The 126,875-nt window shown below is 42.4% G+C and overlaps 2 protein-coding genes and 2 long non-coding RNA genes across 5 annotated transcripts; 3 read left to right on the forward strand and 1 right to left on the reverse strand.

Annotated features, from left to right (window-relative positions):
* The first annotated feature begins 3,258 nt into the window (after positions 1 to 3,258).
* Positions 3,259 to 44,949, forward strand: LOC129835055 (uncharacterized protein KIAA0232-like). The gene is made up of 8 exons (XM_055900402.1): positions 3,259 to 3,481; positions 15,995 to 16,550; positions 29,112 to 29,252; positions 37,131 to 37,200; positions 37,310 to 37,391; positions 37,541 to 40,922; positions 41,035 to 41,143; positions 41,633 to 44,949. Exons 2-8 carry the CDS (start codon positions 16,332 to 16,334, stop codon positions 41,647 to 41,649), a joined length of 4,020 nt encoding a protein of 1,339 aa, XP_055756377.1. The 5' UTR covers positions 3,259 to 3,481; positions 15,995 to 16,331; the 3' UTR covers positions 41,650 to 44,949.
* Positions 44,123 to 45,790, reverse strand: LOC129835059 (uncharacterized). Its single transcript, XR_008756376.1, has 2 exons — positions 45,701 to 45,790; positions 44,123 to 45,523 (listed from the first exon to the last, which is right to left on the reverse strand). It is a non-coding gene; the product is annotated as an uncharacterized LOC129835059 (long non-coding RNA).
* On the forward strand, positions 45,634 to 118,769 carry LOC129835056 (TBC1 domain family member 14-like). Of its 2 annotated transcripts, XM_055900403.1 has the most exons (13): positions 45,634 to 46,187; positions 51,203 to 51,995; positions 73,851 to 73,974; positions 94,401 to 94,528; positions 105,801 to 105,883; positions 108,660 to 108,884; positions 111,106 to 111,189; positions 111,584 to 111,678; positions 113,191 to 113,262; positions 114,584 to 114,712; positions 114,950 to 115,059; positions 115,813 to 116,071; positions 116,457 to 118,769. In XM_055900403.1, exons 1-13 carry the CDS (start codon positions 46,145 to 46,147, stop codon positions 116,502 to 116,504), a joined length of 2,193 nt encoding a protein of 730 aa, XP_055756378.1. In that variant the 5' UTR covers positions 45,634 to 46,144; the 3' UTR covers positions 116,505 to 118,769. The 2 variants fall into 2 exon arrangements, with proteins under 2 accessions (XP_055756378.1, XP_055756379.1); XM_055900404.1 differs by lacking the exons at positions 45,634 to 46,187; positions 51,203 to 51,995; positions 73,851 to 73,974 and adding an exon at positions 83,739 to 83,785.
* LOC129835060 (uncharacterized) lies at positions 83,836 to 84,303 on the forward strand. The gene is made up of 2 exons (XR_008756377.1): positions 83,836 to 83,946; positions 84,093 to 84,303. It is a non-coding gene; the product is annotated as an uncharacterized LOC129835060 (long non-coding RNA).
* Positions 118,770 to 126,875: the final 8,106 nt, after the last annotated feature.

Raw genomic sequence — 126,875 nt, forward strand, 5'->3', positions numbered from 1 at the left:
CGGACTATTTACATTTACCCCCCCAATTTGTTTTGTACACTGTTGCTACTCGCTGTTTATTGTCTATGCATAGTCACTTTACCCCTACCTACATTTACAAATTACCTCAACTAACCAGTACCCCCTCACATTGACTCAGTAACGGTACCCCCTGTATATTGTGCATTATTGTTATTTTATTGTGTTACTTTTTATTTAAACTTTAGTTTATTTAGTTAAATATTTTCTTAACTATATTTCTTGAACTGCATTGTTGGTTAAGGGCTTGTAAGTAAGCATTTCACGGTAAGGTCTACACCTGTTGTATTCGGAGCATGTGACAAATACAATTTGATTTGATTTGTTTCAGAGTACTTCTATTCTGTTTTATAACACTTTCTGTGTATCATAACACTTACATTGGGGTTTCCATTCAAACATAATCCAAACACCAGATCTCAGCTTTGGTGCACTACTTTTCATGGTTTCACTACACAATCATGGTGTTTTTGTCACGCCCTGGCCTTAGTATTCTTTGTTTTTCTTTATTATTTTAGTTAGGTCAGGGTGTGACATGGGGAATGTTTATGTTTTGTTAGTTTTGGGTGTTTATATGGTAAAGGGGTTATGGGGTGTAGTATATGGGTTTGTGTTGAGTGTAGATGTCTAGCGTTGTCTATGTATGTTTAGTTGTCTAGGAGAGTCTATGGTTGCCTGAATGAGTTCCCAATTAGAGACAGCTGATTTCGGTTGTCTCTGATTGGGAGCCTTATTTAGGGTAGCCATAGGCTCTCATTGGTTGTGAGTAATTGTCTATGTAAGAACGTTTGTAGCCTGTATGTATGTGCACAACGTTTGTAGCTTCACGGTCGTTTTGTTATTTTGTTAAAGTGTTTCGTGTTTATTGTTTGTCATCTTTTAAAATAAAAGAAGATGGCTTATTTTCCAACTGCTGCATTTTGGTCCGTCAATCCGCCACACGATCGTGACAGTTTTGAGTCTTTATATTTTTACAGTGAAGCCATGATTGGCTGAGATAATGGATGGGCTGGACATGCCTAGAGATGAGTTTGGATTGGTCTGCCATGTACTGTAATACGCTTCTGTCTTTAACATGAGCTGCTCAGTATGTGTAGATAATCCATTTCACGGTAAGGTCTACTACACCTGTTGTATTCGGCGCATGTGACAATAAAATTAGTTTGTTTCTTAAGAATAATTTGAGAACATAAATTTAAATGGAACCATGAGGAAACCTGCAGGAAACATTATGTTGAAGTAATGAAATTCCCACAGATGAATGTTGTTTCTTAAGGTTCTCTGAACTATTTGAGATCGTTGGAGAACATTCCTAGAACATTGCCAAAATTGAATTGAAATGTAACCCTGTTCTAACTTTTAGGAAATGTTCTGTTAAAGTAAAACATTTTTTTTTGTAAAGTTCCTTAAATGTGCTGAGAAGGTTCCAAAGCCTAGCAACTATCCTGCACCATTCCCAGAAAGTTGTGGGAAAGTTATACGCAAAATAAATAACCATAAGACAACCACTCTCTCACAAAGTTCTAAAAAACATTGGGATCTCAGAACGTTATGTGCTAGCTGGGTAGAGTGAACAGTCTACTATGGCTTGGGTGGCTGAAGTCTTTGAACAAATGTTGTCTATTCCCAGTGGTGGAAAAAGTACCCAATTGTCATACTTGAGTAAAAGTAAAGATACCTTAATAGAAAATGACTCAAGTAAAAGTGAGTCACCCAGTAAAATTCTACTTGAGTAAAAGTACAAAAGTATTTGGTTTTAAATATACTTAAGTATCAAAAGTAAATGTTATTGCTAAAATATACGTAAGCATCAAAAGTAAAAGTTTAAATCATTTCAAATTCCTTATATTAATTAAACTAGACGGCACCTGTTTCTTGTTTTTTAAATTTATTTACGGATAGCTAGGGGCGTGCTCCAACACAATTTAGTGAGTCCGCCAGATCAGAGTCCGTAGGGATGACCAGGGATGTTCTCTTGATAAGTGTGTGAATTAGACCATTTTCCTGTCCTGCTAAGCATTCAAAATGTAACGAGTACTTTTGGGTGTCAGGGAAAATGTATGGAGTAAAAAGTACATAATTTTCTTTAAGAATGTAGTGAAGTAAAAGTAGTCAAAAATATAAATTGTAAAGTTATCCCCAAAAACGACTTAAGTAAAACTACTTGAAAGTACTACTTCAGTACTTTACATCCCTGGCTCTTCCTCTGAAACTGCCTGATATAGAGGTCCTGGATGACAGGGAGCTCGGCCCCAGTGATGTACTGGGAAGTCCGCACCACCCTCTGTAGCGCTTTGAGGTGAGGGAGAAGAGGCTCTGCCGTGCCCTCTTCAGGACAATGAATTTAGGCCATGTTTTATACAATTGAACTATAAAAAAACAATGAGAATGAGATTCGCAGCACAATTACTTTTGATTTGTTTAAAAAAAAAGTATAAGCACAACTAGGCCTAGTTTTAATTTCAAGGCAATTGAGTTGCGCCTCTTATGTATAGTGTTCAGAATGCCAAGTTTACAATTACCACCAAAAGCAGTGGATTAATTTGCCACTTTGGATATTGGCTTATTTCCAGTGGTGGAAAAAGTACTCAATTGTCATACTTGTGTAAAAGTAAAGATACCTTAATAGAAAATGACTCAAGTAAAAGTGAAAGTCACCCTGTAAAATATTCCTTGGGTAAAAGTCTAAAAGTATTTGATTTGAAATATAAGAAGTTTCAAAAGTAAAAGTATAAACCATTTCAAATTCCTTATAGTAAACAAAACACATGGCACAATTTTTGATTTTGTTTTTAATTGTCAAATAGCCAGGGAGGACACTCCAACACTCCGCCACATCAGAGGCAGTAGGGTTGACCGGGGTTGTTCTCTTGTTAAGTGCGTGAATTGGAGTTTTGGGTACTTTTGGGTGTCAGGGAGAATGTATTTGGTAAAAGTATATTATTTGCTTTAGGAATGTAGTGAAGTAAAAGTTGTAAAAAATATAAATAGTAAAGAACAGATACCCCCAAAAACTACTTAAATAGTACATCAAAGTATTTTTACTTAAGTACTTTGCACCACTGCTAAAAACTCACATTTTGAGAGACGTACTATTTGCCATTCTGATGCAATCGTGAGCGGATGAATAAATCCTACTGGTTGTAGGATGGTAGCGGTTCGCCTTGTTGCCTGGAGACTGATGGGGCGGAAGCTTTCGGTATGAAACTGTCCCTATATGCACGACATGTTGGATCAAGAGGAGCCATTGCTCAGAGGGGCAGGGCCTTCGCGTCAGAGCCGTAATGTCGTCAGATTCATGTAATGTCGAAATATCGGCATTGAAAACAGCGCTGTCGCGGTTGCCGTTTGGCGTCCATGATAAGTGATGCTACTGCAGAGGATTCCGGAGCGCGAGCTCGGAACGCAGCGGGAGAGAAGTAACCACTCCCCCTCTTCTCCTCTTTACTTCAAGTAACGGCAGGTAAGGAAACAATATCTTAATAATAATGTTTACTAAAAAGCGCAATATATTTCAAGTTACGTTAGATAGTGAGAATTCGTGGCGTATGTTATTTTTAATTTTTTTAAACGTCTCAGGTCCGGGTTAGGTCAGTCAGCCGCTCCTCCTCTGTCGTTTCACAACAGTTTTTTTTTGTCGGAATGTTGTACTGTTACTTTGCAGTGTTTTGATGGGACTACTCAGTTCCAATGTTGGCCCCTTCCCCACACTAAATTCCCGAAATGGTATGGATTGATAATGTTGTCGTATCGTTTAACTTTAGGGAAGTGACTTGAGCTAGTGTGTACAATGGCGTTAAATGGGAAACCGCGTTCTGTAATTCCACCATCATAGCAGCAGTCAACGGTCATCTGCCCACACGCCTACTGTTAGCGAGAACTGCGTCAAGTTTACAGTGACAATGTCATTCAAATACAATTCTAAATACTACCGTTACCCAAATGAATTCCCTAAGCAGTAGATCAATCATGTATAGGCGTTTATTACTGGATGTGGACAGCTAACTAGCTACCTTCGCTTACGTTAGCTAGTTACTGTAGCTACGTTAAGTATCCTAGGTTAGTTCCGTTAACTAGTTAGCTAGCGGTCGCCATTTGAGTGCGTGGACGGCCACTGGCTGTCAAACATTGGATAAGTTAAAATTTGCTCGTTTCAAGTTAACGCGTTATCGTAATTTTATGCTACCTACGAACTTTGTGGCTAGCTAACGCTAGGGTAATTTTGAACGTTTGCTATAGCCCTGGCTAGTTGAATGTGTGTGGTGCTGCTAGCTAAGGTTGGCTAGCTTTGTTTGTTGGTGTCTAATGAAATGGCTACCTCGTAAGAAAAGCCCCTAATCGCTAACTAGTTTTATGCTTATCAGCTGACTTACTATCCCCGTTGGTTAATGTGAACATTGGCTAACTAAACTAGCTAGCTATCATGCAGAAGAATCCATGGCTACCGTTAGTTAGCTAGCAAGGCACCTTTTAGTGTCAAGGAAGTTTGCTGAAGCCAGCCAGTCACTGATGTGTCTCCTGTCATTTGTTAGCTAGCTAGATTGACATCAACAAGCCATAGGATAACAGTGACGTATAATCTATAGTGCATGCCCAACGTTAGATCGGCTGTGCTGTTCAGAGCAAGATGTCGTATTTTTAAAATTGTATTATGTACCAAACAAATACAAAAACAGAACTACACAAACAAGAGTACATAAACCTAACAGACAGGGAGGGGTATTACATATCAAGATGCATTTTAAATGGTGCGTATTGCTTTTTTAGTTTTTACATTTACTGATAATTTCTAAATAAAATGTAAATTCTATCTTAAAATAATGTGATGAAGGGTTTGTTCTCCGCCCACTTCATTATATGGATGAAGAATCTTCCATTAAAAATAAACAAATTAGCAATGAAACTTAAATCAGGGTCCATATCATTTGGATCAAAATAAAACATACAGTTGAAGTCGAAGTTTACATACAGCTTAGCCAAAGGCATTTAAACTCAATTTTTCACAATTCCTAACATTTAATCCTAGTAAAAATTCACTGTCTTAGATCAGTTAGGATCACCACTTTATTTTAAGAATGTGAAATGTAAGAATAATAGAGTGATTTATTTCAGCTTTTATTTCTTTCATCACATTTCCAGTGGGTCAGAAGTTTACATGCATTCAATTAGTATTTGGTAACATTGCCTTTAAATTTTTCAACTTGGGTCAAAAGTTGCGGGTAGCCTTCCACAAGCTTTCCACAATAAGTTGGGTGAATTTTGGCCCATTCCTCCTTACAGAGCTGGTGTAACTGAGTCAGGTTTGTAGGCCTCCTTGCTCGCACACGCTTTTTCAGTTCTGCCCACAAATGTTCTATAGGATTGAGGTCAGGGCTTTATGATGGCCACTCCAATACCTTGACTTTGTTGTCTTTAAGCCATTTTGCCACAACTTTGGAAGTATGCTTAGGGTCATTGTCCATTTGGAAGACCCATTTGCGACCAAGCTTTAACTTCCAGACTGATGACCTTTCAGGTTATGTCGATATAGGATTTGTTTTACTGTGGATATAGATACTTTTGTACCCGTTTCTTCCAGCACTTTTTGCACTTTTCGCACCAAAGTACGTTCATCTCTAGGAGACAGAACGCGGTATGGCGGCTGCGTGGTCCCATGGTGTTTATACTTGCGTACTATTGTTTGTACAGATGAACGTGGTACCTTCAGGCGTTTGGAAATTGCTCCCAAGGATGAACCAGACTTGAGGCCTACAATTTTTTTTTCTGAGGTCTTGGCTGATTTCTTTTGATTTTCCCATGATGTCAAGCACAGAGGCACTGAGTTGGAGGGTAGGCCTTGAAATACATCCACAGGTACACCTCCAATTGACTCAAATGATGTCAATTAGCCTGTCAGAAGCTTAAAGCCATTACATCCTTTTCTGGAATTTTCCAAGCTGTTTAAAGGCACAGTAACTTAGTGTATGTAAACTTCTGACCCACTGGAATTGTGATACAGTGAATAAGTGAAATAATCTGTCTGTAAACAATTGTTGGAAAAATTACTTCTCATGCACAAAGTAGATGTGCATGACATCCTACTAACCTACTTGCAAAACTATAGTTTATTAACAAGAAATTTGTGGAGTGGTTGAAAAACGAGTTTTAATGACTCCAACTTAAGTGTATGTAAACGTCCAACTTCAACTATACTTCTTTCACCTTAATAGATATACAATATTTGCCAGACAACAACGAGACTTTGTTCCAGTTCACTTGTCCTAGGGCTGCATTCGACAAAATTTTAGCAGAGGGAATAGTAACATCTTGACAGTTTTCTTATATACATGTTATTATTACATTTATAGTTTAAAATGTAAATTCCTTTCTAGCTGTATTGAGGCTACAAAATCCTCAACATTTTCACTTGGAGTATTGTTATATTCTCCTAAAAGAAGAATAGCACCTTTTAGGGACAGCTCTAAAACTATTTGAAACTCCTCAGCGGTGAATGGAACATTGTGTCTCATGAAATCTGGATAATCATATACTTGTCCATCATTATTCAATAATTGTTTATCCTAGATAATGCTGTTGTCAAACCAGTTCTGGAAAAACAAACACTTGTTTTTGTATTTTATGTTTTTATTTTTTCCAGATTGTATATCTATGTGGGGGAAAATTATGGCTTCTACATGAGGTTCCAAGTTAGAAGTACTTGTTTATGAAAGTTAGCAAGCTTAATTGGGATCTTACCCACATCAGTTGCATTTGAGTAGGAATTCTAGACCACCAATTTGTTGGAATATTAAATTAGGGATTATATTCCAAATGCAATCCTAATTTCTTAAATAATTTTTTATCCATATGATTTTAAAGATTATATTAGAGGTTTTAAAATCCAGAGCATTCAACCCTCCCTCACTTTGGGTACTACATATTACCACTTTTCTTAAATAATGAGTTTTTTTCCCTCCATATGAAGTTGAATAATTTAGTTTCAACCATTTTAGTTACTGACAGAGGAACATCCAAGGCAAGGGAGGTATAAACTAATCTGGACTGAACTTCAGATTTTGGCAAAAGTACATGTCCAGATAAAGAAATATCTCTTAATAACAACTTGACAACTTTTCCGGCATCTTAGCATACGTATCGATGAATCCTTGTGACATATGAAATACGAGTGATAGTGTAATAACTACGTAAAAAATGTATGAACGTGTTAAATTGTGACGTGCGGTCATATTCAGGTCCTGATTGGTCAACAAGCTTATTTGACACGTCAAATTGTGTTATTTTACACGTCAAAGACCCAAACGGCGTTCCATAGAAATCCTGGTTGAGAATGAAACGACTGAACAAATGAACAACGAAATAGCACAGCAAGTAAGTGAAAGAAATAGTTTTTGATTATGTTTTACTGGTAATGGGGACATACATAAATGCCAACAAAATAACTTTTTGGTGTGTGTGTGTAACCTTTATTTAACAAGGCAAGTCAGTTGAGAACAACTTCTTATTTACAATGACGGCCTGGACGACGCTGGGCTAATTGTGCATCGCCCTATGGAACTCCCAATCACGGCCGGATGTGAGACAGCCAGGATTCGAAGCAGGGACTGTAATGACGCCTCTTGCACTGAGATGCGGTGCCTTAGACCGCTGCGCCCATGTGTGTGTATGTTAACTATTTAACTGTGCTAGAATGCTTAAAAGGCCGCAATTAAAAAAAATAATTGGCTATCGGTATCAGGTTTTTTGGCAAGGAAAATATTGGGTATCGGCCAAGAATGTCATATTGGTGCATCCCTAATTTTTACCCAAAAAGCTAGATCGGAAGAACAAGCATGAGTCTCTTGCAGTAAGTTAAAGTCTGCATTAAACCGTTTGCAATACAGGAAAATAGCCTTACGTTTGAGTAAATTACGAATACCCCTGACGTTAATTGAACAAAGAGATAAAGACAAACTTCAACCAACGACCTTATGCTAATATAAGCTTTTCCTAAGGATATGTAACTCAAAAAGGATTTCCATCCCATTATTAACCCCTCCAACAAAAAACAAAGTTGTCATAAAGTTACCAAATTATACTTACTCCCACAAGGGGGAGACATTGTGTAGACCTTAAAATAAGCAGTTATTCACCCTTAGTTTAGTTTACAAGTTTTCAGGTCAGGCTTTTCTCATTCAAGTGTTTTTGTAAATTCTTTACAATAAAAAGCTGCTTTTCACCTGGCAATTAGTCTGTGTTTAGGCCTACCAGTTCTGTCCAAGTTAGACTGGCTCTCTCTCAAATGTTCTGATTTGGCCGCATTTCTTTCCCATGGATGATCACTCTTGCACTGACAGACAAATGCTGTTTTCCCTGCTGTTCGAGCTGTAGCCACCATCGGCCACAGTTTCTCCTGTCTTTTTGTCCGCTGAGGTCAGAGGTCCTGAGGTCCTCTGTGATCCTGAATTTTTGCTTGATGAGGAACTCACAATTCTTCGCTCGCCTCCAGAGAAGATCCCGTGTAGAGCTGTTGGTAAACCGGATGATGGTTGTCCTCAGTCTCTTGTCTTGATCCTTGAGTCTTCCCAAACGATAAACGATGAATGATGTCAACATTTTCCTGAAGTTTGGCTTTTGATTCGAAAATGACACAGATGTCAACAAATCTGCATTTGATGTCCTCACCCACCTGCTCTGGAAATCCATGGAGCCTCACCTTTTGCTCGAGTTCAGCCACCATTTTTTCATTTGCCTGGCCGATAACTTCCATTTTCTTCTTGTCATTTGAGGGTTTTCACTTCTCCAAAGATGAAGTCAACATATATTTTTTTTAATGACCTCAATTTTCATTGTATTCTCCCTAACCATGTCCTCCAAGCTATTTGCCCTTTCATTCATCTCTGCTGTCAAAAGAATCACAATATTGTTTTGCATTTCAAGAAGTGACATGCCCCCTTTTCCCCCTGGGGCTTGACTGGAGTGCCGGCCTAAGGTAAAGGCCTGAGCTGGTGACTCGATGGACGCAAGTTGTGAGCATTGTTGTCCATGCTCACCAAATTTATCACCCAAAGCATTATTTGCCCCCACACTTACATTCTGAGGAGTACCCAAAACCATACCATCTTTTGCTGTTAATTGTCCATATGATGATTTCTCCATTTCTTTTATTTTGGTTCTAGTTGTGGAAGTTTCCATGTACTGTAGACAAGCTAGTTTTTGAGCTAGCTAGCTGATCTGGCTATCTAGTGTTGTCGCTAACTTAATCGTTTTAGAGGTTAATAACTTGCAGAAAGTAATCAATTACTTTTGTAAACTAAACCATATTCATACGGGGGTTTATTCGGGTGAGGAAATCCAATAATTACTTCAGCTACCAAAAATAACGCATCAGCAATGACTGCCAACTCGCGCGCAACCTCTGTTCAGAGCAAGATGTTGGAACTAGCAAGTGTCAGCGAACTAGCTAACATTAGCTTTCACTGTAAAAAATATGGCTGTTTATAGTTTTGTATTGGATGCCAACTATGTACTGAGTTGACCAATCGTGTTGCTGTTTGAAATAGTTTTGCATGGGTATATACCTATGGCCATCTATTGTAAAGCTCTCAATCAACTCCATTCTGTTTATTTGTGTTTTATCTGTCGGCTCTGTGCTTTAACTCAGGATCTGTGTGTAGTTAATCCGACCCTCTCTGCCTAGTCGTCGCCATTTTTACCTGCTGTTGCTGTGTTAGCTGAATAGCTGCTGTTATCTCACCTGTTGTTTTAGCTAGCTCTCCCAATCAAGACCTGCAATCACTTTATGCCTTATTGTATGTCACTCTCAAATATCAATATGCCTTGCATACTGTTGTTCAGGCTAGTTATCATTGTTTTAGTTTGCAATGGACCCCGTAGTTCCACTCTCCGTACCTCTGATACCTCCTTTGTCCCACCCCCCCACACATGCGGTGACCTCACCCATTGAGACCAGAATGTCCAGAGATACAACCTCTCTTATCATCACCCAGTGCCTGGGCTTGCCTCCGCTGTACCCGTGCCCCACCATACCCTGGTCTGCACATTATGCCCAGAATCTATTCTACCACGCCCATAAATCTGCTCCTTTTATTCCTTGTCCCCAACGCTCTAGGCGACCAGTTTTGATAGCCTTTAGCCGCACCCTCATCCTACTACTCCTCTGTTCCTCGGGTGATGTGGAGGTAAACCCAGGCCCTGCATGTCCCCAGTCACCCTCATTTGTTGACTTCTGTGATTGAAAAAGCCTTGGCCTCATGCATGTCAACATCAGAAGCCTCCTCCCTAAGTTTGCCTTACTCACCGCTTTAGCACACTCTGCCAACCCTGATGTCCTTGCCGTGTCCGAATCCTGGCTTAGGAAGGCCACCAAAAATTCTGAGATTTCCATACCCAACTATAACACTTTCCGTCAAGATAGAACTGCCAAAGGGGGAGGAGTTGCAATCTACTGCAGAGATAGCCTGCAAAGTTCTGTCATACTTTCCAGGTCTATGCCCAAACAGTTCGAACTTCTAATTTTAAAAATTAATCTCTCTAGAAATAAGTCTCTCACTGTTGCCGCCTGCTACCGACCCCCCCTCAGCTCCCAGCTGTGCCCTGGACACCATCTGTGAATTGATCGCTCCCCATCTAGCTTCAGAGTTTGTTCTGTTAGGTGACCTAAACTGGGATATGCTTAACACCCCGGCAGTCCTACAATCTAAGCTTGATGCCCTCAATCTCACACAAATCATCAAGGAACCCACCAGGTACAACCCTAAATCTGTAAACATGGGCACCCTAATAGACATTATCCTGACCAACTTGCCCTCCAAATACACCTCTGCTGTCTTCAATCAAGATCTCAGCGATCACTGCCTCATTGCCTGTATCCGCCACGGGTCCGCGGTCAAACGACCACCCCTCATCACTGTCAAACGCTCCCTAAAACACTTCTGCGAGCAGGCCTTTCTAATCGACCTGGCCCGGGTACCCTGGAAGGATATTGACCTCATCCCGTCAGTTGAGGATGCCTGGTCATTCTTTAAAAGTTATTTCCTCACCATATTAGACAAGCATGCTCCGTTCAAAAAATGCAGAACCAAGAACAGATATAGCCCTTGGTTCACTCCAGACCTGACTGCCCTCGACCAGCACAAACACATCCTGTGGCGAACTGCAATAGCATCGAAGAGCCCCCGCGAGTCAGGAACCAATACACGCAGTCAGTCAGGAAAGCAAAGGCCAGCTTTTTCAAGCAGAAATTTGCATCCTGTAGCTCTAACTCCAAAAAGTTCTGGGATACTGTAAAGTCCATGGAAAACAAGAGCACCTCCTCCCAGCTGCCCACTGCACTGAGGCTAGGCAACACGATCACCACTGATAAGTCCGTGATAATCGAAAACTTCAACAAACATTTCTCAATGGTTGGCCATGCCTTCCTCCTGGCGACTCCAACCTTGGCCAACAGCCCCGCCCCCCCCCCGCTGCTACTCGCCCAAGCCTCCCCAGCTTCTCCTTTATCCAGATAGCAGATGTTCTGAAAGAGCTGGAAAACCTGGACCCATACAAATCAGCTGGGCTTGACAATCTGGACCCCCTATTTCTGAAACTGTCCGCCGCCATTGTCGCACCCCCTATTACCAGCCTGTTCAACCTCTCCTTCGTATCATCTGAGATCCCCAAGGATTGGAAAGCTGCCGCGGTCATCCCCCTCTTCAAAGGGGGAGACACCCTGGACCCAAACTGTTACAGACCTATATCCATCCTGCCCTGCCTATCTAAGGTCTTCGAAAGCCAAGTCAACAAACAGATCACTGACCATCTCGAATCCCACCGTACCTTCTCCGCTGTGTAATCCGGTTTCCGAGCCGGTCACGGGTGCACCTCAGCCACGCTCAAGGTACTAAACGATGTCATAACCGCCATCAATAAAAGACATTACTGTGCAGCCGTCTTCATCGACCTGGCCAAGGCTTTCGACTCTGTCAATCGCCATATTCTTATCGGCAGACTCAGTAGCCTCGGTTTTTCTAATGACTGCCTTGCCTGGTTCACCAACTACTTTGCAGACAGAGTTCAGTGTGTCATCGGAGGGCATGTTGTCCGGTCCTCTGGCAGTCTCTATGGGGGTACCACAGGGTTCAATTCTCGGGCCGACTTTTTTCTCTGTATACATCAATGATGTTGCTCTTGCTGCGGGCGATTCCATGATCCACCTCTACGCAGACGACACCATTCTGTATACTTCCGGCCCTTCCCTGGACACTGTGCTATCTAACCTCCAAACGAGCTTCAATGCCATACAACACTCCTTCCGTGGCCTCCAACTGCTCCTAAACGCTAGTAAAACCAAATGCATGCTTTTCAACCGTTCGCTGCCTGCACCCGCACGCCAGACTAGCATCACCACCCTGGACGGTTCCGACCTAGAATATGTGGACATCTATAAGTACCTAGGAGTCTGGCTAGACTGTAAACTCTCCTTCCAGACTCATATCAAACATCTCCAATCCAAAATCAAATCTAGAGTCGGCTTTCTATTCCGCAACAAAGCCTCCTTCACTCACGCCGCCAAACTTACCCTAGTAAAACTGACTATCCTACCGATCCTCGACTTCGGCGATGTCATCTACAAAATAGCTTCCAATACTCTACTCAGCAAACTGGATGCAGTTTATCACAGTGCCATCCGTTTTGTTACTAAAGCACCTTATACGACCCACCACTGCGACCTGTATGCCCTAGTTGGCTGGCCCTCGCTACATGTTCGTCGTCAGACCCACTGGCTCCAGGTCATCTACAAGGCTATGCTAGGTAAAGTGCCGCCTTATCTCAGTTCACTGGTCACGATGGCTACACCCACTCGTAGCACGCGCTCCAGCAGGTGTATCTCACTGATCATCCCTAAAGCCAAAACCTCATTTGGACGCCTTTCCTTCCAGTTCTCTGCTGCCTGCGACTGGAACGAATTGCAAAAATCTCTGAAGTTGGAGACTTTTATCTCCCTCAACAACTTTAAAAATCTGCTATCCGAGCAGCTAACCGATCGCTGCAGCTGTACATAGTCCATCTGTAAACTACCCACCCAATTTACCTACCTCACCCCCCATACTGCTTTTATTTATTTACTTTTCTGCTCTTTTACACACCAGTATCTCTTCTTGCACATGATCATCTGATGATTTATCACTCCAGTGTTAATCTGCTAAATTGTAATTATTGATTTATTGCCTACCTCATGCCTTTTGCACACATTGTATATAGATTCTCTTTTTTTTTCTACCATGTTATTGACTTGTTTATTGTTTACTCCATGTGTAACTCTGTGTTGTTGTCTGTTCACACTGCTATGCTTTATCTTGGCCAGGTCGCAGTTGCAAATGAGAACTTGTTCGCAACTAGCCTACCTGGTTAAATAAAGGTGAAATAAAAATAAATAAATAAATCTTGCCCTTTTGATGCCTATAACGGGCAACCCATAACGTGCATCTGTAATTGAGACTAGAAAGCCACCCAATCAAATGAGTTCAGCCTCCATTTGCTCTTCACATCGTTCCCTTGCCTAATGGACTAAAATAAACAGAACAGATGCTCAATTATGTTCTGGTCCATTTGTGTTAAGAGAAGAGAGAGAGAGACATTAAATTACTGAAATAATTTCAAGAAGTGTTTGCAACTCTGAATTGCAGTTTGTTTTATTTTTTTATAAATTACAAAGTTTAACAACTGACCCACAGATTTCTTCTTAAAAATCTTGTAAGAGTCTGCTGACTTAAACAGGCTTCAATATTGTGCATGACACAAGTAATTTTTCCAACAATTGTTTACAGATTATTTCACTTATAATTCACTGTATCACAATTCCAGTGGGTCAGCAGTTTACATACACTAAGTTGACTGTGCCTTTAAATGGCTTAGAAATTCCAGAAAATGATCGTATTGCTTTAGAAGATTCTGATAGGCTAATTGACATAATTTGAGTCAATTGGAGGTGTACCTGTGTATGCATTTCAAGGCCTACCTTCAAATTCAGTGCCTCTTTGCTTGACATAATGGGAAAATCAAAAGAAATCAGCCAAGACCTCAGAAAAAAAATTGTAGACCTCCACGAGTCTGGTTCATCCTTGGGAGCAATTTCCAAACGCCTGAAGGTACCACGTTCATCTGTACAAACAATAGTACGCAAGTATAAACACCATGGGACCACGCAGCCGTCATAACGCTCAGGATGGAGACGAGTTCTGACACCTAGAGATGAACGTACTTTGGTGCAACTTATTGTGTGAAGCTTGTGGAAGGCTACCCAAAAGGTTGGACCCAAGTTAAACAATTTTAAAGGCAATGCTACCAAATACTAATTGAGTGTATGTAAACTTCTGAGCTACTGTGAATGTGATGAAAGAAATAAAAGCTGAAATAAATAATTCTCTACTATTATTCTGACATTTCACATTTCTTAAAATAAAGTGGTGATCCTAACTGACCTCAAACAGGGAATATTTACTAGGATTAAATGTCAGGAATTGTGAAACTGAGTTTAAATGTTTTTGGCTAAAGTGTATGTACATTTCCGACTTCAACTGTATGTCCATTCAGACAGGCTACTTTAGGAATCTTTCCGGACTCAATTTGTTTAAATAAGAATCAAATGCTCCTGTCATGATTTAAATCGTGTAAAAGGCCTATTTTTAGTAGCTTAGGCTACATTATTTCTCACATTACAGCATCCTTGCTTTGAAGAATGGTCGAATGACCGCAGCAGCAGGTCTTGACATTTATACAAATATAAAAGTGGGAGAAAACCCATCGGACTTCGCTTGAATGGTTTTGTGCGTCGAAATAGGATCTGCATAAAGAAAATGTAATGCAGAAAAGCCAACGACAAGGTAGGCATATCTTAGTTTTGCCTCTGTTAATGTTGTCATTACAAAAATATGATAAATCCTTTCCAACCTGGCATTTGTTAAATATTTACTTTATACCTTGAATAATAAGGCAATGCCTTAATAATAACGAAGTGTAATCTCCCCTTTTATGACCCCCGTGTACATTGGCCTGGCCAATTACCGTAACCTCAAATTGTGTGTTATACAGCCGGCAGCTGGCGCTAGTGGAACACATTGTAAAGGATGTCTGAACTTCTTGATTGGTACTTGTTTAATATTTGGCTCATTTAATAAATGCTAGCTGTCATGACTGAATTCAAACGCAAGTTGATTTCTGTGTGTGTGTGTGTGTGTGTGTGTTCGCAGCTGGGAAGACTTAGCCAAATCCTTTAACCAATTAGTGGGGCTAGATGGGGACTGTCAAAATGTTGCAGACTTTTTTTTCTTTTCTTTTTTGGTTACTCATTAAATGCTTTCACATTTGTTGGTTTGGAGGCCACTGAAATGTGGAGCTATTGGAGTTAACATATTGTTCCATGTACATTGTGTAATTTACTGATGGTCTCTATCTAGCCCCATAGGGCATTATGATCAGGTTGAGTGCAGCTGCACAAATGAATGATTACTTGTGTGCTGCCAGCTGTTGTCATGTGGGCAGGATTGAAACCAAACCCAACCTTGTGATGACGTCACGACCATAAGTCTCACAACTCAGTTATGGACAAGACTGACTTTATGACCAAAATGATCCTATTTACACTTTGTAGTCAATTTTGACAGTATAATAAATGTTGCATACTCATAGCGATTCCACAGACTATTTTCTAAATGACAAGTTTGTTTTTAGGAGCAGTTGCTCTTTTAAAAACCATCTGTTGGGACAGACTGCCTGTAGATATGCACTTGGGCAGGGTGGGAGATGAGGCCTGTAGTAACCAATAATTGAACAAGGTCAACACGCCATTTTATGTTGAAGTATGTTGTGAGAAACTGCTTTGTGTTCTTTGTAAGTCTTCTAAGTCTAGGGCCTATATCATGGTTTAACAGAACACACCTTGTGAAACATTTAAATGCAACACAGAGAAGTGACGCAAGTCTGTTTCCTCTTTCAGGTTGTGCCGGTGGAGTAAACCGCAGCCCAACATGATCCCCTCCGATTGATGCGCAAACACGTCAAGTGTTTTGCCAAGCAGCTGATCGCTTTCATCAGTTAAAGCCATGCCTGACAAGTAAAGATCCCTACTTGCTCAAGGCAATAAAACATTTTTTTTAAAAACAGCCCCCTACATGTCTCTGCAAGTAGACTCCCTCTTGTCCGTCCTGCTGGAGTAAATCTCCACCTTCCAGATAGGCCCTACTGCCCTCTCTCCACCGCCCCACTACTGCCCCTCCACATCCACCTGTCACAATGCCGCTCCACCTCAGAATGGTCAACACCTAAAGATTCCCATGCGTCCAGTGAGCGACGGTCCTGCTCCTGTAAGCTTCTCGCGCCCCCACCCCCCAGTTGGCTCCCTGCCCACCTCTGAGATGTCCCTGCTCCACTCGCTGGGCCCAGTGCAGAGCTGGTTGGGCCAGGAGCTGGAGAAGTGCGGGATCGATGCCATGATCTACACCCGCTACGTCCTCAGCCTGCTCCTGCACGACAGTTACGACCTGCAGGATCAGGTGGGTTTCCAGCAGTAATAATGTCTTGTTAAACATGATGGTCTCTAGTACCCCCACTTGGTTAAAGCAATATCAGTTCTAGTGATCGTAACATTTAGAAAATAAGGGAAAAGGGATACCTAGTCAGTTGCACAACTGAATCTTTTCAACCAAAATGTCTTCCATATTTAACCCAACCCATCTGAATCAGAGATGATAACAATGAATAACAAGGAAAGCCAAAGGCGGTGCCTAAAGAAATTATTCACACCACTATTCCACATTTTCCACATTTATTTCTCTCACCCAACTACACACTACTCATAATGACAAAGTGAAAACATGTTTTTAGAAATGTATTGAAAAATGAAATAGATACACTATATATACAAATGTTTGTGGAGACCCTTTCAAATTAGTGGATTTGGCTGTTTCCGCCATACCCACTGCTGACAGGTGTATAAAATCGAGCACAGAGCCATTGCATTCTCCATAGACCAACATTGGCAGTAGAATGGCCTTTACGGAAGAACTCAGTGACTTTCACTCTCCTATGACACGTGGCACTGTCATAGGATGCCAACTTTCCAACAAGTAAGGTCAAACTTATGCCCCTGTCAACTGAAAGTGCTGTTATTGTGAAGTGGAAACGTCTAGGAGCAACAATGGCTCAGCCGCGAAGTGGTGTGCCATACAATCTCAGAATGGGACCGCCGAGTGCTGAAGCGTTTGTCCTCGGTGCAACACTGCCTCTGGAAGCAACGTCAGCACAACAACTGTTCGTCGGGAGCTTCATGAAATGGCTTTCCATGGCTGAGCAGCTGCACACAAGCCTAAGATCACCATATCCAATGCCAAGCGTCGGCTGGAGTGGTGTATAGCTCGCTGCCATTGGATTCTGGAGCAGTGGAAACGTATTCTCTAGAGTGATTTAATCACGCCTCACCATCTGGCAGTCTGATGGACGAATCTGGGTTTGGCAGATGCCAGGAGAAAGCTACTTGCCCGAATGCATAGTGCCAACTGTAAAGTTTTGTGGAGGAGGAATAATGGTCTGGGGCTGTTTCTCATGGTTCAGGCTAGGCACTTTAGTTCCAGTGAAGGGAAATCTTAACACTACAGCAAACAATGACATTCTAGATGATTCTGTGCTAGCAACAGTTTGGCGAAGTCCTTTTCCTGTTTCAGCATGAAAATGCCCCCGTGCACAAAGCGAGGTCCATACAGAAATGGTTTGTCGATCTGTGTGGAAGAACTTGAATGGCCTGCACAGAGCTGTGACCTCAACCCTATCGAACACCTTTGGGAAGAATTGGAACGCGAGCCGGGCCTAATCTCCCAACAGTTGGTAATGTAGTGTATCTAATAAATACCCCTGAGTCAATACTCTGTAGAATCACCTTTTGACAGCGATTACAGCTATGAGTCTTTCTGGATAATTCCTATAAGAGCTTTGCTCATTTGGATTGTACAAAATGAGCACCTTTTTAAAAAATGTATTCTTCAAGCTCTGTCAAGTTGGTGGTTGATCCTTTCTAGACAGCCCATTCAAATCTTGCCATGTATTTTCAAGCCGATTTCAGAAAACTGTAACTAGACCACTCTGGAACATTAACTATTTTGGTAAGAAACTCCAGTGTAGATTTGGCCATGTTTTAGGGTATTGTCCTGCTGAAAGGTCAATTTGTCTCACAGTGTCTGTTAGAAAGCAGGCTGAACCATGTTTTCCTCGAGGATTTGTGCAAAACTCCCTAGTCCTTGCCGATGACAAGTATACCCATAAAATGATGCAGCCACCACCATGCTTGAAAATATGAAGTGATACTCAGTGACGTGTTGTGTTGGATTTGACCCAAACATAATACTTTGTATTTAGGACATAAAGTACATTTTTTTGCCACATTTCTTGCAGTTTTACTTTAGTGCCTTATTGCAAACAGGATGCATATTCTGTACAGGCTTCCTTCATTTTACTTTGTCATTTAGGCTTATATTGCAAAGTAACTACAAATGTTGAACCATCCTAAGTTCATCCTAAAATCACTATTGGCCTCATAGTGAAATCCCAGATCGGTTTCCTTCCTCTCCGGCAACTGTAGACAATTTCAATTACTTTCACTGGTAAAGGGGACAAACTGAGAAGTGAAATGACATTTGAACAGTTTACTCTCATTATTAGATCTTCAATATTCAAATATGATGGAAGGATTGGTGTTTTGAATTTGGTCAAGTTTGTGTCTAAAAACTATTGTTATCCATCAACAATAATACGCCACCAGGTATAGACAACTGAGATGGGCAAACTATTGAGAATGGTAGCAGACTTTCCACCCCTATTTGCCATGTTTTTAACAAAAGCCTAAAGGATTGTGTGTATCCACAGGCGTGGAAGGAAGCTATAGTAATTCCACTACCTAAAAATGGTAAAGCACCCTTTGCTGGCTCTAACAGGCACCCAATCAAGTTGCTGCCTGTTCTTAGTAAACTAATGGAGAAAATTGTTTTGAACAAACATATATTTTTGTAATAAGTTAACTACTGACTTTCAACTTGTACTGCAGTGACTCTGACAACTGATGATTGGCTAAAAGCTGTATTTTAGATTTCAGTGCAGCCTTTGATATTATTGATCATAATTTGTTATTGAAAAAAAACTCACTTGATATGGCTTTACATCACCTGCCATCACATGGTTGGAGAGTTACTTATCCAGTAGAACTGAGTATTCTTCAATGGGAGCTTCTCTAACGTCAGATACAGTGCATTTGGAAAGTATTCAGGCCCCTTCCCCTTTTCCATATTATGTTACAGCCTTATTCTAAAATTGATAAGGGGTTGAAAAAACGATTTAATGAATCACACACAATACCCCATAATGACAAAGCGAAAACCGGTTTCTAGAAATATGGTAAATTCAGTTGTTTGGACATGATTTGGAAAGGCACACACTTGTCTATATAAGGTCCCACAGTTGACAGTGCATGTCAGAGCAAAAACCAAGCCATGAGGTTGAAGGAATTGTCCGTAGAGCTCCGAGACAGGATTGTGTCGAGGCACAGATCTAGGGAAGGGTACCAAAACATTTCTGCAGCATTTTAGGTCCCCAAGAACACAGTGGCCTCCATCATTCTTAACTGGAAGATATTTGGAACCACTGAGACTCTTCCTAGAGCTGGCTGCCTGGCCAAACTGAGCAATCGGGGGAGAAGAGCCTTGGTCAGGGAGGTGACCAAGAACCCGATGGTCATTCTGACAGAGTTCCTCTGTGTGGAGATGGCAGAATCTTCCAAAAAGACAGCCATCTCTGCAGCACTTTGTCAATCAGGCCTTTTTGTAGTAGAGTGGCCAGACTGAAGCCACTCTACAGTAAAAGGAACATGACAGCCCGCTTGAAGATTGCCAAAAGGCACCAAAAGGACTCTCAGACCATGAGAAACAAGATTCTCTGGTCTGATGAAACCAAGATTGAACTCCTGAATGCCAAGCATAACGTCTGGAGGAAACCTGGTACCATCCATATGGTGAAGCATGGTGGCAGCATCATGCTATGGGGATGTTTTTCAGCGGCAGGGACTGGGAGATTAATCAGGATCGAAGGAGAGATGAACAGAGCAAAGTACAGAGCCTTGATGAAAACCTGCTCCAGAGCACTCAAGACCTCAGACTGCGGTGAAGGTTCACCTTCCAACAGGATAACAACCCTAAGCACACAGCCAAGAACACACAGGAGTGGCTTTGAGACAAGTCTCTGAATGTCCTTGAGTGGTCCAGCCAGAGCCCGGACTTGAACCCGATCTAACAACTTTGGAGAGACTTGAAAATAGCTGTGCAGCGACTCTCCCATCCAACCTGACAGAGCTTGAGAGGATCTGCAGAGAAGACTGGGAGAAACTCCCCAAATACAGGTGTGCCAAGCTTGTAGCGTCATACCCAAGGAGACTCGAGGCTGTAATCGCTGCCAAAGGTGCTTCAACAAAGTACTGAGTAAAGGGTCTGAATAGATATTTAAATTTGATATAGAATTTTTTTATTTGTAATTGTCTAAACCGGTTTTTGCTTTGTCATTACGGGGTTATTGTGTGTAGATTGAGGGGGAAAAAACAATTGAAGTAATTTTAGAATAAGGCTGTAATGTAACAAAATGTGGAAAAAGTAAAGTTAATCTTCTCTGTTTTTACAAATGATTTGTCACTTGTCTTAGAAGAAGCTAAAATGACTGTATGCTGACGATTGCACACTATACATCAGCACCTACAGCCAGTGAGCGCACTGAGACTCTTAGCAAGGAGTTACAGTTAGTGTCAGCATGGGTAATAAACTGTTCTGAAATACATCTAAAACAATTGTATTTGGTTCAAAGCCTTCTCTTAGCCCTGAACCGTTGAAGAAGTTGAACTCCTAGCATTGGATAGTCCGTTATCATGGTCAAGTCATATTGACAAATTTGTTGTGAAGATTGGGAGAGGTAAATGTCTATTAAAAAAAATATGCGGTTTTGACACAGATCAACTGTACCATATTGATGTTCGGTAATAATTAAACTGTTAAGAACAAATATATTTGCAATGACTGTCTACCAAGAGGCAATAGGATGCCTGCGGGGAGGGGGGCTGGTATTGAGAATGTAGGACAAAACCCACATCACAAGAGACAACACTACATAAAGAGAGACCTAAGACACACAGCACAGTAGCATCATATGACAACAACACGGTAGCAACACATGGTAGTAGCACAAACATGGTACAAATATTGTTAGGCACAGACAATAGCACAAACGGCAAAAGTATAGACAACAAAGCATCACGCGAAACAGCCACAACTGTCAGTATGAGTGTCCATGTTTGAGTGTTTGAATGAAGAGGTTATTTTTTTTTGCAGCTCGTTCCACTCGCTAGCTGCAGCAAACTGAAAAGAGGAGTGACTCAGAGATGGGTGTGCTTTGGGGACCTTTAAAACAATGTGACTGGCAGAATGGGTGTTGTATGTGGAGGCTGAGGGCTGCAATAGATATCTCCGATAGGGGGGAGTGAGGCCAAAGAGGGTTTTTATAAATGAGCATCAACCAGTGGGTCTTGCGACAGGTATACAGAGCTGACCAGTTTACAGAGCAGTATAGATTGCAGTGATGTGTCCTATAAGGAGCATTGGTGGCAAATCTGATGGCCGAATGGTAAAGAACATCTAGCCGCTCGAGAGCACCCTTACCTGCCGATCTATAAATTACGTCTCTGTAGTCTAGCATGGGTAGGATGGTCATCTGAATCAGGGTTAGTTTGGCAGCTGGGGTGAAAGAGGAGCGATTTACTATAGAGGAAACCAAGTCTATATTTAACTTTTAGCCTGCAGCTTTGATATGTGCTGAGAGAAGGACAGTGTACCGTCTAGCCATACTCCCGGGTCCTTGTATGAGGTGACTACCTCAAGCTCTAAACCAGGCCTGGGCAAAGGCCGGCCCGGGGGCCATATGCAGCCCACGACCTGATTCAAAGTGGCCAGCGGAATCATGCTCAGATAACAAAGAATTTGCGATAGTAAAGTTTAGAAAAACGTATTTGTTATTCAAATTAAAAGCTCAATGAATACTCGCCATTGTGTAATTATGTAATTTCTTTTGAAGGAACGTATAAATAACAACTGCACGAGGACAGATGGTGACTAACAGGCTGACACACACGTCACAGTTACAAATAGTAGCTAGCTCAAAATAAATTTTTCAAAGATAAGGAAAGTAGACAACGAATGTAGGTTGTTCCAGCAAGAGTGGACATCTAAATATTTCTGTGTTGAGGTATCAGGGAAAGCTGTTTGCAAAGAGGGCATCGCTGTCTTGAAAGACTACAACTTGTCCCGACACTGCAGACGAAGCATGCAGAGTAGAGGTTGACCAATTAATCGGCATGGCCGATTTCAAGTTTTCATAACAATCGGTATTTTTGGATGCCGATTATGGCCGATTACATTGCACTCCACGAGGAGACTGCGTGGCAGGCTGACCACCAGTTACGCGAGTGCCGCAAGGAGGCAAGGTAAGTTGCTAGCTAGCATTAAACTTATCTTGTAAAAAAACAATCAATCTTAACATAATCACTAGTTAACTACACATGGTTGATGATATTACTAGTTTAACTAGCTTGTCCTGCGTTGCAAATAATCAATACAGTGCCTGTTAATTTATCGAACCAAAGCCTACTTCGCCAAACGGGTGATTTAACAAGCACATTTGCAAAAAAAAGCACTGTCGTTGCACTAATGTACCTAACCATAAACATCAATACTCAAGTACAGTTGAAGTTGGAAGTTTGCATACACCTTTGCCAAATACATTTAAACTCAGTTTTTCACAATTCCTGACATTTAATCCTAGTAAAGATTCCCTGTCTTAGGTCAGTTAGGATCACCACTTTATTTTAAGAATGTGAAATGTAAGAATAATAGTAGAGTGATTTATTCCAGCTTTTAAATACACCCAATTAGTATTTGGTAGCATTGCCTTTAAATTGTTTATCTTGGGTCAAATGGTTCGGGTAGCCTTCCACAAGCTTCCCACAATAAGTTGGTTGAATTTTGACCCATTCCTCCTGACAGAGCTGGTGTAACTGAGTCAGGTTTGTAGGCCTCCTTGCTCGCACACGCTTTTTCAGTTTTGCCCACACTTTCTATAGGATTGAGGTCAGGGCTTTATGATGGCCACTCCAATACCTTGACTTTGTTGTCCTTAAGCCATTTCGCCACAACTTTGGAAGAATACTTGGGGTCATTGTCCATTTGGAAGACCCATTTGTGACCAAGCTTTAACTTCCTGACTGATGTCTTGAGATGTTGCTTAAATATATCCACATAATTGTCCTTCTCATGATGCCATCTATTTTGTGAAGTGCACTAGTCCCTTCTGCAGCAAAGCACCCCCCATAACATGATGCTGCCACCCCTGTGCTTCACGGTTGGGATGGTGTCTCCGGCTTGCAAGCCTCCCCCTTTTTCCTCCAAACATAATGATGGTCATTATGGCCAAACAGTTCTATTTTTGTTTCATCAGAACAGAGGACATTTCTCCAAAAAGTACGATCTTTGTCCCCATGTGCAGTTGCAAACCGTAGTCTAGCTTTTTTATGGCGGTTTTGGAGGAGTGGCTTCTTCCTTGCTGAGCGGCCTGTCAGGTTATGTCGATATAGGACTTGTTTTACTGTGGATAAAGATACTTTTGTACCTGTTTCCTCCATCTCAAGGTCCTTTAATGTTGTTCTGGGATTGATTTGCACTTTTCGCACCAAATTACGTTCATCTCTAGGAGACAGAACGTGTCTCCTTCCTGAGCGGTGTGACGGCTGCGGGGTCCCACGTTGTTTATACTTGCATACTATTGTTTGTACAGATGAACGTGGTACCTTCATGCGTTTGGAAATTGCTCCCAAGGGGGAACCAGACTTGTGGAGGTCTACAATTTCTTTGAGGTCTTGGCTGAGTTCTTTAGATTTTTTCCCCCATGATGTTAAGCAAAGAGGCACTGAGTCTTTAGGTAGGCCATGAAATACATCCACAGGTACACCTCCAATTGACTCAAATTATGTCAATTAGCCTATCAGAAGCTTCTAAAGCCATACTTATGGAATTTTCCAAGCTGTGTAAAGGCACAGTCAACTTAGTATATGTAAACTTCTGACCAACTGGAATTTTGATACAGTGAATTCTAGTGTCTGTAAACAATTGTTGGAAAAATGACTTGTCATTCACAAAATATATGTCCTAACTGACTTGCCAAAACTATAGTCTGTTAACAAGAAATTTGTGGAGTGGTTGAAAAACGAGTTTTAATGACTCCAACCTAAGTGTATGTAAACTTCCGACTTCAACTGTATATATTTTTTTAAACCTGCATGTTTAGTTAAAAGAAATTCATGTTAGCAGGTAATATTAACTAGGGAAATTGTCACTTCTCTTGCATTCTGTGCAAGCAGAGTCAGGGTATATGCAGCAGTTTGGGCCACATGGCTCGTTGCGAACAAAGGCCGTAATTAATTTGCCAGAATTTTACATATTTATGACATAACATTTTAGGTTGTGCAATGTAACAGCAATATTTAGACTTAGGGATGCCACCCATTCGATAAAATACGGAATGGTCCCGTATTTCACTGATTTGACCATATTAATGACCTACGGCTTGTATTTATTATAATTAAGTCTATGATTTCATAGAGCAGTCTGAGCGGTGGTAGGCAGCAGCAGGCTCGTAAGCATTCATTCAAACAGCACTGTCCTGCGTTTGCCAGCAGCTCTTCGCAATGCTTGAAGCACAGCGCTGTTTATGACTTCAAGCCAATCAACTCCCGAGAATAGGCTGGCAATACTAAAGTGCCCATAAGAACATCCAATAGTCAAAGGTATATTAAATACAAATGGTATAGAGATATAGTCCTATAATTTCTACAATAACTACAACCTAAAACTTCTTAACTGGGAATATTGAAGACTCTTGTTGAAAGTAACCACCAGCTTTCGTATGCTCTCATGTTCTGAGCAAGTAGCTTAAACGTACCTGAATCGGTATCTGCTTTTTTTGGTCCTCCAATCTGTATCGGCGTTGAAAAGCCATAATCAGTCAACCTCTAATGCAGAGAAATATAGGAATATGTCTCCTGAGCAGAGGGCAAGTGCATCGAAACAGTTGCTTTCTCAGTTGCAGAAGCAGCAAGGACTTTTCACAAACTGCATTCAGCAAACGACGGAATTGCGAGAGCTAGCTATGTACTGTCCCACAAAATTGTAAAACATAAGCCATTCGCTGAGGGCGAATTCATTAAATAATGTTTAATTGACTCTGCAGCAATATTTTGCCCCGACAAGAAAGAGCTGTCAAAATGAATAGTGACACGGCGTGTTGAGGACATCGCAGAGAACATGGAAAAGCAGTTGAAAGACAATGTAACGAGGCGTAAGACCAGACTTTGAAATTAGAGGAGCTTGCTTCAGTGCAGTCAATAAAGCGCACAGCCACGCGGAAAGATTTATTGGAGGAGGTGTGTGGCAAAGCTGGGACTGAGTTTTGAAAAGTTATCCAGTGTGACCACTGATGGGTGCCCAAACTTGACAGGAAAAAACGTTGGCCTTTTGAAAAGGATACAAGATCAAGTAGCTGAGCTGAGTCCAGATCAGAAAATAATTTTCCTGCATTGTATTATTCATCAGGTGCTCTGTAAATGTCTCCTGAAAATGAGCCATGTTGTGGATACAGTCAATAAAGTGGTGAACTTCATAAGAGCAGAATCTTTAAACCACAGGCAGTTTGTCTCACTGTTGGAAGAGACAGAGTCGGGTCATGCAGATCTCCGCTACCACACAAACGTGAGATGGCTGAGTTTGGGGAAGGTGCTTAAAAGGGTGTGGGACCTGAAGTCGGAGATTGCTGAGTGTTTGCAAATGAAAGTAAAATGTGGATTTCCCTCAACTGCAAGATAAAGAATGGTTGGCTGATTTTGCCTTCACCGTGGACATCATGGCCCTCATGAATAAACTGAATTCCAAACTACAAGGGAAGGGCCTTTTTGCACATCAGATGTACAGCCTTGTCAAAGCCTTCAAGGGAAAATTACTCCCCCTGACCCGCCAAGTAGAAGCCAACAATCTCACCCACCTTCCAACACTACTAGTCTGTTCCCTATCAGATGACCAGCGGGAGAAGTATACATTGCTGCTGTGTGCTTTGAACAGTGAGTTTTCTCATCGTTTTGAGGATTTCAAAGTGTTGGAAAATGACATGCTGTTGGTTTCCTCTCCTTTCACCTTCAATGTGGATAACGCTCCCACTGACCTGCAATTTACGCTGATCGATCTTCAGTCTGATGGAGTGATTTGTTTTCTAATCAAAACAATGTCACTGACAAGGTTCTATGCATCTCTCGATGGACAAAACTTTCCAAAGATTAGGAGTCACGCTCAGAAGATGTTTGTACTGTTTGGGTCAACCTATGTGAACAGACATTTTCAGTGATGAAATATAACAAGTCAAGACAAAGATTATCTTACTGACTCTAATAGCGATGTCAGAAAATATACCTGACTGCTCTAGTCAATGCCCATCAGAGACTTCACTCCCCACACTGATTGAGTAGTTTAAATGTAATGTTGCGCTCACTCTTTCCTGTGGTTTTGTGCATACCCTTCCTACTGCCTGAGCTATGTTGTTGATGTAAATTGAAAACAGCGTGGGGCCTAGGATCGAGCTTTGGGGTTCTCCCTTGGTGGCAGGCAGTGGATGAGACAGCAGATGTTCTGACTTTATACACTGCACTCTTTGAGAGAGGTAGTTAGCAAACCAGGCCAAAGACCCCTCTGACACCATTACTCCTTAGCCAGCTCTCAAGAATGGAATGGTTTACCGTATCAAAAGCTTTGGCCAAGTCAATAAAAATAGCATCACAACAATGCTTAGAATCAAGGGCAATGGCAATGGTCCATCATTGAGAACCTTTTAAGATTGCAGTGACACATCCATAACCTGAACGGAAATCAGATTGCATACCAGAGAGAATACTATAGACATCAAGAAAGCCAGTAAGTTGATTATTGACAAGTTTTTCCAACACTTTTGATAAACAGGGCAAAAAAGAAATAGGCCTATAACAATTAGGATCAGCTTGATCTTCCCCTTTTTAAATAAAGAATGCACTGTGGGTGCCTTCCCAGAGAGGAGAGACCAGTTAAAAATGTCTGAGAAAGGCTTGGCGATGATGGGGTTAGCAACCTTAAAGAAGAAAGGGTCTAAACCATCTGACCCAGATGTTTTTTGGGGTCAAGTTTCAGGAGCTCTTTTAGCACCTCGGACTCAGTGACCGCCTGCAGGGAGAAACTTTGTAGCGCGGCAGGGGAAAAAGAGGGAGAAGTGTCGGATAGTCGCAATAGAACTGGTGGGAGATGAGGAAATGTTGGACGGGCAAGGAGGCATGGCTGAGTCAAATAGGAATCCTGACTTAATGAAGTGGTGATTAAAGAGCTCAGCCATGTTCTTGTCAGTAACAACCACATCATCATTAATGGACATGGGTAGCTGTGAGGAGGGTTTATTCTCCAGGTCTTTAACCGTTTTCCAGAACATCTTGGGGTTAGACCCACAGAGGGAGAACTGCTCCTTAAAGTAACCAACTTTGGCCTTCTGGATAACCTGAGTGCACTTATTTTTCATTTGCCTGAATGAGAGCCAGTCAGCATGAGTATGTGTGTGCCAAGCCTTTCGCCAAATGCAGATCTTGAGGTGGAGCAACTCTGCAAGATCGATCACCTGTTTTTAATTCTCATTTTCTTTATGGGTGCGTGTTTGTTACCACTGAAAATATCAAAAAAGAAGGTCCAAGCGTCTTCGACAGAGGGGATCAAGCTGATTCTATACCATTTTACAAGGCTTGCGCATTAATGTTTTTTTAGCAGGCATCTATGACAAATCAGGACAGGTCGTTTCACTGAGCAGCCATTACAAACAGGCTGTAAAGCAGTGATCACTAAGGTCATTACAGAAAACACCAGACTGAATCCTATCAGGCTTATTTGTGAGGATAACATATAGGAGAGTAGCCTTTTCTGGGTGTTTGGAGTCATACCTTGTTGAAATGATAATAATCTGAGAAAGATTTAGGGAGTCCCATTGCTTTAGGACTTGGTCAAGTGGTTTAAGCATGTCCCAGTTTAGGTCACCTAGCAGGACAAATTCAGACTTAGTGTAAGGGGCCAGGAGTGCGCTTAGGGCAGGTAGGGTACAGGCCGGTGCTGATGGAAGACTATAGTACCCAGCAAAAGACAACAAAGAGCTATTGAAAAGGTTTTTTAATGCTTAAAACCAGCAAATCAAATTGTTTGGGGACAGACTTGGTGGAAATAACCGAGCACTGAAGGGGATCCTTGGTAAATATTGCCACTCCCCCACCTTTGGAAGATCTGTCTTGCCAAAAACAAAGGTTATAACCAGAAAGGTTAACATTTAGTATTCAAAACACTCTTCCTTAACCACGTTTCAGTAACGACCAACGCATCTGGATTGGAGCTGTGAACCCGCAATTTCAATTGACCCATTTTAGGTAATAAGCATCTAGTGTTAACGTGCAGAAAACCCAGGCTTTTACAAGAGCAGATATCAGAGCACAAGTCAGAATTGGGGCTAGCAACAGTAGATGGGCCATATTCATATATACTGTACATATGAATAGTGTGTAAATAGTATTTTTGTTGTCTCTTGGTGTCTTTCCAATATATAACTATTTAAAAAAAAATGTAATGCAGTATATTATGTTCTAGTCTAACTGTTCTGTACTTTGTCATGTATTTGTACATTTTATGTGGACCCCAGGAAGAGTAGCTGCTGCATGTGCAGTAGCTAATGGGGATCCTACTAAACTAAACATAAACATAGCCAATGAAGAAGAGGGTTCTGTTTCGTATTCATTATGAGTCAGGTGATTTGTAAGTGAACCTATTGATTTAAAGCCTTCTTGAATTTCTTACATTTACAATGTTCTAAAACTTGCATTTCCTTTTCCTGTTAGACGAGCTGTCCCATTAAATGACTGACGTGGAGGGATTTTGTGTGTGCAGGAAAATGACATCTTGGGCTGGGAGAAGGGAACTGGGAAGAAATGGGGCAAGAGTAAGAAGAAAGGAGGAGGGACGGACCTAAGTCTGGAGGAGATAAAGAAGCAAGCCGCTGTGCAGTGCCTGCGTTCAGCATCCGATGAAGTAAGTGCCGTTCCACTCCAGTGTCGCCACATCTCTTCACCCCATGTTTTTGTACGCGTAGTCTACTCACAGCATTGCTCATGCACTCCTGAGAAATTGAAATGATACGTTTCACTTTGACTCTTTTGAAGCTTGAATATTCAGGAGCAGTTGCATATATTGATAATTGGTACAGTAGTTCTGTGGTTATTTTGACACACACCAGCTTGTAAGCTACAAAGCTGAAAAGGTTGAGTCATTGAAGAATGGCAGAAGCATGTACAGTGCCTTCAGAAGGTATTCATACCCCTTGACTTATTCCACTTTTTGTTATGTCATGTGCCTTTTTCTCAGGAGTGGCTTCCATCTGGCCACTCTCCCATAAAGCCCAGATTGGTGAAGTGCTATAGACTGTCCTACTGGCAGGTTCTACCATCTCAGCTAACGAACTCTGTAGTTCTGTCAGAGTGGTCATTGGGTTCTTGGTCACTTCCCTGACCTCAGTTTGGTTGGATGGCCAGCTCTGGGTAGTTTCAATTTCCCAATGCTTGAGACCACTGTACCCGTGGAACCTTCCAACACTCTAGAAATTGTTTTATACCTTTCCCCAGATAGATATATCTGCGATATCTCTGAGCTCTACGGACAGTTACTTGGAATCATGGTATATTTTCTGCTCTGATGTACAGTACATTCTGAAAATAATCAGACCCCTTGACTTTTTCCACATTTTGTTACGTTATTATAAATTGTATTATAGTCCCCCCCCCCCTCAATCTACACACACTACCCAATAATGATTTTTATTTAAAAAATATATAATTAACATTTACTCAAGTATTCAGACACTTTACTCTGTACTTTATTGAAGCGCCTTTGGCAGTGATTACAGCCTTGAGTCTTCTTGGGTATGATGCTACAAGCTTGTCACACCTGTATTTGGAGTTTCTCCCATTCTTCTCTGCAGATCCCCTCAAGCTCTGTCAGGTTGGATGGGGAGCGTCGCTGCACAGTTATTTTCAGGTCTTTCCAGAGATGTTCGATCGGGTTAAAGTCCGGGCTCTGGCTGGGCCACTCAAGGACATTCAGAGACTTGTCCCGAAGCTACTCCTGCTTTGTCTTGGCTTTGTGCTTAGGAATGTTCTGTTGGAAGGGGAACCTACACCCCAGTCTGAGTTCCTGAGTGCTCTGGACCAGGTTTTCTTCAAGGATCTCTGGACTTTGCTCTGTTCAGCTTTCCCTCTCCTGACTAGTCTCCCAATCCCTGCCGCTGAAAAACATCCCCACAGCATGATGCTGCCACCATGCTTCACTGTAGGTTTGGTTCCAGGTTTATTCCAGACGTTATGCTTGGTATTCAGGCCAGAGTTGAATCTTGGTTTCATCAGACCAGAGAATCTTGTTTCATGGTTGGAGAGTCTTTTTAGGTGCCTTTTGGCAAACTCACAGCAGACTGTCTTTTTTACTGAGGAGTAGCTTCCGTCTGGACACTCTACCATAAAGGCCTGATTGGTGGAGTGCTGCAAAGATGGTTGTCCTTCTGGAAGGTTTCCCGTCTCCACAGAGGAACTCTGGAGCGCCTTCAGAGTGACTATCTGGTTCTTGGTTACCTCCCTGACCAAGGCCCTTCTCCCCCGATTGCTCAATTTGGCCGGACGGCCAGCTCTAGTAAGTTTCTTGTTGGTTCCAAACTTCTTTCATTTAAGAATGATGGAGGCCACTGTGTTCTTGGGGACCTTCAATGCTGCAGAAATGTTTTTGTACCTTTCCCCAGATCTGTGCCTCGACACAATCCTGTCTCGGAGCTCTACAGACAATTCCTTCGACCTCATGGCTTGGTTTTTGCTCTGACATGCACTGTCAACTATGGGACCTTATATAGATATATTATGTGTGCCATTCCAAATCATGTCCAATCAATTGAATTTACCACAAGTACAACTTGATTGGAGTCCAGAAACATCTCAAGGATGATCAATTTAAACAACATTGTGGTGTGTAGATTGAGGATATTTTTTTTTGTCCATTTTAGAATAAGGCTGTAATGTAACAATTATATAGACAGGTTTATTTAAAAGAAATCATGTCCAAACAATTCAATTGGCCACAGCTGAACACCCATCAAGTTGTAGAGACATCTCCAGGATGATCAAAGGACATTGGATTCACCTGAGGAAGACCCTTAGTCAAACCATTATTATCATCATCATATGATACTTGACATTGACCAGCCTTATTTTGTGATTGCTCTCCAGGATTTTCACAGCCAGCGTGATGTAATGAGCGTTTATACTGGCAATGTTGGATTGAGGTCAGCAGAGTGAAGAACTGTGAACCAGGGAAAGACTCCCATGTGCACTCACACTGCTACACTCAGTATTGAGATAACGTTATGTGTGACGTTGCAGAGGTGTCAATGCATGTAAGCGAGTGCACAGTTTAATAAACCTGCATTATATTCTGTCTGTGCCCTTTTCCCAAGCAAAATCTCAACAACAAAAAAAGTCTGACATTTTTCTTAGCGGTTGGTTGGCTATAGTATCAAAAGCAGCCCGTAGTGGAGCGAGCGTGTGAGGGCTGGGATAGAGCTGGAGGGCGTATAGGGGGAAGGGTCTGCAAGGTAGAGGAGTAGTGTGCTGCTCTCTGGGGACTGGATTCTGCAGTCTTTTTTTTAACCAGCACATGCTGCACAGGATTGCAGCACAGAGAGCAGAGTGTGTGCGTGTTGCCCGTCAGCTGACTGGCATTAACACAATGATGCAAGAGGAAACACAGGGCCAGGGGAGAAACGTAGCTTTTTTTTACTGGGCGGCATGGTAAGGAATGTCACTTTCTGTCAGAAAGAGTGCGAGAAGGGGGAGTGTGTAAATGTAAAAGATTTTTGACTAATCCGGCCCTCGATATATAGCAGTCCTCACCGAATGCAGTTGCTTTTATGATGGTGCCTACTGGTCTGTTGAGGCATTTTGACATGGCTGTCTTTATATAGACCAGATCGTAGCAGGCCTTGTTTACAGCAAAACAGATAACTTACTCGCTGAACAAAGATGAAGTGAGCAATAGCTGTAAGGAAGAAGTAGGTGTCAGAGAACTTTATCTAATGCCTGATATTTTGATGGAAAGACAGGTGGTTGTTTGGCCTATGCTTAGTCATTCTCTCGCAATATTTTTTCCTCTTAGCTAAATTTAACCAAGTGTTTTACACAAGTACATAGAGTAGCCATCCAAATAGAAAAAGTAGCCGGCCAGGTACCTGCACCCCCGGGTTGGATTTTTTTTTTGCAGAAGGAGCTCTATTTTGGTGGCCTCTGGTACATTATAAAGGCCTTCATTCCATCTGAAATACACAGCAAAATAATTGAATCCTTTGTTGAGTTTACCTACGACTGGAAAAATGTGTTATGATATTGTGTAGAAAGGTAGAACTACGGTGCCTTGCGAAAGTATTCACCCCCCGTGGCATTTTTCCTATTTTGTTTTCTTACAACCTGGAATTAAAAAGGATTATTGGTGTTTGTATCATTTGATTTACACAACATGCCTACCACTTTGAAGATCAAAATATTTTTAATTGTGAAACAAACAAGAAATATGACAAAAAAACAGAACTTGAGTGTGCATAACTATTCACCCCCCAAGTCAATACTTTGTACTGACCCCTTTTGCAGCAATTACAGCTGCAAGTCTCTTGGGGTATGTCTCTATTAGCTTGGCACAACTAGCCACTGGGATTTTTGCCCATTCATCAAGGCAAAACTGCTCCATCTCTTTCAAGTCATACCCCAGATTTTCAATTGGATTGAGGTCTGGGCTTTGACTAGGTCATTCCAAGACTTTTAAATGTTACCCCTTAAACCACTTGAGTATTGCTTTAGCAGTATGCTTAGGGTCATTGTCCTGCTGTAAGGTGAACCTCCGTCCCAGTCTCAAATCTCTGGAAGACTGAAACAGGTTGCCCTCAAGAATTTTCCTGTATTTAGCGCCATCCATCATTCCTTCAATTCTGACCAGTTTCCCAGTCCCTGATGATGAAAAACATCCCCACAGCATGATGCTGCCACCACCATGCTTCACTGTGGGGATGATATTCTTGGGGTGATGAGGGATGTTGGGTTTGCGCCAGACATAGCGTTTTCCTTGATGGCCAAAAAGCTCAATTTTAGTCTCATCTGACCAGAGTACCTTCTTCCATATGTTTGGAGGAGTCTCCCATACGCCTTTTGGCGAACACCAAACGTGTTTGCTTATTTTTTTCTTTAAGCAATGGCTTTTTTCTGGCCACTCCTCCATAAAGCCCAGCTCTGTGGAGTGTACAGCTTAAAGTGGTCCTATGGACAGATACTCCAATCTCTGCTGTGGAGTTTTGCAGCTACTTCAGGGTTATCTTTGGTCTCTTTGTTGCCTCTGAATAATGCCCTACTTGCCTGGTCTGTGAATTTTGGAAGGTGGCCCTCTCTTGGCAGGTTTGTTGTGGTGCCATATTCTTTCCATTTTTAAAAATAATGGATTTAAAATGGTTTTCTGTGGGATGTTCAAAGTCTTGAATATTTTTTTATAACCCAACCCTGATCTGTACTTCTCCACAAATTTGTGACTTGTTTGGAGAGCTCCTTGGTCTTCATGGTGCCACTTGCTTAGTGGTGTTGCAGACTCTGGGGCCTTTCAAAACAGACGTGTGTGTGCATATATATATATATTATATCTGAGATCATGTGACACTTAGATTACACACAGGTGGACTTTATTTAACTAATTATGTGAATTCTGAAGGTAATTGGTTGCTCCAGATCTTATTTAGGGGCTTCATAGCAAAGGGGGTGAATACATATGCACGCACCACTTTTACATTTTTTAAAAAACATTTTATTTTTTAAATTTCACTTCACCAATTAGGACTATTTTAATGCATGTCCATTACATGAAATCCAAATAAAAATCAATTTAAATGACAGGTTGTAATGCAACAAAATAGGGGGATGAATACCAAGGGGGATGAATACTTTTGCAAGGCAATGTGTACAACTTTAAATCACTGAAAATTTATGAATTCACTGATGTTAGTTTTGGATATTGTCTAGGCCTATATGATCATGACTATTTTCTAAGTAAGAGAACATTACACTTTAAACTAACTTGTCTTCTCTTGAGATTTTAAATATTATTTACAGTTTTACTGCAAGATAAATAGCCACAGTTATGTTTGTTCAAATTATGTATTTTATTTAAACAGAAAAATGAAGAAAATAGCCCACATTATCTTGAAATGAAAGGTTTTGTTTTAACAGGTTTCAGTTTTTTCCGGTTTTCGCTATCAAATCAAAGTTGGACGTTCTAAATCCACAAAAATGCTTAAACCACATCAGGCGACCATCTGAGTGGCTGGTAGAAAACAGCTACCAACCACTCAGATTTTTTACCAGCCAGAATATTTGTTTGTCATTATTATACCAAACCACAAACAACCAATCAGCATGCTTTGTAATGTTTCTAAAAACACACATGTATTACTCGTAAGAAGTAATGGTGTATATTGCTCAATTTAATTTGTGACCTGTCTTTTAACCAATGTACTGTGTTGAAATGTAAATAATTTGAAACAATAGTAAAAAGTAAAACAGAAACTGTTGTACAACTAAACATCAAGGAATCAACAGTGCTTGCCCTGCCACAAAATGCTTAATGATATGGCTTATTTATTATAAGTTCAGGTCTCTAACGCTGACATTTTTTACAAGGAGTACATAAGTTAATATTTAGGAGCACAAATAAATGTAGGAGCACAAGAAAATGATTGTTTTAATTATAAGAAATGACTAAGTTCATGAAAAGGTTTTTGGGCTGTTCCATGCTCAATCAAGCACAATTTACGCCAAAAATATTTTAGTCAATATGTGAGTCAACAAGGGGCAGCTGAACATTTAAGGGGCTGGCCATTACCGTGGTAAGGGCACTCCGTGTCTGTCAGAGATGATATTCTATGTCTGCTACCAGCCTTTCATGTCAATTTGACCAGTTTATACAATTTATAATTTATTGGGCTTTGGATTGAAACAAATACTGTTCCCAAATGCTGAGTGACCACCCGCCAACTTGTCTGGTGAAATATACATTGTGCCTAAATCTACCCGCATTCGGCAGGTGTTTAATTTCTCACCCTGTAGACCATGTTTGAGGTCTGGGGAAAATCTGACAAATTTAGATTTTTGAATGTAATAACCGTTTAATTCAAGTGCACACCTAGCAATAGGCTGTTGTTTAACCAAAAATATTGTATTTTAAGCTTTTTGACGCTGGTATACAAAACCGAAAATAAGATGCAAAAACGAAACTTAAGAATGGTAAGCATAGAAATAAAACGGATCTACCGCTTCTTAGACTTGCTTTCAATGAGTGACAGATCTGTAACTCACTTATCTGAATTTAAATCAGGTCACCCAAAAAGTTACATATTGCAGCTTTAATTGTTAAGGTTTTTTGGAAAGCCTTCCCATCTTCCCACCAGAAGACTTTTCATTAGCATCATCGCTAACAGCTTCAAAAAGTGGTAGACGTGAGTACTGCACACAGAGGGGCATTGTCGTTGCCTCTTCAGAAAGTTGCAAGAAATACGAATCACTAACGCATTCTGTTCATGTCTTATGATAAACTTACATTTAGAATACGTTTATTTGATTCCCTATTAAAGTGAATACACTTTTGAATATTGTTGAATTCTGTTTTAATGCCTGGTTTCTGTGAGGGCCCTAATTATAAAATGAGGCTCTCCACTACCTATTGTTCCTGCAGTGATGAGTTACCAGCTTCATCATAATTTATCAGCAGATAATTGCCAAAAAGCCTAGGTCTACCACTAGCCCACGCAAATTAGGAAGCCAAATGAACGAACGACCCCCCCCCCCCCCACCGACCGATGCGATTCTGTAGGCTACACTCACTGACTGACGAGATGAGTCACTCACTTTAGCGTCACTGTCTGGCAAGGCCCAACATTTTAGGAAAGGAAATCTAGGAAATCCTTTTGTTTACTTATCCCGATACCATGGACATATAACCACGTTGCATGATATATGAATGGCAAAGGGATATAGGAGAACGACATTATTCAGTCAGTTTGACACCTTTTTAGTAACTAGTCAACACTTGCTGTTCAGTTGTCAATCAACCAACAGTAAATAGCCTACTTGGCGCCACAACTCCGCGTGGGACGTGCCAATTCACGAGCGTCATGCTTTCTCTCCCTCCGTGTAAAGAAATTCGCCTGCAACCAGAGATCTGTACAAAATGACGAGATACTCATGTCTCCGCTTTAAAAATGGGAGTTGTTGTCCCAAAGCGGGAAGGCAGGCGACACGCTTGGATCCAAAATAAGCCCATAGAAACACATTGGGCTTATTTTGGCGAGAGTGAAACCTCTCGCTTTGTCTCTGCGTTTCCCAGCCATCGCTCGCTTTGTAACTGACAGATGCCTATCCTATCAATAGATCGCTAGAATATGCAAATCGTTCATTCTAGTTGGAGAGGGCTCGACAAACCTATCGAATTTAAACTTGTAAATGAAAAGTAAGTCTAGTTAATCTGAAAAATGTAGCCGGCTGAAAATGTGTGTAACCGGGATTAGCCATCAACCGCCGCTAATGTAAACTGATTTAACACAGTCATGGTAGAGCATGCCCGTGCTGACAGTCAGCTGGTTAGACTTCTGTCAGCTCTATGTTAATACCCTCTAGTCAGTGTTACAATGGGGGTCAAAGTTTGCCTTTAAAAAAAGCTTATTGTTGGATATATCCCATTACTTTGAATGGTCTGATGCAAATGTTTTATTAATATTCATTCTCGTCAATGGATTCTTTGCTAGATTAATTCTTAGATGTCACATTCTCCCTAATTTTCCCCCCACAGAACTCTGGAATTGAGAGCCTGGTCGAGGAGCTTTGCTCCAAACTCAAGGACATCCAAAACAAACAGAAAGGTTTGTATCTTGGGTTTATACATTTGTATGCCCTGTTGTAACAAACTAGTAAATATAAAAACACTTCAATGATGACGCTTCTTATCATATTGCTTATAATTCTTCACAGAAGAAAAACCGCTCAACAAATCTTATGGATCTCAGTCTCCTGAACAAGTTGAGTCCTCTTCCTCAAAGGACCAAGTGGAAATGTATGTTTTTTTTAAATATTTTTTTACCCATAACCACAATAAGTGTCCTGAGTAGCTGGCACAACTAGTTGATTTTAGTTATGCCCATTAAACATGTACTCATTCATTTGATTATTTATCTTAATTGACATTTTCTCTCGTTGTTGCAGGTATTACGAAGCCTTTCCTCCTTTGTCAGAGGGATCTGTTTGTCTCCAAGAGATCATGACGGTGTGGAACAAAGCTAAAGCCAGCGCTTACTCTGGATCATCATCCTCTGCAGCCCCGCAGACCAGCACTGACACCTCCTCCCCAAAAGATTGCAACAGCGATGGTGAAGCTGCTAATGAGAGAACCCCTGAGGCATGCTGCACTACCACTAACCCAACCAGCGAGAGAGCCCAACAGCGACGCAGCAAGAAGGAGAAAGAGAACCGATACCATGGTGGCGCAACAGCGGAGGACCGAGCTGCCTTTCACAGCAAGAGGCAGGCGAGGCACAGGTCAGAGGGCAAGTATCGGCCTCGCTCCTGGTCCTCTGGCTCTAGTGAGGCTGGCTCGAGCTCCAGCGGGAACCCAGGCGATTCCAAAATCTCCAGCAGGAAAGCAGTCAGAATCAGGCACAAGTCCAAGGAGGCGGGCAGCAGGAGTAAGAGGGGGCGCAACAGAGGACAAGTGAAACTGGCTCTGCAGGCCATTGACAAAGAGGGGCGCAGGAATGCTGGAGGCAGCAGCAGCAGCACCACTGGAGGCCCTGCAAGGCAAACACAGCTCTACAAAAAGGGGAACAGGCCGCTGAAGGAGATTCGAAAATATCCAGGTTGGGGGGAGGCAAAGGAGTCCGGAGCTGAGGCCAGCAACAAAAAGGAGTACATGGAAGAGCCCCTGTGGTACACAGAGCCCATCACAGAGTATTTTGTACCTTTCAGTAGCAGAAAGAGCAAACTGGAAACAAAGTACCGGAGTAAGGTGGACTCTCCAGACGACTCGACTATGTCCGCCAACTTTGAAGGGCTGTCTGAGAGAATGCAAGGCATCTACATTGCCAACGCAAGCTTCCAGAGGGCGTATCTGGCAGCGGGAACCTTTGTGGATGGGCACTTTGTTGAGGTGCCAGGCGACTCGAATGAGGAGGCTAACGACCTCAATGGGACCTCAAGCTTCCCTCCGCCTGAGGATAGTAGAGATTTAGATGATGACCATCTGTCTGAATTCACTCACTTCTATGAAGTTGATATTTATCAATCCATATTGGATCCTAGTGCCTCAGACTCAGTACAAGAGAGTCGGATCTTGAGCATGATTCGACAGAAGAGCGAAGAACAAAGAGACTTTGAGACAGAATGTTGTTTAGTGTTAGATGGCCTTGAGCTGCAAGGGGAAAGTGCAATAAGGGTGGGCTGTCTGGATGCTTTGGGAGATGATGGGTTCCTCATGCAGGATTTGGAAAACATGGCTCAGGTCTGGGGATGTTATTCATCCTCTAGCTCTGAAGATAAAGATGGAGAAAGCTTTGCAGGGGACTCTCCCGTTCAGCTCTCCCCCGCTTTGGACGGTGTTACATTCACCATCAGCACGCTGCCTGGAAACCTGGAGGAGCCTCATCTCCCAGAAGCCACGAGCGAAGCGTCTGGTCTGAACAACTCGTGCTTGTCTCTTTTTGAGCTGCAGTACGATAGCCCCACTCTTTCTTTTCCCTGCGACTCACTCACCGTTGGTCAAGAAAACAACACAGATTCAAGTAGCTGTCTAGAACCACATTGTAACAAGCAGTCTCGTTTGCTAATTTGGACCAAAAATAGTGCCTTCGATGAAACTGAACATTGTTCAAACCTTTCGACCCGAACCTGCAGTCCATGGTCGCATTCGGAAGAGACGCGTTCAGACAATGAGCTAATAAACGTTCATACAGAGGAGTCTGCTCTAATTGGCAATGAAGAGATTAATTGTATAATCCTCCCCATCTCTGGTACATACCTAGAGGAAGAAATCCTGGACTTTTTACAAGAAGACACCAGTCGTCAGTGCGATGAGGCCAATGTAGGCACAGTGTCCAATCCGACCTTCGCAAAGAAATCTAAATTGGAGTCCATTTGTGGAATAGCGTTAGAACAGTACGACGCTGCCATGTTTTCGCATGACACAAACCAACAGTGTGACAACTACAGCTCAGGGATAATAAAGGACATTTGGACAGCTATCGGAGATGGAGATCCTGAACTATCACTAGGAGGAGAGAAGCCAGGCGAGGACTTGTTCTCCAAAGAGTCGAGCAGCTACCACTGCGGTTGTCTTGACGTGCAGGTTAAGGAAGTTGGTCCCATCCAGGGGCCTCTGAAGAAGGCAGTGCAGCACTCTGAGTACCACCTGTGGGAAGGCAAGAATGAAGAGCAGGCCCTCCTGGCCAAAAATGAACTCTCGAAGATGAATGCTTCCGGGGATTACATGACGCCGTCCAAGCCCTGGGACGTGAACCCTGAGAAAGACAACACTTCGTTCATCCTGGGAGGAGTGTACGGAGAGCTGAAGACATTCAGTGGTGATCAGGACTGGGCCGTGGTGCCGCCTGGCGACGCGAGAGGCAGCCTGCTACAGTGTGCCGCTGCTGCCGCCTCTGGCTCAGACGTGGTGACCATTGCTGGTACAGACGTGTTCATGAATACGGGAAGCTGCCTTGCCCCTGGCCATAAGCCCTTCTGGAGGCCCCTGGTCTCCTTCGGGCAGAGCGACCAGGCTACTAAAGGAGGTGGGGAAGGTTTGCATAAGGGATTTTCTTTAATCTTCCATGAAGATTTACTCGGATCCTGTGCAGGCTTCCAAGGCGAGGAGCCAGGGCTCGACAACCCGTTTGCATCCTTCGATCTGAACAATCAGTTCTCTCAAGTCCTCCACGTAGAGTGCTCCTTCGAGCCTGAGGACATGTCTTCGTTCAGCCCGGGGTTCAAGCCCAAGTCTATATTGTCCTCGGACTCTGAGAACGACGCTTTCCACCCACGGCTATACGGCATCAACCAGACCACCCAGTACAGGGCCATCCGCATCTCCCCCAGGACTCACTTTCGACCCATATCCGCCTCAGAGCTGTCGCCCGGTGGAGGGAGCGAGTCGGAGGCTGATTCCGAGAAAGAAGAGAAGAGTGTTGCATTCCTGGCCCTGCCAGATCTCTTCGATGACCCTCAGGCCGACCTCAAGCCGCTGGAGGAGGACGCAGAAAATGAGGGCCCCTGCTACGGGAAGTCAGAACTGGAATCTGGTAAATTCCTGCCCAGATTAAAGAAGTCTGGCATGGAGAAGAGTGCCCAGACCTCACTGGATTCTCAGGAGGGCTCCAGCACCCTTCTGCCAATCGCTGAGCAAGAGATCTGCTTAGACTGCGAAATGGCGGCCGCAGCAGGAGCAGCAACATTGATGGCAAGCGGACGGATGGACGTCCCAGTCAATCAGATTCAGAAGGAAGAATCTTGCAGAGAGAAGGAAGCCTGCAAATGTGCAGCAGCTGGTCAGTGTCCCACATATGGGAAAACCTATGACTTCATTGAAGATTTGCATGAGGTAAGAATCTTATAAGAATGTCTAGGTGGGTTTGATCAGAAGTGACTTTAAATTTTTACAATGAAACATTTCCCCCTGCATTAGACTAATACCTTGCCTTTCTCCTTTTTAGTTCCCTCTATTAAATATTAGTGGACAGGGAGGAACTGGCAGCCAGCAAGATGAGTGCTGGTGGCAGAACACACTCTGTTCCCCCCTTTTCCCCGGATCTCAGTGTACAGGTATGATCAATCAGAGTTAGGGTAAATGTATCTTGGGCCTACGGCTGAGATTACCTCATTTTTATTGCCTGTAAATTTGCAAGCTTTTGATTTTTTTCGTTTGTCCTGACAGATGGGTCATGAATTGGTCATACATTTTATATGCAACTACTTAGTTTCAACTGAATTGCAAATATTAAAATGTGTATCTTAGTTGCAAGTCATCAGCATTCACAGCCAGCATAGTCATTCCTATAGGTGTCGGCTGTTCAGAGTGCTTTAGAATAGACATACCTGTCAGCCAGGCCAACACCAGCACGCTCTACCCCCCCAAACCCCCACCCCGGTGACACAATCTTGAAACATGTTCCAGTTAACACATTTTCATCCAGTGATCAAATACAAAACTTTTCTGTTTTTCTTTAAGCTGAGGCTAAATAAACAAATACCCTGTGCACAAGCTCACTGTACTGGAGGCATCTTTCTCACCCAATGTCTTTATTCCTGCAGGGAGCAGCAACATCTGATAACTCTAGCTCTGTGGAGTGTAAGCCTATTTTCGAGAGGATATAACCTCTTCTCGTTTGACTGCACCTCTACTAGCAGATATAGGGGAGACCTCAGGACCGGGAAACCAAAGGCTTCTGGACAGAGGAACCCCCCCACATCCCAACCCTGCTGATTTTCATTTACTAACTTGAATCGTATGTAATCAACAACCACAACAAAAGCGTGAAAATATGAAAAAAAAAAAAAAAAAAAAATGTTCTACATGTCTTTGATGCAAGATCTGAATACATGCATACATAGATTTTGCTTTAGTTGATTCTTCCAGACATGAATAATCTTCATTAGTCACAGTTAGATATAAGGGACTATCTTGTTTTTCCTTCCATCGGTTTTTCCAGCTTTCTTTTTGCTTTTAAACTAGGATACTGGTAGTTGTGGTGTCCAAATGGTTGTGCCTGTCCTACTAGTCTCACTCCTTCTTTTCTAGTGTAACTGCAACAATTTCCATGAACCAACTGTGATGTCGCTCTTCATAACGTAGTATGAAAGCACCGCGATTGCATCCTCTTTCTCCACCCCTATCATTCAGAAAGTGAAGGAAGAATGTGGCAATTTTTGAGTTGTGCAATAACTTAGAAGTTTATTTCGGTAGCATGGGTGCCTTTCTGAATGTGGAAAGAGAAAGAATGTGTGCAGCTTTCCTCTGAAAAATCTGTATCAAAGACCCCCCCCCCCCCAGAAGTGTGCAAAGTTGCTCTAAATTAGTATGATTTAGAAGGGTGGTTGTCAGTTTTTCAGAACCTTAGTAGTAGACGTAGGTAGTATGGTTTGTGAGGCAAAAAAAGTACATAACTTCCAAAAAAAGTATTTCTTGGAATTGAAACAAGAAAAATATTTAAAAACTGATGTTCAATGGAACAACAAAAAAATAAAGAAATAAAGCACGTTTCAGTTCAATTTGGGGAGTAATGGCCCTTTGCAAAAAATATTCTCATATCTCTACAGAGACACCGATTTGGTGCAATCAAAATCAACTCCATAGTACAAACAATTGGTGCTATGAATAACTGTTGCAATTTCGATATTGTGAGCCGTGATCTTGTAGTAGATCCTGTAGTTTTTTTTTTTTTGAGGCAGAGTGGAAGGATATTTTGGAGAAAAAAAAATAAGAGCAAAATAATTGACTGCTGATGGTTCTCACTTTATGTGGGCTTGGTTTTTATTTTAAGAACTAGTAAGTTTTTATTTTAACTAGTAAGTTACCTGGCCTGTAATAACAATTGAAGTAAATAGTTACAGGTATTTGATTTAGATATTGTTATCAGGTGGCAACAAATTCAGACTAGTACAAGAATATAGTATCACTATGCTCATTGGACTGTAAAGTCTACAGCAGAAGCAGGATATTAAAGGCAATAAATAAAAAATGTATGCTGACACTACTTAACTGAAAAGTGTAATATAAAAGAGGAAAAGGTGATCAACCAAAAATAACATAATTCCACCGAAGTACAAAAATATTTCATTTTTATTTAGAGGTGTGTTTTTACTTTCATTTTTGGTTTACAGAAGCCTGTATCCAGAAATGTCTCACTGTTTTATGTGTGCGTACGTGTGTCTGCATTGAACACGTACAGACATTGGTTCAAAATGACATTGTGTGCTAGAACTTTACCAAGAGAAATGCAAAACATATTTGTGCCCCAAATCCTCTAAGTGCACAAACTAAGTTTAATTCGAGGCCCTAAGATGTTGGATGGATTGTTTTTGTGACCTGTGCATTGACTTATTAAATCCTGAGTTAACTCACATCTTTAGACCTAAATGCATTGTGCGTTGTGCATATCTTTATATCCCTGCAGGGGGTTATTTCAGGTGTTTGTTTCCTTCCTTCCCTATCAAAATATTAGTCCATATACCGTTTTTTGGGGGGCAAGAACTGGGTGAATGTTTTTGCCCTCAGAAGACTTAGGAATTGAAGCACAGGCAAAACATGTTTGTTACCATGCCTCCATGTACTCTTGGGATGCATTCGTTGTGCAGTCCAAAATGTCTGCCAACAACATGTGCACAAACGGGTTTAAATGCACTGTCACAAGGCACAGTGTGTCTCCATTGTGAGCACTGTCATTGATCCTAGGTTTTTACTATTCATAGACCTCTTAATGGACAGTGGTACCTTGAGTTGGTTTGGCAAAGTCAATAGCAAACTGTTTCAATTTGCCAGGGCCTCAGTGTCTGCCCCATAATTTGATGTTTGTTCTTCACTTGTGTTAAATCGATCGAAACGTGAATGAAAGACTGCTCAGAAAACGTCAGGCTGCTTTCAATTCTTTATTTTATTTAGACAGTTGTCAGTCACTCAGGAATACTTAAATACTAAACATTTGTTTTTAAAGTAGGTGCAAAACAATGTGGCAGTGCATCAGAACTTTCATTCAAGCATTAATTTATTACTGAAACTTTATTTGAGCAAAAAATTGACAGGTGTTTATTAATCCCAAGATTTGTACAGAGTTAATTGTACAGCACTTAGTTTTAGAGCTAACTTTTGAAGCTGGCCGAGCAATTTGAGATTGCATAAGTAATGTGAGGATGACCTTTTCATGGCCCTCGGTCATATGCAATATCTTGGCGCATGTAAACTTAAACATTTAAGTGTATGTGGAGGAAATTCACTGTTCATTTAGCATGAAAAGTTATTTTTGAGTGGGGGAGAGCTGAAAAAATAAAGACCCAACCGTTATGGTGTGTCTTTCAAATAAGAGCAGCATGCCAACATCACACGTCATCTCTAAGTGGAATAAATAAAACAAAACCGGTTTTAATTATATAAAATAAGTACAGGTGAGGGTAAAGTGATAATAAAAATAGAAAAATTGTGAGTGTGGATTTGAGACTGAATCACAATGCACTTAAATGGATGCATTTCCTTCAAACTCCCATGTATTTTCCTTTATGTTCTTCCATGGTAAGGTTTTGTTTATATATTGAGAAGAAAAGAGTTTGGCGAGAAATGCATCAAGTGAGAGTATGCATTTGAAACTACATTGAAAAGGTTTAACAAATTTGAGTTTTGATTGTACTGTGGTCTGAAGAACATAGCAAATCCAGCACTGAAAACCAGACTTTTCCTTGTCTCTTCATTTCCACTAGATGACACCCTCCCATCCCAGCTCATCCCATACCTTACTCCCTCATCCTTCTCCCAACTGTGTCAAGTGGTTGTATTGTTCTAATTTCATGTACACCCCGAGTAAATAATTTTTTTCATTGTGGAGTTTTTTTAACATCTAATAAAGGTATAAACCAAATCACCTCCGGTTCTGTTCATGTCTTATTTGCACCATGTTCGCTGTACTTAAGGATGCATTGCCATGAGTTCAGTGTTATAATTAATGGGCATAATAGTTGTAGAGAATATCAATATAGAGCATTTGATATCAGTGTAAAGATACACTTTCACAAGGAGGCAGTATAATGCAGAAATTAGTCTCCTTCCTGGCTCCACATTGAAACCAGAGGGCAGATACGATCTGCTACATACAGATACAATAGTCCTAATAAATAGTACAGCCTTGTCACCTGTATATGGTCAAATATATTGAAACTACTTTTATTTGCTCTTGAATTGCTGGAATGAAATATACACTTTACATTATTTGGTCACAGGAAAGTGATTATGACTTTAAATTCTGCATATGTGGAGATTGAGTGAAAATAATGGAAAACCCCACAGCAGCTAAGTGTCACAATATAAATGCATAGAACACCATCTGTTTTCATTGTCATCTGGCGTCCTAGTTTAACATCTAACAAGGACTCAATTTACCATAAGGTTAAACTTACCATAAGGTTCCTGGACAAGTTGACCACATTGAAACTCTTGTCCTGTTTGTGATGGAGACAATGAGACGATTATTCACGCCTTGGCGGCTGACAGGTGAATTCATCGACGCTGTCGTTTTCTTGGCTCGATTACATTGCGCTCAATTCGGTAAGTTTATTTTAAAATGGCTGCGGAAGCACCGAGACAGGTATGTTATTACAAAGACTGGATAAACTTACCTAGTGTCTTTTCATAGAATTTGAACCAATCCAGATTGTGTAGTTATTTAATGCTCCGTTGTAACATTTGAACAACACTATCGGCTTGAATAAAGGAAAGGGGAAGCGTATAGAACTGACGTACCGTATCATTTGAGACGTTGGCAATCGCGTGAGCGAGTCGTTTGCCAAGTTGACATGATTGGCATTTGTGCCACTTTTAAGCCACCAAAATGACACATTCGTACGGCTCGTACTTTTACCTATCACTGCTGAATGACACGTTGTGTGTGTGTGTCAATGAGTCCTAAAAGCCTACTTAACAGACACTTTCCTCTGTAAACAAACACCAAGCTATGCTTAGAGCGGAGGTGAGGATAAGTAAGTTGCAGCAACGTATCATCATGGACCGATCGAGAAGCCGACAGCAACCGGCCCCGTCGACAGCCCACCTGTAGCATCAACATGGCACATTCCACGGAGGGGACCAAAAACCGGAGAGGAAGTGGTAGGTAGACTGTCGTTTTTGGCATTTGATTTATGCTAGTAGTGGAGCTGGAGCAACAGGTGGATGATATGTGAACCAGTAGCCTATTTATTCATAATGACAGTATTGCCTATGGCACAATGCTGCGCTGGCAATGAAAGTGCAGTTGCAAATGATTAGAAACTCATAGTGATTGCCACTCCTTGACACTCATGGTGATGTATTGAACTTAATAAATTGTGGTTGGAAGAAGCTAATTGTGTTTCCCTCTAGTGATAGTCTAACTCAACAGTAGCGGTGCGGGGTTAAAATCACTGAGGAAGCCAAGCCAGTGAAGAATCCATATTACAACCTATGTTACGCTAATTGCGTTGTTGGCTCTATAACCCATTCGTTCATATGCCAGCGTGATATAAAATAAGCCGTGACAACAAAAAAAGAGAACAGTCACACAATGACGGAATCAATTCAACTACACATATGTTTGTTTCATCACAACTGGAGACCAACATCTGTATGGTGAACTCCACAGAGAAGATATTGCATGTAACAAACAGTTATATGACCTGCAACATGGTCAAGCAAGTTCATATTTTCAACAGTTTATTAACAACTATTGATTTAGAACCACAGATTTATCACAAGTTAGCACAAAGACAACAGGAGTACTGCACTGCCCCTACTATTTCAGCACCATTTCAACTTAAACATTTTAAACATAATCAAATCAACAAGGCTACACTTAGTTTAATACACTGGAAACAAACTGAAAGATACCGAAAACAATTAAGTACAATCAATGTTGCCAAATATCATGTGGCTGTACATGGTACTGATTTCTGTGTGTGTGTGCGCATGCATGCACAGAGGTGATTATTTTTTATTTTTCTGACTCGCCCTACTTGTAGACTTCAATCGTCTCAGGCCAATGGCACAACATTCATTAATGGTTAGATCAGAACTGGTGTCATAATCATTGGCCTGTACAGAGAATTAAGTCAAAACCACAAGCCAAATCCCCATCTCCATCCATGGCTTAGGAAAGGCCTGATTTAACATGCTAGCTACTGCAGGACATCAACACAAGCAAACCAGAAACAAAAATGACATTTTGCTTAAAATGTGATTTGATTGGTGTGAAGCCAAATCCAAACTAGCCACCCTTGGGGTGGGGGTGGGGGGGGGGGGGGGGGTAGTTTTGCTGAACCAGGACAACCCAAAGTTGAGCTCAGTTCAACGCTGATTGGCAATATTTCTTTACAATTGTTTTATCAAGGGAGGCCAAATGCTTGCTGAAATCAATCAATCAAATGCTATGGCAGCAACATGTCATACTATTTCAGTCCAGACAGCATAAGATACATAGGCTACACATATTGCGACAGAGGGGTGCTGTTTCCCACACTCTGATTATTTATCCACTGAGATTCAGCCAATGGCGAATTTACTGTAAAATATAAAAACACAAAGAGACAAAAGATACATTATTTTATATGTACAGTACCAGTCAAACGTTTGGACACACCTACTCATTCCAGGATTGTTTAAAAATGTGTACTATTTTCTACATTGTAGAATAATAGTGAAGACATCAGAACTATGAAATAACACATGGAATCATGTAGAAACCCCAAAAAGTAGCCACACATTGCCTTGAAGACAGCTTTGCACACTCTTGGGCATTCTCTCAACCAGCTTTGAGGAAGTCACCTGGAATGCATTTCAATTAACAGGTGTGCCTTGTTTAAAAGTTAATTTGTGGAATTTCTTTCTATCTAAATGCGTTTGAGCCAATCAGTTGTGTTGTGAGAAGGTAGGGGTGGTATACAGAAAATGGCCCTATTTGGCAAAAGACCAAGTCCAAATTATGACAAGAACAGCTCAAATAAGCAGAGAATCGACAGTCCATCTTTACTTTAAGACATGAGGGTCAGTCACTATGGAACATTTCAAGAAGTTTGAAAGTTTCTTCAAAGGCAGTCGCAAAAACCATCAAGCGCTATGATGAAACTGGCTCTCATGAGGACTGCCACAGGAAAGGAAGACCCAGAGTTACCTCTGCTGCAGTGGATACGTTCATTAGAGTTACCAGGCTCAGAAATTTCAGCCCAAATAAATGCTTCCCAGAGTTCAAGTAACAGACGCATCTCATCTACTGTTCAGAGGAGACTGTGTGAATCAGGCCTTCATGGTCGAATTGCTGCAAAGAAACCACTACTAAAGGACACCAATAATAAGAAGAGACTTGCTTGGGCCAAGAAACATGAGCAATGGACATTAGACCTGTGGAAATCTGTCCTTTGGTCTGAATTTGAGATTTTTGGTTCCATCCACTGTGTCTTGTGAGACGCAGAGTAGGTGAACAGATGATCTCTGCATGTGTGGTTCCCACTGTGAAGCATGGAGTAGGAGGTGTGGGGGTGCTTTGCTGGTGACACTGTCAATTATTTATTTAGAATTAAATAATACCACAGCATTCTGCAGTGATACGCCATCCTTTCTGGTTTGCGCTTAGTGGGACTATCATTTGTTTTTCAACAGGACAATAACCCAATACATCTCCAGGCTGTGTAAGGGCTATTTGACCAAGAGCGAGAGTGATGGAGTGCTGCATCAGATGGCCTGGCCTCCACAATCACCCGACCTCAACCCAATTGAGATGGTTTGGGATGAGTTGGACCGTAGAGTGAAGAAAAAGCAGCCAACAAGTGCTCAGCAAATGTGGGAACTCCTTCAAGACTGTTGGAAAAGCATTCCAGGTGAAGCTGGTTGAGAGAATGCCAATGTAAAGCTGTCATCAAGGCAAAGGGTGGCTACTTTGAAGCATCTCAAATATAAAATATATTTTGATTTGTTTACCACTTTTGGTTACTACATGATTCCATATGTGTTATTTCATAGTTTAGATGTCTTCGCTATTCTACAATGTAGAAAATAGTACAAATAAAGAAAAACCCCTTGAATGAGTAGGTGTTTACAATCCTTTGACTGGTACTGTATATATTATTTTATTAGTCAAATATTTTGGGATATCCCCTGGCATCCATGAATACACACCACTGTAACGCAACATGAGTTTCTAGTCATTACATCTCCAGCCATAATGAGAACAATGCAATTTTGCACTAGGTATGAGTGTCCAGGGTGTGTTGAGAGGTGTGATGCAGGATTCACACTTGTCAAAGTGAACAGGCCTAGACTCATTCTGCTCTACTCAGTCTTCAGTCTGTGTCCAGCATTGTCATCTTCAGTTCAGTCGCGTTGTCTGTATTATGCGTACACGGAATCCCTTTAACGCTGGTACGTTTTGTTATTACACCATTTTGTTCTCTCTCTTTCTCTCTAGTAAAGGTGCTTTGATATATCACAGAGAGGAAGTGTAGTATCTAGTCTTTATTACCTTAAGCATTGTTGTTTGTGTAGCCTAGTCGTTGATAGTGGTCTTCTCTATGCAATGTGAAATGTGTCCATGCCTTTCCCGCGACGCTAAACCAAAGACAGGAAACAGACTCGGCTTGTACTACTTTCAGGAACTATGGCAATCATTCACATACCGACCAGGAGTAGAAATTGCCAAACGCATGACATCTTAACAAAAATACTACTATGAGGAGATGAAGACAAAATGCAGTGTCATTTCAGCTTCTTACCAAATACAGATTACGCTTGACATGTTATTTTAATTCCTATAAAAATGTTTTACCACTCGTCCGACTCAGTGGTTTCCAGGCTGGGAGACAAACCATTATCACGATAAATGATAGTATCCGTTGCCATGACAACATTGATTCATTTTCTTTCTGCCAGGTGTGAGGTTTAGATATTAAAAGAAGCAGGTGCTTCATTAGCACAGTGACAACCTGTCTGTCGATCTCGCTCTGCTTTCTTCTCTCTCCCCGCTCCTTGTTTCCAGCCCGTCTTGGGGCCAAGTCCAACTGAGACTCACATGACAAACTCTTGATCAGGTTAAAGCTGACTGGGGCTTTAGGTCAGTGGGAAACTGCTATTATTAAGGAATTTTATTCAGTTCTCAATCATATGTACAGTCAGTAGCCTATTGTTTTTGTCAGATAATCTTTATTTTCTCATACTATGTTTTTCCCTTTTTCTTGTAACGCTTGGTGACAGGTATCGTGCCAGGGGCAGTATATCTATCACCCCCCCCACCCGGCGGCAGCATAGTGTCTCTTCCAGTTCTGCTCAGGAGATGTTAAACTTGTGGGAACTGATCTTTTAATCACAGTTTCCTTCAGATCCACACAATGACACTGACTGCACTCTGCCGCTTTACACTGTACTTTTAGTTTTACTGTGGTAGAAAATAGGTTTTTAGAAGCTTGTCAATCCAATTTTTAAAGCACTTTCAAAGCAATTTCTCCCAATTTAACATAATTTCCCTCGTCTTCTAATTCAGATTCCCCTGAATTATAAAATGGGGGGAGTGTCTGACACATCCCTCTCCGAGGGGTCTTCTCTCCTGGACCTCAACAGACCCCATTGTAGCCTAGACTCCGATGTACAGTCTTCGCTTATTTGTTGCTGTCCAGGCAGGAACACAGTACAGGAGGTCCGTTCAGATTTCAGGCTGCGTTTGGGGTTTCAGTTTCAGCCTGGTTACTGGCCGGATCCTCTTTCACTTCCCTGTATGTTTCTGCTCCATTGTTACTGTTATTTGATGGCCTGGCCAATGGGGAGGTGGGTTCTGAGTCAGAGTGATTTGTCAGCAGAGAACCTAATCTCCGTCCTAGTCCTACTTTTCCTCAGTAGTTAGGTTCCGGAGCATGACTTTCTTGCTCTGCTGACCTGTCAAACCAAAATTGGTCCAGTAAATTAAACTGTATGCTAATGTTGTTTGAAAAACGTCACGTCGAAGGACAATATGAATGGAATTTTTAAATGTCTATATGCGAAAACATTTGTGCCTGGTCATTTAGAGGCCATCCAGACAACCATCACTCTACTATATGACATTATCACTAGTAGGAGACTCTCGTCTCCTAACAGCTCTGTTTCAATTAATTCCTTGTTCATTCCAGGTGCGGCTGGAGGAACCATAATGAAGAATGGCATGGTCAGCATAGACCCCGTTTCCACAGCACAACCAAGCCCAGACCTCCACAACCACCATGAGCACAACAACCCCCCCCTCACCCAGCACTCCCTGCCCAGTTATAAGGCCTCTGCCCTGCACTACGGCAGCCCCCAGCGGGGCCATGATGACCAGGACTGTAACAGCCTGGCCTCCCAGGACTCTGGCATCCCCACCCTGGAGATCAACCACCCCGAGCACATCCACGCCCACCCACACCCAGGAGAGAGTGGCCTTACCCTGGGGTCAAACCATCACGACCAGGGCCCCGCTACCCTCTCTCTGGACCAGTTTGGAGACAGCGCTGGCCTCCGCAAGTCTTCCACCTTCCCCCGCAGCAGCTACGACTTGGTGCGCCTCTTCAGCCCCGCCCCCAGGTCCAGCGCTGGCGCGGGAGTCGTCGCGATGGGGATGAGTGGCGTGGGAGGCAGAGCCCTGAACCGCAGCGACGACGTCTCGGTGTGCAGTGTGTCGAGTCTGAGCACGGAGCTCTCTGCCACGCTGTCGGCGTCCAACGAGGACATCCCGGACTTCATGGTCACCTCCGACTCCAGCGCCATCGTCACCATGGAGACTGACGATGGCGGCAGCGCCCACTTCACAGACGTGGCGCTGTCGTTGTCGCCAGGCGGTGATATCGGCGGGGGTCTGCGGAGTCCGCGGCGGAGACACATGGATCCGGGGGCAGAGGATGAGGGCAAGCCCAAGATGCTGGGGCCACTGGCTAGCTTCTTCAACAGGTAAGATTACATCTGTCTACACAGTGAAGGTTATCACTATGTGATCTTGACAGTCTTTTTGGGTCAGTGTGCGTGAACCAATTTTCAACGCAAATCCCGCTTTGACATAGCGCACTGTTTTTAGAAAGAAATTTGAGTTACACATGACAGATGTAGATAGGATTCAGTGCTTACAGTAAACACATGCCCCATATTTTCTGTACAGCGATACCACATTATTGAAAAACATTGCTCGAGCTTACTGTGCAAACTTCAAAAAGCTCACTCACACCTCTCCACACACGCGGAGTCGGGTACCGTCAACTTGCCTGCCCTGTGTCCAGTATAGTCTAGGCCAGGGGTGTCTCACATTTAGCTCCCTGCGCTAGCCTATATCCCCAGTAACCTTTATTGGTACCCTTGCACAATCTCGGTACTCAAACAGTCACCAGTTATGTTTGAGTGCGTGTAGTTGCTCGTGTGTTGCTCGTGTGTGCGGTACGTCTGTCCATCGGTCCACAAACACTCACCAGGGCTTGGATGAACAGTGTGCAGACCTACCAACATGCACGCATTTTGCGTACCTATTACGCAATTCTCTGTCCGTGTACTAGATTCGACTTAAAAGTACGCAGAAATAAATAGGGCCTGATTTTTTTTATTTTTTTATTTTTTAAATAAATATATATTTTTTTACATCATTTTAATAAAAAATAAATCCACTGAGTAAATCTAACATCCCGACTCTCGAGCTGCAGCAACACACAGACATGTACGGAGTTTGTGTCAACGGACATGGAGATGAATACATCATTATTCGACGTAGCTACCCGGTGTCTGCCCCTCCTCCCGTTTGTTGTGATGCTGAGTTTCCTGACTGTCAGCTGTACGTAAACACATGGACAAATCCCTTTTCGAGTCCCAAGTGTTGTGGAAAGGTAAACACCAATTGTTTCAAGATAACGTTAGCCAACATAAGATGGACATTCAGTGGGCTCTAAAGAGCCAGCAGTTCACTCGCATTTACTTTTGAAAGAAATGAAATGCAAATACGAAAAATAACTGGTCGCATTTGTTCGAGTGTATATATTTAATTCTGCGTCCCATTAGTTGTATTTTCCACGTAACATTACGAGGATCACGCAACTTGATAGACTGTAACAGTAATTATGATCCACGTTACACAAAGCATTACATGTGTATATATAATCCAAAATAAATCTAAACATCTTGGCATTAAATGGAGTCGGGAGTTTAGAAGTCTGCGTGATGAAGAATGAATAAGTGTCCGGTGTTAGCTATAGAGGCAATGCTTCTAAAAATGGTATGCGCTGCAAAGAAATACAATATGCACCTTTTACATAGACTGAAACACCGGACTCTTCCAGTGAACAGCATTCAGATTCCCTTTGCGGTAGCCTACTTAAGCGTTATTCTTTTAGTGTTGATTAGGAACCGTGTCAATTAACCAATACTTGTGTGCTGGCCCTAGTGATTGGCCCTGTTTGAGAGGTGACAAGCGTTCCTTTACTATAGAGACTAAACTTGGGGGCATGTGCCAAGAAACACGTTATAGATAATTATCTCCATATCTCCAATTATCTCTGTGCTAATTCCACAAAACATTTATTTTATATGTTCTGTATCAGTATGAATATTTTATTTATGTTTTGTAAATACCATTTTTAGAGGACTGAATTGAACTCTGTGTGATTCATAATGTTTGTCTAATGCATGTGCGCATGAAAAAAGTAAGCGTACAGTAGGTCCCATGCAATAAGAAAATTAGCAGGTAATTTTGCAAATGATTGTTATTGCAGCTAGTCAGTAAAGCTATGTCAGACGGTGAGAGTGAGGAGACCGCGGGAAACAGACAGAGCAGCAGTAACCCCGACCCGCAAAAAAAGCGGAGTGCACACGCCTCAGAAGTTCCATTCCTAAATGGAACGCTGTCAGTAAAGTATTCCAACCTTATATAGACTTGATTTGGTACAATTCTATAATTGTGATCCGACTCACAAACAGCTCTCGCACGAGCGTGGGGGGGGACACCCCAATTTGGCACATGCTATGCACACGAGTGGAATCTCCAATTTGCCACGTGTGTCTGGTACTCTAAAAAGTTGGACGGGGTTGGCACGTCTGAGTGTCTATGTTTTGGCTTCGTGTATTTCGGGATCTTAGAGGGGACCCATTAGGGCGTCCGCCCACGCAGCCAGCGGCATCAATTAACAAGGGTTATTGGCCAAATGAGCCACATTTACAGGCCTTTAATAACAGCCTATAACAAATTTGAAAGACACTATTCCTGTTTCGATTAGGGTTGAATATTTTGCTGGTGTCTTACAAATGTTCCATCCTGAGATTAAATCACTTTTCTGCCTGGTAACACGGTATTTCTCGGCAAAACCGGAAGTGTCATTCAAAGCATAGAAATAGGCCTATGTCTGGATACTAAATGAGCCTGATGAGCCATACATTTAATGCGTTTCATGAGCCCTATATGAAAGACATTTGAATGATTCCAAGCCCAAATGATTGTGCTGTTATCCAGTACATATACACTACAAAAGTATGTGGACACCTGCTCGTCAAACATCTCATTCCAAAATCATGGGCAATAATATGGAGTTGGTCCCCCCTTTGCTGCTATAATAGCCTCCACTCTTCTGGGAAGGCTTTCCACTAGATGTTAGAACATTGCTGCGGGGACTTGCTTCCATTCAGCCACAAGAGCATTAGTGCGGTCCGGCACTGATGTTGGGCGTTTAGGCCTGGCTCGCAGTCGGTGTTCCAATTAATCCCAAAAGTGTTCGATGGGGTTGAGGTCAGGGCTCTGTGCAGGCCAGTCAAGTTCTTCCACACAGATCTCGACAAACCATTTCTGTATGGACACAATAACAGCACTTACAGTTGACCGGGGCAGCTCTAGCAGGGCAGATATTTGACGAACTGACTTGTTGGAAAGGTTGCATCCTATGACAGTACCATGTTGAAAATCACTGAGTTCTTCAGTATAGGCCATTCTACTTCCAACGTTTCTCTATGGAGATGCATGGCTGTGTGCTTGATTTTTATAGACCTTTCAGCAACGGGTGTGGCTGAAATAGCCAAATTCCCTACCTTGAATGGTTGTCCACATACTATTGGCCATGTAGTGTATGATATCGGCTACAGCACATTACAGTAGGTTAAGCAGAAAAGCCTGTAGATGTAGCTAGCTGTATGCTCTCTTGGCTAAATCAATTTAACTAGCTCCAGTAGGCTAATCTTTTTGAGTGTGGACCGTATTATTGTATTATATGGACTGGAATTATGCACATCGTTCAAACCATAAAACCGGGAGAGAAAATGCTGTTCTGGTGCAGTAGGGCTGGGCGATATACCGTATTTTACGATATACTGGTATTTATGCGCTGACTGGTTTGGTTTTTTTACTTTACCTTCTAGACTGGTATGTGCTATGTGAAGTAGCTAAGAGAACATTAAATGTAGCCAAAGATTATAGAGGTCCCCTAGGAAACACATTGGTTCCTACCCGGTCACAATAACTCCCTGGCATTTTCATTCGTTGTCATGTCAAACAACACTATTCAAAGTGGCCACTATTATATTCTAACTATAGAATTTGAATAATCGTTATATTTCCACGATTCCAACAGTTCACCCAAGTGTTTTACTCTAAATCGCAAGTCAAATCACAATTGTAACATTTGGAGAAAAACAAGGCCTAGATTGTTTGCGCATAATGTGCCGCTCTACGTGGCAGTCTGGAAATGATCGCAAATGAGATATTGTACAATTCAACCAAAAATTATTTAACACTATTAAACAATAAGAATGGAGAAAGACCCATTTAAAATTACTTAAGGTTTGTGTTGCCACCCTAGGTTCACGCACTACTCATACACACCTGGCGCTGACAGAGATCCATCAAATGTATTTATAAAGCCTTTTTTACATCAGCTTATGTCAAAGTGCAATACAGAAATGCAGCCTAAAACCCCAAACATCAAGCAACGTAGAAGCACGGTGGCTAGGAAAACTCCCTAGAAAGGCAGGAACCTAGAGATGAACCAGGCTCTGAGGAGTGGCGGCCTCTTCTGGTTGTGCCGGGTGGAGATTATAACAGTACATGGCCAAGATGTTCAAACGTTCACAGGTGACCAGCAGTGTCAAATAATAATAATCACAGTACTTGTAGATGGTGCAACAGGTCAGCACCTCAGGAGTAAATGCCAGTTGGCTTTTCATAGCCGATCATTCAGAGTTTGAAACAGCAGGTGCGGTAGCGAGTCGAAAACAGCAGGTACAGGACAAGGTAGCACGTCCGGTGAACAGGTCAGGGTTCCATAGCCGCATGCAGAACAGTTGAATCTGGAGAAGAGCTTTGTTTCTTTGGACCTAGAACTAGCATCTCTGTTTTGTCCGAGTTTAAAAGTAAAACATTTGCCGCCATCCACTTCCTTATGTCTTCCAGGGAGGGCAATTTTGTGGCTTCACCATGTGTCATTGAAATGTGTATCGTCTGCGTAGCAGTGAAAGTTAACATTATATTTCGATTAATACACTGCTCAAAAAAATAAAGGGAACACTTAAACAACACAATGTAACTCCAAGTCAATCACACGTCTGTGAAATCAAACTGTCCACTTAGGAAGCAACACTGATTGACAATACATTTCACATGCTGTTGTGCAAATGGAATAGACAAAAGGTGGAAATTATAGGCAATTAGCAAGAAACCCCCCCAAAACAGGAGTGATTCTGCAGGTGGTGACAACAGACCACTTCTCAGTTCATATGCTTCCTGGCTGATGTTTTGGTCACTTTTGAATGCTGGCGGTGCTCTCACTCTAGTGGTAGCATGAGACGGAGTCTACAACCCACACAAGTGGCTCAGGTAGTGCAGTTCATCCAGGTTGGCACATCAATGCGAACTGTGGCAAAAAGGTTTGCTGTGTCTGTCAGCGTAGTGTCCAGAGCATGCAGGCGCTACCAGGAGACAGGCCAGTACATCAGGAGACGTGGAGGAGGCCGTAGGAGGGCAACAACCCAGCAGCAGGACCGCTACCTCCGCCTTTGTGCAAGGAGGTGCACTGCCAGCGCCCTGCAAAATGACCTCCAGCAGGCCCTAACATGCGGCCTACAAAGTTACAAGTATAGCCTAGCGAATTAGCCTCTCTTCACGAAGATTGAATGGTTTTGGGTCTGCATAAATAACTGCATTAGCCTACCGCCATCACACGTTTGCTCTGCTTTCCAACTACCATTTGAGTTATCAGCAAACAAGAGCTTGCGTCCCTCTTTGAATAGTCTATTGGTATAAGAAATGCTGTAAAAAAATAAATAATTTATAAGTCCAGCAAGCTTTTGTAGTATAGCTTTTCCTACATGGGACTCCAAGAGCTAAGGAGCGTTTTTAAGGAGGCCAGCGGAGCACAGGTGTGTGCGTATTGCGCTAGAGACGGAGGCTGTAAGTTAGACGCTTATTATGCATAACCAATCATTAATTAGCTAAGTACAAGTCTAATACTGCATTGAATTTATTATTTGAAAGGGGGAGGGTAGGACATCTCTCATGTATTCAGACACCTTCACTTTTTCCACATTTTGTTACATTACAGCCTTATTCTAAAATGGATAAACATTTTCCTCATCAATCTACACAGACAATACCCACTAATGACAAAGCGAGAACAGGTTTTTCAACGTTCTTGCAAATGTATTACAAATAAGAAAACATACCTTATTTACTTAAGTATTCAGACCCATTGCTATGAGACTCGAAATTGAGCTCAGGTGCATGCTGTTTCCATTGATCATCCTTGATGTTTTTACAGCTTGATTGGAGTCCACCTGTGGTAAATTCAATTGATTGGACATGATTTTGTAAGGCACACATTTGTCTATATTAGGTCTCACAGTTGACAGTGCATGTCAGAGTAAAAACCAAGCCACGAGGTCAAAGGAATTGTCCTTCGCGCTCCGAGACAGGATTGTGTCGAGGCACAGATCTGGGGAAGGGTACCAATTGTTTTTTGCAGCATTTGAAGGTCCCCAAGAACACACTGGCCTCCATTCTTAAATGGAGAAGTTTGGAATGACCAAGACTCTTCTTAGAACTGAAGCCCCCTCCATCTGTGCAGAGGTAATTTAAAATACCGCACCCCCTGGGTCTCTTTTTAACTGCTATGCAGCCAGGGCACTTCAATTGTAAATTACCTCAACCAGAAACAATATTGTTGCTTTGATCACATCAGAAGATATCCTCCCCAGAATCTCCAAAATACAACAGCCACAGATCGACTTTATTTGGACGTCGTAAAGGACCATTCGCCGAAACTGAAAAGATATATGGCTATCTAACATCCTCCTTTTCCACGTGGACGTAGACTTGCTGGGATTTTATACAAGGAATCTGCTTCCTGAAAAAAGCTTCTCAAGTGGGTGTGACACCTACTTTTGTTGCATGTTGCACTGCTGCTTGGATTCCGCCTGGCGATCTGTAAACCGTCTGGTACAGGTACCCTCGCCACACTCCCCACCAGCATACAAGCACTGTTGGGGCGAGTGGCTCTGAACTTACAATGTCCAGCCCCAAGTTGTTATATATTTTTTTCTTGTGCTTTATGCTATTTGCCTCATGACTCCTGCGTGCTTTGTTGACTATGAACTTGCTTGTTTACCCAACTGTTGGACAGACTGTTTGTTCTCACATTCGGGACTCTGACTCTCTATATTCATATTCATATTCATTACCTGATGAAATTGGTTGAAGTCCTAGTTTGTAATGGTTAGTGCCAGTAGATTGCAGAGGGGTTCACATACAGTTCAGGACGCTGTTTCTCTCTGATGCTTTCTCCTGTGAGATGCATAATGGCGGACGGAAGACAGGGTGGTGCGGCAGATGCCGCTTCTCATACGAATGCTGTTATTTTATCTAAAACATCAGGTGTACGCCGACCCCAGCTAAGTAACTCATGCAAAGAGTTAAAGCGCAATTATGTGTGTTATCCTCCAGTACTTTGCCATGATTGTCAGTTATGCAGCTGCTCTTCTGATAATCTCAGTGCGTCCTTGCTGGGATGACACAATCAGTCTACTACCGAAGAATATTAACACCAAACACATTGGTTCACCGTTCCACGGGAGCGGACAGTACACAGCATACCATAATGTTCTGAATAATGGCCAAGTCTACCTCGCTCCCTATTCCACTGAACCGCTTAGACGTAACAAACACAAGTCCAACATTTAGCGAAAACTGTTAAACTACCTGTTCACTACCCTCCTACTCTCCGGGGATGTGCAACTCAATCCTGGGCCTAATATCACCGAGCCAGCGATACTCACCGGAGTAGAAAGCAGTGGATGGCCTCGTCCACTGATCGTCGCCGCTGTGGAAGTGGGTGAGTGATATGGTCCCATGGTTTCTCTCGACTCACCCGGCTCCAGGATAGATTTTGACTCTTCAAACATACCCAAGTTGCTATATGCGATCCCTGACTCTACTTCTGGTACGTAAGCTGTTTTAATTAGTTCCCCGCATCCAGTGCAGGCGGGAGGGATTGTTAATTGCGCTACCGAACTGCCCCTAATCAAAACGAAACAAAACAGCCTAAACCCAGCCGTCAGAAAACACAGAAAATGTAACTTTCTTCAATGTGTCAATCACTCTCGAGTCATCTGGGACCTACGAGCTAAGCTCAAGGGAATACTAGGGGGGCACTTGAACATGTGTAGTGTCATTCCAAAAAGTGATCAAATTCAACATCTACTCAGACTCCAACCAAGAGACATGGCTCCATTAAAGACTCCATATGCTGCTTTGATTGTGCCTGGCTACAATGTTTTCAGGAGAGACAGGATTTATGTAAACAAATTGCGTGGTCATGTGATAATTAACTAGAATGTATTGGCCTGAACGTTACACTGTCTCCCCAAATGTCTTTTACCCTCATTGGAATGTATAGCCCACCTTCCACCAAAAGTGTTTTTTGATCAGTTTAATAACATGCTTAGGGAATGTGATTTTGGGAAAGAGGTCATCTTAATGGGAGATTTTAATATTAATTATGAAGACAAGTCTTATAGGAAAACCCTCAAACGGATCACTAATACCTTTGACATTACACAGCTAGTTAAAGGGCCAACCAGGGTGAATAAACATCTTGTTAATCTACCCATCGCGTCCGATTTTTAAAATGTTTTACAGCGAAATCACAACATATATTTGTTAGATCACCACCAAATCCAAAAAACACACAGCCATTTTTCCCAGCCAAATATAGGAGTCCCAAAAGTAGAAATAGAGATAAAATTAATCACTAACCTTTGATAATCTTCATCAGATGACACTCATAGGACATCATGTTACACAATACATTTATGTTTTGTTCGATAATGTGCATATTTATATCCACAAATCTCGGTATACATTGGCGCCATGTTCAGAAATGCCTCCAAAATATCCGGAGTAATTACAGAGAGCCACGTCAAATAACAGAAATACTCATCATAAACTTTGATGAAAGATACATGTTTTACATATAATTAAAGATACATGTGTTCTTAATGCAACCGCTGTGTCAGATTTAAAAAAAACTTTAGGAAAAAGCATACCATGCAATAATCTGAGACGGCGCTCAGAAATACACAACATTTCTCCGCCACGTTGTAGCTTGTGAGGTGTGGAAACACTTTGTTGCTTTTATGAATTTTGTCTTGCTGCTTTTTGTTCCATGTTGCTCTGTCTGTATGCTCCCTCTTGCTTGTCCTATGTCGCTCTGCGTGAGCTCACTGCTCAATGATTGTCTATATTGTAATTGTTTTTAATAACCTGCCCAGGGACTGCGGTTGAAAATTAGCCGGCTGGCTAAAACCGGCACTTTTACTGAAACGTTGATTAATGTGCACTGTCCCTGTAAAAATAAAATAAACTCAAATTGATGGACAATAGGATCTTGTTGCCATCTAATGGACATTCAAATGTTATAAATCAACACTGCACAGCTCTCCCTGTCCTCTGCTGTGCCCTGATTGTATTACTGCTGATTCTATCTGGAAATGTTTATGTTCACCCTGGCCCATCTACTGTTGCTAGCCCCAATTCTGATTTGTGCTCTGATATCTGCTTCACTGATTTATGCTCTTGTAAAAGCCTGGGTTGTCTGCATGTTAACACTAGAAGCTAGACCCTTTTATTATTTAAGGTTGCTGCCCTTATCATCGCCATGCCTATCTCAGACCTTTTTCTCCTCTCTGGGGAGGTTCGCATTTGCATTTGCATGGAAGGCACACACTGTGCATTCTTTATTTAAAGGGGGAGATCAAGCTGATCCTAACTGTTATAGGCCTATTTCTATTTTGTTGGAAAAATTTGTCAATAATCAACTGACTGGCTTTCTTGAGGTCAATAGTATTCTCTTGGGTGCCCAATCTGGTTTCAGCTTAGGTTATGGATGTGTCACTGCAATCTTAAAAGGTCCTCAATGATGTCACCATTGCCCTTGATTCTAAGCAATGTTGTGATACTATTTTTTATTGACTTGGCCAAAGCTTTTGATACGGTAGACCATTCCATTCTTGTGAGCTGGCTAAGGAGTAATGGTGTCGGAGGAGTCTTTGGCCTGGTTTGCTAACTACCTCAAAGAGTGCAGTGTGTAAAGTCAGAACATCTGCTTTCTCAGTCACAGCCTGTCACCAAGGGAGTACCCCAAGGCTTGATCCTAGGTCCCACTCTCTTCTCAATTTACATCAACAACATAGCTCAAGCAGTAGGAAGTTCTCTCATCCATTTATATGCAGATGATTGTCTTATACTCAGCTGGCCTCTCCCTGGATTCTGTGTTAAAAGCTCTTCAACAAAGCTTTCTTAGTGTCCAAGCTTTCTCTACCCTTAACCTTATTCTGAACACCTCCAAAACAAAGGTGATGTCGTTTGGTAAGAAGAATGACCTTCTCCCCATCGGTGTGATTACTATCTCTTTGAGGGTTAGATTCAGATGACCATGCTAGACTACGGAGACAGATTTTATAGATTGGCAGGTAAGGGTGCTCTCGAGCGGCTAGTGTTCTTTACCATTCGGCCATCAGATTTGCCACCAATGCTCCTTATAGGACACATCACTGCACTCTATTCCCGTCGCAACACCCACTGGTTGATGCTTATTTATAAAGCCCTCTCAGGCCTCACTCCCTCCTCCCCCCTATCTGAGATATCTACTGCAGCCCTCATCCTCCACATACAACACCCGTTCTGCCAGTCACATTGTGTTAAAGGTCCCCAAAGCACACACATCCCTGGGTTGCTCCTTTTCTTAGTTCGCTGCAGCTAGCGACGAACGAGCCGCAACAAACATTCAAACTGGACAGTTATCTACATTTCTTCATGCGAAGACTCAATCATGGACACACTTACTGACAGTTGTGGCTGTTTCACGTGATATATTGTTGTCTCTACCTTCTTGCCCTTTGTGCTGTTGTCTGTGCCCATTTAATATTTGTACCATGTTGTTGTCATGCTGTGTTGTCTTATTTCTCTCTTTTGTGTATTGTTGTGGTGTGTCTCTTGTCGTGATGTATGTTTTGTCAAATTTTAATCCCAGCCCACGCAGGAGACCTTTTGGTAGCCCGTCATTGAATATAAGAATTCGTGCTTAACTGACTTGCCTAGTTAAACTAAATAAACTGAGCAATTGGGGGAGAAGGGCCTTGGTCAGGGAGGTGACCAAGAAACCAATGTTCACTCTGACAGAGCTCCAGAGTTCCTCTCCAGAAGGACAACCATCTCTGCAGCACTCCACCAATCAGGCCTTTTATGGTGTTGTTGCCAAATGGAAGCCCCTCAGTAAAAGGCACATGACAGCCCACTTGGAGTTTGCCAAAACGCACCTAAAGGGCTCTGACCATGGGAAACAAGTTTTTCTGGTCTGATGAAACCAAGATTGATCTCTTTGGATGGAATGCCAAGCTTCACGTTTGGAGGAAACCAGGCACCGCTCATCACATGGCCAATACCATTCCTACGGTGAAGCATGGTGGTGGCAGCATCATGCTGTGGGGAAGTTTTTCAGCGGCAGGGACGGGGAGACTGGTCAGGATCAGGGGAAACATGAACGGAGCAAAGTACCGAGATATCCATAATGAAAACAACATGCTCCAGAGCGCTCAGGATGTCGGACTGGGGTGAAGGATCACCTTTCAACAGGACAACAACCCTAAGCACACAGCCAAGACAACACATTGGCTTTGGGACAAGTCTTTGAATGTCCTTGAGTGACTCAGCCAGAGCCCGGACTTGAACCCGATCAAAAATCTCTGGAGAGACATGAAAATAGCTGTGCAACAACGCTTTCCATCCAACCTGACAGAGCTTGAGAGGATCTGCAGATAAGAATGGGAGAAACTCCCATTCTTTAGTAATATGATTGTGATATTTCAGTTTTTGCTTTGTCATAATGGGGTGTGTGTAGATTGAGGGAGACAAACTATTTAATCCATTTTAGAATAAGGCTGTAACAAAGTGGAAAAAGTGAAGGTCACACAATGCAAATAGTCAGGGTAGCCATTTGATTACCTGTTCAGGAGTCTTATGGCTTGGGGGTACCGCTTGCCATGCGGTAGTAGAGAGAACAGTCTATGGCTGGGGTCTTTGAGAATTTTTAGGGCCTTCCTCTGACACTCTCTGGTGTAGGTCATGGATGGCAGGCAGCTTAGCCCCAGTGATGTACTGGGACGTATGCACTACCCTCTGTAGTGCCTTGCGGTCAGAGGTCGAGCCATTGCCGTACCAGGCAGTGATGCAACCAGTCAGATGCTTTCGGTTGCAGCTGTAGAACCTTTTGAGAATCTGAGGACCCATGTCAAATCTTTTCAGTTTCCCTTCACGACTGTCTTGGTGTGTTTGGACCATTCTAGTTTTTTGGTGATGTGGACACCAAGGAACTTGAAGCTCTCAACCTGCTCCACTGCAGCCCCGTCGATGAGATTGGGGGCGTACTTGGTCCTCCTTTTCCTGTCGTCCACAATCATCTCCTTAGTCTTGGTTACGTTGAGGGATAGGTTGTTATTCTGGCACCACCCAGCCAGGTCTCTAACCTCCCTATAGGCTGTCGTGTCGTTGATCAGGCCTACCACTGTTGTGTTGTCTGCAAACTTAATGATGGTGTTGGAGTGGTGCCTGGCCATGCAGTCGTGGGTGAACAGGGAGTACAGGAGGGGACTGAGCACACACCCCTGGGGGGCTCCAGTGTTGAGGATCAGCGTGGCAGATGTGTTGCTACCTACCCTCACCACCTGGGGACGGCCCGTCAGGCAGTCCAGGATCCAGTTGCAGAGGGAGGTGTTTAGTCCCAGGATCCTTAGCTTAGTGATGAGCTTTGAGGGTACTCTGGTGTTGAACGCTGCGCTTTAGTCAATGAATAGCATTCTCACATAAGTATTTATTTTGTACCGGTGGGAAAGGGCAGTGTAGAGTGCAATAGAGATTGCATCATCTGTGGATCTGTTTGGGTGGTATGCAAATTGGATTGGGTCTAGGGTTTCTGGGATAATGGTGTTGATGTGAGCCATTACCAGCCTTTCAAAGCACTTCATGGCTACAGACGTGAGTGCTACGGGTCGGTAGTCACTTAGGCAGATTACCTTAGTGCTCTTGGGCACAGGGACTATGGTGGTCTGCTTGAAACATGTTGGTATTACAGACTCAATCAGGGGCATGTTGAAAATGTCAGTGAAGACACCTACCAGTTGGTCAGCACATGCCCGGAGCACACGTCCTGGTAATCCATCTGGCCCCGCAGCCTTGTGAATGTTGACCTGTTTAAAGGTCTTACTCACGTCGGCTACAGAGAGCGTGATCACACAGTCGTCCGGAACAGCTGATGCTCTCATGCATGCCTCAGCGTTGCTTGCCTCAAAGCGAGCATAGAAGTGATTTAGCTCGTCTGGTAGGCTCGTGTCACTGGGCAGATCGCGGCTGTGCTTCCCTTTGTAGTCTGTAATAGTTTGCAAGCCCTGCCACATAAGACGAGCGTCGGAGCCGGTGTAGTATGATTCAATCTTGGCCCTGTATTGACGCTTTGCCTGTTTGATGGTTCGTTGCAGGGCATAGCAGGATTTCTTGTAATCTTCCGTTTGTCAGTGTCAGCGGAGTAGGCTACCCTGTAATTAGTTGTATTAAAAAAGATTATGCTAATGTCTCCAGTCTTATGATGTGTTTTTCACACGTGAAGAAGAAACGTATCTGATGTAGCCTATAAATCAAATTGTGTTTGTCACTTACAGTGAAATGCTTACTTTACAAGTCCTTAACCAACAAGGCTTTAAAAAGTTAAGAAGAAAAAACAAGTAGAAAATACAAAAAATATCTTGCATACGTTTGCAAATGAGGTGATGCATGGAATGCTTTATTATAAAGGTGCATTTTTATGGTGAACATTTGCTTCCCAGAACTTGATCCTCACGCATAGGCTAGGGATGTTGCTGTTCGTTACTCATCTTGTTGACTGAGGAAAAGTAAATGAATGTGGACAGTTATTCTAGCATCTTCAAATTGTGCAGTAGTGACATCCTCAACTTGCATGTTCTGTTAAAATGAATTAGCAGAATCCGAATGTGATTTCTGTGATTTCTGTCATTCTTAGCACTCGTATCTAAAAGTGACCGTACACTGATTGTTTAAAGCAAACCTACCAAAACTGTTACTGATGGTGAACCTGAGCAATCAGAATAAAATCCATTGTAAGCCCCATTCAGCAGGTATGGCCAGAGGATAGTTGTCTCCGGTAGCTTTATTTTATTCCGGTAAAACGCCTTACAACAGCCCATAGATAACAATAACCTAGCAAATTACATAGTTTGTCACTCAACTAATAAAGCCTGATATATATATATATATATATATATATATATATATATATATATATATATATATATATATATATATATATATATATAATCTCAAGCCATTTTAGCATTTGAATGCTGAAGGTGCTGCACAGATGTGCAGGACCAGGCTGCCTACCTCGCCTTGGGCACAGTGCACAGTTTGACTAGGCTACTGATATTGCCTGGGGTTGTTTGGCATGCAAAATGACTTGTACACTTGCATTTTAAACATTTTAATCCGGCGGGGAGGGGGGGGTGCGATGCGTAGCGGTGGATCGTTAAATCCCTATCTACTACAATATTAAAATTTGTCCATACGGAGGACATTGCCCTTGTATGCTTTTAACTATAGGCATACTTTCTAACTTTTGTTTTACTTAAATGGAAAAAGACCTCCATCCTTGCGATCCACAGTAACCTAGGCCAAGGCTCCTTGCTCCCGCGCTCTCTCTCCTCAGCAGCAGGTGCATTATGGATGATGGCCATTGTGGGGGGAAAAAAATAAATTCTGTCGAACTAACAGCTGACTGACCACCACACATAATATAATGAGACCAAGACGCACAGATCTGTCAGTACCTTGGCTGCCGCCGCCCCCCCCCGCCCCCCCCCCCCCCCCCCCCCCCCCCCCACTCAAACACAACAAACAAACCTCTTGCAGGTTGAGTTCACTAACTACAGGCAGATGTATGGTGAGATGTATACAGACGTTCTGATTAAACCAGTACAGTTAGCTCTGACACCCGTGGTGACTTCTAACCTTCAAACGTAACATTTGTTGACTAAGATGGCTGAATTTTCCCTGCCACCACCCTCCCTCTGTTCCTCGCTCTGCCTGGTGAGTCCCAGGTTCCATGGACTCGATGAATTCAATCTTTTCAAACACACTACCGGTCCAAAGTTTTAGAACACCTACTCATTCAAGGGTTTTTCTTTATTTTGACTATTTTCTACATTGTAGAATAATAGTGAAAACATCAAAACTATGAAATAACACACGGAATCATGTAGTAACCAAAAAAGTGTTAAACAAATCAAAATATATTTAAGATTCTTCAAATAGCCACCCTTTGCCTTGATGACAGCTTTGCACACTCTTGGTATTTTCTCAACCAGCTTCACCTTAAATGCTTTTCCAACAGTCTTGAGGGAGTTCCCACATTTGCTGAGCACTTGTTGGCTGCTTTTCCTTCACTCTGCGGCCCGACTCATCCCAAACCATTTCAATTTAACACTTTTTTTGTTGCTTACTACATGATTGAACTCAAGTGTTTTGACCTTTTTGACCAGGTCCAATGTCACCAACCTGATTTTAAAGTGTCCTTCCTGTTTCATTTATAGGAATACTCACAGCCAGGGTATGTCTGCGTGATGAATGCTGCCTTGCTGGTCTTCTCTATGGTGAATGTTGGGCTGCAAAGTGGACATCCTCTAGAACAACTGCAGCAGGCAATCCTCATAAACAATGTACTTACTCATCTTATGAGGTGGTGTTGACTGGAAGGGCCTGTGACAGGGTGAAATAATAGACAGCCAAGTGGTAAATTGCATTTTGTTATAAAGAACGGACAAATCTTTTTGATAATGTACTGCACAACCAAATTGACTCTGGTGCTTGGTTTGGTAATTAACCTACTAGTTTATCACACTGGGTGTTTTTTTTCAATGCAACTTCTCATCACACAGATTACCGTTGATGAAGCCATTCGTGTCATCAGGGCAGAAACGCTGGTCAAGCTCATTTTAGGTTGGCACTAGTTACCAAGTAATCAACCTGCCTATTTCTACAAATTATCTTCTTAAAATGTGATTTTAAATCTAACTGGTCATTTTGACTAACCTTAAATTAAGATCAAAAAGCAAAAAAAAAAATTTCATGAATGTTTATGATATAGCCAGACTGTGGGCTGTGGTAACTAGTGAAAACCCTAATTCTATGCTTTACAGATGTAGACTAACTTTAGCTCCAGATTGGATTAGATTGGCTTGCTGGCGTTATCAAATGATAGTCACATAACCAACAGTATCTAGACCAGTGGTCACCAACATTTTCCGAATCAAAATCACTTTTGCAGTCAAAAAGCAAGCTGAGACCTGTGTCAGATTTCAAAAAAACTTTACGTAAAAAGGACACCATGCAATAATCTGAGACGGCGTTCAAAAATAACAATTTCTCCTCTGTTGGAGTCAACAGAAATACGAAATTACATCATAAATATTCCCTTACCTTTGATCATCTTCTTCAGAATACACTCCCAGGAATCCTAGTAGTTTTTTTCGATAATGTCCATTACTTATGTCTAAGTAGCTACCTTTGCTAGCATGTTTAGTGCACATGCCCAAACGCTCGCGCAGATGCAGGCGAACTCGGACGAGATCTTCAAAAGGTTATATAACAGGTCGAATAAACTGGTCAAACTAAGTTGAGAATCAATCTTCAGGATGTTGTTATCATATATATCCAATAACGTTCCAACCGGAGCATTCCTTCATGTCTGTAGAAGTTATGGAACGCAAGGCGATATCATGAGGAAAGCGCATGCCCAGGAACTGCCATTCTGCCAGACCAATGGCTGAAACACCTCCCATCCGGCCCCACATCACACTAGATGCTTCATTCCATGTTCTACAGACTGTTGACATCTAGTGAAAGGCGTAGGAAGTGCAAACAGATCCATATCTTACAGGGAATTGGATAGGCGATGAGTTGAATATTGACAGTCTCAGAATTCTCACTTCCTGTTTGGATTTTTTCTCAGGTTCTTGCCTGCCATATGAGTTCTGTTATACTCACAGACATCATTCAAACAGTTTTAGAAACTTCAGAGTGTTTTCTATCCAATAGTAATAATAATATGCATATATTAGCATCTGGGACAGAGTAGGAGGCAGTTCACTATGGGCACGCAATTCATCCAAAAGTGAAAATGCTGCCCCCTATCATAAAGAAGTTAAGTGACACAAAATCGCAATTTTAATGAATTTTAAAATGTGTGTTACAGTAAAGGGATGTGAATACTTTCTGAAGACACTATATGGTTAGCTAAACGGTTAGCATCACCATTTGCCAGTTAGCACAACATGGCTAGCCTGTAGCTGGTTAGCTTGCCTCGCTAGCATTATCAAATGGTAATGTTACATAACCAGCAGTATCTAGACAATACACAATACACACGTATGAGGTACGACCTAAGTACATTTTAATGAGGTAGCTACGCTAATGTTAGCTAGCCTGCCTCACTTTATCAAAAGACTGACTATGATGTCAATCGCCACATTCTTATCGGCAGACTCGACAGCCTTGGTTTCCCTAACTGCCTGTGTATATTTGTTCCCAACTTCCCTGAAAAAGTTGCATATCACGGGGGCTGTTCGATGCTAATGCAGAACGCCACAGGATGTTTTTGTGCTGGTCAAGGGCAGACAGGTCTGGAGTGGACCAATGACTATATCTCCTAGTTCCATTTTTTTTTTTTTTAAATTGGGCATGCTTATTTAAGATGGTGAGGAAGGCTCTTTTAAAGAATAACCAGGCATCATCTACTGACGGGATGAGGTCAATGTCATTCCAGGATACCCCGGCCAGGTCGATTAGAAAGGCCTGTTCGCTGAAGTGTGTTAGGGAGTGTTTGACAGTGATGAGGGGTGGTTGTTTGGTCGCAGACCCATTATGGATGCAGGCAATGAGGCAGTGATTGCTGAGATCTTGATTGAAAAGAGCAGAGCTGTATTTGGAGGGCGAGTTAGTTAGGATGACATCTATGAGGGTGCCCGTGTTTACAGATTTGTACCTGGTAGGTTCATTGATCATTTGTGTGATATTGAGGGCATCAAGCTTGGATTGTAGGATGGCCGGGGTGTTAAGCATGTCCCAGTTTAGGTCATCTAGTAGCACGAGCTCTGAAGATAGATGGGGGGGGGGGGGGGGGGGCAATCAATTCACATATGGTATCGAGGGCACAGCTGGGGGAAACAGTGAGAGATTGTTTCTGGAAAGGTGAATTTTTAGAAGTAGAAGCTCGAATTGTTTGGGTACAGACTTGGATAGTAATACAGAACTCTGCAGGCTATCTTTGCAGTAGGTTTTAACACCGCCCCCTTTGGCAGTTCTATCTTGGCGGAAAATGTTATAGTTAGCCATGGAGATTTCAGGGTTTTTGGTGCTTTTACTAAACCAGGATTCAGACACGGCTAAGACATCCAGGCTAGCAGAGTGTGCTAAAGCGGTGAGTAAGAAGGCGTAGGATTCTAATGTTAACATGCATGAAACCAAGGCTTTTACGGTTACAGAAGTCAACAAATGAGAGCACCTGGGGAGTGGAGCTAGGCACTGCAGGACCTGGATTAACCTCTACATCACCAGAGGAGAAGTAGGATAAGGGTACGGCTAAAGGCTATTAGAACTGGCCGTCTAGCACGTAAAGGGAGCAGGTTTCTGGGCACGATAGCATAGATTCAAGGCATAATGTACAGACAAAGGTATGGTAGGAAGAGAGTACATTGGAGGTAAACCTAGGCATTGAGTAATGATGAGAGATATAGTCTCGAGAGACGTTTAAACCAGGTGACGTCATCACATATGTAGGAGGTGGGACAACATGGTTGGTTAAGGCATATTGAGCATGGCTAGAGGCTCTACAGTGAAATATGACAGTAATCACTAACCAGGACAGTAATGGACGAGGCATATTGATATTTGAGAGAGGCATGCATAGCCAACTGAACATATGGGTCCAGTGAGTGGTTGGGCTGACTGGGGGACATGCTGGTGCAGGTTACACAGTGTCATAACATGCCATGTTACCACAGCGTCCAATATTGCAACTGGGTGGGCTCACTGGACCCAGAATGGTCATCAGAAAAGGTCAGGCAGATCACAGAAAATGATCATGGACCTTTACTGGGACTACTGGAGTTTGACCTATTTCTCGAAGGCGGAGAATGTTCAGGTTCAGACACTGCCTGGAGCTTCTCTATAGCCTGGCTATCTAACTAGACTGTGAGGTCAAACAAGGGCGACTGGCAACTGCAGTGGTCGATCTGTTTAACCAGGCTAGCTTTTATAGACACACTTTCAGATATTCCCGCTTTCTCATTGTAGATTTCTTTCTGAGATTTAGCCTAATAGTTTTGAGTTTATAGTTTTGAGACTCAAAATGACTGGTGCCAATGGTAATCTTTGTCTATGCCTCTTTTCCTCTGAGTTTTTCCTCACATCATCCACTTCAATGCTTTTTCCCCCCCTCCTGCCTTCTGAGAAATAGCAGGTCACTTATTTTATTTCCCATTAAGGAGATCTGAATGTCATTGTCGGTTACTTTGAACTGGCTTTCAGGCTTTGAGTTCTGTTTTCAGGCTTTGAGTTCTGTTTGTCTCGTGCAGTATCTTGACAGTGTGCTTTGAAGCAGAGCCCGTAGAAACCCAGACTAACAAGTCATTGGCCAGTTTCTGGTCTCGGTCTTTTTGGTCCTAGCAACCATTAGACAGGCACAAGTGTACACACACCTAGACACTTGGATAGACTGTAGAAGTCGGGCCTCATTTTTCAATGGGAAGATGCCTGTATCTCAGTCGATCTACCATCTGTGTTTTTGAAGGAATTCGAGATGGGTTCCATGGGGGTGAGTGGGTCAAGGGATATGGGTCATAGTGGTCATGTCAAACAGCAGTCCCTCTCTGACCACTGACCTGTATCCTCCAGAGTCTCTCTGTTGAGATTCGGGTGTAACTCACTCTGTGGTTTTAATTCAATAATACATACACTACAGTTGGCAGCTGTGTGTCTCTTTGTTGCTCTCAGTGTGAGTTAGTGTCAGGGAGCAGGTATTAACGATCTGTTGGTCAAAAGGCAGGCGGTAGACTGTTTTTCATTACGCGGTCAATGGGGTTCCAAAAAGCCATATGCTTTGTGTTACAGTACATTTTATTAAGGTGGCCTGACATGACTTTTCCACAGTAAAGATGCTTCATACTGTATAGCTAGTGAATTTAGGATTCTGTAATCCAGTGAGATTGTTACATTTTACCCTTTGCTGTGGCCGTTTATGCTCATAGTACCTTTCCAAGTATTCACACATTTTCCCTTTTTTTAAAGGAATTGTGTCAACAAAAAAGTCATTGGATAAGCCTGTGCCATAGTGTCTTATCCTGAATTGCTTTGCACTCTGTAAATCCATTGAGTCGAAAGGTTCAGCTTCCCTAACCAATAGTAACCTTATGGATTGCGTAGCACTTAGGCTAGTAGTAGAAAATAGAAGGTTACTCCGCTGGAAAGCAGGAAATGAGCTGGCTAGCGTCATCAAATGTATCCGCCTGTTACGTCACCTCGATTAACGAAGAGGAAGTTGGCCCGTTTATCAGATGGTGTTTATTCATGCTTTTTCACTCTCTCTTCAAGTTTTTAATTGAAACCTTCCATTGTCTCTTTGTGAATCCTGCACCATAGCCTGTCTTGATGGAGAAATTAATACAGTATCCCCATCGGAAAGGGAATGCAGACCATGTGAAAGAGATGGCCACGTTCATTATTATACCCATTTCGCATTCGGTTCTAAACATCGTCCGCCCAAGCTAAACATACTGTTCCGACTGTCCTTGTGTTAGCCTATTAGAGCAGCGTCTAGTTGGTACCACAAACTGTTGTCCAATGGAACATGTGAAAACGTTTCCTCTGTTGAATAAGACACATTTTCGGTAAATGGTTAACCAGTAATGTTGATCCCTGGTTCACGTACAGAGATCAAATCCCATTTTATTTGTATCTTGCGCCGAATACAACAGGTGTAGTTACCGTTGTTAGGTTCTAAATTTGAGTAATTAACTCATGGACACTAGAGAAGCTTAACCAAGTTTACTTCTTCCCGAAGGGTCTATACAGCTGTAATTCAGACACACACATGGTTTCCCACGTTGTAGTATTCATACCCCACCTTGGGTGGAGTCTCCTCCTTATCGCTAAACATGGCATCATTATTGCTGGGCAGTGTGCTATGTGACATGATCCTTCAACGGTTTCTCCCCTTATCAGTACTGCCACATGTGATCGTGTTCCCTGCGCTCAGCCCCTCCCAAGCCTCATTATGGCACCCCTCATGTCTCTTTTGGTACTAATGTTCCTATACTTCTGAGTATAACCATGTTCAAAGTTTACCCCAGAATCCAACACCGTGAAACGCTTACTTACAAGCCCTTAACCAACAATGGAGTTAAGAACATTTTTACTAAATACACAAAAAAATGTAATAACACAATAGTGATAACAATAACCGAGTCGATGGCGGTACAGTTTGCTTTAAAGCTGAACTCGATGGTGAAACTGCAACGTCCATTGGGATGTTACAACAACAAAGAAGTTACTCCAAACAACAAACACGTTTTTTTTTTTTCTTCCCTTCAGACGTCATTGCACGCGCGATAGAACAGCAGAATATAATAAGAGGATATCATTTTATATCATTTTTTTTGTAACCATGCTGCTTGACGCACCTCGCCTCTGTTCTGTCTACAAAATAATAACAGTAACAAAGGTGCTGGAGCGGACAGTGGCGCTGCTTCCCCTAATGCAGATTCCATCTTTAATGCCAAACCCATTGATTATTACATTCTTCGCTGTGCTCTTTCTAGCCTACTTTATTCCGAGGTGGTATTTTAAATTGAAGTGTAGCCCAGCGCTCTGTCCCTGGCCTGTACTGCTCCACTTTTCACATGATTGGGTCTTTAACTGCCAACCGGCTCGTGGTGTGGCTTTGTGTTTAAATCTGTGAATTCCGCTTGTGCGCTTATCTCATGGACACACGCCGGCCAGCATTTGTATTGTTGCTGTTCTCCGCCTCGGGTGACTTAGTGAAGGGAGCCAGTGTGTGTTCAGCTTCGGCTCTGGGTTTTAAATGTCTTAATTTACATGTTCTCACTCACTCACACTATCTTTCTCTGTCCCTCACTATTTTCTCTCTCTCCCCTTCCCTCTCTTGCTCCCTCTCTCAGGAGTCTGTTTGTCAAGAAAGTGAAGGACACTCGGCCGGTGGAGCAGAAAGACCCGGGCTGGAAGCTGTTTGGGAAAGTCCTCCCTAGAGACTGCTCAGTGAAACACCCCCAGAAAATACAGAAGGTACGCACGAGCACACACACACACTCACACAGATAGAGAAAACAGACCACGCTGCTCGACGTTAACGCTTGTCCTCTAGTAAAAAAGAATTGGCGGACAAGAAGATTATAGATTTAAGTTGTCCAAATGGACAAGTAAAAAAAAATCACATCACAATATCAAACAATTACTTCGATCATAATTGGATCAGAGAGGCCAACATTGGAATAATATTCAAATGAATGACATACTTATAAGCAAAACTCCGGTCATGTTTTTTTAATTTGTATTTGATAGGATCCCCATTAGCCGGCGCCAATGGCGACAGCTAGTCTTACTGGGGTCCGACACATAACGAAAAATACATTACAGACAAAAGAGTTTACATACATTTAAACATTAACATGTACTGTGTGTTTGCATCTATCATTTACACACACATGTCAGTACATCCTTTAAAAGTTACGAGCTTATGCTGCTACCGTTTGTGGTAGATGGTGGCATTCTGTCATTGCACCACACTATCACAACGGGGAGTTGATCTATCGGTAGTTGGTAGTCTAAACTGTAGCATTTAATGGAGGCGTTTTTAATCTGAGAGTCTCTCCTCTGGCACTAGAGTCGTGCATCAGGCAACAACAACTGTCAGTGGTCCTGGAGTTAAGAGAGAACATGGGTAAATACAGTGGGGGAATTTCACTTGACATGTGGACTGACGATTTTAGAAAAATAGGTACGGTGGGCTTTTGATTTCTCTCACACTAAAAACAGAAATAAATTATTCTAAATAACAAACTGGCTTCATTAACAAATTAGTAAGAATGTCTCACCCCATGTTCAAGAATGGCCTTTTCCCCTTTCAGATTACAATCGCTCACTTTCGGTTATTTGAAACGAAATCATCTCCAAAATATATACATTTGTGGCCTGCTGGAGGTCATTTTGCAGGGCGCTGGCAGTGCTCCTCCTTGCACAAAGGCGGAGGTAGCGGTCCTGCTGCTGGGTTGTTGCCCTCCTACAGCCTCCTCCACGTCTCCTGATGTACTGGCATGTCTCCTGGTAGCGCCTCCATGCTCTGGACACTACGCTGACAGACACAGCAAACCTTCTTGCCACAGCTCGCATTGATGTGCCATCCTGGATGAGCTGCACTACCTGAGCCACTTGTGTGGGTTGTAGACTCCGTCTCATGCTACCACTAGAGTGAGAGCACCGCCAGCATTCAAACGTGACCAAAACATCAGCCAGGAAGCATAGGAACTGAGAAGTGGTCTGTGGTCACCACCTGCAGAATCACTCCTTTATTGGGAGTGTCTTGCTAATTGCCTATAATTTCCACCTTTTGTCTAAATTTATTGTCAATCAGTGTTGCTTCCTAAGTGGACAGTTTGATTTCACAGAAGTGTGATTGACTTGGAGTTACATTGTGTTGTTTAAGTGTTCCCTTTATTTTTTTGAGCAGTGTATATATGTTTTTAAACAAGCCATAGAAAGTTGGTTGCAATTTCAGTTTAAAAAAAAAAGGTAAGGAACTTGTTTTTCGACCCTGCGTTAAAGACCAAAATTAGTTAAAGAAATTGTGATAAATATATACCACTGTCTTTTGCGCATGTCATTTTCCTTTCATATTGCATCCTTATTTACAAAGTCATTATTATTAACCCTGCGTTATAATTACATAAAAGCCCCTTAGATACTCATACAGATCAGGTTTGCTCTAACGAAAAATGCCCCTTAGATATTAATTTTAGAATCCTCCAATCCTCTAAATGTGATTATTGTCAGAGAGTCATGTCATTGGGGAGAGTCAGGAGGCATTGGCTGAGTTGAAGAGGGCGAGGAACGAGATGGAGTCACAATCCATGCCAGGCAAACATGCAGATGTTTATTTTAACTACATTTTAGTTGCAACAAGTTTGATCGGGTTTAAATCAGGAGACCTACATGTAGAGATGAAAAAAAATATATATTTTTAGATATACTGTAGGCCTATCGTAGGCGACATGTCTCACTAGTGTTGTGTAATGTGCTGTTAAAAGTGTTGTGGGTCTTATTTATTTTGAATGAACCTTTATTTTACTACTTAAAGGTCTATTTACTCTGCTGGCATCTTGAACCAGTTTATGCCCTTATTTGCAATGCAAACCATAACGAATTACTATGGGAATAAATGGAAGAGGCAAGTGGAAGGGGGGAAAAGTAAGGAACTTCTCAGTTGGCCCTGGAGGCCTTTTGAAAACCTTTTTTCACAAACGCTATTAGCAGGACAATAGACATGATGTGGTCCAAAAACCTTCTCTCTGACATAGGGTCCAGCATATCTCTTGATGATATCATTGAATGTCTTGCCAGCTTTGATCCATGCCTGGGCCTGCATAGCGTGAAGTTCATATTGAATAACAAGATGAGTGTTATAAGCTTTACTTTTTCCATATCTAGCTAACAGTGGTTGGCTAGCTCAAAGTATTTTAGTGGTGTGTGCATTGCATCTGTACCATCCCATAGCCTACATTGCATATGAAGTGTGACTGGCTCGTCTGTGGATGTTACTGAGAAAATGCCCTCCTTTTTATTTATTTTTGTTGCCTCTGCTCTCGCGCATTCTGATTGGCCTAAAGTTAAGTTTTTGGCTACTGATGAGCTTTGCTATTCTACATGTAGAAACGGTAGGTTCGTACCGCTTTTGTTCTTGCAAGAGAAGGAACGGCCTCCCACTGTGATAAGTACCTTTTCAGCAGTCTATGGGCAGTGAGATTCCTGGTGTGTTTCACGCTTCAAAGCACTGTGGGGTGAACGGTGAAAAGAAACCACAAGCTGCTTTTGGTTCTAATCATGCGAGGGTGATGGAGGACACTGAAATATGACTTGTCATATTACAGTAGTAGCCAGTCTCTTGACCCAATGTCAAATGTTGTATCTCGCTCTCTCTCTCTGTAATCTCTCCTTTGCTTCTTCTAGGGTTGAATACTGTATTTGTACGTGTGTCTGTGTGTGGGTGGTTGACGTTTTAAGCATGAAAAATAGATTTTTGTGGTATGATACTGAAGTCTGAATATTTGAAATGTATGTTATCATTAAAACAAATGCCACATTTTATGAACTGTTTCATACAGTTGAGCATTGAATTTGACAAACCTTTTCTAAATCCACAAAACTACTAGTGGGGCATGCGGAGATCACTTGCCACATGTTCCATTATGATTTTTATGTTTTCCCGTGGTGAAAAACATTTCATTCTCCAATTTCAATTGTCACACCAAAGGACATGTCACACCATAGGATGAAAGAAGTAGTCAGTTAAAAATAGATGGCAAATAGGGGGGGGAGTATGTTATATTTGAGGTTCTTCAAAGTAGCCACCCTTTGCCTTGATGGCAGCTTTGCACACTCTTGGTATTCTTTCAACCAGCTTCATGAGGAATGCTTTTCCAACAGTCTTGAAGGAGTTCCCACGTATGCTGAGCACTTGTTGGCTGCTTTTTCTTCACTCTATGGTCCAACTCATCCCAAACCATCTCAACTGGGTTGAGGTCGGGTGATTGTGGAGGCTAGGTCATCTGATGCAGCACTCCATCACTCTCCTTGGTCAAATAGCCCTTACACAGCCTGGAGGTGTGTTGGGTCATTGTCCTGTTGAAAAACAAATGTTAGTCCCACTAAGCGCAAACCAGATGGGTTGGTGTACCGCTGCAGAATGCTGTGGTAGCCATGCTGGTTAAGTGTGCCTTAAATTCTAAATAAATCACAGACCGTGTCACCAGAATAGCACCCCCCCACTATCACACCTCCTCCTCCATGCTTCACAGTGGGAACCACACATGCGGAGATCATCCGTTCACCTACTCTGCGTCTCACAAAGACCCGGTTGTTGAAACCAAAAATGTCAAATTTGGACTCATCAGACCAAAAGACATATTTCCACCGGTCTAATGTCCATTGCTCGTGTTTCTTGGTCCAAGCAAGTCTCTTCTTATTGGTGTCCTTTAGTAGTGGTTTCTTTGCAGCAATTTGACCATGAAGGCCTGATTTTATGCAGTCTCCACTGAACAGTTGATGTTGAGATGTGTCTGTTACTTGAACTCTGTGAAGCATTTATTTGGGCTACAATCTGAGGTGCAGGTAACTCTAATGAACTTATCCTCTGCAGCAGAGGTAAGTCTGGGTCTTCCTTTCCTGTGGCGGTCCTCATGAGAGCCAGTTTCATCATAGCGCTTTTTGCGACTGCACTTGAAGAAACTTTAAAAGTTCTTGAAATTTTCCGGATTGACTGACCATGTCTTAAAGTAATGATGGACTGTCGTTTCTCTTTGCTTATTTGAGCTGTTCTTGCCATAATATTGACTTATCCCTATTTGGTAAAATACCATCTTCTGTATTTCACCCCTACCTTCTCACAACACAACTGATTGGCTCAAACACATTAAGAAGGAAAGAAAAATCCACAAATGAACTTTTAACAAGGCACACCTGTTAATTTAAATGAATTCCAGGTGAATTCCTCATGAAGCTGGTTGAGAGAATGCCAAGAGTGTGCAAAGCTGTCATCAAGGCAAAGGGTGGCTACTTTGAAGAATCTCAAAATATATTGTTTAACACTTTTTTGGGTTACTATATGATTCCATAGTTTTGATGTCTTCACTGTTATTCTACAATGTAGAAATTAGTGAATAGGTGTGTCCAAACTTTTGACTTTTCAAAAATTTGGGGTCACTTAGAATGTTCCTTGTTTTTTAAAGAAAATCACTTTTGTTTTGTCCATTAAAATAACATAAAATTGATCAGAAATACAGTATAGATATTTTTAATGTTGTAAATGACTATTGTAGCTGGAAACGGTTGATTTTATAATGGAATATCTACACAGGCGTAGAGGCCCATTATCAGTAACCACCACTCCTATGTTCCAATGGCACATTGTGTTAGCTAATCCAAGTTTATCAGTTTAAAAGGCTAATTGATCATTAGAAAACCCTTTTGCAATTATGTTAGCACAGCTAAAAACTGTTGTGCTCATTAAAGAAGCAATAAAACTGTCCTTTAGATTAGTTGAGTATCTGGAGCATCAGCATTTGTGGGTTCCATTACAGGCTCAACATGTCCAGAAACAAAGACCTTTCTTCTGAAACTCATCAGTCTATTCTTGTTCTGAGAAATGAAGGCTATTCAATGTGAGAAATTGCCAAGAAACTGAAGATATCGTACAACACTGTGTACTACTCCCTTAACTTCTCGGATAGGGGGCAGCATTTTCACGTTTGGATGAAAAGCGTGCCCAGAGTAAACTGCCTCCTACTCAGTCCCAGATGCTAATATATGCATATTATTATTATTAGTATTGGATAGAAAACACTCTGAAGTATCTAAAACTGTTTGAATCATGTCTGACTATAACAGAACTTATTTGGCAGGCAAAACCCAGAGGACAAACCATTCAGATTTTTTATTTTTTTGAAGTCACTCTCTTTTCAATGGGTTTCATTGGGAATCCAGATTTCTAAGGGACCTTCCTGCAGTTCCTATCGCTTCCACTGGATGTCAACAGTCTTTAGAAATTGGTTGAGGTTTTTCCTTTGAGAAATGAAGAAGTAGCCATGTTCAGAATGAGGCTCCAGTGAAATGTACTGTTTGTTAGAGGCCCGTGACCAGAAAGCATGCTACACATTGTTTTCCTCCGGTATTGAACACAGATCATCCCGTCTTCAATTTTATGAATTATTTACGTTAACCTGATGAGGACCGAGGGCGCTGTTGTCACTTTGGGGGAAAAAACGTGCCCAATTTAAACGGCCTCGTACTCAATTCTTGCTCGTACAATATGCATATTATTATTACTATTGGATAGAAAACACTCTCTAGTTTCTAAAACCGTTTGAATTTTGTCTGTGAGTAAAACAGAACTCATTTGGCAGCACACTTTCTGACCAGGAAGTGGAAAGTCTGAAATCGAGGCTCTCTTCTAAGTCCTGCCTATAAATGGCCATGATAGCTATTAGTATACATGCACGTCATACACCTTCCCCTGGATGTCAAGATGCAGTGAGAGAAGAAAGGAGGTGATTATCTCGGTCTGAGATGGGGCTCCAGTGAAATGTACTGTTTGTTAGAGGCCCGTGACGTGTCCCCCATTTCATGTTTTCAAGATGGGGCGAAGAGGACAGTGGGATTGCCTTCGGAATAGCTTTCGTTATAGGCGACTACCAACTCCGGCTTTGTTTTTATTTGATACATGTGACAATATCATCGTAAAGTATGTTTTTTCAATATAGTTTTATTAGATTTTTGAAAATTATTCGGGACGTTAGGCGTGTTGCGTTGTGTGCCCTTTGTTCAGAATGGAGAGCTTCGTGCTACTTGGCCAGTGTGCTGGCTAATTGAAGAGGGAAAAACGATGTTCTAAATCCAAACAAAGACTGTTCTGGACAAAGGACCCCTTGTCCAACATTCTGATGGAAGATCACCAAAAGTAAGAAACATTTTATGATGCTATTTCATATATCTGTCGAACTGTGTACTAGTAGTTTTGCGCCCAGGTTTTGGGCACTCGGTCGACATAACGTAAGCCTTATGTGGTAATGAAGATATTTTTTGAATTCTAACACTGCGATTGCATTAAGAACTAGTGGATCTATCATTTCCTATACAACATGTATTTTTTTGTAATGTTTATGAATAGCTATTTGGTCAGAATAGGTGAGAGTAATAGAAATATCTGCACATTCTGGGAAAAATAAGCCACATTAGCATAATGGATAACCACGGATTTCAGCTCTAAATATGCACATTTTCGAACAAAACATAAGTGTATGTATAACCTGATGTTATAGGACTGTCATCTGAGGAAGGTTTATGAAGGTTAGTGAAAATTAATATATTTTGCTGGTTTATTCGCTAACGCTAACGTGCCTATTGCTATCGCTAACGTGCCTTGATGAATGAATGCGGTTGTGTGTAGGCTATTGTAGTAAGCTAATATAATGCTATATTGTGTTTTCGCTGTAAAACACTTAAAAAATCTGAAATATTGGCTGGATTCACAGATGCTTGTCTTTCATTTGCTGTACATGATGCATTTTTCAGAAATGTTTTATGATGAGTATTTAGGTATTCCACGTTGGTCTCTATAATTACTCTGGCTGCTTCGGTGCTATTTTTGACGGTAGCTGTGATGGTAGCTGCAATGTAAAACTGATTTATACCTCAAATATGCACATTTTTCGAACAAAACATAGATTTATTGTGTAACATGTTATAAGACTGTCATCTGATGAAGTTGTTTGTTGGTTAGTTTGGTTGGTTCTTGGTTAGTTAGGTTGGCTTTGCTACCTGTGCTGTGAAAAATGTCTGTCCTTTTTTGTATTTGGTGGTGAGCTAACATAAATATACGTGCTGTTTTCGCTGTAAAACATTTAAAAAATCGGACATGTTGGCTGGATTCACAAGATGTGTACCTTTCATTTGCTGTATTGGACTTGTTAATGTGTGAAAGTTAAATATTTCTAAAAAATATATTTTGAATTTCGCGCTCTGCCTTTTCAGTTGAATGCAGCGTTCCGCTGGCGGAACGCTGCAGTCAGACAGGTTAAAAAATACCTAAAGTTGTATTACAAAAGTAGTTTGAAATGTTTGGACAAAGCTTACAGGTAACTTTTGAGATATTTTGTAGTCACGTCGTGCAAGTTGGAACCGGTGTTTTTCTGGATCAAACGCGCCAAATAAATGGACATTTTGGATATATATCGATGGAATTAATCGAACAAAAGGACCATTTGTGATGTTTATGGGACATATTGGAGTGCCAACAGAAGAAGCTCGTCAAAGGTAAGGCATGAATTATATCTTTATTTCTGCATTTTGTGTCGCGCTGGGAGTGCTGAAATATGATGGTCTGTGATTGTTAGCTGGGGTGCTATCCTCAGATAATAGCATTGTTTGCTTTCGCCGTAAAGCATTTTTGAAATCTGACACGTTGGCTGGATTCACAAGTGTAGCTTTAATTTGGTATATTGAATGTGTGATTTCATGAAAGTTAAATTTTTATAGTAATTTATTTGAATTTGGCGCTCTGCATTTTCACTGGATGTTGGCCACACGCTACCGTCCCACATTTCCCAGAGAGGTTAACAGAACAGCGCAAACGGGCTCTAACCAGAATAGAAAGAGGGGTGGGAGGCCCCAGTGCACAACTGAGCAAGAGGACAAGTACATTAGTGTCTAGTTTGAGAACAAAAACTTCTCGGATTGACTGTTTGCCTTTAGGAACAAAGCTTTACTATTAGCTGGTGGGTCTGAGTTGACCCAGGTTTGAAATTGTACCACTTTCCTGCTTTAAGTTTGACCATAATTTGCCATCATTGTATCCAACTCCTGTGATAGTGTGAACTATGAGGTGACATCATTACCTAGGGTCCTCCAATTTAAAGAGGCCAAAGAGTCACTTGACTACAACTATAGGCCGCTATCCACCATTCGATCCTTTCAGTGGGTGTGGACAGAAATTGGAGTCCTCCTGCTAGCCAGGTGAGCTCTGTATATCTACCCCAGCCTCTCCCCCGTTAACCCAATCTAGCCTTAGGCATTCTCATCTCCTGCGGTGGTAACCTTATCCCTGGTGCCTGGTCTCAGATGGCTATATTTTCAGCACCTACCTGGAAGCCATTGTCTCGCCATGGCAAGCCCTGCCTGGTGACAGGGGGTGGGCGAGGACTCCGTGGACAAGGACTAATGAGTTTCTGTTTTATTAGTCTACTGCTGTATTTATTCTGCTTTATTGCGCTGTCACACTATAGGCTGTAATTCAACTCTCGAGCTTTACTTTTCTAATTCTCAGCGTTCCGGTGTTGTAAGTCAGGATATTTCTCTTGGTAATATGTCTGAGGGGCGGTGAAGCCTACGTGTTCATTTTCATCCCCCAGACACAGTCACTGGTTGCCTGCAGGAAAGGTTATTTATTCACAACCAGCAGTGGTTGATACAAATTTAAACACGCATGAACATTCTTGGTTAATTCAGACTGATGTAGTTCACTCTGTAAACAATATTCCCAGATGGAGTGTTCTGTATTGTCCTGGATTTCCTGTATGTTTCATAGCCCTCCTTGTCCCACCGGTACCTAGCTGTCAATCACCTGGGAGTCAGCCAATCCCTGTTCCCCCTTTATCTCTGGGCCGCCCTCCTCTGAGGCTAGACAGAGTTGCTGGACACGGGAGAACTGGCTATAATTTGAGAGGGAGAGAGCGAGGAGGAATGAAATGGAGAGGGGGAGAAGAGCGAGAGGGAAAAAAAAGCTCCACACAGCACATGACCCAAGGCATTGCTGTTAGAGCGCCGAGAAGATGGATTGTTATAGCAGAGAGGAGGATTGGATGAGAAATGGATCCTGTATCAATTAATCTGGGATTAATTAGAATGCCTGGCTGGGCACAGGAGATTAGTGTGCTCCTTTTCAGCGCAGCGACGGGGAACAATAGAGCACACGGCAGTGCTGATTTGCCGACACACACACACACACACACTGAAAAGAGAGATCGGATCCTCTGTGTTCTGCACTGACGCGTGGCCTCTCAGTGTAGCGTCATTGTGCGTGCTGGGAAGGAGAGAAGCAAGGAGGGAGGGGAGTGAGAGAGAGCGGTAATCATGCTGCCGCTGATGCATCAGCTCCAGCTCGGGGTGTGTCCCATCGCTGTCCCCCTGACCTCTTCATCCTCGTCCTCTGTGTGGGCTGTAGCCGGGCCAACGGGAGCAGCCATGACGGTTTGTGAAGTTTAGCCCCCCCCCCCCCCCCCCCCCCCCCCCGGGTTGGTCTGGGTGTCTTTACGGAACTGCAGCGCTCATGGTGAGTGCGCCGGCGTGTGTGTGTGTGTGTGTCAGCTCGAGGGTGAGGGGGCGAGCGCAGCAGTCTACCGTCTCTCAACTCTCTCTCTTCGTCTCTTTCCCCGTCTGACAGTAGGATAAATTATGGAGTAGAAAGAGACCTCGTCTCTCTTAGGTGAAGAAGTATGTGTGTCGTTTATTTTTAAAGCTTCTGCTGACCGATCTTCCTGCATTAGATATGTCCAGCAGGTGTGTTCATTGAAATACGACCTGTCTGTGAAATGCAACAGCGTTGTCTTTTTTTCTGCAAACTCATGTTTTCCCTGTAGGAAGTGTCTGGCGTTTGTCTATTCGCCCTCTCTGTGGTCCGTGGGAAGGCATGACACGTGAAAAGTGCTGAAATATTCAGCTCCAGTGCGGCTCAGGAATGCCAAGCTGGGAGACGCCGTGGTCTCTGCGTTCCCTGCTAAAAAAGTGTGTCGAGGGGTTTCCTTGTTATTTGTCTCTCCCCAACTGAAGAGAAATAAAGCAGATTAATTTTAGAGGAAGGTTGGGCGTGTTTTTTTCAGTCAGTGTTTGACGACTCTGCAGTACCTTTTATCATGTTCAAAGCTCTCAGTTTTAGCTCTCAGCTGACACAATTGTGCATGCAGCTCTGTGGGTTGTAGACGGTGATTTCTGGTCAAAATATTGTCAGCCCTTTTGTCAGTCCATTACGTCATTGACACACAGGGTCTTTTGTTGTTTTTCCTCTCTCGACTCTGTTTATAAAGAGGGAAGACTGTCATTTCATGATGTCCTCTTTTAAACAATAGCTCACCGATAGGTGTGTTTTAGGTTGTGATTTGATAGGATGATTATTGTCTTGCTGTTTACTGTCTGTGTGTTGACTGTCACTGTCTCGGCTCAGACTGGCCCTGCCTACCTCTTGGGTGTCGGTCTGGATTGATGTTCTGCTCCTTTGGGAGAGGCCGAGTGCTCTCTTCGGTTTTCACAAATGGCAAACAGCCCACAGACAGAGACCACTCTGACACACACGCACACCCTCTGGGTCTCTCTAACCTCTCTCTTCATGGGAGTAGGAAGGAAAATGTAGAGTGCTCAAGCCTGACCCAGTGCAGTAAATGGCCTGCATGTGCACTAGACTAGGGGATGTTGAACTCAATGAAAAGTAGTGGATTGGAAGGAAGTTCTGCTGCTGTAGTCTTTTTCATGGTTGCACAAAAACCCTTAATTTGTATTACTCTGTCCTGTGTAGTAGTAGACTATTACAATAACTTTATTGATCTCCTTTTTTTGCTAGATAACGTTAGTCAGCGCTAGTTGGTTGTACCTCCTTTCTCTCAATTTTAGCTAACATGTTTTCGACACTTACTTCCATGATTGATCAAAACTCATGTTATGTTGTCTCTCTGCAGCAGACGTATAGTGAGCAATATGTTTGGAACATCAAATTGCAAATAAAACTGCAGTATCGAATCACAATACCTATAGAATCATGAGAATTGCAATACATATCGTATCGGAACCTACGTCTTTTGATAGTATCGTATCGTGAGGCCCCTATCAATTTCCAGCCCTAGTAACCACTAGACCCTGTACTGTCTGTTTTGCTTATTGCTAGTGATGCACCGATATGACATTTTTGGCCGTTACCGATATCCAATATTTTCCTTTCTAAAAAAACAAAAAACAATACCAATAACCGATATAAAACAATTGCGGCCTTTTAGGCATTCCAGTACAGTTAAATAGTTAACACACACACATGGATGTAGAGGTCTAAGGAAAGGCATCTCAGTGTAAGAGGCGTCACTACAGTCCCTGGTTCGAATCCAGGCTTTATCACATCCGGCCGTGATTGGGAGTCCCATACGGCAGCACACAATTGGCCCAGCGTCGTCCTGGCCGTTATTGTAAACAAGAATTGAACTGACTTGCCTAGTTAAATAAAGGTTACACACACCACACTGACCAAAACGTTATTTTGTTGGCATTTACGTATGTCCCCATTACCAGTAAAACATCATCAAAACCTATTTCTTTCACTTACTTGCTGTGCTGTTTCGTTCAGTTTCATTCTCAACCAGGATTTCTATGGAACGCCATTTGGGTTTTTGCTATGGAATGACGTTTGGGTCTTTGCGTGTCATAAAATAAACAATGACCAGTAGATAACACTATTTGACGTGTCAAATAAGCTTGTTGACCAATCAGGACCTGCACGTCACATAATCATGTAACACGTCCATACACTTTCTACATAGTGTAATCAATGTGTAATAACTATAACTTGTATTTCATGTCACAACGATTCATCGATACGTGTGCTATGATGCCGGTAAAGTTGTCTCGCACACCTACAGTGCTGGTCATAAAAATAAAAAGCTAGCTAGCTCATGGATGCAATCAATGTTCTTCCCGAAAAAGCATATCAAAACATCTGTTTCAGTAGCAATAGTTAGTTAGGTAGCTAACTAATATATAGCTAGGTGTCATCTAAAATAACCCTAATTTATAAGACAGTTCTTATTTGATTAATGGTGGTCGGACCATCTATGTGAAGCTAGCCACAATAAGGATTAGCCGCAATAGTGGACTTGGCGGTTAGCCTTCAAAATAAAAGTATGGCATAATTCTACTGTTTGTATTAATTTGCATCACTGTCAATTGCATTCTTTTAATTTGAAGGCAAACGGCAAATTCTACTTGTGGCTAGCTTCACAACACATAACCAAGTTCGGTTGAACCTCACTAGCCAGATGAAGCTAGCTGGCTGCTTATAACGTTAGTTTTGGGCAACAGGGTTAGTTAGCTGGCTAGCTATTTATTTTCATGAACTGAAGCTCAATTTCAATAGGCGAACAACAAGTGGATTCCTAGCTAATACTTACTCACCAGGATTCTCTGCTGCCAATGACTGGAACGAACTACAAAAATCTCTGAAACTGGAAACACTTATCTCCCTCACTAGCTTTAAGCACCAGCTGTCAGAGCAGCTCATAGATTACTGCACCTGTACATAGCCCATCTATAATTTAGCCCAAACAACTACCTCTTTACCTACTGTATTTATTTATTTTGCTCCTTTGCACCCCATTATTTCTATCTCTACTTTGCACCTTCTTCCACTGCAAACCAACCATTCCAGTGTTATTTTTTTTACTTGCTATATTGTATTTACTTCGCCACCATGGCCTTTTTATATATTTTTTTTATTTATTTATTTATATATATATCTTGCTTGCCTTCACCTCCCTTATCTCACCTCACTTGCTCATATTGTATATAGACTTATTTTCACTGTATTATTGACTGTATGTTTGTTTTACTCCATGTGTAACTATGTGTTGTTGTATGTGTCGAACTGCTTTGCTTTATCTTGACCAGGTCGCAATTGTAAATGAGAACGTGTTCTCAATTTGCCTACCTGGTTAAATAAAGGTGAAATAAATAAAAAAATCCTAAATCATTGCTAAGAAAATGACTGCAGTTTCTACTGGTCATTGTTTCCAGGCTGGTTGTTTTTTGAGCTAGCTAGGTACCAAGCTAAAGCTAGCAACCCCAGATGTTGCGGTTGAACAAATTATGCTTTATTACCAACGCGGTATTGTAAACACATCGTTTGTGGCCGACGTTTGCTTGTTTGCAGACTTTTTTTGTACAGCTTTGACAGTGCTACTGTATCTTTTTTTTATACACAAAGACTCAAACGGCGTTCCATAGTATGTATGTCGTGAAGCTAATAGCATTGAAGCTATTACTGTGTAACTCCGGTAGGGCAACATCTTAAAAATAGCTCACTTTGTAGTGTGTACCGGTGCTCGACCAGTCGGCGAAAGCCAACATCACCCACGACAGAACGGTTGACTGCCAAGGGCAATGAATTCCATTATTTTTGCTTTAAAGGATTTTGCCTTTTTGAGTTGTCTCGCTGAAATTTTCTTACTCTTTCAAATGACTGCTCGACTTGTTGACTGCTCGCTCCACACAGCAGACATTGTGGGCTAGGTTAGGAATGCTGTGTTGCGCAAAGTTTTACGGGATGTCATTATATCCTGTACCTACGTTTATATAGGTATGCACGTCAGCTTTGACATCGGTTTTGCACATTTAAACTAGACATCGGCTAATACCAATGTTGGCATTTTTAGCTAATATCGTCCGATACCGATATGTTCACCGGTATATCGTGCATCCCTACTTATTGCTTAGTTTCTCCTTGTCTAATTGCCATCACTCAGAACACTGAGCCATGGAACCAGGCAGACTGGCCAGGCATGCAAACAGACACAGAGAGCCACCTACATCATCAGGAAATGAGAGAAAGTTAATAACCATAGATCTGAAACCTTGGCATAATGATGCATGTTCCCTGGAGACAGGTAACCCGGGGATACCGTTGCCACCTGAGCCTCTAAAAGTGCTAAAGTCAGTCTCCCTATAGGATTTCATGATTACCGTTATGACATCCTAGCTGTAGCAGTGAAATGCTAGACCAGGCTAATTCAACAGCACAAAGAGCAGAGCTTGTTAGTTCATTGTGAAAGCTGAAACGCTAAGCTAGGCTATTCCAGTAGAGAGCAGAACAATATGTTTGATAAATGTGTTGTTGTTTACTATGGTCCTAATCAGAGATAATGTGCTTAGCTTTTCTCTCAGCCTGTGAGTGGTGAGAGAGCAGAAGTGGAAGGAATTCATTTTTTATATTTTTATTTACACTGAAGACCTACCCCGGCCAAACCCGGACGACGCTGGGCCAATAGTGCGCCACTCTACGGGACTCCCAATCACAACAGGATGTGATCTTCCCTCTCTCTCGCTCACGGCTTGAATTTCATTTCACCTTGCTAGTGGCACCTGCAATGCCGCTGAAGAGGTGTCAGATTTCAACCCCCCCCCTTCTCCCTCTTCTGCTCTCCTCCTCCCATTCTCTCAGTAGTGCAGGCTCACGACTTCTCCCCCATCCCCTGGCTAGCAGGCAAGGCTTCCTCCCTAGTTGCCGACAGAACTCAGGGAGAGATGGAGAGAGATTTGTGACTCCCTTTTCTCAGTGGTCCCTTTTCTTCCCCCCCCCTTTCTCTGTCTCCTCTCTCTCCTTTCAATCAGTCACCACTGTGTAGTACCAACTGTCTCTTCTGAGCAGCCCTGTGCTCTGAGTAGTCCTGCCTCTCTGCAGCCACAGACTTAGTGCTGTGAAAAAGTATTTGCCCCCTTTCAAATGTTCTCTACTTTTGCATATTTTGATACTGAATGTTATGAGATCTTAAACCTAATATTAAAGGGAACCTGAGTGAACAAATAACACAACAATGACATACATATTTCATAAACTAAGTTATTCAACACCCAATGCCCCTGTGTGAAAAAGTATTTGCCCCCTTACACTCAATAACTGGTTGTGCCACCTTTAGCTGCAATGACTCCAACCAAATGCTTCCTGAAGTTTTGGATCAGTCTCTCACATTGCTGTGGAGGAATTTTGGCCCACTCATCCATGCAGAACTGCTTTTACTCAGCAAAATTTTTTGGTTTTCAAGTATGAACTGCTCATTTCAAGTCCTGCCACAACATCTCAATTGGGATTAGGTCTGGACTTTGACTAGGCTGTTCCAGAACCACAATTTTGTTGCTTTTTAGACATTTTCATGTAGACTTGATTTTGTGTTTTGGATCATTGCCTTGCTGCACGACCCAGCTGCACCTCAGCTTCAGCTCACAGATAGAAGGCCTGACATTTAGAATTCTCAGAGCAGAATTCATGGCAAGTCGTCCAGGTTCTGAGACAGCAAAGCATCCCCAAACCATCACACTACCACCATCAAGCTTGACCATTGGAATAGTGTAAGGTTTTTACTGTGGAATGCAGTGTTTGGTTTTCGCCAGGCATAATGGGACCCATGTCGTTCATTTTGGTTGCTGTCATTGCAGCTGAAGGTGGCACAACCAGTTATTGAGTGTACTGAGGCAATTACTTTTTCACATAGGGGACTTGGATGTTGCGTAACTTTGTTAATTAATTAAAATAAGTGTATATTTCTGTGGTTATTTGTAAACTCAGGTTCTCTTTGTCTAATAATTAGGTTTTGGTTGAACATCTGATAACATTCAGTATCACAAATATGCAAAAATAGAGAATCTGAAAGTGGGCAAATACTTTTTCACGGCACTGTATCTCTGAATCACCAGCTAAACTCCTGTCTAGCATACAGCACATGGACTTGGGTGGGCCAGGATTTTCCGTCACTCAATTGTGTATCTTTCCTCATCCATCCACCAATCCATCTCACTTTTGCCATCCGTTGCGCACTCCTTTTCTCTTTTTATTTCTACCGCTCTGTGTCACCACCTCTATCTCTATCTATATATATATATCTATATCTATCTATCTATCTATCTATAGGACACAGCACTCCGAGAACGCCTCCCCATTTCCCACCAGTGCAGTGGCCCTCCTTTGTCGGTGGTGATAAGGGGAACTAAATCAGTGGGCTCTGGCCCTCATTCACGCCTGGCATCCTCCTTTAAGACCATTTAGATTAGGCTACCCCACTTTGCACATTACCCAGTGTGGGGTGGGCCACTCTGAAGAAAAGCCCTTTACAATCACACTTCAAACATTGGAATCTGTTACTCCCCAAACAGATGTATACTAGAATTGTTTTTTTCTTATTCATTAAGAATTCATAGACTTGTAGCTGGCCTGAGTGTGACAAGGCGTATAGCCAACAACATAATGAATGCCTGACCAACATCCTGAACAGGCACACAACACCTTTTAGTACAGATGAAGTGTCCCTTCTCAATATGGCAAACATACTGGTTATGATAAACCAACTCAGTGGCCTTGAAGTTAGTGTCTGTCCAGAGGTTGGTAGTTCGAGCTCCGGCCGAGTCATACCAAAGACTGTAAAAATGGGACCCGATGTATCTCTACTTGGCACTCATCATTAGGGAGATGGATTGTGGGTAAGGCCCTGTGATAGACTAGCGTCCAGGGGGTGTGCTTGTACATCAAGCTGCCTCACGCTACAGAAACAGGATGACTGGGCTAATCAATGTTATGTCTATATAAGCACCAACACAGAGCTAACCGGATCCTGTTGACTCAGGCTGCAGTCTTTTGTACTATATGGCCACACACACCAGGGTTTCCATTAGTCATGGTACGTCAACAGGCTGTCATTAAATGTGAAGACTGCTCACTATCAATTCTCTGTGTAATTATTCCGTGATTAAACAAATCATGGAATAGTAATTAACTAGGAAGTCGGGGCACCACGGGAAAATATTGTTTATAGTTGCAATTTCCTGAATTTAACTCTTCAGATATCTTATCGATTAGTCTAATGGATTATTACCTCATCAGTCATTCCTGAACGTTGCAAACTATTGGATATTTGCACTAACCCTAGCATCAAGAATCAGCGATTAAACAAATTGGGTTAATTGGTTATTTACTAACTAATCAATCACAGAATTACATAAACACACTGACATGATACACTGAAAAGTCCCTAGTGTGCTAAGCCGATATGACGGCTTGGTAGACAAAGGAAAGGGGTGGGGCCAGCTCAAGAGCGAGAAACTCAGTGGACCCACGTTGACTACACTACACTCATGGAAATGTTCATACTTTGAACATGAACAACCACTCATTCGAAAAGAAATTGCTATTTACATATTTATGAGTGTATGCCTTTGTTGTCCATCTGCGCTCGCCGGTCCGTCTGCTGGATAGTCAATCAACAGAAAGTCTCTGGTTTGTCCACCAGAGCTCAAAGTCTGTCGTAGTTGTAGTTTGTTATAATGGATACGTCAGAGTACCATTCAGTCGTTCGAGAGAATGGATGCGTTTACCAGACTAAAGTATTTGAACAGCTGCAGTCTGAATAATTCGTTTTTAGTTTGTAGATTTCTTAACCATTTCCGCGTGTGGATGATCTCCACTTTCTCTGGTCTTTTCAACATGTAGCGACAGCTTCCATGTTTTCTGGTCTAATGTAAATTTTGTAGGAAGTGGGTTTTATACTGGAGTAGAAAAGGGGGCGTTCCATGACGCCTTATAATGTCTGTGCTCACAGGGCGTGGACACTGACTGATCCTAAGTTACTATGAAAAACAATTCTAATTTAGAAGACTAAGATCACATTATCTTTACAAAAGTATTCCTATACTCAATCATTTATTGTATACAACATTCAGATGCAAACCCCATCATTGAGAAGTGTATACAAACAAAGAAACAATAATGTGTGTCTCCTGTCCTTCATGAGGTCACCAAATGAAACAAACTCAACATTACTGTTCCTTAAGTGTCCACGGACCACTCCAACTGCTTGAAATTCTCCAACTGCTCGCCATTCAAGTGCAAAGGCAACTATGCAGGCTTCAGGGCATCACACGCCACTTTGCAATGAGCTGGAGGCAGTATGCATTTTGAAAACATATACTTAATTGTTTGAAACCTGAACGTTTTACTACATATTATATTATTTCTTACCTTTCTGCAAAGTAGCCCAGCCAAAATCTAACCAAAACGTGCAGGCAATTATTTTACAAAGGCTTCCATATGCCATTGAAGCCAGTAGCCGTTTTCAAATCGACTTTCTCATTGTACAGTAGCCAAATGCACAATCCTAGTCATATTAGCGACCCATGCTAATTGTTGCATATTTAGAGCTTCGGTCTTTCAAAATTCCGAACAGATATATTAATCTGTCACAAATAGTTTTGCCGCTAATTGCATTATAAACAAACATTTGTGCGTAGGCTACTGCCTCGTGCTCATTGCTGCGCTTATAATGGGACGAAGTAATAGTGTATCAATATTGTATGCTGAATGTTCTGATCTGTTGCATGAGCCTCATTGTTTACAAAAATAATTATGGATTTAGCCTTGGCTTACTGGTTGAATGAATTTGGGATCTATTGACCAACAACTGTCCCAGAGTCTGTTTGGAATAGGCTATTTTTTTTTTCGCACAGAAAGACAAGCTGACCAACAGAATAGGTCAGCTTTTCTACTATGGGGGATAGTAGATTGACATTTTGCTGTTCTTTACTTGTCTGGTTGGCTGAGGAAAAGTCGATGTGGGCAGTTATTCTAACATAGGCGGCACATGGGTTTCAAGTTTAGGGAAGCTAATTTTCACCATAGAAATGCACCTTTTATAATAAAGCATTCCATCCTTTGTATTTGCAGACTTTGTATTTGCAGACTTATGTAACATAGCCTTCTATTTCTAAAGTGATAATTAGATTGGATAGTCATAATTTAGGCAAAAAAGATAACTCAATCACTGTTTGCAAAAAAGTGTTCAATGCAGCGCGTAGTGGCTTTGAGAAGGCTATAGGCCTACGTTTCTTCTCCTTTGCACGGGAAAATGTTGGCATATTAAACACACGTCCTTCAATTCTATTACACTTTATATGACTGGAGACATTAGCGGAATCTTTTTTTAATATGACAAAAATGATAAGGTAGCCTACTCTGTTGACACTGGCAAACAGATCAATTAAAATTATGTCTGATCAGGCCTGGTATTTCGGGGTTTTAGGGGCAGGGCCATTTGGCCTTCAAGAGGTGCCCAAATCTGCTAGTCAAATTGATTTGAAAACTGAAAAACGCTAGCTGTTGTGTTAAGACAAATAATGTATGTAAATACATCATTAATTAGCCTACATGTCAAAGTGTAGGTGATACGCATAGGGTATTGGCTACAGTCTGTCATGTCCAGACCAATGCTGACAGGAGGGAGGCGCCAGGAAATGTAGCAGGCTAAACTCATTGTTCGTCGTCATTCAATACGAATGGAGCACGCCGTTGTAGCCGAGCTGCATTTTCTGTTAAGATGAATTGCCATAAACAAAATGTGATTTCTGTCATTCTGTGAACCGGGGGTGGACGCCCTAATCATGTTACACAACCAATGCAAATGGGTCCGGTACATTTCTTAAATGTCCGGTCAATTCAAATTTTCCTAACGAAAACCCTGGCGACCCACTCTGAGCCACACAGGAGACGTGACAGGGACACACTCATCAGATAGGTGCCGCTAAGGGCCAAAGGGCTGTAGTCAGGCTTCTAGCAGGGGTGTGTGGGGAAAAAAGTGTGTGTGTGAATGGACCGTGGGACAAAATAAATGTCTTTAGAGGAAATGAAATGTCAGACACCTAGCTTTTTTCCTTTACCAGACTCTACTCTGCTCTATATTGGTTTTAATAAGATGCTTCTAGTTTTGAATTGGTTGAGAGGCCCCCAGGTCTCAGACATATCATTTTACCAGACCACGGATCTGCATACCAATCCCATTGAGGTTGAACTTGATTATGACTTATAAAATGTAATATAAAATGTAATATGAAACAACTGAACAACTACTGGGCCATTAGATTTCAATTAGACTTTCCTGTTTGTTCAATCGGGTGAATAAACCCAAGCGTCTGATTTGATATTTCTTTGTACCTATTGAATATTTGTGTATTTTTGTGAGCGCATGCGGTTTTTGTCTGAAGGAATATGAAACTAAAAGTGGCAGATACGACCTTGGCAAATGAAATCAGTTTATCTCGTGACACATGATATTCCACTGTACGTGTGTGTGTTAAGTGTGCGTGTGTTCTGTCTGTTCTAGGAATATGACACTAACAGTAGCAGAGATGGACCTGGCCACAGTCCCCCGTCTCCCAGACAGAGTGTGAGGAAGAATCTGGACTTTGAACCCCTCTCCACCACAGCACTTATACTGGAGGACCGCCCTGCGTATGTACCACACAGACACACACACACACACACACGCACGTATACAATGGAGGACCACCCTGCGTCTGTACCTCCCACCTAGACACACACATACACACCCACCCACGTGTATGCACAGAAACACACTTATACACTGGAGGACTGCGCTGCGTAAGTACCACACACACACCAAGAACAGAGCAGCTTCTCACTGAGGCAGGAAGGAGTTAGTGGCGTTTCTTCTGAGTTATGGATCCGAATGGCTTTTCCCTTTTTGTTGTACTGAGTACATCTGGGATTGACTGTCTAGCCAGGATCAATATGAGACCAGCCCAGCTCTCTCCCTGCTCTCTGCCGTGCTGCCCTCAGGGTGGATGACTTGGATGGGTCGCTCTCTTTCCATTTTTCTCATACACACAGTATACAAAACCATTGCCCTTTCCATGATATACACTGACCAGGTGAGTCCAGGTGAAGCTATGATCCCTTATTAATGTAATTTATTAAATCCACTTCAATCAGTGTAGATGAGGAGGAAACGGGTTCAATTAGTATTTTTAAGCCTTGAGACAATTGAGACATGGATTGTTTATGTGTGGCATTCAGAGGGTGAAAGGGCAAGACAAAATATTTAAGTGTCTTTGAACGGGGTTTGGTAGTAGGTGCAAGGCGCACCGGTTTGTGTCAGGAATTGCAACGCTGCTGGGTTTTTCACGGTCAACAGTTTCCTGTGTGTTCGCAGGTTTTTACACCACCCGATACAATTGCAATCAGTCGATATAATCGACAACTAGCATCAGACATCAAGCGATATGAATCAGACAGTGGGGTGCCGCAGAAGGTTCAAATCAACGTTTCATATCGTGGTGTAGATCGAATTGCAACCAAGAAATGTTCTTCCCTACCATGGGTCATATTAGCGAGCCATCCCTGGGTAAAAAGACTTTTAAAAATCTGTTACGTACTTTTGGCGAAGGGAAAGGATATCAGAAGTTCTTCTAGTTCCAGTTAAAGCACAATAAAACATGTCATTAGCGCCTACTCCGAAATTCCGATAGGTTGATTTGAACCTGACCAACTAGTCTGATTCATATCGTGTGATTTCTGGCGATTGTTCTCTATTATATCGACTGATTTGGTTCTGTATGGGGTGTTTAAACAACTAGTTGACCTACACCATTTCAATTATTTAAATTCCATTTTGTTAGTTTTTTTTCTTCTGTGCTCTCAAAGTGTACTTTCTCTAGATGGAAATCAGACCAAGCCCGAACTGTGCGATGTAGTAGGGAGTTGTAGTTTCCAACAGGCCAATTGTCTACATAGTTTAGTGCAGAAAATGAGGTAAATGACTACATCGCCTATAATCTATTGCACGCCTACTTGTCTGGAGAGGGAGAGAAGAGACAAAAGAATGCACGATCTAGAGGATATAGAGCAGCTGCTTCTCGAGGCGTCTCTACATGATCTACAGTGGCTTGCGAAAGTATTCACCGCCCTTGGCATTTTTCCTATTTTTTTTTGCCTTACAACCTGGAATTCAAATAGGTTTTTGGGGGGAGGGTTGTATCATTTGAGTTACACAACATTCCTACCACTTTGAAGGTCAAAATATGTTTTATTGTGAAACAAACAAGAAATAAGACAAAAAAAACTGAACTTGAGTGTGCATAACTATTCACCCCCCTGAAGTCAATACTTTGTAGAGCCACCTTTTGCAGAAATTACAGCTGCAAGTCTCTTGAGGTATGTCTCTATTAGCTTGGCACAACTAGCCACTGGGATTTTTGCCCATTCTTCAAGGCAAAACTGCTCCAGCTCCTTCAAGTTTGATGGGTTCCACTGGTGTACAGCAATATTTAAGTCATACCACAGATTATCAATTGGATTGAGGTCTGGGCTTTGACTAGGCCATTCCAAGACATATAAGCGTTTCCCCCTAAACCACTCGAGTGATGCTTTAGCAATATGCTTAGGGTCATTGTCGTGCTGGAAGGTGAACCTCCATCCCAGTCTCAAATCTCTGGAAGACTGAAACAGGTTTCCCTCAAGAATTTCCCTGTATTAGGCACCATCCATCATTCCTTCATTTCTGTCCAGTTTCCCAGTCCCTGATGATGAAAAACATCCCCACAGCATGATGCTGCCACCACCATGCTTCACTGTGGGGATGTTGTTCTCAGGGTGATGAGACGTGTTGGGTTTGCGCCAGACGTAGCGTTTTCCTTGATGGCCAAAAAGCTCAATTTTTGTCTTATCCTACCAGAGTACTTACTTCCATATGTTTGGGGAGTCTCCCACATGCCTTTTGGCGAACACCAAATGTGTTTGCTTATTTTTTTCTTTAAGCAATGGCTTTTTTCTGTCCACTTTTCCATAAAGCCCAGCTCGGTGGAGTGTATGGCTTAAAGTGGTCCTATGGACAGATACGCCAATCTCTACTGTGGAGCTTTGCAGCTCCTTCAGGGTTATAATTGTTCTATTTTCTTACCTCTCTGATTAATGCCTTCTTTGCCTGGTCTGTGAGTTTTGGAAGGCGGCCCTCTCTTGGCAGGTTTGTTGTGGTGCCATATTCTTTCCATTTTTTAATAATGAATTTAATGGTGCTCTGTGGAATGTTCAAATTTTCTGATATTTTTTTATATCCCAACCCTGATCTATACTTCCACAACTTTGTCCCTGAGTGGTTTGGAGAGCTCCTTGGCCTTCGCGGTGCCCCTTGCTTAGTGGTGTTGCAGACTCTGGGGCCTTTCAGAACAGGTGTATGTGACCGATCATGTGACACTTAGATTGCACACAGGTGGACTTTATTTAATTAATTATGTGACTTCTGAAGGTAATTGGTTGCACTAGATCTTATTTATGGACTTCATAGCAAAGGGGGTGAATACATATGCACCCACCACTTTTCCTTTTCTATTTCACTTCATCAATTTGGACTTTTGTATGGCCATTCTATGAAATCCAAATAAAAATCCATTTAAATTACAGGTTGTAATGCAACAAAATAGGAAAACCGCTTTTGCAAGGCACTGTAAGTGATTGATGGTTAGTATTCAGTTGTCAAAGTATGCCTTATTTACTTTGAAGAACTACTGAAAAAGTGATTTTGTCAGACAGCATAAGCAGCAGCTCAATAGATATGAGATGATGACTTGGAATGAAATTATAAAGTTGTCAAATAAATAAATAAAATATACACAACTTAAATATTTTATTAAAATAAAGTAACGTGAATACGTTATGGTTAATATGTGATAAACAATAATGGGCAGTCACTACCATCATGGGACTTTTATGAATTGTTTTTTTAATTGTTACAGCATTCAACCCACATAATGCATAGTGCATTTTATGTTTAAAGGTCCCGTACAGTCTTATTTTTACAATTGTTTTTATTAATTCGACCATTAAAAAAAAGCACACATAAAACTTGAAAAAGCCATACATGAGTAAAATCATCGAGGATAACACACAAAGTCTGGGACTTATTTCCGTTGTGATCATCTTGAGACGAGATGGCTAGGCAAGATCCAACACAGTTAAACACAGTATGGCATTGAGATAATAAAACATAAAAACGAAGAAGAAGAAGAACATCTATCTAATCATTGTGTAGGGTGCCGTCTTTCGGATGGGACGTTAAACGGGTGTCCTGACTCTCTGAGGTCATTAAAGATCCCATGGCACTTATCGTAAGAGTAGGGGTGTTAACCCTGGTGTCCTGGCTAAATTCCCAATCTGGCCCTCAAACCATCATGGTCACCTAATAATCCCCAGTTTACAATTGGCTCATTCATCCCCCTCCTCTCCCCTGTAACTATTCCCCAGGTCGTTGCTGCAAATGAGAACGTGTTCTCAGTCAACTTACCTGGTAAAATAAAAATAAAAAATAAAATAAAAATTGCAGTTATAGGGGGTCATGTTGTAGGGGTCATTCACATACATAGTCATCCTATTTCCCAAGTAAAAAATAGCCTTTGAATGACCAAAACATCACCCATAATATTTGTACACTATTAAAATGCTCAAAATTGAAGAAATTGTACCTTTTTCGTTCATCTCTAACTATCAGGAAGTTTTAAAGAATAGGTCGAGTGGGCGGGGGGGGGTGGGGGGGGGGCTTATATTCATGAGCTTCCCTTGACTGACTGCTCTTTGAAACACCCTCGTGGTTGTTGCCAGGTATCAAGTTACACAATCGGCCAGATGTCATTCCGAGCCTAAATAGTGTACCTCGCCCCATTTTTCTCAGCAAAACGCTCTCGTGGTCAACAGAGCTGATCATGCCCGTTGGATATCAGACAAACCGCAGCAATAAACAATTGCATTTCTATTGTTTTGTAACTAATTACAGAACACTGTTCACTGATACACTTCTTCACAAGAATTAGTGAAGCCAGAGTCACCTTTAGAATCTTAGACATAAGGAAATGTACATGAAAACAGCATACAATAAGTGCACTGGACAATTTATTGGTGCCTCTGTGTTAGCGTTATAAATGACTATGTTCAGAATTGTATATATTGATCAAACGTTTATTTGATCATGTAAATAGGCTAGCATAGCCAAAATATTGATGAACCTAAACAAACACTCGTGAGAAATAAAAGTGAGAAATAATGGTGATGTCATTCCAAAAATTATTAGAGCCATGAGCCTAATATAGGCACCCCATTGATTCGTACAATTTGTAACACTCATCTCCCGTCCGAATGCTTGAAAAAAAATAGACCAAGTAACAAAATGTGATATCACATAAAACTGAATTACTTGGGCTTTAGGAAATGCAACCAACTGCAGAGATTGATGGGGAGGGGAGCGGGAGAGGAGGGGCACCTATGTACCCCGCTTCAATCAAGCAGGCTTCAGTCTCCCACTTAGCTTCAGCCATCCCCAAGATTGAAGCGAGAGACAAATCCAGCTATGGCCTCGTCAGGCCTCTCACACTGGGCATACAGGGGTTCTGGGATGGACAGCTGACAAACCCAAATCAAATGTATTTATATAGCCCTTCGTACATCAGCTGATATCTCAAAGTGCTGTACAGAAACCCAGCCTAAAACCCCAAACAGCAAGCAATGCAGGTGTAGAAGCACGCTTCCCCACATACGGCGCTGGATCAAGGGTAACCTAGTTGAAGAGGAGATCCTGGAGCCTGTCTATGTAGCCTGTAATGTTTTGAAAAGGGAAATGTTTGTTAAATGGGTAGTGAATTTAATGTCCTTTTTATTTACTGTCCTGAGTTAAGCTATCAATTAGTTTATGTAGGGATCTACTCATTCTATGTCTGTTTTTTCTGGTATTTTTGAGGTACTCAATTTGAAATGTGCAATATTTGGTTGTGCACTTTTTAGTTAAACTTTTCAGTGTTTGTATTTGGAATATGTGTGACTGAAATGCTCAGTTGATTTGAAATGAATAACTATGACTGACAGTATGTTGAGTCTGTCTTCAAAGGCTTCACACAGGGTTCGCACAAGGGGCATGAGGTGCTTAAAGTACTTGAATTTGGCACTCTGAAATTCAAGTACTGGAACACCATGAAAATGTTCTCAAGTTGGTACTTGAAAAGAACTTGAATTAAAATGAGAAGAGAACAGAAAATGATCAAATATGTTAATATGAAAAATATTACAAAAATGCGAATTAATTGAGGCAGAAGTTTTATTTCCTCACGTGTTTCGTGCTCTGATTGCCAGGCGAGCTCGCTCATTCCACCCACACTGCCACTCAGCCAGGCAGGTACGGAAGTGACTGATTAGGCGCCGCCAAACGTCACATCAATAGCTAAAATGCCTGGGCAAATTTAGATTTATTTAGTTAATGATCGTTTACCCACTTGCATTCCCAGCATTGATCAACTCTCCAAAGGCTTCTTGATCTGTGTTCTAATTGTGCCTACCTTTGCGATCGAGTGGAATCGTGAATGATTCATGTATGCTTGTTACGTTCGCCTGCTCCCTCAGATTTGCCTTGTTAGCAGCCCATTCATTCACCACTCTGTCCAATGGGAAACTCTGCCCACGACACAGGCCGAGAGGTGAAACAATCTACCCAGACCTACATTGGCCAGTGGCAGAGAGACGCCTTTGACAGTGGAAATTGTTTTAAAATGGGGTCCCCTGAGAGAATCTGTAATCTCATCAAACACATTAACTTGTTTCTCTTCAAATGGGAATAGAATTAAACATTTTAGAGTCAACGAAGGGCATTTTACACTGTCAGAATTAACTGTCATGTCATTATGTGTTAGGGCAGCTTGTGGGACCTGACATTTACTGAAATATAAAGACAATTTCATATTATTATCATGTACCCTGAACAAAAATATAAACGCAACATGCAACAATTTCAAAGATTTGACTCCGTTACAGTTCATATAAGTACATAAGTCAAGATCATCAGTACTTACCACTCCAGTATGTAGTAAATACAATGGTCGCTCCACTCAAAGATTTGCGATTATGCTGCGCGACTTAGAGGTAATTTATGGTTTAGTACGGTACCCTGCATCACCACTTCATTACTCCAGACCAGCACAAGGGGGAGTTAGAGCACTGATTATGCTTTTGGGTCCTACTGTGTCTCTAACTGACAATGAATGGGCGACATGAACTTAAATAGATAATTGACTTCAGTATTACTTACTAAAACTGTTGTTACACTAAGGTTTTGATAATTTTATTTTGTTAGGATTATTTTGCTCGTACTGTGGTCGTGTAGCCCACTCCCGACCGGTCATGTTGTACGGTGTCTGAGTGACACAACAGTCTAAGGCACAGCATAGCAGTGCAAGCTGTGTTGCTACAGATGCTGGTTCAATACCTGTGCTGTCCCCGATGGGGAGACCCATGAGATGACTGTAGGTTTTTGGTTTCTGTCCCTCTAAAAACAGAAATAAATCATTCTAAATAACAAACTGGCTTTATTTACAAATTAGTAGCAATGTCTCAACCCAAGTTCAAGAATGGCCTTTTTCTCGCTCATTTTACGTTGTTTGAGAACAAAATAAACAAAGCGATGATGATGATTATTATTAATTTAGAATTATATAAAAGCCCCTTGAATATTCTCAGATATATTATTAACCCTGTTATTAGCAGGACAATATATATATTGGTCATGGCTCCCGAGTGGCGCACAATGTGATTGCCTTGCAGTTCTCCAGCTGTATCAACTGAAAGTGGTGCGATGTTCAAGGCATGAGGGCAGGGGGCACGGGATGTGCCGCAGAACCACGTTCAGAAGATGGACCTAGCCCATGGGGAAGGGAGGAAGAGGAAGGGGGGGGGGTGGACACCCACCCCGCCACACTGGGTAGCACAGAGCAACACTTTAAGGGGGGGCATTGCACTAATAATGGCGCTGACTAGGGAAACGTTCCTGCTGTTCTTAGTGCAAGTCTGCACGTTCAAACTATAACAATGTAACTAATAATGGCATCTTTATGCTTTCGTTAATAAAATAATGGCTTTTAGCAGGTAGCTGGACAATCGACTTGCCTAGAAGGAAGGTAGGGGGAGAATTCTAAGCTAGGTTGGCTGTATCACAACCGGCCATGATTGGTTGCAATTTCTTTACAAATATTATTTTGGCCTTTATTCAGATTGCAATCGCTCACTTTCATTTTTATGAAAACGAAGTAACCTCCAAAATATAATTTTATATATTATCAAGTTGATAGCATAGCCATATAGCCCGGCACCTACATAAAGCTGAGTGACTCACTCATTCATGGCTTTGGATCTAAATAAATAAGTACCAACATTCATTCTGATAGTCTTTAATAAATAAATGTTTTGGTTATGCTGACCTGGACACCATGTACAGTATTATAATAGCCCATTATGACAATATACCAACACCTTTCTGTATTTTTGATACTTTGGATGGGGCCTCCCCAGTGGCGTAGCTGTCTAAGTCACCGCAACGTAATGCAAAGTACGTTGCTACAAATACCCGTGCCGGCGTCCACCGGGAGACCAATGAGACAACTTTTGGTTTTAATTTAGAATCCTCTATATGTAATTATTTAGAGTCACGTCATATTTTTTGATATACTGTAGGCCTACCTTAGGCGACATGAGTCTCACTAGTGTTGAGTAATGTCCTGTTAAAAGTGGTGTAGGTCTTATTTATTTTAAAAGCATATTGAAGTTAGAAGCAATAGGATTTGAAGCAATAGCCTACAACTATTTTAGCACTGTTTCACGCTGCTCTGAGACAAGGATGGGGACTGGTCTTGATAAATCAATGAGATTTTTATTTTGACTGAATCTCCGTTTTGGGTATTGGTTAGACTACAATTAGGGTGTAGAAATGTTATGCTCTTAGTGTAACCTTTATTTAACTAGGCAAGTCAGTTAAGAACAAATTCTTATTAACTAGGTCAGCCTACTCATTCCTCCCCATCTTGGAATTGAACCCCAGTCTTCCGCGTGCCCGCACAACTTGGGGATTCTACTCCCGACCGTCACGTTGTACAGCGCCATATTTTCCGTTCCATCCTAACGGAAACCCAGAGGGTTTTTTGTTTTTCTTGTAATAGAAACACCATACTATTAATCAAATTAATCCCAAACTCTAAAAGTAATTGTAAATGTAGATACAAATTATTTGTGACATTGTGGTTACAATAAAGAATGTAAACAAGATGCTGTGTTTTTATTTACAGTATTGATGGACAGCTGGTGGCATTTTTAAAACAGGTTTTCAAACACTTGTAGTCCAATTAGCAGGACAATATACCTTTACCAACACCTCTCTGTATTTTGATACTTTGTGGATGGGGGCTCCGGAGTGGATGTGGGATCGCGCAGTGCAAAATGCATTGCTACAGATGCAGGTTCGATACCCGTGACTGCTGCCACCGGGAGACCCACGAGGCGGCTTTTGGTTTTAATTTAGAATCCTCTAATCCTCTATATGTAATTATTGGTGGAGAGTCACGTCATATTTTTCGATATACTGTGGGCTTACCGTAGGCAACATGAGTCTCACTAGTGTTGAGTAATGTGCTGTTAAAAGTTATGTAGGTCTTATTTACTTAAAGAGCGTACTGAAGTTAGAAGCAATAGGATTTGAAGCAATAGCCTACAACTATTTTAGCACTGTTTCGCGTTGCTCTGAGACAAGCATGGGGACTGGTCTGATAAATCAATGAGATTTTTATTTTCACTGAATCTCCGTTTGGATATTGATTAGACTACAATTACACAATTAGGGTGTATAAATGTTATGCTCTTAGCGTAACCTTTTATTTAACTAGGCGCGGTAGTTAAGAACAAATTCTTATTTACAAGGACAGCCTACTCATTCCTCCCCGACGGGGGGGTTCAACTTAGAATAGAAACACAATATTAACAATAATAACACAATATTCTACTTAGAATAGAAACACAATAAAATTAATTCAGCAAAATTTCTTAATCAGTCCCATTCGTAAAAAAAAAAAAGTTTTAAATTCTCTAGTACAGCCGCTATTGAAGGCTATCTCAAAGATGCCCTCTGGTGGTCAAACTAGCACTAACTAGCATTAATGGTACCAGTGGTTGGCATAGAGTTCTGCGGCACCACGCAAGCTGTGCTGCAGTACGCTGCAACTTTTAAAGGACGAACCACTAAGTAGTTAAACTCGTATTATTGAGTAGAAGTTGTAAGGAATAGATTTTTTTTTTTGGGGGGGGGGGTGGGTTGTGGTGATATACCACCATCTGATGGCAACTAGAAACAATTGCATAATAGGAACTAATATAAAATGATGGTCTTTGAAAATAAATGTTAATGCTTGAAAAAGTACTTGAATTTGACTTGCCACTGTCTGTAAGAACCATTTTCACAGCATATCCCCCACAGCATATTCTTTGCCTTCCTGCTGTGGTGGTTTCCTGGGGAACCTGTGCAGACAGAGTAGATGTTGTGTGCTGGCATTCCTCAGACTCAATATAGAGGGTTTCGGGATGGAAGAACAAAAACCATATAGTGACTATCAAGTGTGTTACAGAAAATATTCCGTTCACAAGTCAAAACAGTTACAGCCACCGTGTCAGACTCATCAAACTCTGATACTTACATTATGGTCAGCGCTTGCAAGATCCCCTGATCCTCTGTTAATGTCACTATGACATCCAGTTCCCTGCACAGTGTGCTTTTTCCGGTATGCTGGTAAGTAGCTTGCTTGCTTTAAGTCACAAGACAGATGAAAAAGGGTTAGTTACCAGCCATGTTCTGCTGGAGCAATCTTACTGTTTTGTAAGCAAAGCCCTGTGACGTGCCCATGTGATGACAGTTTTAAGGCGTTACCACTGCTTGACTTGAGTACCGGCACCTAAAATGTTCTACTGCTTGAACTCCTGTTCCTCTTTATAGAGTATTAGGTCAAAAGTATTGTGGAGCTCCTGCACCTAAATATGAACTCTACCGGCACCCAAAATGAGTACCGGTACCTATTTCAGTCTGAGTCGAGCACTGGGCGTTACATATTTTAATGAGTTAAAATTATATGACGTTACGTAATGACGGAAGTAATGCCTGTCTCCTGAATCCAAGCGTTTGACACGGGGGAGGGGGGAGGGGACCAGTGACTTTATGATCAGCTTTGTCAATTTACCAGCTACAGTCATTTCTAATACTTGGGTCAATCTACTATGAATTGGTTTAATCTAAATATCATCCAATTTGATGAAAAACATGATTTTCACTCTTCAGGTCCGTTTTAAGAAAAATGATCGGAACTTAAATTGTAAACCGTGATTATTTTGTAATAATCAAACCAAAACCAAACCGACCTCAAGAAGCACTAGTCGCTCAGCACTATTCCTTTACCCCCCACCTCTCTCTCGAACTGCACTGCAGCAGGACCATGTAGAGAGAACCTATTAGCAGCACTCTCTCTCTCTGTTTTCTGTCTCCCCTGCATCATTCTATCTTGTTTATACCAGCCTAGCCCATATGGTTTCCTAACTCTTATATGAGAGGTGGGCTAGGTACAGTTGACGGTAGAGAGAGAGAGGCTACTGAACGTTTAATGCCCCTCTCTTTCTTTACGCCACAATGAAGAAGGTGTTTGTGGCTGTAATCCTGTAGAATATTTAGAGGTGAAAGTGTAAGGTGGTGTCTGTGCCAAAATGGTGATAGAAGTGTGTTCTCTCTCTCCCTTTGCAACCCTCCCTCACTCATTTTCATTGCCTTTCTTCTCCTCTAATACCCCACCATGAATAATGCGAGGGACCAAGTTTAAACTTCACACACTCACTCACCCACATTCACTCTCTGGGATGTGTTGTGTTGCAGTAATCTGCCAGCCAAGCCTGCAGAGGAGGCACAGAAACACCGACAACAGTATGAGGAGATGGTGGCCCAGGCGAAGAAGAGAGGTGTGTATTCATCTGTATCATATCCGGCCATTTTTTTTATTGATATTCCCTCACCCCCATTGCTCTCAAAAATCCTCCTTTCTGTCTTGACCACTCATAGTCAAAATAAATGGAATGCATTTCTAACTTTCCAGCTTTTTAGTTTACACAGGCAGCCAATTCTGATATTTTGCCCAATTACTGGTAAAATTAGCTGATCTGATTTGTGGAAAATGATCAGAATTGGGCTGCTTGTGTAAACGCAGCCTTAGATATTTTTATAATGGCTACTGTCTATCGTGAAAACTGACTGGATGGGTTCCCACTATACTGCTTTCAACCATGACATCCTTACAGATCAGCGGTCTTAAAAGGATACTACAGTATATAATGGTGACATACAGTGCATTCGGAAAGTATTCAGACCCCTTGACTTTTTCCACATTTTGTTCCGTTACAGCCTTATTCTAAAAAGGATGAAATCGTTTTTATCCCTCATCAATCTACAGACAATAATGACAAAGCATAATGACAAAGCAAAAACTGGGCCACTCAAAGACATTCAGAGACTTGTCCCGAAGCCACTGCTGCGTTGTCTTGGCTGTGTGCTTAGAGTCGTTGTCCTGTAGGAAGGTGAACCCTTCGCTCCAGTCTGAGGTCCTGAGCGCTCTGGAGCATGTTTTCATCAAGGATCTCTCTGACTTGTCTCCCAGTCCCTGCCGCTGAAAAACATCCCCACAGCATGATGTTGCCACCACCATGCTTCACCATAGGGATGGTGCCAAGTTTCCTCCAGACATGACGCTTGGCATTCAAGCCAAAGAGTTGAATCTTGGTTTCATCAGACCAGAGAATCTTGTTTCTCATGGTCTGAGAGTCCTTTAGGTTCCTTCGGCAAACTCCAAGCGGGCAGTCATGTGCCTTTTTACTGAGGAGTGGCTTCCGTCTGGCCACTACCATAAAGGCCAGATTGGTGGAGTGCTGCAGAGATGGTTGTCCTTCTGGAAAGTTCTCCCATTTCCACAGAGGAGCTCTGGAGCTCTGTCAGAGTGACCATCGGGTTCTTAGTCACCTCCCTGACCAAGGTCCTTCTCCCCCGATTGCTCAGTTTTGCCAGGCGGCCAGCTCTAGGGAGAGTCTTGGTGGTTCCAAACGTCTTCCATTTAAAAATGGAGGCTACTGTGTTATTGGGGACCTTCAATGCTGCCGAAATGTTTTGGTACCTTTCCCAGAAAATGTTGAAAACTTTTTTGGCTATGTTATTAAGGGGTGTTGTGTGTAGATTGATGAGGGGGGAAAATAAATTTTAGAAAAGGCTGTAATGTAACAAAATGTGGGAAAAGGAAGGGGTCTGAATACTTTGCGAATGCACTCTAGTACTTACAGTTGAAGTCAGAAGTTTACATACTTAGGTTGGAGTCATTAAAACTCGTTTTTCAACCACTCCACAAATTTCTTGTTAACAAACTATAGTTTTGGCAAGTCGATTAGGACAACTACTTTATGCATGACACAAGTCATTTTTCCAACAATTGTTTACAGACAGATTATTATTCATTCACTGTATCACAATTCCAGTGGGTCAGAAGTTTACATACACTAAGTTGACTGTGCCTTTAAACAGCTTGGAAAATTCCAGAAAATTATGTCATGGCTTTAGAAGCTTCTGATAGGCTAATTGACATCATTTGAGTCAATTGGGGGTGTACCTGTGGATGTATTTCAAGGCCTACCTTCAAACTCAGTGCCTCTTTGCTTGACATCATGGGAAAATCAAAAGAAATCAGCCAAGACCTCAGAAACAAATTGTAGACCTCCACAAGTCTGGCTCATCCTTGTGAGCAATTTCCAAAGCCTGAAGGTACCACGGTCAACTGTACAAACAATAGTACGCAAGTATAAACACCATGGGACCACACAGCCGTCATACCGCTCAGGAAGGAGAAACGTTCTGTCTCCTAGAGATGAACGTACTTTGGTGCGAAAAGTGCAAATCAATCCCAGAACAACAGCAAAGGACCTTGTGAAGATGCTGGAGGAAATGGGTACAAAAGTATCTATATCCACAGTAAAACGAGTCCTATATCGACATAACCTGGAAGGCCGCTCAGCAAGAAAGAAGCCACTTTTCCAAAACCGCCATAAAAAATCCAGACTACGGTTTGCAACTGCACATGGGGACAAAGATTGTAATTTTTGGAGAAATGTCCTCTGGTCTGATGAAACAAAAATAGAACTGTTTGGCCATAACGACCATTATTATGTTTGGAGGAAAAAGGGGGAGGCTTGCAAGCCGAAGACACCATCCCAACCGTGAAGCACGGGGGTAAAGGCATCATCATGTTGTGGGGGTGCTTTGCTGCAGGAGGGACTAGTGCACTTCACAAAATAGATGGCATCATGAGGAAAGAAAATTATGTGGATATATTGAAGCGACATCTCAAGACATCAGTCAGGAAGTTAAAGCTTGGTCACAAATGGGTCTTCCAAATAGACAATGACCCCAAGCATACTTCCAAAGTTGTAGCAAAATTTGCGTAATGTAAACTTCCGACTTCAACTGTATATGGTAATATTATAATTAGAATGTCTAATATAATGCAATTTAGCTGATGTACTTATCCAAAGTGACTTACTGTCATGCGTGCATTTTTTTTTTTAAACATATGGACATTCCCGGGAATCAGACCAATTATCCTGCCGTTGCAAACACCATGCTGTACCAATTGAGCTACAGAGGACCACATATTTCTATTATATTGTTGTCTAACACTCTCTCCCTTCCCTCCCTCTGTAGAGCTCAAGGAGGCCCAGAAGAGGAGGAAGCAACTGGAGGACAGGTGCAAGCTGGAGGAGAGCATCGGCAACGCCGCCCAGACCTGGAACCTGGAGATTCTGCCCAACTGGAGTGCCATGTGTACGTCTCGGCGGGTCAGGGAGCTCTGGTGGCAGGGCGTGCCCCCAAGCGTCAGGGGAAAGGTCTGGAGCCTTGCGGTGGGCAACGAGCTCAACATCACCCACGGTACGACACACCTCACACTGTAGGCCGGAGAGAGACTGCACTGAATTATACACACCTCACATCACATATCACACCTGGGGGGGGGGGGGGGGCGGCATGCGTGAGTGAAGTAAAAAGAGGACTTATAATACTGTAAATATCTAAGGGTGAGATGCAGGTCTAAGGCACTGCATCTCAGTGCTAGAGGTGTCACAACAGACACCCTGGTTCGAATCCAGGCTGTTTCACAAACCGGTTCTTGATTGGGAGTCCCATAGGGCGGCTCACAATTGGCCCAGCGTTGTCCAGGTTTGGCCGGTGTAGGCCGTCATTGTAAATAAGAATTTGTTCTTAACTGACTTGCTTAGTTAAATAAAGGCAAAAAAATAATAATAATACCGGAGGTCTTCGTTTCAGCATGAGTCATTGGAAAAACCACCCCCTCCGGTGGCCCATTTTGGTTGTGACAAGCCGAACCTAATGGGATCATGTATCGGTGTGACACACACAGGGGTCTTAGAAATGTACAATTTGTCTTTGGTATTCAATTACAATGCCAAAGATAGATTGAAGAGCGAAGGTACACGGCTGAATGCTCTCCTGATACGAGAACGAACTGCATCCCAATGAGTTCACTGACTCAACTGGACACGCACACACACACACACGCAAATACGTGGCCTTCACTTTCACTGGGATCTTCATATTAATACCTCCACACAGACTTGCTGTGTGTGTGTGTGTGTGTGTGTGTGCAGTCTTCCTCACACATTTTCACTACTGAGGTGAAAGCCCTCAGAGGCACTTGCAGATAAGCCCACCTAAGTCCTGAGCTGAGCTACACGGCATACTAATCAACCTATATCTCTCCCTCTTATTTCTACTCACATGGATTTTTCAGCTTTTTAAAATACTTGGGCGGTCCGTCTAAGCGTTATTTATGTCCAAACAGTGTTTTTGGAATGAATTTTCGGGATGGAAAAACAATGTAAACAAGTGTAAACATAAATGACTTAAACCCGATTTTAAAAGTATGTATAAAACATAATGTATATATATATCTCTCTATCTATATATCTATATCCATAGATATATATATATATATATATATATATCATTTTTTTACATTTTTATAATATATTCTTTGAGAACTAACAATTTACCAAAATAAAAGGTAGACAATCAAGGAGAATTGACAATTCCAAAAACAAGGAATTTAGCAGTATTGATTTTGCTGTTATGTTTGAGCAAAAAAACACATCATTAGCCATGCATGGCAAAATGCATAGAATTGCAGGAAATTAACTTGAAAACTGCAACTTTTTCTCTCAGCTCCAAGGCAAAATGTGTAGAATTGCAGGAAATTGGCCTTTAAAAATGCAAACATTTCGCTACACCGCCAAGATGGGAGGCCTCTAAAATATTTTCTAAAATTCAGCGCAGAGCTAAACCAAGAGCCATTGATCTACATACATACCTCAATGTGAATGCATTCTTCCATTGCTCTGGCAAATAATCAGAGCTGTAGTACAGGTTCAGATACTCTCAGATGACAATAGAAGTTAGTAGGAAAGCTTATTTATTGTGTACAAACCAACAAGTTTCGACTCTTTGCCTTCACCAGAGTTTCACAGAAAGAGAAAATAATGAGGATTTCAATTGGAAGTGTCCATCTGAGTTTCTCGCCGCTGTTCCACAGTCTCTTTATCTATACATGGTCGTGTGGGCGACGCATAGCTTGTTAGGGTTCATAATGCAGAGACAATATTGGCTTGTAAAGTCTTCTGTTCTTCCATAAAGAGCCGAATACCAGTATACCAACTTTGCTAACTTCATCACAAGGTGATTCAGGGTTGCGAATAAGGCATGGGCTGTGTCCAAAATGGCACCCAATTCCCTATATGGTGCCATAGTCTATTATGTAGAAATATCTCATTACACAGATTCAATTACTCCTCACTAGAGGGCAACGCCAGGTCTAGAAGGCCAGTAGATAAGCACAGCACCATTGAGACACTGCAAAGGTCTTTGATAATGGAGAGAAGACCTTGAGAATGTATTCAGCCTTGATGTGCTGCAGCAGAAGGCTTTTGATAGGATTACTAGCGTAGTCCCTGTCTGTGATTTTACTCCCATGTTAATTGGCTCAAGGGCAGGTTTTATTTTGTGTGTGTGTGTGTGTGTGTGTGTGTGTGTGCGCTATAACAGGCGTAAAGTTGTGATGTATTCTATTTGTCCACAGAGCTGTTTAACATCTGTCTGGCCAGGGCAAGGGAGAAGTGGAAATCGATGCCTACTGCACCACCCACTGAACCAGAGACTGAAGGTAGTGATTGATTGGGAGTACACGGTAGAGACAGAAAAATATGCTACTTTCATTTCTTTATCCCCTTTTTTCTAAAGTGCAATTGGAAGTGTTTGACCTGTCTTACAAATGGTGGAGGATTTCAATCTGACTCACATTTGATTCTAAATATAGCCTACAGAAGGTTGCAGAACACGAGAGTTGGCTACAAGAAACGTGTGATTGTTGAATCATTCAATGTGTTTCTAACATGTTCTTCTATCCTCCATGTCTGTCTGTCTGTCTCGGTCTGTCTGTCTCGGTCTGTCTGTCTCGGTCTGTCTGTCTCGGTCTGTCTGTCTCGGTCTGTCTGTCTCGGTCTGTCTGTCTCGGTCTGTCTGTCTCGGTCTGTCTGTGTGTCTATGCGCGTGTGTAGATGCAGGTTTGTCCCTGGCGGACAGAGAGGCCAGTCTGGAGCTGATTACACTGGACATCTCCAGAACCTTCCCACACCTCTGTATCTTCCAACAGGTCAGTGGCAGAACAACAACCACAACTGTTTATTTAATAATACTATATCAACTCTATAGATGATCACTTTATTCAGTAGATTAAATGAATTGGTGTGTATGTGTTGTCGGTATGCGTGTGTGTGCGTGTATGTAGTGGGAGTGTGTGTGTATATAGTGTGTATATATAGTATTGTGAGTGTGCATAGAGTCGGTGCAAGATTGGGTCAGTGCAGATTGTCCGGGTAACCATTAATTAACTATTTAGCTCGGGGGTAGAAGCTGTCTTGAAGCCTGTTGGTCAGAGAGCTGATGCTCATGTACTGTTTGCCAGACGGAAGCAGATTGAACAGTATGGGTTGGGGTGGCTGGAGTCTTTGGCAATTTTTCGTCCCTTTCATTGACACCACCTGATGTAGAGGTCCTGCATGGCAGGGAGCTCGGCTCCGGTGATGAACTGGGCCGTCCGCATCACCCTCTGTAGTGCTTTGCGGTCATTGGTGGTGCATTTGCCATACCAAGCGATGATGCAGCCAGTCAAGCTGCTCACAAATGGTGCAGCTGCCTAACCTTTTCAGCCACCTGAGGGGGAGGAGACACTAGTGCGCTCTTCACGACTGTGCGGGTGTGTGTGGACCATAATTCCTTAGTGATGTGGACGCCAAAGAACTTCAAGCTTTCGACCCGCTCCACTACAGCCCCGTCGATGTGGATCGGGGCATGCTCTGCCCTCTTTATCCTATCTTACGGGTCTTACTGACGTTGAGAGAGAGAGCGAGAGAGGTTGTTGTCATGGCACCACACTGCCATATCTCTGACCAGCTCCCTGTAGGTTTTCTCATCGCTGTCTGGGATCAGTCCTACCACCGTTGTCGTCAGAACTTGTCGGCGTCGTGCGTGGCCACGCTGTCGTGGGTGAACAGGGAGTACAGGAGGGGACTAAGCACATACCCCTGAGGGGCCCCTGTGTTGATGGTCAGCGTAGCAGAGGTGTTGTTGCCTACCCTCACCACCTTGGGTCGTCCAGTCAGGCGAGTCCATGATGCAGTTGCAGAGGGAGGTGTTCAGTCCTCAGCTTAGTGATGAGTTTAGAGGGGACTATGGTGTTGAACGCTGTGCTGTAGTCTATGAACAGCATTCTCGGTTATTTCCCCACTTGTCCAGGTGGGAGAGGGCAGTGCAATTGAAATAGCATCACATGTGGATCTGTTGGGGCTCTATGTGAATTGGGATGAGTCCAGGGTGTCTGGGATGATGGTGTTTGATGTGTGTCATGACCAGCCTTTCAAAGGAATTCATATTTACAGATGTGGGTGATACAAGGTGATAGTCATTTAGGCAGGTTACCTTGGAGCTCTTGGGAACAGGGACGATGGTGGTCCCCTTGAAACGTGTTTGGGATTACAGACTGGGACAAGGCGAGATTGAAAATGCCAGCGAAGACAACCTAGTATTCCTTCTGTCGTTTTCAATGGTAATTAGCAGGTAGTCTAAAATAATTTACGGTGTTAAAATTCCTCCTGTGTTTGGACAGGGAGGTCCATACTACGACGTGCTGCACAGCATCCTGGGAGCATACACCTGCTATAGGCCAGACGTTGGCTACGTAAGTACACACACACACTTTATGAGTTCCTCATTGGTCTAAGACTGTGCCTTTGTGTGTATGCGAAGTGTCTCAGTATTTAATGCCTTTTCGTCGGAAGCACAAGGGCCCCCACACAATAAGGGCTTAATCAGAAACCATTCCTTCTATCTCAGCCCTATTGTGTAATGTCATAGACGAGCACTGTATCTTAGGGTACGAATAAAGTGGCAGTGAGTCATACGTTAGCCTAGGGGTTTGTCCCAAATGGTACCTTATTCCCTATATAGTGCACTACTTTTAACTGGAGCCCTATGGGCCCTGGTCAAAGGTAGTGCACTATATAGGGAGCAGCTTGTTTTTTGGGGGGACAACCTCGCTCTGCTCTACGTAACAGCCAGTATATGTAGTCTGAGAGACAAGCAGTAGGCCTCCATCGCGCCAACAAGATTAGTCAAACTTTTCTGAGGTATTTGCCCACCCCACCTGGCCCTTTCTCTGTGTGTGTGTGTTAATGTGCTTACATCTGTGTATTCCAATGCAGCACTGACCTAACCGTTTTGATCTCTTTTGGTTGCGTTCCTCATCATGCTCCCGGAACCTTCCACACACCAGATTAACTAAGCCCACCTTTCAGCCCGTTTGCGATTGCCTTTGAGTCTAATGAAATGAGTTGGACTGTATGTGGTAAAAGCCTCTAAGTCAGTATACTCTACTAGACATGTTTACTGTGGCTGCACCACACCCATGCTGCGAAACAGCACACAGTGTGTTTACGGAGAAATGCATCTCGGCTTCTGGAGGAGTATTAGATAATGCAAGATCAATGAGTTCGCCACTGGCCTAAGTATTCTGAAATGACCTTGACATGGTCTAATTGACTCAACAACCCAAAACGGATACGTTTACTTTTCTTAACGAACCAGATAATCAGTTATTTCTGGTTCTTTCTGAAAGTTAGCTGGCTAACTCATTGATCCTGCTTTGTACTATACAGCCCTGGACTGACCCCATATGTCAGGCCTTAGGATAGATTGAAGGCCTCTGGGATAGATGGAGAGTTCAGGTTAAGTGTTATATAATCTCCTTTCCCCCTTCTCATTATGACTAGTCCTCGTAGTAAGGCGCCTAACACCAGTCATGAACACCACCACGAGCACTTAACATCAACACTAACACCACCCCACTACTATAACCGTGCACATCACTAACACATCTCGTGTGTTCATTTTTGAGTGCACAGTACTGAGATGCAGTATATATCAACATAGCTACAGCAGTGTAGCACTGCTAACATACACTTAACATAGTCACGAGCACCTGTTCCTCCCTGGGGCTTCAGGTGCAGGGCATGTCGTTCATCGCGGCGGTGCTGATCCTCAACCTGGACACGCCGGACGCCTTCATAGCTTTCGCCAACCTGCTGAACAAGCCCTGTCAGATGGCCTTCTTCAGAGTGGACCACAGCCTTGTGAGTACAGTTTAGTCAGACACACGCACACACACACGCTACAGTTAGTTGAATTTGGTGTTTTGTGCTGGGCTGGAACAAAAGCCTGCACACCCTGTTGGCACTGATTTGTCATAGCACTTAGCACCCTGTTGGCAACTGTAGCGACGTTATTACATTTGTCTGAGTCACGGCTCCGAGAGCCGGGCTATGTGGTCTATCTGACTCGGTTGTTTCTTCCTGCTTCTACCTCCTCAGATGTTGAAGTACTTTGCAGCGTTTGAGGTGTTCTTTGAAGAAAACCTACCAAAGCTGTTTGTACATTTCAAGGAAAACAACATGACCCCCGATATTTATTTAATTGACTGGTAAGTCGGACCACCATCTCTTTCTCCCCTCTCTTTTTCTCTCTTAATCCTTTTGCTCATGTCAAATGTGTGTATAATCTGTATTTTTGTGCCACATATATGAAATGAAAGATCACCTACCATTTACGAATATGAAAAAAGATCCGATTAAAAGATTGACCTGTTTTGTCGTTACTTTTTTTTTCCTCTGTGTAATTTTTGCCCTTCAGAATGTGTTATTGTGTACTGAGAAGACCGGACGTGTGAGTGGCTTTACCGGTGGTCTCCTCTCCCACCCCGTGCTCTCACCACACAGCTGCCAGTTTTCACATCAGTTACTTATACACTGATTAAGAGATGAGGGGGAGGTGGAAGGCAAGAGAGGAAGCCCTGCACATAAGCTATTGGACCATGTCAATAAATCCCATTCAAACCAAAAGTGTCCCAAGAAAATACATTTAATCTGTAGATAGTTTGGGAATTTGCTGATTTTACAGCGCCGTATCTGTTCAAATGCCATTGTCCTTATCTGCATTCTCTTTCTCACTCTCTCTTCTTGCTCATTGTTATATTTTTTGTGCATTGGACTGTGTGTGGTTTTGTGCTCGTTAGTGTATGCCTGGTGTGTTTGCGTCCATGTCTCGATGGACTACTCACGCCTGTGAATGTGTTTGTGTGTGAAAATAACGGCAGGCCTCTGTCTGATACCTTTTGTACCTCAATGCTTCAATATGGAAAGGTGTAACCAAATAAAGTATCTCTATCTATCTATAGGATCTTCACCCTGTACAGTAAGTCGCTGCCGTTGGACCTGGCGTGTCGGGTGTGGGACGTGTTCTGTCGCGACGGTGATGAGTTCCTGTTCCGGGTGGCCCTGGGCATCCTGCGCCTGTACGAGGACGTGTTGACCCGCATGGACTTCATCCACAACGCCCAGTTCCTCACCCGCCTGCCCGAACACATCTCCCCCGACCAGCTCTTCTCACACATCCACGCCGTCCACATGACGAGCAAGAACAGGAAATGGGGGCAGGTGAGATGACACACACAGACGTGAACATCTCTGGTTTTCCTCGGTTTTTGTTTTTACGAGGGATGTGCTAAGAAGCCTTCTGAGGCAGCTGACTTCAAAATAGTATCTTGAAAATAGACGTTCTTTCAGGTGCGGCGCAACAGAGTTAGGAAGGTGGGGGAAGGGACACTTATGTCAGCTCTAGGTTTGTGCTTTGTTGGTTAGCACCACTGTTTGTGTACAGCATTCTAAAGAATGAGGCTTGATGGAATTTCCTGGAAGCCCTTTCATATGTGATTGAATACATGAGATCACACCATGCCTCTTCCTTTGAGTATGGTATGAACTCCATGCTCCCTGTTTAACATGACTGATATTTCCTTGTTTCTCCTTTTGGCGTCCTCAGGTTCTTCAGGCCTTGCAGGAGCGGAACAGTCCAGTCCTAAAGCGCTGAGTCCAGTTATCCAGGAGCAAAACAACACAGACACACGCTCATTCTCCGACCCAGTACTCCACCTGACCGTATGAAACACTAGACTAGCCCAGGCCAGGCTGTGTGTGAGAGCTGCCCTCTGGGACCCAGATAGACATGCCCTCCCTGGCATGGACATACCCAGGCTCGGAGTGCTCACGGATGGGGAAAACCAGCCATTGTGTTCCCCCTGGACCTGGTTCATGGAGCAGAGACACTGGAGGTCTGGAAAAGACTGGGGTAAGGGGGTACGAGGACTTATTATGACCCCCCTCAACACATGTTGTGTCCCCCTTCCCCATATCGAACCGGGCAGACGAAGGATGCTCTCGAATGTACTGTACACTCCCATATGTCTATAGCAGGGATGCTAGTTCCTCTTTCTCACTTTCTCCTCCCTTTCTACCTCTACTCCCAGCCTCCGTTGCCGTTGGTCATTCCTACAAATCAGCTGTGATTTTTACTGTTAGCCTTTGTTTTTTTTTGTTTGGTCTGATGTGGTTTCAATGTGTTTTTAATTTGTTTGCCGTTCATTCGTTTGTTTTTATTTGTTTCCGTACCATTCTATGACCTAAAGACTCCCAAGGAGAAGCCGTGGGTGTTTGATTTGGGGACAACTGTTCATCGGCTTGAAAAGAGTGGATAGGAATTGATTTTTATTCTTATGAAGATTCATTGGAAATACAACAAATAGCATTTTTTTGTATGTAGTATTGTTTGAGGCACCACAATGTTACAGTTAACTTGTTAAAGAAACATTTTACCAACCCTCTTCAATGAGGAAATAAGCTGCCTGGGTAAAATAAATGGAAGTGATATTTAATGATGTCCTTATACGTACACTAAAGTGGTTTTAAACTGGAACGGCTAACTTAGATGACGAGAATCTTCTGTGTCGTTGTGTATGTCGGTTGCATTTTTTTCAGTTATTTTTCTTTTTTGCACATTTCATTTGTCAATGAATTATTCTGATTTCTTTGTTTCTATTTGAAGTGTCATATCTTAATATATGTAACGGTTTGATTTTGAAGCTGCTGCACCAAATGTGTTACCGATGCCGGTGTGCAATAGACGACTCAGAAAAGGAAAAGAGATTGCAGAGGATCTTCTGTGTCGAAATGCTGATATCCCTATTTGGCCTCAGTATGCCCTTCCTCTATTGGATGTTCTCACTCGGTATGTGCTGTAACCCAATCAGAAGCGGTCTTACTCCATGGTGAGGAGCAGTGTGGCTCAGATCTATTGCACGCTGTATGTTCCCTGTTCCCGTAATGCCTTTGCTAATGTAGCTGAAAGACCTGCGTCGTGTTAGGAGCTCTGATTTTACCCCGTTTCAAGGTGTGAGCTCAATGGGAGAGAGTTGTTCAACAAGACGCTTTGGTGTGGTGTTCAGTTCACAGATCGTACTACTGCTTTCATGTCTGCCACCGCCACCACCACCACCTGCCAAAAAGATAACTCCTCTGTAGATTATTCTGAATGTATTGGAGGCTAGGTCCGAATGCAGGTACCGTACAGAACGCGCCATACTCCAGAGCCCCCCCAAGCATTTAGTGATCCCCTTTGGCTGTTGTGGATCACTCCTCACCCCCCCTGTGCACGTAGACATTCAGATCACTGTATGAAGACGGATGCACTGCCTTTTTGCGGTGAACGCTGCAATACTGCAATAAAAAAGAACAATCATTCTTGTCACCTCGTGCAGTTTCACCCCTGTAGTTTTCACACTGTCGTTTGGACAATTTATCCCATGTTTTTAAGGATTTTTATTTTGTCTTGTTGAGTACTTCCTGTCATACTGTATCAGTGTCCCTCACACGTGACCATCGAGGATCCTTGTGTGTGTTGTGTGGATGTGCTTTTGAAGAGCTTCCGGTAACTCTGATAGCATGTGAACACGCCTTATATCACAGAAGTGCAACCCGGTAAGTATAAATGGCCCGTTTTAAATTATTGAACACATTTTTTACAAATCTGACCTTGCCATGAAATAGAATAATAGGGGCATCATGATGATGAGTTCTGACCATTTAGATTTGTAGTAAATCTGCTTCTCTTTATGCTTCGTTTTGATTTGTCAGTTTGACTATGCCCTCTTGTTTTAATGTGTGACATTTCCAATGGGCCCTTTTCTGTTGAGTTGGACTTGGGTGGGAGGTTAGCAAGGTCAAGACTGGAACTGTATCTCACTTGAAGTGTATATAAACTACTGTTTTATGAAATAAATGATCTATTCATACCGGTTAACTTGATCGACCATGTTATTACCTTTTATCTCTACTACTTATGTGTGTGTTGTCATTGTTTTTCCATCGTTGCAGAGCAAGTGAACGCCAGGAAACCGCTTCATAGCCAAAGACGGTGTAGAGCAGGGGGTATTCAACTCTAACCCTACAAGGTCCGGAGCATGCTGGTTTTCTGTTTTTATCTGATAATTCATTGCACCCACCTGGTGTTCCAGGTCTAAATTAGAGGGGAACATTTAAAAAAACGCAGTGGATCTGGTTTATTCGTTTTTTTATCAAACAACAACCATATATGAACAAAAGACAATAATCAGACGCACACACATTACAACAAACATCAATGACATCATACCTGCTCAGACCAACATGTTCCCACCACAACCATATATGTCTCGACCACGCTCATCCTTCATCCCCTGGAACGTTCCAGTGCTTGTAGTACTCTGCCATATGGCCTCAAATTGCACTGTTCTATTTTTCTCCGTAGCGCACACCTTTTCGATATTTAAATAATAGTACATTTGATTCATCCACTGTTGTAGTGATGGCGATGATTTTGAAAAAAATATTGGTCCACCCCATTGGGTATCCCACAGCACCCTCATATGCCATGTCTTGAAATATGCACACAGACGGATTAATGGGGCCGGAGCAGAAGGCAGACGTTTTACGTGCCCCCAACCGATTGTGTTTTTTAATTATTTTTTATCTGCGTTTGTAACTTATTATTTTACTAATTTTGTACATAATGTTGCCCCTACCGTCTCTTATGACCGAAAATAACCTCTAGACATCAGGACTGCGATTACTCACCACGGACTAGCAGAATCCTTTTTCTTCTTTCATGACTCTGACGAGCCCGAGGCGGAGGATATACGGCTCCCTCGGGAACAGGCCCCGTCCTCCGTGATCTGAGTAAAGAGGAGGTGGAGAAAGAGAGGCCGGAGAGTGGGCTGCCTTCTGAGAATTCGGAGGCTATCGAATAAACCCCCACTTCCCTCAATTCTGCTAGCAAACATGCAATCTTTGGACAATAAAATCTACGAGTTACGGGGAAGATTAAACTACCAACGGGAATTTAAAAACGAACATCTTATGCTTCAGGGAGTCGTGGCTGAACGACGACAATATCAACATACAGGTGGCTGGTTATACGATTTATTCCCGGCAGGATGGAATAGTGGCGTCTGGTAAGACAAGGGGTGGCGGACTATATATTTTTGTAAATAACAGCTGGTGCGCTATATCTAAGGAAGTCTTGAGCTATTGCTCGCCTGAGGTAGAGTATCCCATGATAAGCTGAAGACCACACTACCTACCGAGAGAGTTCTCATCTGTATTCTTCGTAGCTGTTTACATACCACCTCAGTCAGAGGTTGGCACTAAGATAGCGTTGAATGAGCTGTATTCAGTCATAAGAAAACGCTCACCCAGAGGCGGCGCTCCTAGTAGCCGGGGACTTTAATGCAAGGAAACTTAAATCAGTTTCACCAAATTTCTATCAGCATGTTAAATGTGCAACCAGAGGGAAAATAACTCTGGACCACCTATACTGCACACACAGAGACGCATACAAAGCTCTCTCTCGCCCTCCATTTGGCAAATCTGACCATAATTCCATCCTTCTGATTCCTGCTTACAAGCAAAACATTTAAGCAGGAAACACCAGTGACTAGATCAATAAAAAAGTGGTCAGATGAAGCAGATGCTATGCTACAGGATTGTTTTGCTAGCACAGACTGGAATATGTTCCGGGACTCCATCACTGGCATTGAGGAGTACACCACATCTGTCATTGGCTTCATCAATAAGTGCATCGATGATGTCGTCCCCACAGTGACCGTACGTACATACCTCAACCAGAAGCCATGGATTACAGGCAGCATCGGTACTGAGCTAAAGGCTAGAGCTGCCGCTTTCAAGGAGCGGGACTCTAACCCGGAAGCTTCTAAGAAATCCCGCTATGCCCTCTGACGAACCATTAAACAGGCAAAGCGTTAATACAGGATTAAGATTGAGTCATACTACACCGGCTCTGACGCTCATCGGATGTAGCAGGGCTAGCAAACCATTACGGACTACAAAGGGAAGCACAGCAGAGAGTTGCCCAGTGACACGAGTCTACCAGATGAGCGAAACTACTTTTATGCTCGCTTTGAGGCAAATAACACTGAAACATGCATGAGAGCACCAGCTGTACTGGAAGACTGTGATCACGCTCTCTCCAATGTGAGTAAGACCTTTAGACAGGTCAACATTCACAAGGCCGCAGGGCCAGACGGATTACCAGAACGTGTACTGCGAGCATGTGCTGACCAACTAGCAAGTGTCTTCACTGACATTTTCAACCTCTCCCTGTCCGAGTCTGTAATACCAACATGTTTTAAGCAGACCGCCATAGCCTATATCAGTTATTTTTTCTAAGAGATAGGCTATCTAATTGACAATCTGCAAGGCTTTGTATATCAAATAGGATTCCCTCAACATTGCTCTGATGTCCAAAAGCTTTCAGGTTGAAATTTCGTGATATTAAACTTTTAAGTTGCATATATTTGAACATGTCTACATCGGTCAATTCAAAATTTGCTTTTTTTTTTTGTTTTGGGAAATTGTTGCATTATGAGCTGAAGTGAACGATTCCATGTTGACTTATAGTATGTCAGAAAAAGTATAGGAAACTGACGGATTGTCTTTTTATACAGATGGAAATGTTCCTGATGAATGCTGTTTCCAGTATTACCAAATAAGGATCCCCCAAACAATTAATTGTGGCATATGAAATGACCAGATCTGACTGCACTCATAAGGGGGTTATGTATGTCTAAAATAAGTTTCCTTGTCATACATATTTTACATACACACACACACTACACCTACAGTAGTGATATTTATTTTGATATTGTCTCTTTTCCAGGTTGATCACGGTAAAAAACTACCCCATTTGTGCCAATCCAGATGAGCCTTTGATTGACAGGATGATGAAGGCCATCTTCACTGGAAGAAGGCTCAAATCTGAGCATCTATAAACTCCGGCTCCTACTTCATTGTCAGCTCTGCTTAGAATAACTGTTTTACTTTGACATGTAGTGACAAAAAGTTTTAAATGATATGCTAGCAATCATGATAATCACTTAGATGAATAACACATGTAATGAACATGTTATGAACATGAAATACGTTGTATAACTCAAAAGGGCTTACCAAGATAAACTTCAAAAAGGACTAATTCGAGGCAGAAAATAGTTGCCGCTCTGAACAAAAAAGTCAGGATGAGTACATTGTTCAGGATGAGTGCAGGTGACTGACGTTTTGACATCAAGCTGACATCGTCCTCAAGGCGACCTGACAATTGCTCTTAGCTCATATTTATAGCCTAGTGGCCATCTGAGACGCAACAATGTAAAAATACAAATATCATGACTCAGGGTAAAGAAGACGACAAATCAGGTGTCTAGTTGATTTAAAAATATATATATTTCACCTTTATTTAACCAGATAGGCTAGTTGAGGACAAGTTCTTATTTGCAACTGCGACCTGGCCAAGATAAAGCAAAGCAGTTCGACACATACAACCACACAGTAACACATGGAATAAACAAACATACAATCAATAATACAGTAGAAAAATTTATATACAGCATGTGCAAATGAGGTAGGATAAGAGAGGTAAGGCAATACATAGGCTATGGTGGCAAATTAATTACAATATAGCAATTAAACACTGGAATGGTAGGATGTGCAGAAGATGAATGTGCAAGTTGAGATACTGGGGTGCAAAGGAAGATAAATAACTAAATACAGTATGGGGATGAGGTAGATTGGATGGGCTATTTACAGATTAACTATGTACAGGTGCAGTGATCTGTGAGCTGATCTGAGAGCTGGTGCTTAAAGCTAGTGAGAGAGGTAAGTCTCCAGCTTCAGAGATTTTTGAAGTTCGTTCCAGTCATTGGTAGCAGAGAACTGGAGGCGGCCAAAGGAAGAATTGGATTTGGGGGTGACCAGTGAGATATACCTGCTGGAGCGCGTGCTACGGGTGGGTGCTGCTATGGTGACCAGTGAGCTGAGATAAGGCGGGGCTTTACCTAGCAGAGACTTGTAGATGACCTGGAGCCAGTGGGTTTGGCGACGAGTATGAAGCGAGGGCCAGCCAACGAGAGCATACAGGTCGCAGTGGTGGGTAGTATATGGGGCTTTGGTGGCAAAACGGATGGCACTGTGATAGATTGCATCCAATTTGTTGAGTAGAGTGTTGGAGGCTATTTTGTAAATGTCGAAGGATCGGTAGGATGGTCAGTTTTACGAGGGTATGTTTGGCAGCATGAGTGAAGGATGCTTTGTTGCGAAATAGGAAGCCAATTCTAGATTTAATTTTGGATTGGAGATGCTTAATGTGAGTCTGGAAGGAGAGTTTACAGTCTAACCAGACACCTAGGTATTTGTAGTTGTCCACATATTCTAGGTCAGAACTGTCCAGAGTAATGATGCTGGACGGGCGGGCAGCGATCGGTTGAAGAGCATGCATTTAGCATGCATTTAGTTTTACTTGCATTTAAGAGCAGTTGGAGGCCACGGAAGGAGAGTTGTATGGCATTGAAGCTCGTCTGGAGGTTAGTTAACAGTGTCCAACGAAGGGCCAGAGGTATACAGAATGGTGTCGTCTGCGTAGAGGTGGATCAAAGAATCACCAGCAGCGAGAGGAACATCATTGATGTATACAGAGAAGAGAGTCGGCCCAAACATTGAACCCTGTGGCACCCCCATAGAGGCTGCCAGAGGTCCGGACAACAGGCCCTCCGATTTGACATACTGAACTCTATCGGAGAAGTAGTTGGTGAACCAGGCGAGGCAATCATTTGAGAAACCAAGGCTGTTGAGTCTGCCAATAAGAATGTTGTGATTGACAGAGTCGAAAGCCTTAGCCAGGTCGATGAATACGGCTGCACAGTAATGTCTCTTATCGATGGCGGTTATGATATTGTTTAGGACCTTGAGCGTGGCTGAGGTGCACCCATGACCAGCTCTGAAACCAGATTGCATAACGGAGAAGGTACGGTGAGATTCGAAATGTTCTGTAATCTGTTTGTTAACTTGGCTATCAAAGACCTTAGAAAGACAGGGTAGAATAGATATAGGTCTGTAGCAGTTTGGGTCTAGAGTGTCTCCCCCTTTGAAGAGGGGGATGACCGCGGCAGCTTTCCAATCTTTGGGAATCTCAGACGATACGAAAGAGAGGTTGAACAGGCTAGTAATATGGGTTGCAATGAATTTCGGCAGATAATTTTAGAAAGAGATGGTCCAGATTGTCTATCCCGGCTGATTTGTAGGGGTCCAGATTTGACCACTCTTTCAGAACATCAGCTATCTGGATTTGGGAGAAGGAGAAATGGGGGAGGCTTGGGCGGGTGGGGGGTACAGGGTTGTTGGCCGGGGTATGGGTAGCCAGGTGGAAAGCATGGCCAGCCTTAGAAAAATTCTTAATGAAATTCTCAATTTTTGTGGATTTATCGGTAGTGACCGTGTTTCCTAGCCTCAGTGCAGTGGGCAGCTGGGAGGAGGTGCTCTTATTCTCCATGGACTTTACAGTGTCCCAGAACTTTTTTGAGTTTGTAATACAGATTGCAAATTTCTGTTTGAAAAAGCTAGCCTTAGCTTTCCTAACTGCCTGTGTATATTGGTTCCTAACTTCCCTGAAAACTTGCATATCACGGGGGCTATTCGATGCTAATGCAGAACGCCAGGATGTTTTTTTGCTGGTCAAGGGCAGACAGGTCTGAAGTGAACCAAGGGCTATATCTATTCCTAGTTCTACATTTTTTGAATGGGGTATGCATATTTAAGATGGTGAGGAAGGCACTTTTAAAGAATAACCAGGCATCCTCTACTGACGGGATGAGGTCAATGTCATTCCAGGATACCCCGGCCAGGTCGATTAGAAAGGCCTGTTCGCTGAAGTGTTTTAGGGAGCGTTTGACAGTGATGAGGGGTGGTCGTTTGACCACAGTTCCATTACGAACGCAGGCAATTAGGCAGTGATCGCTGAGATCTTGGCTGAAAACAGCAGAGGTGTATTTGGAGGGCGAGTTAGTTAGGATAATATCTATGAGGGTGCCCATGTTCACGGATTTGGGATTGTACCTGATAGGTTCATCGATAATTTGTGTGAGATTGAGGGCTTCAAGCTTAGATTGTAGGATGGCCGGGGTGTTAAGCATGTCCCAGTTTAGGTTACCTAGCAGCACGAGCTCAGAAGATAGATGGGGGGCAATCAATTCACATATGGTGTCCAGGGCACAGCTGGGGGCAGAGGGTGGTCTATAGCAAGCGGCAACGGTGAGAGACTTGTTTCTGGAAAGGTGAATTCTTAGAAGTAGAAGCTCGAATTGTTTTGGTACCGACCTGAATAGTAAGACATAACTCTGCAGGCTATCTCTGCAGTAGATTGCAATACCGCCCCCTTTGGCAGTTCTATCTTTGTGGAAAAATTCTGGGGTTTTGGTGGTTTTCCTAAGCCAGGATTCAGACACGGCTAAGACATCCGGGTTGGCAGAATGTGCTAAAGCAGTGAATAAAGCAAACTTAGGGAGTAGGCTTCTAATGTTAACATGCATGAAACCAAGGCTTTCACGGTTACAGAAGTCAACAAATGAGAGCACCTGGGGAGTAGGAGTGGAGCTAGGCATTGCAGGTCCTGGAAGGTCCTGGATTAACCTCTACATCACCAGAGGAGAAGTAGGATAAGGGTACGGCTAAAGGCTATTAGAACTGGCCGTCTAGCACGTAAAAGGAGCAGGTTTCTGGGCACGATAGCATAGATTCAAGGCATAATGTACAGACAAAGGTATGGTGGGAAGAGAGTACATTGGAGGTAAACCTAGGCATTGAGTAATGATGGGAGAGATATAGTCTCGAGAGACGTTTAAACCAGGTGATGTCATCGCATATGTGGGAGGTGGAACAACATGGTTGGTTAAGGCATATTGAGCAGGGCTAGAGGCTTTACAGTGAAATATGACAGTAATCACTAACCAGGACAGTAATGGACAAGGCATATTGATATTAGGGAGAGGCATGCGTAGCCAAGTGATCGTATGGGTCCAGTGAGTGGTTGGGCTGGCTGGGGACTCAGCCAGCGATTCAGACAGTTAGCAGGGCCGGGCTAGCAAGCTAGCATAAGGGCCTTAGAGGGACTTCGCAATGGGAGAAAGTCTGTTTTTGCCTCCTCGTGCGGTGACGTCGATAGACCAGTCATGGAATTAGTAGGGTTCAAAGTAGCAGAGGGGTCCAAGTTCAATTGGCAAAATGGGTATAGTGGTCCAAGAAACTGGCCAATGGATCAGCTAACAGTCCAGTTAGCAGGCCGCGGTTAGCAGAATGGGCCTGAGGGGCCTGTTGGGATCCTCGGGCAGATTGTCGGTATTCCAGTCGTGAAGGATCGGCAGGGTTCCGGATATTGTAGCCGAGGAGTGGGCTTCAGGAGTAGCCCTTTTGTTTGATTTTCATAATTGAACTCTTATCTATACATTGTATCACTTTTCTTTATAAGCTTTGACTTTTTCTTCTCTCACAAACATTTAGCATGTATGAACAATACTGAGCCAACAGGCCATCTCTTAATCAATCTTACCATTTGTATGGCTTGTTTTTCAGACAGTATGTTGGGTGTTATTTTAGTTTATTATATTTTTCTTGTTATATCCATCATGGTATGTAACCTCATATCTATGAAATCCTGCAATGTTTATTTAGGGTGAAGCCCACATTTGTGGGCACAGGGCTGACAATGGCATAGCCATATAAGCTGGTTTCTATTCTTATTAACTCAAATAGATCTTTGATCATCAGTGTCATTTTAGCTATAGAGTCAATCACAGAGACTAAACGATGGGTCTGTTTTTACTGGCCACAGGGATCCTCATCTCTCTTGCCTCAGCCTTCGAAAGGTCAAAGTAAGTCTACCTGATCTATCCTAAATAGTCTTGGTATTACAGTTTTATTGCAGTTTTTTTCAATCACTTTGTTGCCATTTTCACCACTGTTGTGCTGCGCCATTATTTGCCTGTTTGTGGCCCGCCTGCTAGCTTGCACAATTCTTGTTGTTCTCCTT

Source organism: Salvelinus fontinalis, chromosome 36, assembly GCF_029448725.1.
Source record: "Salvelinus fontinalis isolate EN_2023a chromosome 36, ASM2944872v1, whole genome shotgun sequence".
Classification (NCBI taxonomy): Eukaryota; Metazoa; Chordata; class Actinopteri; order Salmoniformes; family Salmonidae; genus Salvelinus; species Salvelinus fontinalis.

Excerpts from the sequence above, each read along its gene's own strand:
- LOC129835055 (XM_055900402.1), top strand. The coding sequence starts at position 16,332 with ATGCGTCCAGTGAGCGACGGTCCTGCTCCTGTAAGCTTCTCGCGCCCC. Across the intron at positions 37,201-37,309 it reads CATCCAAAACAAACAGAAAG|AAGAAAAACCGCTCAACAAA; the intron begins GTTTGTATCTTG and ends AATTCTTCACAG. Across the intron at positions 37,392-37,540 it reads TCAAAGGACCAAGTGGAAAT|GTATTACGAAGCCTTTCCTC; the intron begins GTATGTTTTTTT and ends TCGTTGTTGCAG.
- LOC129835056 (XM_055900403.1), top strand. The coding sequence starts at position 46,145 with ATGGCACATTCCACGGAGGGGACCAAAAACCGGAGAGGAAGTG. Across the intron at positions 73,975-94,400 it reads ACCCCCAGAAAATACAGAAG|GAATATGACACTAACAGTAG; the intron begins GTACGCACGAGC and ends TGTCTGTTCTAG. Across the intron at positions 111,679-113,190 it reads ACCTCTGTATCTTCCAACAG|GGAGGTCCATACTACGACGT; the intron begins GTCAGTGGCAGA and ends GTGTTTGGACAG.